Source organism: Thunnus maccoyii, chromosome 2, assembly GCF_910596095.1.
Source record: "Thunnus maccoyii chromosome 2, fThuMac1.1, whole genome shotgun sequence".
In the NCBI taxonomy this organism is placed as follows: domain Eukaryota; kingdom Metazoa; phylum Chordata; class Actinopteri; order Scombriformes; family Scombridae; genus Thunnus; species Thunnus maccoyii.
Genome location: NC_056534.1, coordinates 37,835,207 through 37,979,385, shown reverse-complemented (window position 1 = coordinate 37,979,385; position 144,179 = coordinate 37,835,207). Strand labels below are relative to the sequence as shown.

Sequence of the window (144,179 nt, the reverse complement as noted above, 5' to 3'; positions counted from 1 at the left end):
GAGCGCTGAAGAGGATGAAGAAGATCAGATCCTCAGGTTGGGAGTTGACACGGTACGCACACTCTGCAGACGCAAAGGGAGCCCAACCTCCGTTCACTGTAAAACAGACACACATTGTTTTGTAGTCAGTCAGTCAGTCAATAAAAGGTTCGATTCTGATAAAACCTGCACTGACGTCTCGTCTGTGTTGTGCTTTTGTTACATTCAGAGACCTACTGTTCTACAGTTAAAACCCATTTTTAGGCATTTTTTGACTAAGTATATTTAAATTTGACTACTTTTAGCCAAACTAAATAAATAATCAAATAAAGGATCAGGAGATCTTCATGTTGGGAAATAAAACAGTTAAAACATTTATGAGTCTGTAATTTCCTGGCAAGTTTCCTGGAAAGAACTGTATAATAGCAGTAACTACAGGGGAACTAAAGACACAGTCCTGTGACAATTTTAGTTTGAGTTTAATCATGTGTGTTGAGTTGTATTAGTTGTTGACTTACAGACGACTCTCTGAATAACTTCTCAATTCAAATAAAACTACTAATGAAGATTCATGTTGTACACATGTGGATTCTATTAAACCAGACTATACAGAATAATGCACAAGTTATCATCAATTTAACTACCAACACACCGCTAAGCCCCAAAAGCTAACGCACCTACGACTCCCAGCATATGTATATCCTCCTCCTGCCCATATATCTGCACTGCCATGCCGTAAGGGGAGCAGAGGACTGAAGGGACTGAGTGGGAGAGAGGCGGGGCGAGAGTGGACATCTGTACTGGGCAGGAGAGCTTCAGTGGGCTGCCCCACCACAGCATGGGCAGCACATAACTGCCATTCTGACAGAGAAAAAGAAAAGGAGGGCGTGATGAATAAAGGACACAGAATGACGACTAGTGGAAATATAGTGTAGGTGCTGCCGATACCTCCTGTGTAATGTAACATGCATCATATGGCACCATCATCTCAAGGTCACTCCATGATGTCCTCACTGAGTAACCGCAGTATGGAGGTAACTGAGACAGAGAGATGGGAGAGGCTCCTTCTGTAGAGAGAAGATGTTGAAAAGCTGAATGTAGAAGTGAAACAAAACAAAAAACAGGTTGTTGATCCATAAAAATGATTACTTGTTTAGGTCACTTATCAAGCTAAAATACCAAATATTCCCTGGTTTCAGTTTATCAAGCTGTGAGGATTTGCCAATTTTCTTTGTTTTAAATTAATGTATTTTAATTATCGTTGGTTTGGACTGTTAGTCACAAAAAACAAGAAATTTGAGGATGTTACTCATACAGCACAGATGATTGATGAAATCATTGAGGAAAAAAAGCAGATTAATGGAAAATGAAAAAAAAAGGTATAATAATGTTTGTTTTGTTATATAATGATCATTTTCTCCAGCATGAATTGGGCAAATAAGTTCATGTTAAACTTTTCCAAATAAACTTTAAGTTCACTCTCCACCCTACGTGAAATGAAGGCTTTAAGTTTCTGCGAGATGTGTGCACCTTGCAGAAATGCAAGGATTCCCTGTAAGAAACGGTCCTTCCTGTATAACCTGTTAGCCAATATTCAAACAGCACTAGTCCATCACACCACTGCCACCCTTACAAATAATATCATATATCTCACCTCTGTCCACTAACAGTTGTGTGAGTCCTTCTCCAGAGGCTGTGAAGGTCATGACATTATCGTCACACTGCACCAGAGGCCTCATAGCCAGCCACTCAGAAAAGTGTGGACTAGAGTCAGAAGATGGCCCCAAGACCTTCCCCTGGACTCCATGAAAACCTAAAAGGATATTAAACAGCAATAATAATACATAAATAATGCTCTGTATTATCAAGCTCTGCTGCATTATGATCCCTGAAGCAGTTTTTACCTGTGAAGTCCTCTTGATATTCATCCTCAGAGTGTGAAGGCCAGGACCTTTGTAGTGTGCTGACGTTACCAGAAGTCCAAGACAAGCTGCTGTCAGTTTCATCAAGTTTCGGTAAAGTGAAATCTGGAAGTGGCTCCTCAAGAAAGGCAGCAGATTCAGGCCGAAGCTGCAGACGACCTCGCTGGTTAGGTTTGTGTAGGTGGATAACCTGTTCACCAGAGTTCCCAGTCCCCTGCTGGACGTCGTTATCTAGTTTAATCCTCTCGTGATCTTGGTGAGTGTTAGAACCATCCGGCCACCGTCCTAAACTCACCGCATTGCAGAACTGAAACGTGTAAAAATAAATGGTTACTATAAATAAAAACAAAGTTATCAATCCTTTCTCTTTGCAAGACATCGCCAGATTGTTGACGCTTTTGCTCACGTGCGCACGGATGCGTCACCTGCAAATGAGAGCAATCAACTAAGTGTCATCAGGTATGGACCAATTAAAAAGCAAAGCGCACAGACGCAAAGACTTGATGAGAAATGTTAAAAACTCTCCTCCTGAGTAACTCTCTTACTCACATTACAGTGAGTAATTATTTTGTTTAATTCGCTGTCATCTACTTAAATGGCCACTCATAGATTAACGCCACTTCAAAGAGGGCTACAAGTCTTTTTTAAAAAACATACTTACCTTTTTATTTGAGTAACATCCCTACTTAGTTTCCTCAAATCCCATCAAACTTTATCTACTTAACTTTTTATCTAAACTTATGATGCGTTCACAGGGTTTTTGACGCAGATAATCTACCAATATCTGATATATTACCTATAATCATCACACAGACCTATATTAAAGTAATGTTTTAAAGACCATAATAGTTTTACCTTATCAAATTGCCGATTTCACAAGCTTCCAAGTAAAGTCTGTATTTTTTTAAATCTTTATTTTTGAGATGCATGATCTCTTATACAAGGGAGACTTGGCCAAAATGGCAGCATACAGTATGTGTCACAAAGTTTAATAAAAACACATTAATTTACAACAATCACATCCAACACAACAAAACAGGATCTGACAAATAAAAGAGAGAAAAACGTGACTGCATGATATGAAGGCAGCGTTTCCAGATGAAGTTTATCTTGTAAATTCTTCCAGGTGAATAATATGAAAATGCAGTTTTACCAAGTTCAGAGCAGAGTCCAGAGATACTGAAGATTATCCTTCTAGATGATCGAGTCTGTTAAAAACAGGAGGAAGCATTTCACAAAAGGTAACCAGGAATGATGGCTTCAACAATGAAGGCATCATTACCTTTATGAACCTTTCTCTGTATAGAGAAATACTGGATTTATACCAATATTACTAATATTGCTTGTTTAAGGTGGTATTGACTGTGTCAACATATCAGTATATATATGCATTCTATAGTTTTGTACTCTTGAGATTTCATGGACATAGCCAGCAAACACATAAACAACCTATTTTTAAATTGAAAATCAGCAGACAACACTAAATCTGTCGTTTTTTTCTTAATTTACAGACATTTTCCACTTATTATTGTCCAAGTTGGTAAGGAGAAGTGGGAACACTGGCTGAGTGGTTTTGTCCAACAAGGAGATGACTGCTTGATAAAGATTAGTCCTAGATGTAGTTTGGATGAAGAGGAACAGTAGCAGTTACTGACCGATGTTTTATAGATGAGGTGTAGGGATGAAATATGAGGGATTCATCTGCAGGAATGAGTCATGAGTTGTCGGAGAGACGGGAGGAGTGTCTGGCAAACGTGACTCTGGGGGAGTTTCTTGGTTATTGTGTTGCTGCAGATTTGCAGTAGGCTGCTTCGGGTGGGACTGCTGTAAGCCTGAGTGTCCAGAGGCAACAAGAGCCGCTGGAATTAATCTGAAAAGCTCAGACTTCTGTTGCTCTGCAGAACTTAAATCCTGCAGTGGCTGCGGTGGTAATCGATTGGATGTAACAGGAATGTGCAGAGGCAGTTCAAAAGGAGTTGGGTTGAGTTGGGAGCCTGAGAGTAGAGTCTATGAAGGGCAAAGAGATTTGTTGTGGGGAGATGTGTGCAGTCGAACAACCTCAGCACATTGTTGCTGCAAGTGGCCTTTGCTGTTTGTTGTGTGACACTTAAGGAGAGAAAATTGAACATCAGTCAGTTTAGAAAAGGTATGAAGCAGTGGATATGTGTCCCCAGGATGCAAGATGTCCCAACACAACCTGTTAGGATGATATAGGTGGATAAGGAATTTGTAAATAACAGGAAAGCTCTATTTCTTTCACCCAGAGCTGAATATATATTCTGCACAACTGATCCTAGAAGACAGCAAAAGCTTTTAGCAAAAAAACAATATTCAAAGTTAGAAATAAGATTATTGTTGGCATTTATTCCAGAAAGTCCACCTGATATCAAATTTAATCATCCTTCTTTGCAGTCAAAAATAATGCCATCATGTTTTTTAAGTGAATAGTTTTGTATTATTAGAATGAAGAAATAAGATTTTTTAGGAAAATATCAGTAATTCTCCTTTTTGTCTTTTGTAGCTGGACCAAACCAGCATCTAACGGGTCCAAAGTGACATTTGCAATGTGCTGCAGCTCAGCAGCTAATTGGCTAATTAGCCTGCTAACTGACGTTAGCGGTGCACTTTTCACCGGTGAGTGTTTATTTGGTGGCTGGTTCAACAAGCTAAGGTGCAGGACGAGACATGTGTCCATGTTTGTACGTTAGATGAGAAGGGGGCTAACAGGAGGACTAATGTGGGTTGTTGTTCAGGGTCTGTGGCTCTTGTGTTGCAGAGCAGGATGCTATCAGGCTCAGTGTGACGTCTGCTCTGCCGATGATCAAACAATCAAAGATTTGATTTGCTGTATTGAAATAAGGACTCCAGCAGATGCGACGTATTTAATCAAAATAATGTAAACATGGGATACAATCATGAAATCAAAGATATTAAAATATTGATTTCTCCCTTTTGGTTTATGATTTTTTTCCAAGGGAGAACACAAGACAAGTGATTTACCGAGCAGATATGTATGCTGCAGTAGACCAAAAAAAAAAAGGCAATTTAATTTCAGTTGGACTATAAATAAGGCCTTTTCAGCAGCAGCTGCTCCTCTGTAATGTGTGTCCAATGAACGCTCACTGCACAATGGATGTGATATTGTACTCTCTGTAGAGGCCCACATGTTGTGATGGGAATAGAAAACACCGCTGACTCAGAAGTGGTGTACGAGGGGGGAATCGGCACTGCTCACCCACTCACCATTCACTGTGAAGATATGACAAACCATCAGGGGTCAGATATAATGGTTTCAATCTTGACTTCTATTCAGACTCACTGCCAGGAGAAAATACTTCCTCTAGTCTATTCTCACACCCTCTGACAATAGTATCGCTCTCAAATGAATTTCACCTCAGCAGCACTATAATAAAAACAGAAACTTACACTAATGGCTCTATCAGCCATAACAGAAAGTTACGTAACACAGAACTCGACTCATGCATCTAACAACAACCACTGAGCAATTTATTCACACTGAAGGAGAAACAGGATTTGGTTTAATAGGACAAATCCAGGGATATTAGACCTGTTTATAGTGTCATCTTCATAGACTGCTAGTTTACTTCCCTACATGTGAGCCATATACCGGCCACAGTTGACCCGAGTGAGAAAGTGTCAGTGCAATCTTGATTTGTTTCCGTGGTTACGCTGCTCACACTGAGTGACTCTGTACTGTCAACACATGAGGGCGTGGTCAGTAACAGAGCAAAGGAAGTAATTATGGTATCTGTCCTCGTCCCACCTCCAGGAGGATAAAGCAGCCATTGTCGTACACAGATCAGGACTACCTCAGTCCATGTGGTCTTAACTGAGAGACCTCAGCCTGAGGGGAGATAACACAGAGGCAGACATGAGCTGAGGCCTGTTGGAAAAGAAAAGCCATAAATTCTTTTACTGGTTTTCAAAACAGTTCTTTTATCATAATGAGAAGACCCACAACTACTTGAGCTTTCTTTTGTCCAAGACAGGTGATAAAAGGCTTTAGTAGATGTGCACTGTCTGCCAAGTAATCCCCTAATAACATGGTGTTATTTGATTGTAGCCACTAATAATACCAATCTGACTATATCTGTTTAAAATATGACAGTTTGTGGTTAATATGACAGCTTCTAGTAGCCACCATTGATAATGTAAGTGAATTTTTCCTGTTCTCCACCCTTTTGTTTTCCCATTTAAGAGAGTTCTATATAGAGAGGAAAAAATAAATGTTTTATAATCAACCTATGAGTTTATAAATGTCAGGAAAAAGGTTCCTATTTGTATATTAAATGAATTGATTTTCCAGTGGAATCTCAGACCATTACAGGTGTCATTAAAGCACTTGGAAATAGCCAAAAGTCAAATGTCAGTATATATATTTTTTGGTATTTTGCCACCCCAAGTGCTGTCAGCAGACACATTTTATACAGCCAGAGGCTTAAAGGGATACAAAATATATTACAAAATATGATTATTGAGAACAGGGCTGCAACTAACAATTATTTTCATTATCAATTAATCTGCAGATTCTTTTCTCGATATATTGTTTTGTCTGTAATAAGTGAAAAATGCCCATTATAATCTCTTAGAGGTCATGATGACGTCTTCAAATGTCTTGTTTTGTTTGATAAACTGTCCAAAGATATTCAGTTTACTGTCACAGAAAAGCCTCAAATCCTCACATTTATGAAGCAAATTTTTGATATTTTTGCTTAAAAAATTACCAAAACAATTGCTCAATTAACTAAATAGTTGCTGATAATTTTCTGTCAATCAACTAATCAATTAATTGACTAACTGTTGCAGCTCTAATTGAGAGCACATGTAAGGGAACAAGGAATGGATCAGGCGACACTGTGAAAGTGGGGAAAGTCACTTCCTGACACAAATCTGCAGAACCTTTATATAATCCACAAGAATATTCTTACATAGGATGCTTCCACTTCTGTTTCAAAATACTTCAAAAATTTCAGTCTGTTGCACCAATCACAACTGCATCAACAATATTTCATTTCACTTTGTACTTGCTTGAAGACATGTCACCATCAGAGTATGATGGTGTTGGAAATGTGAAGATGCCCCTGGTGTCTGGAGCTGCACCGCTGTCTACATCACTTCTTAATGCTCCATCTATGGAGGAGTCATTTTAAGTGCATAATGAACCGGAAAATGTGTTAAAGTAGTCTGAAAGCACAAGAGGTACTCTTGCGCTGCAGGATATGTTTATGTACTGTATGTCCAAAATGATATTTCATATTCATATGAAGACCACTAAAGCTACAGACAGTTTATTGTGAAGATAAAACACTCAGGTGAGCTGTTAGATGAAAGAAATCAGATGAGTCTGAAGCAGTCTAGGAAGGTATTTAAGGAATAAAAAGAGAGCAGAACACCAACACATCTGGAGCAGCTTCAGGTGTTAAAAGTCTGTGTGACAATGAATGATTTTGGAGACGTTACTCCTTTTTACGCAGCGCTTTTTTTTTTTTTGAGTGAACCAGAAGCCGTTTGGTTCGTCTGGACATTTCATTGAGGGAAGAAAATTTGAAACTTTATGGGTGGGGCTTGGTGGGGGGAAAGAGAGCGAATAAGGGAAAACAGAGTGATGTGTGTCCTGCGAATTCAAAGCTGGGTGGGTCTACAGTGTTTCACATTCCCAAATAACTCCCGGGCCGTGCGTTAAAGCGCTTTGAGGTAATGTTTATACACGTTGTTTACATTTTTCAGCAGTTATGTCTTATAGATGATGCTCTATGACGCAATTACGCAAGATTTGGGAGGTTTTGAGGCGTGTTGGGTACAGAAAAGTAAATTTAAGCGTAGTTCAGGTTTGCTTTGAAGAATTGTACGGATATGACTTTGAGCGCAACAAAGACGCGCGAATGAAAACTGTATATAAAGTAAAGATTAAAAGTCATAATGGTTCATGTTTCGGTTTGTAACTTAAGAGGTGTTTTCATTATTATTTTCAGTGGTTGTATTCTCGCGCTTTTTTCAAAGTAGTTGCCTGTAGTACAGGGCCTGTGTGTGTAACGGAGCAGCACCCATTTGGGAACATCGTCCAAACAAACGCGCCTTTCTTGTCAACGGAAATAGTCTATAACCATGAAAAACGAGTCGTTAAGCAAACGGACACGTATTTCTGGGCGCTACAAATGGATGTCAATTCATCTGAGACGTCTTATTATAGAAATAACGGTTTTTAAAAAAGTTTAATTGAATGATCTGAGCAGCTTTCAGGAACCTGTGATGTGTTTGACAGCAGCTGTGCAGTTATTCAAAAAATTTTCTGCGAGACTTCTGGGGCGAGTTTGGACTTGCATACAACGGATCTCCTCTCCTCTATCATTCCTCTTTCTCTTTCTGTTTGAGACAGTGTTTGTTTGTGGTCTGTCATAGGCTACTTTTGGGGACAAATTTCAGACTTGGGACCAGTTAATTGGGGAGGGCTTGTCCAACTGGGGACAAAAACTGTGTCTCCAATTGGGAAAAAGCTGATTTTTTGGGTCAGTGGTTAAGGTTAGGGGTTAGGGTAAGTCTCCAGGAAATGTGTGTAAGTCTATGTAATGTCCCCAAAAGTGATCATTGTCTGATATGTGTGTGTGTGTGTGTGTGTGTGTGTGTGTGTGTGTGTGTGTGTGTGTGTGTGTGTGTGAGAGAGAGAGAGAGAGAGAGAGAGAGAGAGAGAGAGAGAGAGAGAGAGAGAGAGAGAGAGAGAATTGATGACTGTGTTACGTGAGTCCGTGTGTGGAAACTAATTTCTGTGCATCCTTCCGCCTCCTCCCTGTTATCAGTTTTTCATAAGGCCACGATGTTGGTGCTGGCTGGAATCGTTCTTCTGCACATCACCACCATCATCCTACTTCTGGTGGCCACCATTGATAGTGTAAGTGGTTCATTTTTATTCACATCTTGTCTTTTTGTTTTCTCATTTAACAGTGCACCTCTGCTCAGAGGAAGAACAGAAGATTTATAGCCTATGAGTTTATAAAAGCCAACCAAAGGCTCCTACAGGTTGTTTTTTTCAGAGCAAATACAAAAACCTTAAGCAATATTGAAAATTTCTCTGATGAAAACTTGGAAATACCAAGGAGTAAAATGTCAAAATCTGTGTTTGGGGAGTATTTCGGCACCCACAGTGGTGCAGATCTACGTTATTTCTACAGAGTCGTGTTAACCAACTCTTACAGAATAGGCTCTATTTTTAGAAACAGACATGTAAGAAGACACTGATCTGTCTATACTGGTGCATGTATACACTTGTGCAGGACGACAATAAGTGAGGAAAGACAAGCATAAACATTTGTTGACACAGTAAATCTGCAGACATCTGCCTTGATATCCTCGGTGTGTATTCATATCTTCCTCTGTGTCTTCAGGCCTGGTGGGTCACTGATACAATGACAACTGACTTATGGGGCAGGTGGGATCAGACGGGCTCAGGCTGGCACTACACTCACCTAAAAGACTTCCCAGACGGTAAAGCTTAAATGCATGTTTTTATGAATGAGATCGGTGGTCTGAGAACTGTTACTTTTCACACAATTAAGTTCACATGATGATGATGTTGATATGAAAAGACAGCCCAGATGTTAAGATGTAGAAACAGCAAGGATGCTGATCAGGAGATCTTAATGGTCATTAATATGGTACATGATCAGCAATCAGAGTTCATATGCTAATGAAATTGTTTGCACAATTCTACAATATGTTAATAAATGATCAGTAATAATTTTATGAATGTTAATATTATGAATAGATCAGCAGTAAGCAGTTATGATGCATAAAACATAACGGGGTTACTGTTATTGTCGACCTTTCACTGACAGTGTGTCTGTTTTGTAGAATTACTCCAGACGGCGCAGGCCACCTCGGTGCTGGCCTGTATTTTTGCCATCCTGGCCTTGTTTGTGTTTGTGGCTCAGCTGTTCACTCTACCCAAGGGCCAGAGGTTCACCTTCACTGGCGTTTTACAGCTAATCGCCTGTAAGTAACCTGGGGTCAAATGTCTGACCTGCAGCTATAAGAAATAATGATTTATTTGCTTGCTTCTTATACCTGAGATTTGTCCATTTCTCTGGATGGGATGTTGCTAATGCTTGGCTGGTTTGAGACCCATTTTTAGGCTTGTGTTTCTGTGTTACTGTAAATATTTTCATTTGATAGGGCTCAGCTCTTCTCAGCTTCCTATAGTCCAAAATATTAGAGCAAATAAATGCTGGGAAGGAGTAGCACTGAAAACCAATAAGTTGAGCTTTATTACTGGGACTGAATTGGCAGAACGTGGATCATGATCCCTAAACAATATTGTGAGCCTGTCGGTTCCTCCGTTTGGATCCTTCACATCACATTTGACACCAGATTTATTAAGGCTGAGCTCAGTCTCAGGTTCACTTTTTTCTGCATGATGCCATTAATAAAAAGGTCACGTCTCATCAACATTCTTCTGGTTTTAAGTTTATCCGATGGCACATGATTGAATATCACTGCCCCGTTTAACTTACAGTCAGATTCATTTTTAGGAGTATGAACCTTTGCTGGTGTCAAAAGCTGATAATTGAACATTTTCATACTTCAGGTTGTCAGTCTTTATTGTCGCAGTGATTTGGCATTTTCACAGCCTGTTGGTCCCGTAAATGTAATTTAGCTTTTGGTTGTATGTGCCAGTTGAAAAGGGCAGAAATAAATACATGTGGCTGAAAACAAAATAATATCTTTCAGGGAGAAAAGCAATTTTATACGATAGGAGCAGAGAGGTGATTGTTTAAAAATATGCAAATATTGTCTGGATTGTTTTTTTGTAAATGTGCTAACTATTAGTGAGCAACGTGGACAGAATATTGTTATAAACAATAAGTTACAATATTCACTGAAATGCTTAAAATCAGATGGTAAAGTTAAGTTATATTCATACTGCTGTATTCGCTCTTTATGAGTTGTGACAGATTTTGGTAAAACTGAACTCATTCATGTAGACATGACATCTCTGCGTCACAGCCATGCTAGTGGCTCTGTGAGGTTAGCATAGTGCTAAAGCTCAATGCTAACCTGTTGGTGCTAAGAAGATATAACGTTCAGGGCTGCAACTACTGATTATTTTCATTATCGATTAATCTGTTGATTATTTTCTCAATTAATCATTAATAAAATATCTGAAACCAGTGAAAAATGCCAATCACAATCTCAAAGTGACATCCTGAAATGTCTCATTTTGTCTGACCAACAGTCCAAAACCCCAAAATATTCAATTGACTGTAGTGGAAGACCCAGACATGCAGCAAATTCTTACATTTGAGAACCTGGAATCATCAAATATTTGATCATTTTGCTTAAAAATCCCAAATAGTTGCCAATGTTTACAGTGTTCACCATCCTAGTTTAATGTGAAGCATGCTAACATATGCTAGTTAACACTAAACACAAAGCACAGCTGAGGCTGATGGGAATGTCATTAGTGTTTGCAGATGAAAAGTCGGAGCATCATCAAAGTTATTAAAATTCATCCTGAGGGGAAGACAAATGTTTCTACTAAATTTCACGGCGATCCATCCAACAGTTGTTGAGATATTTCACTCAAAACCACAGATGTATACCTCATGATGGTGCTGGAGGAAAAGTCAGGGGGATTCATCTATTTTCTGGGGATCATGTATGTCTGTACAAAATTTCATGGCAATCCATCTAATAGTTGTTGAAATATTTAAGTCTGGACCAACGTGGCAGACTGACTGACTGTTAAGTTTAAAGTTTAGTAAATTAGCAGGTTTCTCATTTCATTGTGTTTTAATTTCTGCTACACAGTGACAGCTCATGAGTCTTATCTCTATCTGACAGTATTCTCCTCGTCTCTCCTACAGGCCTGTGTATAATGATAGCACCCTCAGTGTACACAGCGAAGTTCCAGGGCACTGAGAAAGTGGGAGGGTTCGGACACTCCTACGTCCTGGCCTGGATCTCTTTTGTCTTCAGCTTACTCTTAGCTATCACCTACCTCATCCTGCGGAAGAAGAGCGAGTAAGGGGATAAGAGGAAGACGGCCAAGGCTGGGATCATATTCCTTTGAGTTTGGGACAGTCAGGAATGGATTTTTTTTTTCAGAATTTGGGGGAAAAAAACCCATTAAAAGGTTGTTGATCTACATTTGCAGCTAGGATAATTAGGGAATAATATTCAATCGCTAACAAGAGCCATTTGATATTTTGAATATTACTTAATTGAACTCATGCTAATATTACACAAAAGGCTTAACTTTTATGGACATTTTTTTTCCATCATAGATTTGTATTTGATTAAACAGAGAGGAGGGTAATATTTCATTCAAGAGTAGACCAGTATGGGCTCCAAAATAATGGTTGAGATTAGGAGGGTGTGACCCCTAAAATTGCTCATTTCAAAGCAGTAGGAGCATCTTTCTACTGGGTCGTTACATATATATATATATATATATATATATGGAAACCTCGGTCATGTACTTTAAAGGAACAGCTTATATTCTGAGAAATACGGTTCACTTATTGTTTTTCTTCTGTAGAGTTAGATGAGAACATCGCTACCAATCTTCTCATCTAACTCTCAGCAAGAAAGTAAATTTCCCAAAAATATCCCTTTAAGAATCGAACAGAGTTGAATTTTGGAATAATAAAGCCATCAGTAAAAGTTTTTTGAGATGTAGTAGTTGAAAACGTTCTGAGAAATTAAAGTACTTACCATCCTGAAGTATCGAGTCGTGAGGCTTACAGCTACTACTGCGAGTTTCCAGAGTCAAGAAGTGAAAAATACTGTATCTGGGAAGGTACGGCATGTTGGCAACACTACAACACTACTTGATGAGAAAACACAAGCCTTTATTTACAGGACAAGTAGTTTTAATCGTGTATCATTATTTTACAACTGAAGTATAGTGTATCCTTTGTTTTTATCGTTGTATATTGTAACCATTATATTTTTGTAACATTTTTTATTGAGTGATTTTTTTTTTAATCCATGTTTGATTTTGTGTGTTTGTAGTTGGCTGCTATCATAAGAAAGTACATGTAATTTGTACAAGTGAACATGAACCAGGGATGGAGGAAGATTGTGTTTCATTTTATCATATTTCAGAACTATACATTAGAAGGTTTTGTTTGTAATTACATTGGAATTTAAGCCATATCATTTATTAATAAAAGAAATTATAACATAAGGCATTAATATGTTTCATCTATTTAACTGCTGTGAATAAATACTACAAGATACAACTCAAAACAGTCACTATTACAAGGCATAATAAATATGTATTAACTAGTCCAGTGTTGTAGTTTGACCAATGATCACATCAGGGTAATAAACAACATACGATCAACTTCAACTGGATTTTCACTGATTTCTAAACCCATGTGATTTGACTTCGTAAGGGGAAAGTTTTATATTGTGTGCAAGTTACAACACTGAGGTTTTGAAAACAACACTTCTTCAGGCCTTACAACAGACCCAGTCAGAAACAGGAATGTTCCATTATATAAAGTATCGTTCCCAGAGGAAGTGAGTAAAAACCGGACTGTACTAAATGCCTTGGCCAGACGGCGTGATGCGCTCCTGAACCACCAGGTGGAGAAGATGATTCTGCTCTGCAGTCAGAAAAGGCCTGATGGAAGAAAAAACAGACAAACACATGATCAATATGGAAAATTAGTATAAGCAGCAATAAAATGCAGCTCCGTCGCCATCACATGATGGAAATAAACATGTTTGAACGCTCACCATAGCTCAATCTGAAGAGACTTTAGGGACTCTGTGTCTTTCTCCTGACACGCCATCTGCAAAACACATTTACTGTTATACACTGCACAAATAAAAGGGCAACTGCAAATTCAGGAGAGCCTGACAAGGTCGTTTTACAACCTCAATAAACATGTACAAAGTCTGCCAGTTCAGAAGAAGTTGCATTACGGAATCTTTTTTATTAAGGGTGTGATGATGAGTATTGATTGCCACACGTTGGAGGACACAGGTTAAAGTCTGATACCACAAACACAACTGCAAATGCTGCAAATAGAAAAACGTCATTCCACTGACAAAGAAAGACAAACCCCTGCATATTTATCACTGCATTGTGAAGGCCATGAAGACCATCATTTTTCCTGTATGAGTCAGCGCAGATCAGGAAATCCTGTGAACTGTACAAGTAAGTGGATGATGAAACTCACCACGACTGACTGCAGGAGGAGGAAAACATTCTCAGGCAGGAAGGTCACTGAAGGAGAGAACAAGCACCGTGTGTACACAACTTCAAGTAACTGTCTTTCATAGGAATTAGGACACAATTTCAGAGTTTTGCAGTAAAAAGGTGTGTGTGTGTGTGTGTGTTTTGTTTTTAAATTGAATGTTGAAGTGTAGCTACCTTGGCTGTGAGGGTCAAACGACTCCCATGCGTATCTCTCCAGGGTCTGTGCATGTTCTGGTAGCAGCTTCTGAGGCGGAGGCTACAGAGGAAAACAATAAAGTTGGACCATTAAAGTAGAATGAGTTGGCCAACAATGATTTGTTTTTATAGTGCCAGTGATACACAGAGGTGAGTACAGACCGCTGTAGGAGTCCAAAAGTCTGCTTTGAAAATCACTCATATTTTCATGTAAACGTGGAAATAATCAGAAAGTTTGAGGAGTCAGAAACATTTAAAAAGAAGTCATACATGTAAAATGAAGAAATATTTAAGATTCTGCACTATTTCTAGGTCAGCAATCAAATTTAAGCAAATTTGTGGCGTTGACTAACTTCACAGATTTCCTTGAGTTGTATCTCTACCATTGAAGAATGACACTCAGGTGGATTTGATCTACTTACCAGAGTCTCATTCAAGTAACTCAACTTGCAGCCAGTGTTCACCTGTTATAAATATGACTGCGGCTCAAGTTTCCAGCAGATCATTGCTTACTAAGTAGCATTGTGATAGTGGAAAACGTGGCATCAGAACTAAAGTGAAAGTGTCAGAAGTCACATTGTTATTCTAAGCAAAGAGGGGCTTCTCAGTGTCAAATCATGGCTAGACTAAAAGTTCATAAAGGGGCAGTGCATTGAACTCTAAAATGCTTTGCAGAAACCTGACCAGTTGCAACAAAAACATGATCAGGCAGACCAAAAGTTGCCACACCATCAGAAGATACCATCAAGCTTAGCTCCCTGAGACATAGAAAAGCAACTTCATCACAAAATTTGCTAAATAAAGAAGGCAAGACTCCAATCAGCAGAGGTACTGTCCAAAGAAGGCTGTCTCGTAGTGGTCTCTGAGGACTAGTAGCAGTTTCTAAACCACTTCTCAGGAGAGGAAACAAGGCCAAACACTTGGGTGGGCTAAGAAATACAAACATTTCACAATGGATGACTGGAAAAAACATACTGATGAATCCAAGTTTGAGATTTATGGCAGTAACAGAAGGGTGTGTGTGAAGAGACAAACAGGAGAGAGAATGAAACCGCAGTGAATCAAACACACAGTGAAACATGTTGGTGGGAATATTCAAGTCTGCCTGCTCAGAGGTCAGACACCTGCACCACACTGACTCCACCCTGACCCAGGAGACGCACCACTGCATTCTTCAGAGACATGTTATACCCTCTGGTTTGAAGGATTCATACTGCAGCAGGATAATGACTCCAAACACACCTCAAAACTTTGCAAAAACTACTTGAGGGCCAAAGAAGACCAATGAGTCCTGACTGTCGTGGACTTTCATCCACAGTCACCTGACTTCAACCCTACTGAACATTTATGGGGGCACTTGAGGACTGAGAAAGCCAAGCATACTGTGACATCACAAGAAGCTCTTAGGAAACTTGTGAAATCATGCTGGAATAAAATGGGTCATCAGCTTTTACACAAACTTGTAGAGTCCATGTCAGCTGGACTGTATGCTGTCATTAAAGCAAAAGGGGACATAAAAAATACTAAGATAGGACGAAATTCATGTACATTTTCCAAAGATTCAGCTTTTCACTCAAATTGTTAAGCTGATATAATCATTTGATGAATGAAAGACAAACAAACAAATGCAAAAATAGAAGTATCATCACTGCTGGTCTCAGACTTTTGGACCCTGTTGTATAAAACCAATATTTTGATCTGATGTATATTCTCTTTGTGTTTCCTTCTTTTTCTGCTTCCAGACAGTTCAACCTGTTACTAGTGTACGGCTGTTTGACAATGAAAGATTGGCAGCTGTTCATGTATTAAAAACGTTCAGATTTTCTCTTCTGTACACAGTTTTCCATTACAACCACCTATAAATATAAATTATAAAACTAGTGAAATGAATCAACAGGACAGGTTTGATTCCTACTTTCCATAAAAGTCCTTTTTTGGGGGTCGTACTGGATTTTCCTCTTCAGTTATATATCATTATTGAGATACAGATGTTTTTCTTGCCATAAATATCACATCTCAGAATCACCATCAAAATCAAGTTCCCATAACTATTGTGATAGTATTGCATTAAGAGTTAACTCTTATATGGCTTGATGTATAAAATCATTGTGCCTACCTCGAGCAACATCAGCAGCAACACTCTGGAGATCTCACATTTTGCCACAATGTCCAGAAAAGCTCCTTAAAGATTTAAAGAGAAATCAAGACAGTTCCATATTTAATAGTTTCTACTCACTGTAATCAAATAAAATGCAATCATGATATTTAATATTTATCATTATCTTTACATTTGTTGGAATTTCCTGATTTTGCTAAAGTTCTTATAACTAAATTGTATTTTTGTAGACATTACATTCAGCCTCTATATAGAAAGTCATATAACCGGGGATCCATTCCGTATGTTTTCCCCCATATGAGAAGATTTTATCAGGTAGAGCCTGCAGATAACTGCCTATCGGAGCCTCACCAACAGGGGTGCTGGTGCCTGGTAGCTGCAGTCCTCTCTCCTGGCATACAAGCTGCATCTCTGTAAACACTGACAGAGCGCCATCGTAGTCACCTGCAAAACACAAGAGACACGCAAGTTCACACAACAGAGAATCAAGTCATATAGACTGTATATGCACACATACATATAAATATGTATATATATATATATATATATATACAACCTGTACAATATCTTCAGTAATAAATGGAAATGTAACAATTTTGTATCATCAGAATATTTTAATAGGATGTCCAAAGTAATTCAGCGATTCAACTTGCATGTAGTAATTTCAAGAAGAAATAGAATATATGATGTGGACGGTAATAACGGCACCCTTCCCTAATATTTGGTTGCACATCCCTTTGCAACGATGACTGCCTCCAAACGTTTCTTGTAGCCATCTATGAGCTTCTTGCACCTGTCAGCTGGTAGTTTCTCCCACTCTCCTTTGCCATTTGTTCAAGTTCCTGAATGTTTACAGGATTCCTTTCCCCAATGGCAGATTTCAGCTCTCTCCAAAGATTATCAATTGGACTGAGATCAGGACTCATTGCTGGCCAGTTTTTCAACCATTCTTGAGTGCTTTTGGATGTGTGTTTTTGGGTCTTTATCAGCTTCAGACTTCTTAATAACGTTGCGAACTGTTGTAAAACAGGGATACCAAGGTCTTTGGAGATGGCCTTGTACCCTTCAGAGGTCTCATGTTTGGTTATAAAGGCACTGGTGATGCTCTCAGACAGCTAATTCAAGTCATGCGGGCACTGACAAATTATCACAGGTGAGTAATTTCTAATTTATCACAGGTTGGTCAAATGTTACTATTTTTTTCAAACTGATATGAAGGGTGCCAATACCAGTGTCACAGCAATCTTTCAGTTTTTATAGTTTTTTCCTCCTATTTTTTTTTTAAAGATACTGTTTCATCATTTGTTGTTCTGTACCAAACATGAGTGTCTATAGACCAAAGCTGTTTCACTAGATTCATTCTTTTCAGAAGAAATTCTACATGATGTACTTAAATTTCATGGCTGCCAATAATGGTGACCAGAACCACAAATGTTAACCGCATTGTGGCTCTCATGGAAAAGTCATTACAGTTCATCCTCTGGGCACCTTGAATGTCTGTACCAAGTTTCATGACAATTGATCCAACAGTTGTTGAGATATATCAGTCTGGACCAAAGTGGTGGATCGACCAACCAACCAATCTCTAGAGCTATGACGCTAGCTAATAAAACATGCATCAGCTACATAATCAGATGTAAATGGACAGACTAAACTCACGTGTGAGAATTTTACATGTGGCCATTTCTCCCATTGACAACAGAGCTTCAATTGGAGTCTGTGTCTGCAACTCCGCAGCCCTCTGGTAATGAACAATAGCCTCTCCTGGTCTGTTCATCTCCTGTTGAAGCAAGAGGGGGGAGTTAAGATTAACATATTTAATGAAATACATCAACGTTAAGCAAAAATATTTAAAAAATAAATAAATAAAGATAATTCATCTTGTGGGACAGCTTGAATCTGTGGTCCAAAGTTTTACCTTGAGCGCGTTGCCAAGTTCTAGACACAAGCTGGCTGCCATCACAGGCTGGTTCATCTCAATGTACACCTGTAGACCATTTGAACAAAAGCATTATCCTGCCGTCTCTGTATGGATATGGTAACAACACAGAACGCTACTACAAAATCTATACTCAATAACTTCAATCTGTTCACATATTCAACAAAAAATCACAGATATTTATACCACACACACATGCTTTTAACACTAAAACATATCATCTAAAACAGAAAACTAGATATCACAGTGTACCTTGATGGCAAAGCTGTAGCAGTTGAGTGCAGCCTGAAGGTGCTCATCAAAGCCCGGAGCCTGCAGGGCCCTGTTCTCCTTCTCAGACGAGAGGAAGAGGCGGGCAGCATCGGTTAACGCCAGGGCCTCTCCAGGAGCGTTGAAGAGAGTCTGCTCACACCTGCAGTCAAGACGTTCAGAATATGTAATAACAACAGAGGCACTGATGAACACAACAGTAAACTTGTCATGCCCATGAATGATACAGGATCCCACTGTGCCAATTAGGAACATCTCTGTCACCCTGTGGTGGTTTATTGTTTGGGCAGGAATAACTACAGAGGAGCCATCATTCATTAAACTATACATTTACGAGATGATCTGACTGACTGGTTCATAAGTCTTACTAATTTTTCAATCTTGGAAACCATTGGTTATCTGTCTGACGACGATTTTGCCTCTGGGGGCAATGGCCAATATTTTGGCTAAATCGTCATCAGACAGATAGTTGATGGGTTCAGAGATTGCATTTTGGCCGATGCGTTCCACCTCTTCTGCTCTCAACATGGACAGTTTACCTGCAACCAACCAAAGCCCGCTCAAATGTGTCAATAGCACTCGGACTACAAACGGAAACCAGAACGCTTCTGGTACCAAAATCTTGTCCCGTTGCCTACAGATTGTGCATTTATATGCAGCATATGTTTATAGAGATTACTCATTTTTAAATTTTTTAAATGACAATGTAGCAATCTGTCTGAACCAATCAGTATTTTTTTGAGCTAAAAACTGTCAAGATTTCTAAAATTGTGCAACATGATATGATAAGACATGTGAGTGGTGAATGAACAAATTACTTGATTAATGTAAAGATAACGTAGCAAACTTTTGACTCTACTGTCGTCACTCTGAATATTCGAGAACTCAGTAATGTGACGTCAAGTTTTATCAGATTCTGATCAGTGGTGTATTTCATACATCTATTAGACAAGTTTAAGTTTAAGCCACAGAACTATCACTCCAATGCACAAACCAAATTACTTTTCTTTGTTAATCCCAGACAAAACTACCACATATTCCAGAGGCAGGCTATCCTAAATAGGGTACCTCATGTTTAAATGCATCTACATTCTTTTCATTTACTTCACTTAACATGAGGTTGTTGTGAAACTCATTTCAAGCCATTAACTTGCCTCTATTCTTCTGGGAATACTTAACACAAGATTTTGGAACCTGGCTGCAGAGATTTTTCCCATCCAGCCACATGAGGCTCACAGTAGTCTCAATGGTGATTAAAGGGGTTGAGGTCAGGGCTCTGTGCAGGCTAGTCAAGCTCTTCAACACCAAACTGGGAAAACCATTTCTTTATGAACCTCATTTTGTGCATGGAGGCAGACACAGGAAAGAGCCTTTCCCAAACTGTTGCCGCACACTACTGTATGAAATATCACTGTCTGTTTGTGTTTAGTACAAATTTCCCTCTTTGTGTTTCCCTGGATAGTTTATTTGAGAGGTTGTAACCCTGGAAGACTTGACTAATTTGGATGGGTGAAGCCTCATATACACTTAAGATAAATGTTTGAATATATTTTTGCACAAAATGAGGACTGTGGACTTTGTCCCCCATCATTTATATTGAAAGTGCATGAAGAATGGATCTTTTAATAGCCAGTATGAACAGGAGGAATGACTACAGCAAGGAATTTTTGGTGTTCATTTGGGCACCTGACTATTGTTTTGAGACAGACTTGAAAATTATGACCCTGTCCTTTTAATAGTGTATCTATACACTGAAATTCTTCAGATAAATCTGATACAAAGGGTGTGAGTGCGCATTAACTTAGAGTCCTCTTACCGAGCCATGGCCAGGTTACAGAAGGCAGCATATTGCAGGCAGTCTTGCTGCTTCAGCTCCTTGGCTAACTGACCTGAGAGGACAGAACAAGAACAAATGAGATATAAACTGACAAGAAACAGTTTAAAGGACGCATTCACAATTTTTCCAGTCTGTTTTAAAACAACAGTCTGGTGCCCAAATTAACATTGAAACAGGTTTCTCTTGCTCTAATCACTCCTCTTGTTCATACTGGCCATTAGAAGATCCCTTCATAATGAACTTACAAAGTGATGGGGGACAAAATCAACAAGCCTCCTTCTGTGCAAAAATGTACTTAAAAGTTTATCTGAAACTAATATGAAGCTCCAACCATCCAAATTAGTCATATCAAGTAGATGTCTTTTAACGTTACAGTCTTTTTAGTGCCAAAGTTCCTCTTTTTGTTTCTGTACTTCCACCGTGGCTCAACAGGGAAACACAAAGAGGGAATTTGATGCTAACAAGACTGTAAATGTGGCAGATATCCACTTGATATGACTAACTCAGACTGCTGAATTTAAATGCATTTCTGCACAAAATGACGGTGTGGACACACTGTGGATTTTGTCCCCCATCACTTACATTGAAAGCACATTTGGGGATCTTTTAATAGCCAGTATGAACAGGACGAATAATTACAGCAAAGAAAACCTCTTTCACTGCTCATGTGGACACCTGACTGTTGTTTTAAGACAGACTTGACACATTGTGGACCTATCCTTAACTAACGCAGAGCTGGAAGAAAGGCTGGTTGGTGTTATTTAGTGCATAATCTGAATACGGTCATTTTTACGTTACTTACCAAACTGTTCACTTGCCTCCGCTACATTGGGCTTCCGAAGAAAACGTCTGTGACAAGGAAAAACAAGCCTGTCAGTTTTCTAAAATTTCACAGTTAGCGTTAAGTAACTCGTTATCAAGCTATCGTAAATCCAACTAATTAAACGTCGAGTTAATCAGCTTTAAGAGAGGATTGATTAAGCATCGCTGCACGGTAAGCTTAGCTTGTTTTGCTAACTGAGCTGTAGCTTGTAAACGTTAGCTGCCAAATACAACAGCAACACCTTAGTTACTGTGTTTTATAAACCTGGATGGTACCAGTACAGTCTATCTAATTTTATTAGCTCTAAAGAATACAGTAAAAGCACATCCACACACACAAAACCGGGTTAACCGTGACACTGACAGGAAAGGTAACGTAAGTGGCAGTTATCGTTAGCTAGCTGTATCGCTTATCTGTAACATTATTGCAAAGTAAATTTACACTAAACCTTATAATCAGTCCTGTTTCTGTTAGAGATAATGTAACTGATAGCCTTACTTTTTCAGTTTATTTGATACAGCGCGGTATCTCGCCAGAAAATCTCCTTCTGCAGCCATGATCAATACAGGAAAAACAACTAAAATAAACCAGGAAGTCCGACTTGACAGGAGCGTTGGCATTGGCTCGTAGAATCCATACATCACAATTTCATTGGTTGACGTTTACTAAGGGTGGAACTTATCAGAGAAGGAAATGCCCAAATAAGGAGTGATGTTACTGCTACGCAGGGATGGCGAGCTTTTAAGAAACCAGACTGAGACAGGTGGCAGAGAAAGATTTATTTTTACAATTTCTGTAGTTAGTAAAAATCAACTATGTACATTTACTCACGTACTGCACCTAAGTACAGTTCTGAGGTTCTTTGCTTCTGCAACTTTATACTTCTACTTCACTATATATTCATTGGGAAATGCATTACTTTTTTTAAAATCTTATTGTATATATTAATCCACAACATTTATTTGATAGCTGTAGTTACTAGTTACTTGCATATTCAGATTTTAAAAACCTGTAATGAATATGTAAAATATGATGCATTGCTATATAATAAGTAAACCACAGCAAACAGCCACTCCATGGCAACCAGCTACAACATTAAAATGCTGCTTGCATGTCACTGCATCAGTAATAATAATCCAATCCTATAATATATAATGATGTAACAATGAGACTATAAATACTTACTGTACATTTAGCTTTTTTGCAGTTTTACTTAAGTAACATTTTAAGTGAATTACTTTTACATGTAACAGCATTTTTGCATCGTGGTTTTGCGACTTTTACTTGAGTAAAGAGTTTAAATACTTCTTCTACCACTACACAGTGACACAACAAAGCAAAATAAGCTGACATAAATATCACAATCTTTTGAACCAAGTTTGTTGATGATTCAGAAGTTCTCATAGACAGACTCAAATACACCTTCATCCTGTTTTTGTGTGGTTTTCGCCATCTATGGAGGGAGTAGAAGACAAGTCAGCAACTGTAGGTTTTTACACTGATAACAGAAGATGTGACAAAGTGCCAAAAGATCACACTAACCGTTTTTGGGGTTTCCTTTGTTTTGGGTGCAGCTTTTCCTTTGTCTGGCTCGCTGTTGGCAGCTGAGCGGTCCAGCACATCATAAATGGACCTGGGCCGAGGCTCAAGACTCTAGAGAACATTTTTCACATCAGTTTCCAAAAAATATAAAAATATATAAACACGTGGTTGTAAGTGGAGATGAGGGATAATACATATGCAGAAGAATGAAATGTATCTATCTGTACTGATAAACAGAAAGGTTCTTACAGCGTAGAAAGACGTAGATGAAGCTGTTGGTACATCAACATGGTCCTCTCCCTCCTCTCCCTCCTTCCTTTCTTCTTGGTTCTGCTTTCGTTTTCTGCCACTGTTGACACATTCAGTGATCTTTTCTTTCTAAAAATGATAATTTAATGCATCATTAGAAAAAAAAAACTATGAAATACACTGATGTTCTGGATAACAGTGTAGGCCAACCTTACAGTGTTCAAGACATTAAGAAAAAGACAATTGTTAAATCAAGCAGAATGACGATTATTTTCTGATTCCAGCTTCTAAAATGTGAATATTTTCTGCTTCTCTGAGTTCTGTAATATTTTAAATTGTCTTAATGGTTTTGGACTGTTTTTGGCCAGAAAAAACAAGACATTTGAAGATGTCACCTTTGGCTCTCGGAATGTGTGATTGTCATTTTTCACAAATGTTTTTGATTAATTGATTGATTGTGAACGTAATCTAAAATGAGACTGAAAATAGTTGCAGCTCTAATTGACAATTTGCAACATATCTGTTGCCAATTAGCTGAAAACACTGGTGATAGAGCATCAGCTGGCTACATTGGAAAATAACTTCAACAATAACTTAAAACATCCTGAACATATATTTAATGAAATGTTCTTTACTTAGTGTGGATTGTTTCTCTGAGGTTACACAGGACTTGAGCACTGAGAAGTGAGATTTGAACATTGAGGTGATGGGACTCCACTTCAACAGGAGCTTCAGAAACTAAGTGTTTTAAAATACTAAAACTTCATTGATCCCCACGAGGAAAATACTGAAACTGAGCTCATCTACAACACTGTCGGCCAGCATTACAAGCCTCATAACACCACAGTTAAAGTCTGTCACACAGCAACACTGTAACATTGCAACAAGATGTTTCATAACTCCTGGCAGGTTATGAACGAGACACATCTTACCCAATGTCCTCTGAAGACATACACCGAGCCAGCCACACTGAAAACCAGCAGCACAGCAGTGAAGATGGACAGTGTGATTGATTCTGTGTAATCATACATCGTGTTTGCCTTGTAGCCGCCATCTGGAAAACACACACCTTTCTATGTCAGTCTGTGCCAGGAATGCATCATAACTGGACATCAGAAGTTCTTCATCTGTGAAGCAAGTAGTTTACTGGCGACTCAGTAAAGATGTTTGAGATCAGTGGACATTTTTCATATATTGTGATTAACTGAATATATTGTCAACATCTGTATTAGTCCATTAAAGGATTTTGACAGTGGTTCTGAAGAGTCATAAAAACTGATATGAAAGAAAAACATGTAAAAAAAATGACGTTTCTTTTTTCTCAGAAGATTGGACTTTTTCTTGAGAAAAACTGGAAACGTTCACCTTTTGCAACCTCTAAATGTAATTTCAAAGAAATGATCAGAGACAGAACAATCACTCCCACAGCTCAGTACTAATGATGAAGACCCGTGGGACACAAACAAATGGTGCAACATCCCCCTAGCAACTAACTAGTAACTAGCTTGTTTGGAAAAAATGTGTAAATGAGCAACTTCCAACGATTTACGTGACTTTGTGCAAAGAGGAACTTGATTTTTGGTTGTATCTATAATTTTGAAGGCAGAGGACATACCCAGAAACTATGGTAATGATCTTCAGACATTTATCCACACAGGCTCAGTTTCTCATTGCACCACTACATCACTTTTACTTTGCTGTTTTTTCTGCCAATCACTACATACATTGTTAAAACCGTAGTTATGAGCAGCAGAGTCTGAAAAACAGTTTTTGTCAGTGTTTGAGTTGTAATTCAAATTTCTGACAACTTCCATTCGGCAAAAAGAACTGCAGTGTCAACACACTACTGGCAAAGTCACGATCACTGGGAGTTACATCTATATATAATAATACAATCAATTCAGCTAACTTTAAAGTTAACATATCATGCACATTTCCAGGTTTACATTTTTAGTCTGGAGCTCTACTAGAATATCTTTGCATGATATTTATCTTATACTGGCCCTTTATGTAGCTCCTCAGTTCAGCCTCTGTCTCTAAAAGGCCGTTTTAGCTCCTGTCTGCCCGCCTCCCGACGAGCCCACTGTGTTCTGATTGGTTAGTTCCTGGAAACTGCACTCAGAAGACTTTTGGCGGTTCAGGAGGCTACATAAACAAACAGTAGTGCTTCTTTTCCCCTTTCTTTCCTCAAAATATAAACTTCTCAAATACATCTGTACATATTTAAGCCCAAATCCAATCTGACCATGCGAGTGGACAACATGAACTCATGGACTGACTTTGGCAACAAAGGCCACAGAATGGACGGCAGGTTGTGGGCGTCAGAAGTAGAGGTAACTTTGAAAACTTGCAAATGAGTTGAAGGCAGCATCTTTACGTTCACCTCAGGTGAAGTTTGACCATGTTTAACACAGACATCTGACATTATAACAGTATATAAATGACATAAAATCACAAAGGCATGTTATGTCCCCTTTTAACAAACTATACATTGTTTCTATCTTGCTTCACTTCTTAACAACCTGCTACAAATATGAAATACAACCAAAGTAGCAAATTTAGGAAATTCAAATGGTGTGACTCCAAGGCTATCGGTGGGTGCAACTATTTATTTTAGAAAATGTGTGTGCACCCCCCCCCCCCCATTACTTCGGCATTACTTCGTCTACTATCCCACAATGCTTTGAGAGGGGATTCACTGGCATCCTGTAGAAAGTGAATAGGGATGAACATTACTTTGTGTTGCATAGCATTTGTTGGGTCTTCACCACCTCTGACAAGGTGGCAAGTGGACATTAATTTAAGGGATCACAAATAAAAATGGTTGGTTATCACTACCCTACGGTGTGCAGACACTACTTGTTTAAGTGTTCTAAGATTACAAACTCATCATAACATACGTGTATTTGCATATACATGAGATCACAGGAAGCTCACACCTTATAATCATCTTCAATTTGAAAAGCACATTCAATGACAAAACTGAAGAAACATGTTTCACAGATGTCACAAGTTCTTTATGATACTTTACTACCCTAAAGATCCTTTTCATTTACATCTTTCTTTCAACATTTTCTTCTTTTCTTACTCACCTCTCACTCGAAGAAACCAGTAAACTTTGGCTGGTCCATATTGGCAATAATATTCCCCTGAATTATCAGGTTTTTTAAGGCTTTTCAGCACAAATGTCTCATTAACCGTTGTTTGACTGTTAGCTGTCGCAGGGATGTCATGGTTATATATCTGCCCGTTGGACTGGTTGTAGCAAGTCAAGCTGTCTCTGCTTTGGTTTGCTGGTTTCGTCAACTGATAATTAATTGTGAGATTTTCGCCTGCGAGGGCCACAAAGACAATGTCTTTCAGGCATATATCTGTGAAGGGACATAACACAGAGGAGAATATGACATCAAAGAAATATGAATATCGAAACATATTTGGGTGCAAACACATCCAAGAGTTAAAACTGAAAGCGTTCATAGTCAGTTAAAATATAGCCCATCATACGCAAGTTGTTTCTTTCTTTTAATTTTGTTTGAAAGGACGGTTTTAAACATAAATGTTGCCGTTTGATGCACTGTACTGGAGTTACCTTATCTGCAGTCCCTTGTCACCATTAAAACATATTACAGCACAGTACTACACAAAAAACATAATACAAATGATAAAGAATAATACAGATAAAGACAGTATATAGCGTACAAAATAATATAGGATAGATATTACAAGGTTACACACAGTAGCATGATGTCAACTAGAATGACTAATGGATACTTGTCCAATTAAAATCAAGAATGTCGAATGGCTTACTTTGAACACACTTCCCAGAGTGCACAGAAGGGATGAAAAATACAAATATCCAAGTCAACATGAAAGAAAGAAACCCAGATCGTTGAGGTGTCATGTTTTTGTAGGTATTCAGAGTCGTCTACATCTAGTCCTCTTCAGTGTGCTTGTTCTGTGTGACCCTTCAGTGTTTCTCAGCTTTTCTTGGTACATACTAAACTGTAGTGTTTGGGTTCCTGTTTCTGGCAAAGCCACTTCCTCAAAATTCAGATTTTCTATATTTTTTGAAACTGAGTCACTGGGATCACTAAAAGAGTCAAAGCAAGAATAAAAAAAAGAGCTCTGTTTGACTCATGGCATTTAAGATTAAAGGCTGAAAACATTATTTACAAGAAGCTTAGATATTGTACAAAAACAGCTCCTAACTTGCTGTGAGTTGTGTTAAGAGGAGGTATTTTTGGTTGCATTACTGCATTACATCAGCTTCTGGTTGTGAAGTGAAGTGCAATGTTGGCTTTTCTCCACTACACAGTGAGACAGTGTTGGAGAACTAAGTGTGAGCAACAAGCACATGCCTCATCATGTGGTTGTTTAAAAGACTCAAGTATGTTGAAAGAGAGAGAGAGAGAGAGAGAGAGAGAGACAGAGAGAGAGAGAGAGAGAGAGAGAGAGAGAGAGAGAGAGAGAGAGAGAGAGAGAGAGAGAGAGAGAGAGAGAGAGAGAGAGAGAGAGAGAGAGAGAGAGGCAGGAGTTCAGCTGAAGGTGACAAATTGCCTGTTGTTAATGTGAACCAGCTGTCTCTGGTAGTGTGACTTCTTCACCGCAGTAATTCTCTGTGGAATCACTCTCAGAGAGGCATGCAGATGTTGAGGTGCGGTGGTTATTATCATTTAACCCCATTTGTCTGTCTGTTTTTCTTTCTCCCTCGACGCCTTTCTTCCTTCTGCCTCTCCACTTGACTTTTTCACCATTTTCTCTCTGGCTGTATTAGTGGCCAACTCTGACCTCACCTCAGCCACAGCATGAAAACAGACATGCAGAGAGAAAGAAGGAGAGCTGGAATAACATCTGGAAGACAGTCAATAAAGAATAATTCATTCCATTTTTATATCCCGTCTCCTCGTCTCTCCTCCAAACTGAGGAGAAAATTACACAAATCCTTTACTCATTATATAAACACTGATAGATGAACAGGTTGATCTTTAGCTTGAAATAATCTATGTAAACATCTTGGATCTAAATGAGGAGAGCATCACTGATTTTTTGACTTTTTTAACCAGATATAATAACATGTGGTATTATATGAGGTAAATGGGGCAGAGAGGAAAATGTTTTTTTGTTTGATTTTTTGAAGTTGATCAGATCTCTAATGTCTCCTGAAAGTAAGTATTTTTACTCAAATACTGTACTTCATCTTTGAGATACTTATACTTGAGCTTAATTTTATGCATAAACACTTTATTCTCCTGAGCTTCAGTTGAATTAGTTTAGTTTTAGTATTCTCATCATACTGTGTGTTATTTGGCCATTTAGCTGTTTAAAAAGTCGAGTTTTCTCTGTTAGTTTATATCTTCATCAGGATGATATTTCTGTATCAGCCTCCAGAGTTTTAGAGGGACAATAAAGTGAATCTTGAACCTCAAAAACATATGATGAGTTTATAAAACATGATGCATTTTATAAGTGAACCATCTGAATGTGCTGTAACATTAACACTTGTTGATGATGTTAATGCATCAATAATAACAATCCAGTAATATAATAATATAAATGACAGGAGCCACTAAAGATACTTCAGGTACATTTAATACTTCTTTACTTTTACTTAAGTAACATTTTGAATACATGATAAAGGAGTATTTTATAATGTCTGAAACGTATTCTTAAAGTATTAAAAGTAGTAATATTCAAAATGCAGATTAGCCAGTTTCAGAGTGTGTATGCTGCATATTGTTTTATTATTATTGGCTGTCTAACTACTTAACATACTGTGGGGTAATTTAATCTATAAAAAATATATATCTTATATACCGATCATATGTTTGCATGTGAATCTTGACTATTGTTGTCAAATAATTTACTGGAGTGAGAAGTAAAATGTTTCCTTCTGAAAGAAAGTGGAGTGAAAGTTTAAAGTAGCAGAAAAATACTTCAGTGAAGTACGACGTCTTGCTCTCCTGAACAAAGTATGATAGTAAATACTCTCAGTTTCTGGTTATTGCTCCTTCAAACTTTAAAAAAATCACTCTCCAGTATTTTCATGGAGACGACTCAGAGCTGCACTGCTTTTTGTGAGGGTGTAAAGGGCAGACGATGGGAAGCAAAGACAGATGAAAAGCTCCATAACTCAAGTTTCGAGGAGACCACAGTGCATTACTCTAGAAACCTGATCCTGCTAGCAGAGCGAGGTTACATGTACAGCTGCTGATATATACCTGTCTGTTCCATAAAGGGAGTTAAGAGGAGGAGAAGAGACGAAAACAGAGTCAATTATGAGACATATCTGAAAGAGGAGGACGTGCCACACATCTGGCAGCAGCTGGATGTCATAGTGCGAGTGGGAAGGAGAGACAGAAAGTAAAAGTTGGGAGAGTGTTGGGATGTGAAGATACGACAGCTCTCCACAGAAGAAGAGTTTTTTAAGCGTCCCTGCACTGGACCTGCACACTCTCGTCCTAATTATATTACAGCTGCGAGCCGAGGGTGGAGAGAGCATCAGAGAAAACGAGAGAGAGAGAGAGAGAAAGAGAGAGAGAGGGGAAGAAATCAGGAGAAAAGTGCGCGGCAGTGACAGAACGGAGAGAAGCAGCTGGTATTCAAACCACACAGAAGAAGGACTTCCTGCTGAGACTTGAAGCATCATCATCATCATTTCAAGTTGTGAGTATTGGCTCATTTGCTCAGCTTTTAGTTGAGACCAGTACAGTCAATTTGCAAAGATGAAAGTGACTATCCAGTTATTTTAGCAGAAATAAAAAAAAAAATCATCTAGTGAGGAGCAACTGGTCAAGGGTTTTGCCAGATGTGGAACAAGCTGCATCAGGTTATTGTACGGCTGATTTTCTCTGCGCCTTTGAACAGCTTCCCAATTCCCAAGAAAACGTCTTTAATACCCAAACAATGAGTCATCGGCTTATTATTGTCCAGTATGATTCACAGACTTTGTCATATGGATGCAATCCTGCTCTTTTTCTGGGTCGCCTGCCTTCACCTCGCTGGTGGGTTTTTTTTCTACTCAAACCTGAAGTCATAAGTTTGGAGTAAAATGGAGTAAAATGATCAGATTGGACTGTGATCATTCTCTTCACATAACTCAGACACACAGAGCCGACGTCACAAAAAGACGATTTTCTTCAGGTCTTTAGTTCAAATAATTGTATTTCAGATAAAAGTCCTTTATCAAATGTAGTAATAGTTTTAATCACAGTGTTGTTTTATTGATATATGGATGTGTGTGTGTTTGAAGGCAGCAGTGGAAGACGTATTCAGATCAGCAACACAAGTAGCAAGAAAGTTCATTTTACTGAAGCAAAAGTATAAAAGGACAAAAGTATTATTAGTATTATGCAGAATTAGACTCTGTAACTGTCAACATTATTATTGGATCTTTATTCAATAAGCAGGACTTGAATGTTGTATTTGGCAATATTATAGTTGGCTGAGCTGGAGTTTATTTTAAGTTTATTTTAGAACAGTGCATCATACTATTTAAACTCATTTGTCCCTAAAATCATCATTTGAAAACATCACAGAATTAATATTATCTATAAATGTAGAGAAGTAGAAGTATAAAGTCAAAGAAAACACAAATACTAATAACATTTGAAAGTAGAAGCACTTCAGAACTGTATTAAAAGCACAGAACTAGTAAATGTGGACTGGAGACAGATGTTTGTGCACATCTGCACGCTGCTGTATGAGGAGAAAACTGAAGTCTGTGTTTCATCACTTTTTCACTTCGTCCTTTCTGTTTTTAATTCATGTTTTATGAAGTTTTTCATTTTTGTGAAGTTTGTTTTTCATTTTTTCATTCTTTTTTTGTTTGTTTTGTTTTTTTTAAGGAGGAGTGTCTGCTCTGCTCGTCATGGCTCCTCCCGCTCTGTTGATGGTGCTGATGGTGGTTTCCATGGCAACTGGGGCCCGTTCAGTCAGCAGCGAGGAGGAGAACGAACTGGATTATGGGTACTGGAACTACAGAGAGGGAGGTAAATCATGAGCCTGTTTTTGATCTTTTCTGGTTTCCAGACACAGAGTGTCATAAATCACTGTGTGACAAAATGTTTGAAGCTGTGAATTATAAGAAATAATTCACAAGTGAAGTGAATGAAATGCAGCAGTTTATGATTCATGACGAATAAATTCTAGAGAGATGACGGCGATAAGGTAATTATAACACATGTGCTTCTCTGAGTCTCCAATATTCCTGATAGTTTGAGGCTGTTTTCTGTGTAAATCAAAGCCCGATGATGTCATGTTTTCATTTCAGCTGATAGAGTCAACGTGGCCTCGGTACGCAGTGTGACCAGAGTTTTAGACGCCTGGGGAAAACGCATTTTCAATGAGATCAAGACTCTGCTGCACTCACAGCCCAGCACACTGCTGCCTGACTACTCCAGGTAACTTTAACACCATCTCATCCTCTCACAGCTCCGAAAAACTCTTCATTCCACTCCAACACTTTCTGAAACACATTTTTAGTGACTATAATTATACATCTGATGATTTCTTTTCTGCAAATATTTCTACTGCAATCAGTTTTGTTGGTCTCCGAGTATCACAGAGGCTGTTCTTCATGATGAGACTAAAGGGGATCCTGATAGGAGAAATTCCTCCTGTTCATACTGGCTGTTCAATTATCTCCCTCAAATGTGCTTTCAATGGAAGTGATGGAGGACAAAATCCACAGTGTGTCCACAGTCATTCTGTACAAAAATGCATTTAAAAATTTATCTGAAGCTTCTATTCAGCTTCAGCAGTCTGAGTTAGTCATATCAAGTGGATATCTGACACATTTACAGTCTTTTTAGCATCAAATTCCCTCTTTGTGTTTCCTCGGACAGTGTTTCCCTGTTGAGCTGCAGGTGGAAGTATAGTAACAAAAAGAGGAACTTTGGCACTAAAAAGACTGTAACGTTGAAAGATATCTACTGGATTTGACTCGTTTGGACGCTGAAGCTTCATATTAGCTTCAGACTGTGGATTTTGTCCTCCATCACTTCCATTGTAAGGTCATTATGAAGGGATCTTCTAATGGTCAGTATGAACAGGAGGAATGATTACAGCAAGAAAAACAGGTTTCAATGTTCATTTGTGTTCCTGACTGTTTTAAGACAAACATGAAACCAACTGCCCGTCTGTTGTTAGTAAGTTATTTGACTTCATATGTTGATAAGAGAATGAATGAGAGTGTTGCAAATAAGAAACCAGAACAGTAATGACGGTCAATCATCTACTCAATATTCACTTCAAATCTTTAGCAGCTGTTTCCAGCTGTCAGCGTGTTTTCAAGCGACAGTGTTTTAGTGTCTCTCTGAAGTTGAAGCTCCTCTGTTCCTCCTGCAGGGTGCGCCCTCTGTCCGAGTCCGTCAACGACCTGTTCAGAGAAGTCTCCCTGCTGCACCGGCGCATCACCGAGCTCAGCCATCGCCTAGCAACCCTGGAACCTTTCCTCCGTCTCCACGGCTACCGAGAGGAGGGGGAGGAGGGGGCGAGAGGAGGCCGGGCTCTGAGCCTGAGAGGGGAGGTGCCAAGCCTGGCCCGGTTCAGACCGAGGCCCGGACTGAGGGGGAGCCCACCGAGGGGGAGCCGGGTGGTGAGGAAGCGACGGCTGAGAGTGTTGAAAGACGGGGGAGGGAAGGTGGTCCAGACTGAGACATAGAGTGGACAGGAGGAAGGTAAAGAGAGGGAAAGTTTCAGATTTTGCAAATATTATATAATGTGTGAAATATATCTTTGAAATGTGCAGATTTTCTTTTTTTTTTTTTAAACAACAATAACTTGTCCTGTGAGGTCAGGACTGATTTTGTAGTCAATGAGATAACTTCTTGAATAAACTCTTGTGATTGTCACTATTTTTGTTTCTTACTGTGAGAGTTTGAATCCTGACAAACAGGAACACAAACCTCCTTCCTCACTCATAAACAAAATACATGTGTTTGACTTATCACACTTTAAAATGAGAAATATTCTGTCAGTTTCATTCTTGACTCTGGAATCAGCAGCAACTTCCTTTTTGTTTCCAGAACTTTCAACCTGCTCTACACATACATGTATTTTTTCATTTTTCCTTTTCATTTACTGTCACACGAACATTTATGAAGACTCAAAGAGGTCAATATTAATAAAATACTGAACATAAATAACTAGCTGTTACTTCTGCGTGAGCACAGACACAGACTCGTAATGAACAGTGGCTTTAAAAAATAAATCTTCACTGAGGAGAAAATGTGGATGTGAAGTAAAAAAGACATTTTGACATCACTGGGATGAACTAAACATGACCTGTGATAAACTCTGTTCTTGTGAAAAGAAGCAGGATCTTACTTAAACATATGAGCACTTTGGTTCCTCATATTTAAAAATGATAAAAGCAGAAGAGAAAATGTGACATGAGAGGCCAAGAAAGGTCATTTTGCTTCTTAATATACTCATGCACATGTATTTTTCCAACATGTAAAACAGTCACATATATCTTATTCTTTTCTGGCAGTGTGCAACCGGTGGCTCTGTTTCTGGAAAGAGTGATTCCTCCTCCTCCTCCTCCTCATTTGATCCGTCAGACACGTCATGTCACAATGTTTAATTATTATAATATCTATAAATGTATGTGGGTCAAACAGACTTTTTGTTGCCTGAGAGCAAAGTCTATTCCTTAAATTCACATCTGTCATTATTGTCCTTTTTTTAAAACTTACTCTGCTTCCCAGAAACTCCAGTAATAAACCAAATGGAAAACATTAAATATGATTCCAGAGAAACAGTTCATACTGCAGCTACCTGTGCGTCATGTGCTTCACAGCTGAGGATGCTGTGTTTGTGCCACAGGGTGTCAGTGCTCGCCTGCTGCTGTAATCACATATCAGATAAGATATTAAACTGATTCATGGAGGCTTGATCTTTTGTTTTTGCTCAGCTGAAGTCAGGAACTGTCCTCGTGGGCCCAGCAGGGGGTGCCTATTATCTGCTAACATAATTATACTGTTTGTTTGCGTATGGTGATTGTGTGTGATTGTGTGTGTGTCAGGCGTGTCGTGGGCACTGGCATCCAACTTTATGCCTTCATTAAAACTTTGCCAAGTGTTTCTACAGCAACCAGTTTCTCTCTGCTCCTTTTCCTCTACAACTCCGCTTGTCATCCTCACCACATACTGCAGTGTGGCATCTTCCTCCTGGTTTTTTTTTTCTCTCTCTCCCTGCTCTCACTTTCTCTCATTTTAAAACCTGCATCTGCACACTTGCCGCTTGTCAATTCCTCTTTTGTTTCCCTGTGATTCCCCAGCATGCGTTTCATCCCTTTTTTTTTTCATACTGTAATCTGTACATCAACCACCTCCTCCTCTTTTCCTCTCCCTCCTTCTTTCTCTCTCTCTCCTCTCTACGCTGCTATGTGTGGGCGTTAAGCTCAGGCTGTACTTTCCATTTTGGTATTGTATTGTCGATGCATTGTTGCATCCAATCCGGTTAAGATGCTGTGGGAATACTGTATAAATCTCTCCCTCTGTCTCTCTTTCTACACCCCTCCCTCCTTCTCCTCATCTCTGGAAAAAGAGCCAGTTGCTAGGTAACAGTTAATTGTCAAGAAGTAGTAACATGTGTTGCAATGCATCCCGAGGTTGTTGGGTTGTTGTAGGGAGTGAACAAGTAAGCAGAATAGAGAGAATAGTGATGAGCAGCCAGTTGATTTTCTTTTTAAGAAGCTGAACTGATGAAAAGATTCGTCCTGTCAGTCGTCTCACCTCGTTCTGTGTCAGCATCCACCACTGCAGATGTACATATTCTCCCAGCAAATCTATACATGAGGCATCAGTGCATTTTCAAACCTGGTTTCTTTAAATAACTCCTGTTGCTGGACAAGGCTTTCAGAGTAAAGAGAGTCTGAGGAGTGAGAGAGAGAGAGAGCTTTGATCTCTGCTGCTCCATTCAGTTTGCATCACTTCCCTCCCCTCCGTATATCTCTCATTATTATTTTTCTCTCTCGCTCCAACCTTTTACTCTCATGCCTCTATTTTTTCCCCTCTTTGGTCTAAAAACAACACTTGTCCAACATGGTGAGTAACATCAATCTCAACACGAGAGTCTTGTTTATGAGAAGAGCAGAGGAGCAAACAAAAGATGCAATGAAAGAGCAGAAGATGACACTCCATTATCTCTCATCCACTCATCATCTCTGGGACATAATAATATGATCTGTTACATTTGAATGTCAAATATAGATATGACACACGTGAAAGACGCCCGGCCGACCTATTGACACAACAAATGAAAAAAAAAAGACAGCGAGTTTGAGATTTCATGTTTTTTATTAATACTCAACACTTTTATTCCAAAGAGACAGAAGAATAATATTTCTCAGCACTTATTTTCACATTGACTGTGTTTAATCTCATTTTTCAATATTACTAAATATTCAATCAAATTTTTGAAATACTCTCTTCACACAAGTAATTTCTCTCCATACAAAAAATGCGAAGGGTGAACTAGATTTTTGTCGTATGTACATTTTTCACAATCTGTACAGCTCGGGGATGGAGTGGTTCAATCGTCTCTTGCAAAACACACAAAAAACCCAGAAGATTAGCCAAAGAGGAGAAAAAGACGACCTTATAAAATGCAACAGATCATCTATTGTGCTTTCTGTGAACCCATTCATGATGGTGCTTTACAGTTTTTCCTTAACTGGTCTTTGACCAAATCAAAAAGGAAATAAAAACACATTGCTAAATATTAAATGTGCACACTTCTCTGTGTAATAATAAACCTTTGCACATGACTTGGCCTGAAGTCGTTACAAAATAATTTTGCAAGGGGAACCTACGAATTAAAGATTTATCCCAAATAGATCTATTCTCTGCCGTTTTGTACAGTTTTTATCAAAAGTCCATGAGTGTGAGGTAAAGTATTTACATACAGTTTTATAGTACAAGAAACATGTCTCACACACACACTCTGTCTCTCTTCCATATGAGCACACACAGAGGTAATCAAGCGTATGTATTCAGGCACATACAATAACAGAAAGAATGAAACGTACCGAGATATTCAAAGGAAAGAAAGTCGTTGAAATGAAAAAGGCTGAAAGTTTGAACCGAGACTTTTACACAAACTATCAAGAAAACTCATCTTTTATAACATTAACAGTTAAAAGTGTCGTGACATGTTTCATCAATTTAGCCGAATTTATTTGAGTAGAACTAAAAATTTCGACTGTTTGATTGGTGTCTTCTCTTGCACAACCGAGCACACACACACACACACACACACACACACACACACACACACACACACACACACACACACCTACAGTACTACATGGATCAGTACCAATGAAATTGATAAAATTCCAAATATCGTTCCAAAAAAAGGCCCGTTTCTTTTGGGCTAAAAGTTAAAGATTTAAAACAGAAATAAAGAAAAGAACTCAGAGTAAACATGCAACTCCTCACAAACACTAGAGACCCCCCCTAGTATCATACATACTGACTTGTCAACCAAGAGAAGGAAAGTCTTTAAAGTTTTGACTGGGATGTACGAGAAACTCAATATTTGATCCATTCAGTCAGATTGTGCTTAGATATTAAAATCTGGTTTATTAAGTGACAATAAATAAGTAGAGATGGAGGATTTCTGTCTTAAATAATAACTAAGACTATTCTAACGGCAGGTTGGGCTGTAAATTAAACTAAACACAACTGGATTGTTGTCTTTGTGATGCGTTCGAGCAGATGACCGATGTTTCTCATGTGGATTTTTGGCGCCACCTTTATTACGAGTCCATCAGTAACAAAGGCAACGATTTCTACAACATGTACCACCTGCTGTCAGGACGCCGTTCACTCACTGAGTCTAAATTCTTCTGTTCATCAGATTCTCAGTGTGTGAAACAGATTATGGTCCAGATTACAGCGCATATGAAATGATCTTTAATGTGCTATTTGATTGAAAGAAAGTTAGTTTGAGCAACGTGGTGAGAAATGATGAAGTTACAATGTTAACATGGTTCTCTGATCAGACTGTCAGTCAATCATTTAAAGGAAACGAGAAGATGGATAAACACTCTCATGTCTGTTCGCTAAATATGAAACTAGCAGCCGCTCAACTTCAAGACTAGAAGGAAACAACAAAATAAAGCTCATTAATTCATAACTTTTATCTCATTTGATCAACTTGTTGTGGTTTTGTGGGAGGTTATATCTGAAACTATTTCTTGGCTGCTCATTTCCTTGGATGACAAAAAAAGTCAACAACATAACTCCCCCAAAAAACTACAACATGTCATTTTTACACTTAACAATATATATATATATATATATATATATATATATATATATGTAAGTAAGTAAGTTAAGCGGCTGCTGGTGATGCAGACATGAGTGAGGTACTGATCTTCTTCTTTAAATGAATCACAGTTTATCATTTATTTCTATCAATGATAGCTGTATAGTGAGTACAAATCACCTTTTTGCACTATAAACCCCATTTCAAACACTTAAATAAAGAAATGACCTGCTGTACTTTAAAGGTGAGTGAAGTGAGTTATGGTGATTTAGGACTAGAACTGTTGAAACTATAAGTTCATGTATAGTTCATGTTCACCATCGAGTCCTCTTGTGTTTCCTCCCATCACTGGGCTTACAGCCGTAATCATGACATAATTAACGTGCCAGGCTGCTCATCACAGTGACAGAGGTCTCACTCCAAGACTCCATTATGTCCCCTTCCCGAACAGCAAAACTGTCACGGCCAATTGAGTCAAAGCCAGTGAAACACCGTGATGAACAAGCGGACATTAAATGTGATTTGCATGTATCTAATGGGAAGTAGGTTTCCGGGTCATCTCTTATGCAAAAATGACTTGAGAGGGTTTTAGGAGGTGAGGAGTGATACGGCTTGTAGAGCCTCTCACTAAATGATTTCAAGGAAATGAACGTGTAGTGGAGTTAATAGTACAAGAGGAACCATATACATTTTATTTCTAAGTCTTTTGGGCTCATATGCAGCAGCTCCGTCATACGAGACTTTTGGGTGAAACAGGAATGTTTATTCATCGTGGCACTGTGGCTTCCTGCTATTGGTTACTTTTATTGTTGGGGATGTGGGTATACATTTAAATTTACTGTATTTTTCTATGTAAAACAAAATCTGACAGATTTGAAATGCCTGCAAGTGTAATAATATCATGAAACACTAGCACTCTCATCCTGCTATGAACTGTTTTCAGGTGGATTTTACGTTGAAATCAATTAACTAATTGTTTGCAGGTGGATTCGTTTTACCAACAGAAGAGATCTCGTGTGTAGAAAATCAGTATTAATCCTTTAAGGCACATCCAGCTCAAAATGCAAGACCCATTTGGTGCTGCCAAGCGGAAAAAAACGAGAGGAAACGGCAAATCAGTATGATGATGTTGCTTCTGCAGCGGAAAAAAAAAAAGACCTTCTTTGCAAAGTTATAAGTACATACGATGTACTTAGCAAGTCATGCCTTTCACATACACTTCACAGCACTCGAACATAAGAAAAGTAAAAAAATCAAACATGGAGGAAGAATTCATAGCAAAGAAGAGTCCAAATTACAGGAACCCAAAAAAAGATCTGTAGTGACAAGCGGTCCACCAGTCTCCTGTAATATTGGTAAGCTTAGAAAGAATTAACATCATACAAATATGTAACATGAACTATTTAAATCAATAAAATTGAAAAACAATCCAAACCGATCATCATTAAACACTGGAATAATATTCAATAATATTATTAACATTATCAATACAATTATTGTTAGTTTACCCTGTTACTTCAACAGAAGTGTTGATTCTCATTCATGATTGTATTACCGTTGCTAAACAAAATGTTTGTTTTGGTGTTAAGGAACTGCAGGAGGGAGGGAAAGACAATGAGCACGTGAAGAGAGCAGAGACTGGAGATTTGATTTCACTTTCCCCCCTCCCTCCATCCCTCCCTCCATCCCTCCCTCCCTCCATCCCTCCCTTTCTATCTTTCTCTGAGCGTTGGAGCAGCACCAGAATCCTCTCTTCTCATTAAAAACTCGTCTCCCGCCGGACTTCACCACAGCTCAGACTGCAGTGGCCTCTGTGCATCGTCCAAAATTCTTTCGATTTAGTGGAGTGAGAACAAAACACACACGATTGTGTCTCCTCGTTCTCTTCACACGGAGAGGTCGTCAGCCTGTGCTGCTTCTGTTTTTTCCCTCTTTTTTCTTCACCCACTTCATCTCCTCTCTCTCTCTCTCTCTTTCTTCGCCCGTCTTCACCCTCAGACGTCCGACTCGATGCTGGAGAGCTTTTCGTAAACGTGTCCATTGCTGGCACCATTGAAGGGTCTCTGTCCTGGCCCCAAACCTAACGTGTCCCTGCTCACAGGCAGTAGCTTGTTGGCCCCGCCGTGGTGGTTCCCCATGGGCCCCCCCACCCCGCCCAGACACAGCTCTTTGGGGAACCTGGGGGCCACATTGGACATCACCCCAGCTGTGGCTGATGCGGGCAAATAAGAAGTTGCTCCCATGGAGCCTCGGAAGTCCCCTCCTCCTCCTCGGCTGTTGTTGAGTAGTTGCTGCTGCTGCTGCTGTTGCTGCGTCTGTGGCTTTTTGACGTAGTACGGTTTGGCACCGTGTAAAAGACACTGGTCGTCGCCGAAGGTTGGGATGAAGGGGTTCTGGTTCACCTTATCTGGGTAGAGAGATTTAGACAAGGAGTAAGTCCCGGCCCCTCTGCTACCACCACCACCACCACCACCACCACAGCCCCCACCTCCCATCATAGCTCTATCTCTGTCCCTCAGGTCTCTCTCCCCCACCGACCGCCGATGCAACCCACCTTCGCCTCCTCGGTACAAACTGAAGGAGGAGCCTCCTTTGGCCCTGTCCCCCCCTATTCCTCCAAACATGGGAGACGACTCCCTGTCACCTGCATACATCTCAAACATGTGAGCGTAAGGGCTGGGGCCCTCCATGAAGCGGTCTTTGTCTTTCAAGCTCACGCTTCGGGGCTGAGGAAACTGCCCCCCTACGCCCCCCCCGACCCCTCCCATGCGGCCTGCCCCCTCCCTCTGCAGGTCCACAAATGTGTCATATGAGTGTTGCCTCCGTAACACCCTCCCACCTGGCCCTAGCTTCCTGCGCTGTGCCTGAGTTTGTGTTTGGCCGGGTCCTACGCTACTCTTCACTCCAGCGAACACCATGTTATTATCCTCGCTGATGTTGTAAAGGTTGCTCGGCTGTATCTTACAGGAGTCGCAGCGTTTGCAGGTAGCGGAGCTGGGGCGACTACTGCTCCCCCCAACTCCGCTAGCTGAGCACGTGCCCCCTCCTCCTGCACCTCCGCCGTGGTGACACACACTGTGGCAGTTACGACACTCCCAGTCACCTCCTGCTATGCCTCCCCCTCCCATCCCAGACACTCCCTTCTCCCAGCAGGTGTGGGCCTGCTGCCCTGCCGACACTGAGCCCAGCCCACCTTTAGACTCCGCCTTCTTGCCTTTACCTTTGAGGAAGTCTTCCACAGGTACTAAGCTTTTACAGATACCACCACCGCTACCGCCGCCCACACCACTTCCTCCACTTCCACCCTCTTGCTCCCACTTGGCCTTGCCCTCCTTGGAGCGGAACTGGTCCGCATAGAAATCCCTCAGGTTCTCCTTATCTTTGCGGAATAAGTAAGGTGAAGAATTACCCCCTCCTCCTCCTCGTTTCCGCTCCAGGGGAGGTGAGACCGTGCGGTGTGCCAGGGGTCCGTGGGGGAAGTGGTGGTGGACGGTGTGGTGGTGGGGTCTCCTCCTGAAGCCGCTCAGCTCTATCTCGTCCTGCTCCCGTCTGCACTTGGCTGAGGCTGGCCTCTTTTTCAGGCTGTCCCTGTACTGCTTACGCCGCTTGTTGTTGCCCTCCAGGTTGCCGTAGGTGACGGTGTGCGTGGAGATATCTGACACGTCAGAGCGAATGTTCCCATCATCACCACCCGAGCCTGCCCCGCCCCCACCTCCACCACAGTACCTGTCGTGACCCCCGATGAGCCCCGTGCTGGATGCGCCTCCTTTGAAAGAAAACCTGCCGTACACATTGCTTCCCTTGAACCCACCCTGGTTGGGTTCGGCGGGGGTGTGGCCGGCAATCAGGTCAAATTTATTGGTATTCCTGTGAGTCATGGAGGGGCGGGGCTGGGTGGTGAAGATGGGTGCTACGCCTCCCCCTAAACTGTCGCAATCGAACATGCCCCCCTCCAACGAGCTAGCGCTGCCTAAGCTACGCGGCCTATTAGGCGGGGGGCCGGACATACCCAGAGCCGAGGCCGGGTGGTGGTGCCGGTAATGGTCCTGGTACAGGTTGCTGTCCTTCAGGGGCAAGTTGCCAAAAGTCCTCTCCACCTCGCTGATGTAGTCACTGAACATGTTGTCCTCTGGTATGTAGGGCGGCGCTGACTTGCAGTCTGCCGGGTGGCCCACCAGGCTGCGCCGGTGCTCCTGGATATCATAGATAGCCGACTCGCGACCGCTGTGGCTATATTCCAGGGCGGCGTGCGGAGAGCCGTTAATGCCCGGGACGGCGGTCATGTCCTTGGCGGTGCGGAGCAACCGGAGGATGTTGGAGTGGGTGTTGTTCATGTTCTTCTTCATGGTGGCTGAGGGTGAGTCTATGGTCGACTTGTTTTCCTCGATTTGAACCCCGTGGATGCAGCTGTAGATACCCTGGAGCGTGAAAATTGGAGAAGAAGAGGGAGGTAGAGAGAGAAAGAGAGGGTGAGACAGGCCATGGGAGGAAGAAAGAGGAAGAGCGGTAAGGTATGATGCCCCATTGAGAAGAAAAAAAAAAAAAAAAACAGTAAGAAAGTGTGTTAATTGTAGAGTCAAGAACCAGAGAGGATTTGATGTTAGAGAGACGAACAGCAGACACATAAACAGACAGAGAGACAGACAGAGAGACAGACAGAGAGACAGACACAGGCAGAGAGAGGTTAATGCATCGCCATGTTCTCTCTGACCAGCCTCTTGTTTACACACTATTAAACAGTAATAGGGGCTGAGTTCATAAATGGCTTCTCTCAGGGGAACGGTATGAACCCTGACTGCTGCTCAGTAAACCTCCTCAGACTGAGAGAAGTGAGCGAGAAGGGACGGAGCAGATCAAAGCCATGATTGATAAGGAAATGGGTGAAGTAATCACCAATCAATAGCTTTAATCAATGTCGTTTCCATTCAGCTGACACTGGTGCCACTGGCACTTCCTATTGTTGGACTTCCTATTGAGATCAGACACAACCAATAACAATCATCCATTTAAAAAATGTCATTGTCTTTATCAATATGAGCGTGTTTGTTTTGATTGGTTGGAGTGAAGTCAAACATGCGTGTTTAAACGGGGGCTGAGAGAATCAGCGGTTGAGGCGACAGCCAAATCTGAAAGGTCGAGGACACGCTACCCACCAGCCGTGGCGCCGGCCAGCGTTCCTCAAAGGCGGCAACTTGTCACAAACAGTTTCTGTCTCTTAGTCACTTTTCCCGTCGCCAACCCACATTCATGAATGTGAATTGTCAACCTTCTTCTCTCTTTATGCCTCCGTTCTCTCTTTGTGTCTGTTTTATCTGTGTTTTCGGGCGCTCGGTGAGCGGCAGCCACTCCAATGGGATTGTCTGTCTTTATCTCTCTACATCTATAGCTACTACGGCTTCAGTGAAAGGTAATAGAACAGAGGTTACTGTCTATTCTATTCTACTCTGCTTTTGTCCTGCTACTGTTTTTTTGATCATCACCCTTACTAACTGATCTCTTTCTCTCTCTCTGTATTTTATTGGCCCTTTGTAGTCTCATCACTTGTCCATCTTTACACTTTCTGTGCACCGTGTGTGAACTGCAGTTTTCTTGAAGGTTGTACTATGTTTAACATTTTTTCTTTCTCACTTTGCAACTTGAGCGTTGAACCAGACATGGAAAGCTATAAAAGCAGCGACACTCTTGATACGTGTTTGCTCTTAAATTAGATGTTGTGATTCAGCAAACAAGTGAATCAGTCTGGAGCACATTAGTAAATCTCACCATGTCACATTTGAAGAGCTTTTATTTGGAGTTACTTTTGTCTTTATTATGCAATCAAACAGAACAGGTTTGCAATTAAAAAATAGATTTGAGAGTAAAACTATCAACATTGCAATCAAAAAATGTTTTATTGAAACAATCAACAATCTAACAGTAAATTTGTGATTAAAATGCAAATCAAAAACTTGTTTTGTTTGTGAATCCAAAAGTTTTGCTTGATGTTGGGCTGAATTTCATGGGCAGGACCTACACCTGTCACAGCTTGGTAACATCCACAGGAAGTAAACAGAGTTTTGAAGCCAATGAAGAAGACAGAGCGGGAGCGGAGGAGACAGATAATCAATGTACAGGTACGTTTACACAGAACTTCTGTCTTAGTAACAGCAAGAACGTTATGTTTAAACTTGTGCATGTAGGTCGCTTTTGTTTAACGATCTGTGATGTAATGGGTTCAAAAAATGTATTATTTTGTCAGCCTGTAGCTGCTAGCTTAGCTTAATCAGCTAGTCACTTGCTTGTAACTCATTATATCACAGATCGTTAAACAAAAGCGACCTACATGCACAAGTTCAAACATAACGTTCTTGCTGTTACTAAGACAGAACCTGTGCAGTGAAAAGAAGGCGCCCTGAAGAAGGCGCACGCCGACACGCGTTGGTGTGTTTTTTAACGTGTCTGGACCTGGATTTTTTATGCCATATTTTTGTCATAATTCTTCTGCTCTTTTTGAATCCTTTTCCCTTTGAGGGACTCTCTCTCTCTCTCTCTCTGTCTCTGTCTCTCTCTCTGTTTATTGATTTTCTGTCTCTTTCCTGCTCCGTCTTCTTCGTGGACGTTTACTTACTGTGGATGTTGCCGAGCTGTCGTTTCGTTCAAGGCCAATAGAGGCGTGTCTTACAATAGAGGCGTGTCTTCCAATAGAGGCGTGTCTTACAATAGAGGCGTGTCTTCCATCTTTCAGTGTAGGTGCCGCCCATGAAATTCAGCTCAACAGTTTTGTTTCACAAACAAAAGTTTTTGTTTTTTAGTTTTTGCATTTTAATCACAGTAAAACATAGTTCTACTCTCAAATCTATTTCTGACTGCAAACCTTTTTGTTTGATTGCATAATAAAGAAGCAGAAGTAAGTGTATAGCTTTGAAGACAATGAGACTGCTGCTTCACGCTGCACAAAGGCACCAGGATAAAGAAATAACTTAATTGCTGGAGGCCAGATTGGTCTTTTAAGTTATTTCAGGTTAGTCTGAGTAGGCGTAAACCAAATGACATTACAATTAGAAGCCCTTCAGCCTGAACACCAAGCACATAAACACTGGTGTCCTTTTTCAGGCAAATAATAACTGAGACAATGTGCATGCAAACACCCCCCCCCCCCCCCCTAATGTGTGAAGAGGCTGTGAAAATGTCTCTAAATAGTTGCCTGAGTTATTTATTGGTTATGATGCTTTAGTAAATGATCCACATTCTAGATGTCGACTCTTGACTCCTATAAAGTCAGAAAGGTTAGTGACATCATGGTGAAACAGGTTTTTATCTATAATCCAACAGGAACATCAGCTTCATGCAGCGTAACCAGGTATCCAAACCTGAGACAGTCAGCAGGATTTTAACTTCTCTCCTCGGACTCTCTTTTTTCATTTTACACATAATTACTTCTGTTAATTTTCGTGTGTACAACTGAGAGCAAAATTAATGACTGCCCTCCAGGAAATACTGTCTGACAGTATTATCTCACTGCCTTTCTTCCCGCCTTCCAGTGAGGCCCATCAAACTAGTTTGGTTGGAGCATACTGACACCTTTACTTAGAGTAAATGTTCATCGTTACAGTACACATTATATTATTCATTCCTTATGAGGTTATTACAAGCTCAGAGTTACTGTCAGTTGCACCATAAACCTCACAGACTTCACTGCTTAGTTGTGTTACTGTTGTGTGATGAATTATTACATTTCACAACATAAATTCCAGTTAAATACATTTCATAACAAAATGTTTCTGGGTGAACCTAAATACTGAATAAATTAAAATTTATGAAAATAAATTCTATATAAAAATTTCAATGCAATTATTCCCATCAAATATTTCTTCATTTTTCATCAGAGTATGGGTATTCTCCGAAAGAAAATGTGCCTCACATCTGTATTTGAAGCCAATAAGTACTTTGAGAAGTTTGACCTGGAAGTGATGGTCAACTGTAGTTATATTATTATAATCTTGTCCTCCACTCACTAAGATTGGAGGACTGAGACATTTTTTGACATTGTTGTACTGTATACTGCAGGATGCTCTTGACTCTTGTTTTGTTGTTAAATGACTGCCTGAGCTAAAAAAGCCACAGGTAAGTCAGGTGAGTCATCGTATCCCCTGACTGACTCGATACACCTCAACCACAGCCAGTGGTTTTAAAACAGCCACTTCTGTGATCTTTCTGTCAGGAGGACAAAGGTCATATCTAAAATAAAACACAAGTCCACTCACTCTGCTAATGGAGAAGGTGACCCCGGGCTTTCCGGAGCACACGCCCATGAAACAGAAGCGCAGCTGCCAGTAGAACAAATGTTCACAGATGAAGGTGATGAATGACAGAACCATGGCAGCCCCGAGCATGTAGAAGACCCCTGCCATGTTGTCCACGTCCAGCTGACTGCTCATCACCTCGTTCTTCTCGTTGTGGCAGATGCCCGTCAGCCACAAGGCTTCAAACTCCTCCATCTCACCTGTAGGACGGAGAGACACATATATGCAGGTTACTGTATCGTTTGTATGTACATGAGACTGAGAGAGCCTGCGCACTCACATGGGTTTGCCTGTAGGTATCTGAACATGTAAGTGTGAGTCCACAAAGGGAGGACACATTTTTTGGATGGGGAGTTGATGCCAAAAACAGCTCAGGTCTTATGTACATGCAACAAATGTCATGTTGCATTATTTTGACTTAACGGCCTCCAGAGGATCATCCTCATTAAGGATTGCTTATGCAAGGCTAACCCTTCCTTGTTGTGGGAAAAAAACAACTGCCTGCTGGGACCTGACAGTCCTCAGGGAGGAAGTGTGCGTGGTCATGTGACAAGCGTTTCCGCCCTAAAATGTGTCCCCCTCAGTTCCACATCCCTGGGGGCACTGCTAAGGGGGGAGGACATGTCCAGAGAGATTTGTTTGATCTGCACCATTGGTCTGTTTTTTTGTTTGTGTCTGTGTGAGATCAAGGAGATCTATGTACAGTTTCCCAATGCTTGCATAACACTGTTGTCTGTATGGATGTTTGTGCAGATGAGTGAGGGTGAGTTTATCTTAGACAGCTGTTAACTAGTTCTTACTAAGATTTGCTCACAACCTCAGTGAGAAAAGAAAAGTGCTAGATTAGTTGTTTTCATGCAGATGAGCACTAAACAGAAAAACATTTGGGCAAAAACATACAGCAACATGTTTAGGGGAAAGAAGGGAAGTCGGAGGTGTCTATTTTTATTCATTGTTTCAGCATCTTGTGAAACTAGTGGTGCTCGTCCCTTAAACGCCTCACATGCAGAATATCTGGAGTACTGGATACTTCTGAGTTGAGCTGAGGTTGATCGGATGAACTGTAGTGCCTGAGACATCCTGCCCTATGTCTTGAAAGGGAATAGAGTTTAACTCTCTAAACTTCTTCAGTTCATTCTCATCACTACGGATGTGATCCCACCTCTGACCACGATGTGGGTTGCGATGGCAGAGTGGCGCTGTCCGTATTTCCCCTCGTTGAATCCGAGAACAAAAGAAGAAGCATAAGCAATGCTGTTTATGAAGTATTTTTATATATTTTTGAATGTGCCTGAGACATCCAGCACTAAGTCTTGAATGTACATGCTAAGCTTCGTTCACAGTACACAGTTTCATAGTAGAAGTCATGAACACTACTGATGTGATCCCGCCTCTGACCACAGTGTGGGTTGCGATGGCAGAGTGGCGCTGTCCGTATTGCTCCACGGGCAGAAGAAGAAGCAAATCAACATTGTTTATGAGGTATTTTTTTATATATTTCTCAAGAACCGTTCATCCAAACAACTTCACACATCAACACTGCACTTCCTTGATTCCCCAGCAAAACACCTGCCAGGTAAGAAGGAGATCGGATGAACAGTTCTCGAGATACGCAAACAACAGAGTTGTATAAACAACTATGTTTGGGTTTAGGGGGCCTTAGATGCAATATATGCATTGTGGCAACCTCACTGTGACAACAAGACATCAGGAAGTCATTGTGCCCAGCTGTTGTTTGCCAAGAAATAGTTAAAGGACTCAACTCCCTGTAAAAGCACAAACTGTTTGTGTATGGATTAAACAGTCTAATCATCTTTTTTCCACACCCTGAGCAGCAGTGATGTAGTGTGGCACTATAGTACCACGCTACATCACAGCTGGATGTGGTCAGGTGTGATCTGTTGTACTTGTGACGACACCCAGCTGTGATGTTGGGTTTCAATCTATAGAGGCCAGTGTGGCTGTTTTTCAATCTTCTAAATTCTAGTGTGGACTTACTTTTTAAACAAACATAACACAATGTGTTATGAGCTTTAGAAGTGCTGGTGGGTGCTGTTTCTAACTTTGGACAGAGCCAGGCTAGCTGTTTTCCCTTCGCTTCCAGTCTAAAAGCTAAGCTAGGCTAATCGCCTCCCAGCTACAGCTCCGTACTCAATGAACAGACAGGATTTCTTCATCTCTCTCTCTGAAAGAAATGATTAAATTCTTATCAGCCTGCAGATTTCAGTGAGAGGAGGCCAAGATGGAAGCTCTCCTGGATGTACACTGCTTGTTTTTGACTCAACAATATGAAACAACTTAAACTGGATAAAGGAATTTGATCAATATGCAGAATCTATCATGGTATTGAAATCAATATTACTATAATCCTTCTTATCCATTATGTTTTCCATCTCTCTCCCTCTGCCTCTTTCCTCCTGATCCTGTATCTGTTCCCATGTAGCGACACTCGGTTTCCTGTTAGTAGGCCGTCGCTCTAGATTCTAACAGGACGTGACACATGAGCAAACATCGATGAGTCTGATCTCTTAACCTGACCCAACGTATGTGTGTTGACAGCCAAACAGTCGACATGAAGTAATGAGAGCTAATGTCGGATGTGTTGGCCTCATGTACACAGTTGGCAGAACAATAAGACTTTACTTCCATTCGGTAAATTTAAGCAGACATGTTGCCTGATCTTTAGGGAGCACAGACTCAAGCAGGCACACAGTCACATGTCACAAACGTATCCCATGTGTACACACACACACACACACACACACACACACACACACACACACACACACACACACACACACACACACATGCACAGACTGGCACTTTAGCGTACATCACTCAAGAGGTTTCCAACAGTGTATGTCGAGGTCGAAGTCGATCTGGCTCTTGAGGATCTAATCCAAGGTGAATGTTCTCTCTGCACTCACCCCTTCATCCATCACAGATGCCGGAATGGAAAGTGATAGCACATCGCAGGCCATCAAGTGTGTGTGTGAACGTGCTATACAATATGCGACCTGGCAGATGGTGAGCAGTATGGAGAACATACTGTACCTCTCTCTAACTGTAGGTGTATTCTCCAAAGGCAAGAATTTATTTTATGTGTAACTTTCTCTGAGATACAAAAAGTGCTGCAAAAGTAGGCTGGTGATGAGTTAAAAGTCAAATTACTCTATTCCACTTTGCCCCTTTTTCCCACTGAACCCCACTCACTCTCTATAAGCAGAAAGACCTTTCCTGTCATACATGAAGAGGTACAGGATATACTGCAATAACATGGGTGTACTTGATGCTTAAAGGGGACCTATGATGCTCATTTCCAGCTCTATATTTTTAGAGTAGCTTTGCATGATTCACAGTTAAAAAAAACTCCTTATTTATCTTCTACTGGCCCTTTATGCAGCCCCTCAGTTCAGCCTCTGTCTCTAACAGGCAGTCTTAACTCCTGTCTCTTTAAGGCCCCGCCTCCCATTGAGCCCACTCTGTTCTGATTGGCCAGCTTTTTGGAAGCCTGCTGAGGGGCGGCCATATCAGAGTTGTGTTAAGTTACTGCTGATGAAAACCCAACATTTTCTGCTTTACTGCTTCAATTTATAAGATTTTAAATGACTAAATAATGGTAGACTTTTATTGTGAAGAATTTACAGGAAATGAAACATGTTCCTCACTGAATTAGTGGAGCTTCGTTAGTGGCGCTAAAAACTGGTCGACACAACAACATATGGAGATATTTGGAGCTCTTTATTCAGCGGATCAGTTAGAAATAATGCAGGGAGGAAGAGTACAAGCAGAGACAGCCACAGTGATGATGATGTTTGATGAAGAGCTGCAGACGACCAGCACACCTCCAACAGGTAAACTACTTATTTTACTTTGCCCTGCTGTGTGATGGAAAAACACTCACAGTTCAACTTGAGTCATGGCTCATTGCGACTGCGGAGCAGTGAACTCACAATCTGTGTCAGCAGACGACCATATAAAGACGTCCATCATGAGCCGATGTCGGCTCGGGCTGAAAGTAGAAAAAACTGTTGGAGACTGAGTGTTAAGATCAGTGTGAAGCCGGTGCTTTTTACTCATGGGGATCACTTCTACATACTATATATAGGTATAGTATATACTATACTATATTATATATAGCTATATAAAGGTATGTTTACCTCATTATTTGATACTTTGGACATGTTTAATATGAACATCTGACAGTGTAACATTGAAAATAAGGAAAAGGGGGTGGGGGCTTTCATAAGTCTCTATCTAGTCCATCCACGCTGATGGGAGATGTCCCTCCACTGTGTCCTGCATCAACCCCAAACACAACGTCTCCTCTGAGTCATTCGTGACCAGAACTCGTTCTAATGGAGGCACCAAGTGGATCCACACCAGGAGCAAGACCCTGGTGGATCAGTGCACTACTGAGTGACACCAGACACTCTGTTGTCTTCTTTCTGTCACTACCCAAAACACACAACAACAGCTGGGGGTCAAAACAAAGAGTATCTGTTGCATATATAGTATTTTTTTACGGATGGTGTCACCAGTCTCTCGACTCACCGTACACACACTTCAGATTCAACCTCCTCCTTGTATAAATATTCAGAATATTTATGATATTGCCACCATGTTGTTGAATTAATCAGCTGGTGTCACAATACCACAGAAATAGACACTAACAGGACAAATGTGCCCACTCCTGCACTCCCAGTATATCACTTCTCACAGCCAGTGAGACTGTGCTTACAGCGTTTATGTCTTTATCTTATTAGGTGACTTCATCGCTTTCAGCAGACACATCTGAGAACCAGTCTCCACACCTCTAAACCAGTTAGTAAGAAGTAATAACCAGTAATAAGAATAAAGACAAGATATAAGATTGTAAACATGAGCAGGTGGTTTACACCATCAAACCCTTTGATGAGCTGCCTTTGGTCGCGTGATATAGACTCAGAGTATATTTAAGGTTTCTCTGTTGGATTTATCAGTTGACCACCCCGGTCTGGCAGTTCATGGGCCCCGTTCCTGAAATCCATGTGACATTGAAGAAATATGTCAGTCACAACAGTCGAACAATATCCAGAGGCTTCAGCATTTCAAGACTAATCTCGTCCACGGCGCTCCCTCTACATATCTTCAGTTGAGGTCAATATTTCCATGTCTGAGTTACCAAATAAACAAACTCCTTCCACACTCAAACTGTCACTGCTACAGTAGCTGCTACCTTTCAACTCTATTTTCCCATCTTTTTGTGTCTAAGTGACCAATTTTTGAAACTGGTCCAGTATTGAGTGAGAGTGCTGCAGCTGACGGGGCCACGGCGCATCATCAACGTCCGTCCTCGTTTGTTTTTGCCACTGACAGGCTCAAATAGTTATTATAAGTAAAAGGTAAAGAAAAACGTTTGATTTCTTATTATGGTCTTTTCCATAATGTTGTCAGACACTCTGATCTACTTACTTGATTTTTCCAAAGCTTTTTTTCATGCCATATACAAACCTGTTGTGATAACATGAAAACTGAGCCAACAATCAGCTGAAGAAGACCTCCAGATATGGTTGAAAGCATTAAAAAAGTAAGTGGACATTGTGATGAAACTGCTGTTTCAAATGTCAATAACGAACTTTCAAGTTGTAAATGTTTAAATTGCTTTACTGAGTTGAATGTAAGCTTACAGTAGTACTGAAGTCCTACTATGTTATGAACAAATAAACAGAAATATAATAAAAATAGGTATCAGGTGACTGTTGGTGATTAGTACCAATAATCAGCACCGAGCCATAAATTATGAGCCACATTTCTCTGTATGGTCTTTTCCATAATAATAATAACAATGTGAGCCAGTCAGTGGCAGAAACAAGCAGTCTGATTGGACGTACATCGACAGGAAGCTGTTGTCCTGTTGGATTACATTGCAGCCCGTTCTGCGGCTGCTGGCTGAGGCGCTCTCGCTCAATACTGGATCAATTTCAAAAACTGTTGTCCCAATTAGTCACTTAGACACAAAAAGATGGGAAAATAGGGTCCAGGTTAAAAAACACCAAAGTTTCCCTTTGAGGACTAGACCGTACCAACCGGGCTCAGGAGGCATCATTCTGCAGCTCGACAGCATCATCGACTATCTGGATCTAGCAGCAGGTCACTAGAACCAGCGGCGACCACCGTCTGAGTCACAGCTGAATCCATTCTGACTCTACCAACCTCACTGCACTGATCAGTCTGGAACTTTTCTGTGTGATCATTTTGTTTCCTGAACACCAAATTCAAGACAAGAAATGATTTTTTTTATATTGAGCAAAGTAAAAGAAGGATACGATAGTAATGTTTTGTAAATATCTATTTGATATGATATTCACATATTATACCTCCTGCATGGCATAATGATGTTTGGGCATTTATAGGATATTCACTGAGAGTTTATTATAATACAAATAGTACATAATTAAAATCATTATTGCTACTCTTCGTTAAACTTCTCCATTTAAAGTGGCAATTAACAGTGAATGTAAAAGCTCTTAGCTGTAATTTCATGACTTGTTACTTTATGTCAACAAGCAACAGAGAAAAACTAAATGGCAACATTATCATTATTGCTTTAAATACCTTTTTCACTACGTATGAGGCGTTTAAATGCAAGTGAAAACATTCAAGTCTTTACCGTCTCCAAACAGCATGAGAATGGCCAGATCCACAGCTCGCTTCCAGCCCGAGTCTTTCTGGATGGCGATGCCGTAGCCGGTGGAGGCGAACACCTTGCCGCTCCCGATGGTGACCAGCTTACAGCCCTCGTCTCTTCCCGCCATGTAGTTCAGCACAGCGGCGTCGTAGATGAAGGCGTCCAGTTTGCTGCAAAGGAAACGTGTCAGAGGAAAATAAATGAAGGTCTGAACTGTCGACACTTTTATATTGTGGTTATGGAGCAACAGTGTAATGCTGCCTAACTGTCATTTACACCTCTATTAAAGTCTGTTCTCTTATTTCCTGGTAATTTCTTGAAACTTTCCAGGAAAGAATGTGATTTGGTGCTAATTACAGGTAAGATTACAGGTAAGATGTCTGAGCTGCTTATTTAAGTTTGTTTAGTTAGTTGTGACTTTAAATAGTTTTAAATAGTTGATTTTCAGAACTGTTCTATTTATTACTGGAATCTACATCCTCCATATATGTCACCTGATCAGTTGATGTCAACTGGTTTTGCTAGCATAGTTAGCATAGTTAGCATAGTTAGCATAGTTAGCATAGCATTAAAATATTTTTTCATTTTTGTGTAATTGTGAAAATTTTTAGAGCACAATTTAGAAAATACATGTTTCACTTAGAATTTGGACATAAATGTCAATCAATCAAATACAATTCTCTTCTTTTTTAAATGTTTTTTGCCTTCGTTTGGACAGCTGACTGTCAGACAACTAAAGTCCCTGTTCCTGGGTTTCCTGTCCTGTTTTATAGAGAAGGTTGGAGGTGCTGAGAATATTTTTGTCAAAAAGACAAGAATTTAACTGAAGGCTCAAGTATGACTATTGCTCCCCATCTTCTTAGTAAATTGGTCACAAGACAGGATTTGTCTCAGGATGTGGACACCCTGTATCCATTTCTAGATAAATTTGACATGACAGTCTCCAGCTTGGTGACAAACTACCATCAAACGGCGCCTCGGGGCTCTACGGGCCTCTGTGGTGGTTCAGCTCAAACCTTCACCAAATATGAGAGGTACATCACCGCTTTGCATTTTAAATTCTTCAGCAGTGGTTGATGAGAACAGTGGACGACAGGAGGAGACAGGAAAAGAGGAGAAGAAGATATTAGTTAGCTTTCAAGGGCAGAGAGAGTGAATATTAGCTAGCTTTCACAGCAACCACAGGCTACGCTGCTATTCTGGGCGCCAGCGGCAGGCAGATACACAACTCCACTGGCTGCCCACCCACTTGCCCAGAAAGCTCTCTTCCTCTGTCTCCCTCCCTTTATCCTTCATCATCTTTTCTGTGTATTGCATCAGTACAGGACCTCACAGCTCCATAACACCCTCATTTCTCGCAGCTGAGATCCTTTCATCTCCCTCCTTCCTTACATCCCCCCATCTGTCTCTCCCCTCACCCGGTCTTCAGACTGTACAGGGCTTCATCTACATTCTTCTGGTGGAAGCTGGTCATGTAGGCATGCATGTCCGGGTAGTTGTTGCGGATGTTGCGCTCTGTACTCCCATTGGGCACCGTGCCAAACCGGAATGGCGGCGAGAATTCGTTAGGCTTCTGGAACTGTTGTGGGGGGGTTTTTCCGGAAAAGAAACCACACAGAGAAAATGACAGAGGAGTGCTCGTTAGCATGGAAAAGGCACTGAGCCGCATCAAATGGCCTTTAATGCACTGTTGAGCAGGAGTGTAGGACTACGCTTTTGGAAGCTTAAAATTAACTAAATGCTTTGAGTTGTGCTCAACAGACACAATGAGACAAACATCAGATCACCATGTTCATCACAATCAATAGTTTGACATGATTAGTGGAAGGCTGCCACTTCTCAACTTCTCATCGTCTATAAAATGTCAGAAAAAAATGAGAAATGCTAAAGTTCAAGTTTAGCTCCAAAACAGTCCAAACATGTGAACTTTATTATCACATGAATCAAATTCAATGAAGACGTTAACAATTTTAACAATGAAAGAGCAGGAAGTAGGTCAGGTTTGGCAGTTTTGCATGAAAAATCACTTATACAATTAATCATCAGAATAATTGCCAAATAATATCAAGTTGTTCCACTAATCAGTGGATCATGTCATTTCTTTCAGTTCTCAGTCAGTTTAAGTTGATGTGTCGAGGACTTCCTCATACAAAAGCAAAGAATAAAGTCAATTTACAGAAAATGAATGAACAATTTGGGTATCTATGAATTATTTATACCATATATAATTAAACAAGCAGCTCCTCAGATGTGTGTGTTTGTGGTGGGACAAAACAAGCAGATGAAGACGTCACTTTGGACTCTCAGAACTTGTGATTTTTCACAATATTTTGACCATTTACAAACTAAGTATTTAATTGATTCATTGAAAAAACAAAAACTGAATCAAATCTAAAAGGAAAACAATCAGAAGCAACTCTGAATAAAACACACGTACAGATTTAGACATCTATTCAAAGAAACAGAGGAAGTCATCCACACTCATCTTCACACTGCCCCACGTTACATACTTTCACACACCTGCTCCTCCACCCCACAAACCCTCACATTGCCTCAAAAATCACACCTTTTTGTCTGACAGGCCCGACACCTGGTCGACATACTCCTCCTGGATCATGAAGGCAGCCAGGTTGGCAGTGTAGGAGGCCAGGAAGATGACAGCGAAGAAGGCCCACACTGACACCATGATCTTACTGGTGGTACCTTTGGGATTCTGCACCGGAACAGAGTTGTTGAAAACCAGACCCCAAAGCAGCCAGATGGCCTTACCGATGGTGAAGGAGGGACCGCCGGGCTCTGGGAGCAAAGGAGGGAGGAGGTAGAGAGAAAGATGACACACTGATCACAGCTACTACTTCATTTCATCTGCATTTACTCATGACCACTGTCATAGGAGGCACTTGATTGATGTCAGTGACAAAGACTAGATTTCTTCCCGTCCTTTAGTTTGTCAGTGATCGCAGGATGTGCTCTACGGTCCACATCCACTCTTCCAGCCGCCGCCGTGACAACCGACTGTTACAGACTAACTCTGTTCCACCTACTTCTATGGCAGTATGACAAGGTTGTAGGATGGAAGCACTACCTACTGTAGCTCTTTGGCATCAGAGACAGGGAGAAAGAAAGAGGAGGGGGAGGGGGGAAGATGAACACACAGCAGGCTACAATTATGCTACAGCTGGAGCAGCAGTATAGGACAACAGCCTTACATAACCTAGTGATTAAACCACACATCCTATACACATGGACTGGGGAACGTTTTTGACACTGTTGCTGTGACAGAAGAAGAAATTCAGAAAACACTACGGTAGGAAACACCGTTACTCTTCTCCCCTGTGGTCCTTGACGAAAAGGCTGCGAGCAGCAATATAACACTTCTCAAATTTTATCTTGAGTGGCTGCCATTGCAGCAGCTCGTGCAATCCTGAGAGTCAAATAGAACTGGGTGTATAAAAAATAGATTGAATCTAAACCATTGATTTTGATGGGCAAATTGATTTCAACGGCCTGCTGGAACCGTATGTGATTCAACGGGGTTGTGTTGTTCCGTACTGTCAGACACCGTTAAACCTGACACATATTTTCAATATATGGTAATAGATCTACTAAAGTGTATTCATCGGTTTTACAACCGTAGATTCAGTGCTGTAACACTGGTGTAATATTTGCGAATGGCACAATAAAAAAGACGTTGTAATGTAAGAACAGAGGAGCCTTTGTTCACACTGTGATGCTAAGAATACTTAAGATCACCTATCTGGTTCTTGTCAATGATCCTTTTCATTAGTGAAAGAGCTTAAGTGACTGTAGATGTAGATAAGCACTCCGAGACATGGAGTAGAAAGTCCCAGTGCTCCAGTGGCTCATTCAGAAGGGATTGTCAAAGTAATTTAGCACATTGAGGTCTCTGTTTGAATGGAGCATTCAAGGTAACAAAACCTGCCCAGTAAGTCTTCCCTTTAGCACAGATTGCATGAACATGTACCTCATTGTCACCTTTATGGAGCATTGACTAGGTCCGACTAGGCGAATGTATGTGTGTGTGTGTGTGTGTGTGTGTGTGTGTGTGTGTGTGTGTGTGTGTGTGTGTGTGTGTGTGTGTGTGTGTGCACTCCTCTCACCTCGCCCATCTGCCAGACAGCGATTGTAACCCACCGGGCTGAAGTACTCAAACACAAACACAGCCACGGCTGACACCATCAGCAACATAACAAACATCATCACCCAGACATCAGCACTGAAGGGCTCTGAAAGACAGGGGGGGGGGGGGGGACAGAGGGGAGTGGGGGGGGGGGGGGGCAGCAGGGTACAGGAGGAGAGGAAGCGGAAAGGGGAGGGAGCGAGGGGTTGTGGGGAGACAGAGAAAGGAAGTTCATTAAATCAAATGAAACAAAGTTATAAAATCAGCCCCTGGTATCAACATGATTATTTGTATATTGTGCACTCAGAGCAACAGATTTATGGATTTTATCTGAGTTTGTGTGAACGCTAACAAACACTTCTGGAGAGGAAGGCGGGAAGGTGTGAACGGACACATGTGCTCATTGAAATGGGCACATTTTCTGCCACTTGCACCGTACTCTACTTTGCAGTTTTCACATATAATCTATGACAAACACCATCTATTTGTATCTCTTTCTGTGACTGTACTGTGTTTTGTGCACGTTAGTATTCTCAGTTGTGAGTTGGACACCTGCCAGAAGCACCAGGTGCATTTCTTCTCACCAAGAAAGGCGGAGGGGGAGACAGTCCCGTTGCTACGCGAGACCATGACACTGATTCCCGTCTCGATGAACGGCACAGAGAAGTCAATAACCTCTGACCTCTCCTCGTTGATGGTGAGCGAACCCACCGCCATGTGGGCATTCTTCAACACCACCTGCGGGTCAAACAGAGACAGACGCAGAGAGACGGGAGGGAAACACGGAAGGTCAGTGGATTGTGTTGAAAAACAGATTAGTAAAAGGACGTGACGGGAAGAATAACTGGTCTCTGCAGCTCATACGCCAGCCACCGTCTCTGCCAAGTCTTGAACTGGTTATTTTGGAAGAAGAAGGGAAGCAGGAGGACGAGAGGATCATTACTACAGTGGGTCAGCGTATGGCTACCCACCAAACCAGCCTCCCTCTGAGTCTGCTCAGGTATATTTAGCCCTAAGTTTCTGAAGCCTCGGGCCATGAATAAAATTGGAGCACAAAAGACTGTGTTAATAAGGGATATGTATGCCAGAGTGAGCAGGAATCCTACGCACTGTTTTTTTCTCTGTTTGTCACAGTTTTTCATAGAGGCCTGCTCTCTCTCTCTTCTCTCTCTCTCATTCTGTTTTCCTTTGTCTGTTGTCCTGTTTTCTCCCCATTCAAATTAAATCATTAGCTGCTTGCTTACGCTTTTAAGGACACTGACTAATGAATCCATGTGTGCATGCTCTGCACATTTGCATAGACTTTCCTATGCTGATGTATATTTCAGGAATTTTCTGATCTGATTTACAGTAGGTGGAGGGTTAAGATAATTTTACATTACCCTGGACATCTTAACTCATCTATGTTCTTAAGATGATAATAAAGTCGCTTGTTCTATGCCGTAATCAATTATGCCGGACATCACATCAATTTGTAAAGGCTGCATTGTGCAGGACGTCTAATGTGTGCAGTAATGTGTGCAGGAGAGAAGTGGGTCTTTCCCTCAGGCTGCTTTCTCTCTCTCTCTCTTTCTTTCTCTCTCTCTCTCTACACGCATGTCTTTCTCCATCTCTGATTAGGAGCCTCGTTGTCCTCCTCCTGAGGTTGTGCGGAGCTGATCACAGCCTCCCCTCAGGCCAGGTTGTGGGGAACAAGTGCTGGATGGCATGACAGAGACGGCGGGAAACTAACAGAAAAGGAGCAACACTCAGACAATATAATCAGCCCTTATCATAAATTCCTTTGGGAACCATAAAAAAACCCTCTCCCTGTTTGTGGTTATGTTACTATTATTATTAGATTAACATATTTTCTTGCTTGTTTAATTGTTTTTTAAAATGTAAAGAGTAATCTAGTAGTGCACTGTCCTCCTTTTGAGAAGAAACTACAAACTGCTTCACAGGAAAAATGTTGGAAAATAACAGAAACTGATGAGCAAAGGAAAAGAGGGAATGAACTGAGGACAAATACACGTGTTGATAAAATGAACAGAAGACATAATCAATATATTTAAAAGAAATATAATTCAGACATGAATCCATATCTGTGGTGTTCTGAAGCTTTCTTCTCACAGGTAATGAGGTCTCATTGTCTTCAACTGGTCAACACTGACTGATTGGATTCATATTTTTAAACTTCCATATAATTTATTTTCATGACCCAGAGTTTATCTAGTTTATCCAGCATGGAGGCTGGTGCTCTAGTGAACAGTTTCTCCCTGAAGTTGCTGATTTTTAAATGACCTCACTCAAACAAACCAATAAGAAATAGACACTTGGAAACCAACTTCTCTCCTACAGTCCATCTGAAACAGCAACTTCTGCTCTAATAAACAACATATGTTAAATCTGATCTCTGCCACTTGCAGCAGCTATTTATTATTTGTTTTCACTGAGTCTTGAATCAAAACTGGTGTTGCGTGTCGTCAGGGAGGCTTTGCTGAATGCACTTTAGAAAACAGTGAAATGATTGTAGGGTTGCTATAAACACTGAGCACGACGTGCTAAATGGACAGCACTAAACAGACAGACCTGCAGTTGTGGTGAGTAAGGGTGTTTGTCGATCTGTATTCAACAGAAAGTCAAGAGAAACACGACAAATATGATTTTGTTTGATGTATAATGCTGTACTTAGTCTCTGCTGGTTCAATAATGGTTGTATGGAGCTCTGCAGCTGTGAAATTCATGATCAGCCAGCAGGTCTGTGTGGACCAAACTGTCATTGAGGGTATTTTTAAGCTGTTTACAGCCGATGTAAAGGTGTTGCTTCTCTCTGGTCTCTCTGGCTAGATTCATCACAACAACATTTCCTCTTCTATACATACAGAAAACTTCAAACATGTGTAGACAGAGACTGTCTCTCAGTCATGCGGACATGAAAACACAGAGTGATTGTGTGTAAAGGGAAGAGAAATGTCTTCACCTCTCCGACCATGCCGTTCCACGTCCCATTGACCTTCTTGCCGTGTTTGCCGTTGGTGACCAGGTAGAGGTCGTAAGTGAACTTGACCGCCTTGGCGATCTTCTTCAGGATGTCGATACAGAAACCTTTGCAGCAGCGCTTGATGTAAATCCCTGAATCACCTGTCTGGTTGCTGGTAGGTTGAATGGAGAGGGAGGGGAGAGAGGAAGTAAAGATGGATGAACATAGAAAAAGTTTCAACCGTTTGGCGTCAAAGTTTATTTGGGTTAAAGTTTATAAAGCTTGTAGTTCAACAGACAGAAGGCAGAGAGTCATTCCAACCAAAACTGAACCAGGTCATTACAGATTAGATTTATCTAAAAATATAGATAAGGGTCAATTCTGTACATCCGTGCATGCTTTATTACTCCGTATGTATGCAGAGCAGTGTGAAAAAGCAACGTGGCAAAAGAAGGAAAATGGCAAAAGGTAGATTTAGGAGACTTTTTGGAGCCATATTTTTAAGCACAGTGTTCCATTAACATCCATGTTTTACAAGCATGATTTATGGTTATATATGGTTTACATATTATCACCCACATTAAACAGTAACTGGGACTAAGAATAATGCACTGAGTCACAAATTTGACCAAATTTGTGTGTCATCAATCAGTGAGTTGTTTTTGGCTCACAACAGCTACAGGTGTGTAACAGCTGTGAGTAACGACACAACGGCAGCTTTGGCACAGTTCTCAGATGTTTCCAGAGTCAGACCAGGAACAAATGTGTTTGTTTGAGTGTGTTTTGTTTTTGTGTTGTGGGATTGTGAGTTCAGCTCATACAAGTGAACAACCTTCATAATTACTGAGCTACTATGTTCCATATAACATGGAATAATTAGAACACGGGGGTTTATCTGACTGGGACCGCACGGCCGCGTCCACATATTTATGCATTTGTGCATACAGAGACTTTAAGTCCTGAATCTACGCAGCTCTGTGCATCTGGCTCATAGTTTTATTTTGGGCTTGAAAGAAATCCTGCATATTCTCTGTGGCATATTGCTGCCTATCTCTGAAATGCTGTGTATGAAAATGTCTTTGAAGAGAGAGACAGACAGAGGGAGGGAGAAAAGGGGAATAGGAGAAAGAACAGGGTGAAAGATCAGTCAATAAAAAAACCACTGAGCCAGAAGATGTAGGACACCCTCAGGAGATTTCAGGTAGGCCAGTGATAGAAAAGGAGGCCAATGAGGAAAATTCATTATCACACACCAAGGATAGCAAGAGGGCAAGGGGGGGGGGGGCAGCGACAGAAACCAAGACAATGATCTAGTTAGCAGCAGGGAGGTGAGTAGAGGTAATCAGAGGACACCCAGAGATTGTGAGAGGATGAAGTAGATGCTGCTCCAAAAATCCAATGAAGAAAAAAAGAGCAAATAAGACAAAAACACGCAGGAAAATAATAATAATCCTCTCTGCACATACATGATTCATTACTGATCCTTTTCTATATTTGCTTTTTAGCATTTGCAGTTGAGTACAGATAGTGTTTAATGTCTTTTTATAACTACTGGTGACTTGATAGGTGTAACAAATGACTTTGTATATGCAGAAGGTAAAAGTTTGAAATAACTCATATTGCAGCTATACTGCACACACAAATGTCTTAATGTCTTACTGAGCGTCTATTTTCAGCTCTTTGCTCTATAATATTCATCTTGGATTCACAAAGTAAAAAACAAATCAGATTTTTTACTCATTTGAGAGAAAAATGAACGTCTTCAGGAGGAAAAACTTAAAATTCTCACTTGAGTTTGAGCTGTTTGCGGCAAGGCACGGTGTTCCTCATGCAGGTTCCACTGAGCGGGTCCACATCCTCCACGATGACAAATGGTGCCTCCTCCAGAGTCACGATGGACAGGTGGTCCTCCCGCTCCTCCGCTCCCGAATACAGCTCAAAGCGAGGCCACACATGGTACCTCATCGTCAAAGAGCCTCGCTCCCATTTGCCAACCTGCAGTGGGAGGAGGACTGTGTGATATACAGGCTACTGTTGCAGGTACTTTAAGTGGCAGGGAGACACTCCAAAAGAAAAAAAAAGACATAAATCACATATCAGAGGTTGGAAAAATAAAAAACTGAAAAAGAGAGGAGAGGAGAGAAGTACAGAGGATCTTTACCCTGTCCCATTGTCTGTCCTTGTCTAGGAGAATGATGACCAGTTTGGGGAACATCTGGTGGCCCTCTTCACTAAACGACAGGTTACGGCCTTCAAATGTCACATTCATGAGGTACCTGAGAATTAAAGTTCAAGTTTGAGTTAGAAATGTCAAAATCTGTCACTTATTTGGACTCACAGCCTTAGACTTTCAGCATTATTGAATATTATTGGGGACAGTGCAAACAAGCTGTCAGCAGTGATATATTATCACCTCATTACATTAAGTTGTTCTGGCTTTAACAAACAGTTGCCTTAGCAACAGCAACATTAGCATTATTCTGGAGTCGTGGTGAATATGAGTCCAACACTGACTCTGCTTTTAGCTCTGTTTTGGTCTCCACCACCTCCTGCAGGAAACATCTGGCTCTAAGCAGCTAAACTTTACACGATGTTCAACAGCTAGTTGCTAACTCTGTCTGTCTGTCTGTTTGGTGCTTGGCAGGTAGCGTACAGTGGATTTATCAAGCTTTTAGATTTTAGGGCCTTAAAACCAAAACAATGAGCTGAAAGAGGCTAAAAGGCTTTTCAGGGCTTTCATCACTACATGTGACACACAGAGTAACACCACTGACACTCATTAACAAACATTCTCAAATGTCCTGAACATTGAAATATCAAGCCAAAACATTTCATTTCATAAAGAATGCACAGCTGGTATTTATAATGACTCAGTGCTGTCAGATTTTCAATTCAAATACTTTGGCAGAGTAACAGCAGCAATGTTCTTCTGGGAAACCTGTTGGTACTTCTATCTGTCTGACACCCAGAGCTTTACATTATCCTCTAGATTACATCTGCTCAGATTATCATAGATTACACTCTTCTTATATGATGTATTTTATTGTTTGTGTGGATGTATATGTATATTTGTATGTATATATTGAAATATTGGTATATTATTATATGTTCTGTAACATGTCCTGTAGCCTCTATCTTGGCAACAAGACAATAAAGTCACATAAATGTTGTTCAGGAAGTATGATGATGAAAAGAGAAAAAGCAGAAGCAAATTATTCTAATTCATGATGAACTAAAAGCAAGGTTGCTGCTTCTAATGCAGCAGTCCTTAGCTTTAATTGATTTCATGTTCTAAAAGATGACCCAGTTTAAAGCCTGGTAAAACATACAGTATGTGCCACCTGATAGACTGAGAAAGATAAAGACCGAGCACAGGGAGGGGGTGGAAGAAAGTGAGAGCAGAGCAACAAGAAACCCGGAGTGAAAGGTGGAAGAGAGGGAAGGAGCAGAGAGGGCGAGTGTATTAACCGCCTGTGTGAATACATATCAGCATATATGTATGTCAACAAGTGTATAGCAGCGGCAGATAAGCTGGAATCATCTCTCTCTCTTCTCTCTCTCTCTCGCTGCCGCCTCCTTCCCTCACTCTTCCTCGTCCTGATCTGTGGGCTGCCATCACCATGGAGACGCTCTGCCTCTGAAACAATCCACTGGAGAAATAAATATCTTGTCTGAATGCAAGGAGTGAGGGGCCATGTGTGTGCACGCGTGTGTGTGTGTGTGTGTGTGTATGTGCGTAGATTTTTTAAAGGAGGTGCCGTGCACATTTACCCACCATCATCTCCAACCAAGTCAACGGTGTGAAAAAAAGACAATAAATCTATTCACAAGACAACAGATGAGCAATGGGCCTGAAACTTACCCAAGATTTTATCACAAGTACCTCCTACTAGAACATTCAGTACCTCTATCTGTAATGTCTTCAGCTATATTTATATACCACCTCACACACACACACACACACACACACACACACACAGACCTAAGTAGGCTACATGCTTTGAGCAAGTCAATAATATGACTCAAGCCTCCATGAAATGCCTATTGCTGCACACTGGCTGGCTAGCACGCTGAAAGTGCTGTAATGCGCGTGTAACATGGGATTAGCCTCCTAAGCATAATCTCAGTTTGAATAGGGAACCAAAAAGATCAAGGCGGTGTGGGTGGAGGCGCTCGAGGTCCAACTTGTTGCTGCCACGACGCCGTGACGACCCATGTGACCAGTAGCAGCCTGTGTGTGAGTGTGTGTTCATGTGTCATCATGACTGGCTGGCATGTGTAAGCATACGCGAAAAACCGCAACATAGGGACACGGGGAGGCTCTTAACACCGGCATAATGTAATGTAATGTGTTGCCATGGCACCCACAACCACAGCAATTTTCATGCAATCAGCTGCGTTGCCATGGGAACAGTAATCTCACTGGCGAGAGGCTGGTTGAAAGAGAAAAGAGAGAAAGGAGTATTTTTCAGTATAAACCTGAGTGTTTACCCACTTCCCCTCATGCTGTCTTTCACTTTCAGATCAATCTCTCCATCTCACCTCTGAGTAGCGCATCGAATCACACATCAATAGGATTCATCTGCCCGTACATTAACCTGCGCCTCACAAAGATGGAAGCACGCTGTGAATTTACAGCAGAGGAGGCTGCTCTGTTTATCATTTTGTAGCCCTGTACTATTGATGTAGCTTTTATGTGCTGTTTGATCCCTTCTCATGTCAGAATTCCCCTCTGACTCTGCTGGAAGAGGAAAAAAAAATAAAATAAAATAAAAAAAAAAAACCCAACCAGGATGAGCTACTAAAAGAACCTCATGCGGCTCGATCACAGCCATATGCAGCGCTTGTGTGCGCCTCGCTCACCAACTGTTCCCCAACTAATCACTGGCTGTGAGGGGAATTTATTTTTTAGTTACAGAGACACTGAATCATCAATGCCATGGACACAATCCCTCTTTTTTTCTCCCCCCTTTTTTCTCAAATCTCTTCAAACGTATTTCAGAGCCATTTGATATGACTTATCTGAATTCTTTCTTTTATCTCCAAGTGAAGCTGAACAGGGTCACAAATTCTCTGTCGCTGCAATGCAGGGATGTAAAAATATATGTGTGTGTGTGTGTGTGTGTGTGTGTGTGTATAAAGGAATCTGTGGTGCACACACACACACACACACACACACACACACACACACACACACACACACACACACACACACGTACATACTGTATCAGGTTTGGGTGGATGACTCATAATCTGGGATGACTGCAGAAGACCTGCTTCTGAAGAGTTACCAAATACTGATGAAATGTGCACTTCACATCACAAGTCCTGTAGGATAGAAGCAGTGACTGTGTGAGGAGACAGAATATGTTAAATTATGTTAATGCACGGTGCGTTATGGTGTAGGAGCTGTGCCACTGAGGACTGGGGGGGGGGGGCGATGTGTGAATACAATACATTAAAACCCTCAATATTTGAGTTAAAACAGGTACATATAGGAGCGTTTAGCAGACAACAGCTTAACATAGAAGACAAGAGCACACAGGATGCTAGCAAACACACTACAGAGAACATATACCATTAAAGTCTTTTCTATTCAATGCAGTTTTGTTCAGGTATAATCTATATTAAAATATTATAATATACACTTTTTTTTTTAGAATGAACAAAACCATTTCACTGGAGGGGCCACGTCACCATTGACATGCCGCTGGCGCCGACGCTGGCGCCGACGCTGGCGCCACTGGCCAAATTAAGTTGAATTATGTGTTTTGAATCTGAACCAGATTTTCTGCTTTTAATTTAAATAATTTTATGGTCTGATGTAGCGTATGTGCATCGCTGTGACTGAATGGTTATTTTCTAATAGGAAATTCACAGAGGAATAATTTACATGACAGATCTGGTTGTTAATAATTTATCTCCTTATAATAACTTCATAATAACTTACATGATCAGCATGTGTGTGTGTTGTCCCCAGCATGTGTGACAATTAAAGCTTCTGTGTTCTTTGAATATAAAACAGGGATCCCTCCTCTGTTGCTCTTCGAGGTTGTTCTCAGGAGTTTTTCCTGATCTGATAAAGCGTCTGAGGAACGGCAGCCCCCCTGAGGAACATCTGTGATTTCTTATATTACCATATATAAATAAAACGGACTTGATCTGAAAATATCTGACTGGCTGAGAGCGACAAACTACAAACTAACTACAACTATAAATTAAAAGCTTTTCGTCTATTTGATTTTGTGGCTTTTACTCCAAACGTCGGTATTGACACAGAATTTTGAAAAAACCCAATAACATTAGATCAAAATGTTCAATTTCAGTGATGTACAAATATAATTACTTGTTTATTTATTGACTCGTTTATTGCTGGTGGCACAGCTCTTACAGCATAAATACACATGCAGAGTGATGTGGACTTCACACAGTAAAGATGTAAGCCTCAGAGTCCCTTTGAGCTGCAGCCTTTAATAAGTGAGTCTGCAGGAGTGCCATGTGATCTGGACCCATGAGGACTCCTGTTGAGGAGGAGACATCAGACAGCTACCTGTGGAGTCTCTGTAGCAGAGAGAGCCCTCTCTCATTTCTAATGTGAACAAGGTCTTAACAGGCAAGGACACCGACCTTCCACAGTCTGCACACATCAAATACTCATATGTACATGTTTCAGAAAATACAATCAGATATTTTGTTTTATAGGTAAAGTCAGGAATATGTCCTTAATGCAAAAGTATATTAATAAAGAACATGGCTCATAGTGAGACAGAAAACCTTTCTAGTAATTTCTTAAAAGGGCTCCGTTTGCACTCTGATGATCTCATCTGATTGGTGGTAACTCACCACAGTTTGATGCCACAAGGAAACTCAAACCTTAAAAGCCTTGTATATAAAATATTAAATATAACGTGGGGTTGGACTAAAATAAAATATGTAAAATTTATTAATATGTAAGTATATAAAAAACAATGACTTGAAGCAGTTTAAACAAAAAATGATGTTTAATTAATACATAATTCCTGTGAGGAAGAAGCTTCATCTGACAGCACAACACGGCTGCAGGGGACATTAAAGGAGGAGTCCACCTAAAGCAGCTTTATTCACTATTAAAAACACTTATTGGATATTTACAGCACATTTCATTTTTTGGCTCCAATTACTAGTTCACGTATTTTTTTTCATGTATTCAAAGATGAAAAGCTTCTTTTTAAACTCACTGCTACTGATGTTATCAATCATACAGGCATCAATCCATTATAGTAAAAGCAGATATAATGACGTCTCTCTAATATTCACTACAGCTGTAGATCACTCCACCTGTAAATAACCACACAGGTGAATGTAATAAGACAGAAGTGGAAATTATGAAACACTTTGCTGATTTGATTTATCCAGTTTTGTTCAGAGACGTGTCATCATTGTTCAGATGCACTCCAGTACGTGTGCACATCAGTAAGTGAACGTATAACAGACAATCACCAACTAAAGTAGAAGGAAACAGCAGCACATGACGACGTTTATCACATGATACCCAACAAGTCCTCCAGATCACATGATCAAGTATGTCGGTCGAGCGTCTGACTCCACAACGACACACAGAAGCCTTTTCTAGTCAGCAATAATCAGCAGAACAACAACAACAACTGTTACAACATAATGATGTTTTATGACGTGACATTCATTGTGGTGAAGGTCTGGTCAGGTTTAGGGAGAGATGATGGTTTGGGTTGAAAGGATCATTTTGTTAAGGTCAGAGAAACTTAATGTGGGTTATGTTGTTAAAGTTAGGTGGCCTAAAAATAATCATAACCACGGAGTTAAGGTTAGCGGATGATCACAGTTCATAGTAACAAACTGTCCTGACTCTGAAACAGGAAACGTCACCTCCTCTGAATTACTGCGGAGCCTGTCCTCCCGAGAAAAACAACACTAGAGATCCTTCATTCAGTCGCCACAAGTGACCGACAGTTACATTTGAGTGATGGACGCCGTCTAGCGGCCGTAGTAATGATGACCCGGGTCAGATGACATCGATATAAGGTGACTTTCTTACTGGAAGGAGGTGGGATGGATAGTAGAGACCCCTGTTCACCTCCGTTTCCAACCACGAGTCAGGACGTTTTTTGAAAAACCGTAACAACGATATTCGTGGTGTTTACTGTCGCCATCACGACGAAGGTTGCCTAACTTTAATGATCTATTTGAATATCTTTTGACGGTGGTTTGTAACAGTTTTGGAAAGCAGCGTATTACAGTCCAGTGGGTTGTTCTGGTTGCAGGTACAAACAACCTGTGTGGCTGTTTAATTTGGAGGACATGTTGGAACCGGGTCACTGCTGCTAGATGACGCCCGTCACTAGAAGGTTAACTATTGGTTGTTTCTGAGCAACTGACGTAACGACCTGTTGTGTTGTTTTTCTCGGGAGGACAGTCTCACAATAACTGCTATAATACAGCAACCATCTTAATAATCGTATGACAGTGTAACCGTACGTAAGGGTGGATTTCACCTACAGGAAATAATACAGGTGATTAAATACCACTGCAGAGCACCAGTGAGGAGGAAAGCTTCTGTGGCTTTTGTTTTAACACAGACAAATCTGACCTATTGCAGCCTTTCTCTAAAATCCTTTCAGCTTTTGACGAGTTGCTGTGTTGCTTTAATTCAAATAAAAACATTTAGGAGATTCCAGCTTTCTTTTTAAATATAACAGAAGTAAAACTAAGCTTCTCATCAAAAACTGGATCCAAAACGTCATAATAAAAAATGTGTCAATAACATTGAAAAGTGTAACAATTCACACGAGCTGCTGAGCATCTCGGAGGCAGAAATACAGTATAACAGATGTGCACTAGTGTGCACTGATCCAATAAGTGAACATTGCTATAAAGGCCACATGAAATATTGATTTGTTATTTCTATGGCATTTACACAGGAGTTCATTTGAATCATTAAGAGAGGACAGAGTTAAGTGAGAAAAATTGAATTCATGCTCGATATTAGTAATCCTGTCCTTTAACTCACTAATCCTTCCCCCTTACAACATATGTATACAAGGAAAATTAGGATCAAGACTTTTTGATAGAGGAAGAAAATGAAGAAGGGTGGAGGAGAGTCATGGTGGCTTTCTGATTCAACATTTAGCTCTCAGTGAGAACGGACTGCTGAGAGACATCACACAGAGAATATTCAGGAACAAAAGGTATCAGACAGACATCTTGATGAAATGGACAGAAGTGAAACAGAAAAGTGTGAGTGACATGATGTGCAAGTGACCACGTGTTAATGTGATACTCTGACCCTCCTTCCATGTGAGGACGGATCTATGAAAAGAGACATTTGTGCTCTAGATGCCCAAAAGCTGAGAAACGACCTGCTCGCCTTCCAATAAACAGAGCGAGGATTTATTAGACAGACACTTTTATTGTGGCCTTTAAGGAATGCAATAATACTGCTCTCCCGCTGCGGGGAAAAAATACTTTCAAGGTGACACAGGATGAGAGTAACACTGTCGTCTTCCATGCATGAGAGGCAGCACGAGTGTTAGACTGGCCTGAGGAGAAGCTTGTCTTATGAGCTCAACTGGGAGGCTCGAAACAAACGCAGGAAACCAGTCAGTGCTAAAAAAATACCAATGATTAATGATGCCAATGAAAAATATCAAGATTAATGAGGTTGGAAAGAAGAAATAAGTTCTGCTACACAAATTTGTGGGTTTCTTTTGTTTTTGTTTTTGTGGTGGTGGGGGGGAGGGGGGGGGGGGGGTTGGGTCCCTTGAACAATGATTTACATAAAACTATTTGAGAAGTTTAAAAGAGAAATCTGTCTTTTGTGCTAATAATTCATAGAAATGCTGCTTTTTAAAAAACATCAGCAGCTAAAAAGGTTGGCGAGCACTGCTTTGATCTTTAAAAATACAATCTATTATATAAGCTCATCATATTTTTAATCTCAAACCTAACTAGTAACTATAGTTGCCAAATAAATACATATATTGGAGTAAAAAGAACAATATTTCCATCTGAAGTAAGTACAGAGTACAGTACTCTACAGTACTCAGTAGTAAATAATCCACCATCTCGTCAGATCACATAAAAGCAAACTCACTACAAAACATTAATCATCACTTACATCATATCTACCGTTTGTATATCAGCACGGGGATTTGAGAGGGAATCTGAACGCCACACACACACACACACACACACACACACACACACACACACACACACACACACACATATACAGTCAAACAAATAATAAAACAATCCCTCTCCCTGAACCACACACACACAAATAAGCCCCTTAGTGTCTTGTCCAAAACCACTTGGAGCACATTTTCTCATTATCCCGGCGTTCCTGTCCTCTCTGTCAGGCAGGAAACAATGGATGGCCTCTAGAGCTCTGTGTGTGTGTGTGTGTGTGTGTTCGCTTATTTGTGTTGTTATTTGTGTTGGCGCGTGTGAGCGCCTGCGGTGTATGCATGTTTGTGTGTGCCCCCATAAGGTCAAGCAGCCCCCAACCAAATCTGAGAGCGTGACTCAACGGGGCCTCCCATCTCCGTCCATCAGCGCTGACAGGATGGCATGCTAATCCAGCATGCATGCAGCCCTCTGTGGCCTGTAGCGATGCAGGACCACGCACAGACATATGGCCTTATTATTGCTTTTGTCTCTCGGGGTGAGTGGATGGAATAGGTGGATGTACAGTATGTGTGTGTGTGTGTGTGTGTATGTGTGTGTGTGTGTGTTAGGTTGCTGCTAGCCCCTGGAGTCACCACCGACATCCACCCATCCAAACTCCCTACCTTCCCTCAGTCGAATGGAGAAAAATGGAATGGTTGGTTGAAAAACACACACACACACACACACACACACACACACACACACACACACACACACACACACACACACACACACACACACACACACACACACACACACACACACACACACACAGAGAGCAATGGGAGAGTCCCAGGTGTGTGCCTGAAGGATGATTGAGAGCTAACCCTGTGTCTCAAAGTGCCCTCTGGGGACTGAAATATTCATGGCTGTGGGGTTATTGTTATCTCAGTCCCGTTGGTGGCGGAATCTTAGACGGCACGCATAAGCGCTCCCGATATTAAAAACAGGAACACGGGTAAAAGACAAGACCACAATTTACAGTAATACATCAACCTCAACCTGGAGATTAATGCAGTGATGGCAGGGGAGCTTGCATAATATTTTCCTAGTTCTTCACATCCCCCAAATTCAAACTGACAGAGAAAAAAACAAACAAAAACTGAAGAAATTGTTACATTTTAGTAAAAAAAGGGGGAATGAAAGGCAGGTAGGTGCATAGATTTGTAAGGCAAAATACATAATATATTCTTAACTTTTATTAGATCAAGCCCCAAAGAGCAGTAAAATGTCATGTGTGTTTGCATGTGTGCTAGCTCTAATCCCACTGTTGTTCTTTGGCTCTTTCTGCATTAATCCGGTTGTCCCCGAGCAATCAATTAGCTGTGGAATTTCCGATCAATGTGAACAGTAAAAGCATGCCCTATGAAGTTAAATGGGGATTAATTATTGAATACCAATGCTCCTGCTTTTCTGTAATGTGCCAAAAAAAGGAAAACAAGGAGGTTCAGAGGAAGAGGAAAAGAAGGATGTTTTCCTTTAAAGATGGCTGTGGGTTAAGATAAAGATAGGACAAGATGTTGTTCTAAGTCGGAGAGCTCATCTTATGTTTGGGGGTTTTTATTGGCTGCTTAAACAGATTCTGGTTTTCCTCAGGGAAGTCCACATTGTTAATGTTTGTGTACTGTATGAATGTCTGTGTGTGTGCAGTATTTGTGAATATTTGTAGATTATGTCGTACTGCGTGTGTGTGCTTGCACGTGTGCTGCATTTATTTGATATTTTAAACTGTGCTTCAGCAACTGAAAACCAAACTACATTTTTTTCTGTTAATTTACCAACCGCTTCCTTTGGCTCTGACCCATGTGAATTAAAAAAGATTTCATTTTCTTTTCTTCTCTTCTTGCATTGTGCATGACGCCCTGCTCCATTTGTACACCAATATAAATTTCAAAGCTTTGAAAACAAGGTGAACATGGCTCATTGATTTTTCATTTGCCCTCTTTTTTTCCAGCAGTAAAGATTATGTTTCCTGGACCCGAGCTTTAACTCAAAACAATATTCCATCAAAAACACAGATTGTTTATCTGAAGTTACAGCTCAGATGACGAAGGATCTGTGCTGATAATACCAAGTAAAGCAACCCTTTACAGCCTTTGTTACTGTTGCTACACCCGTCATGCTTTCCATTCTCTCATAGCACATATGCAGTTTACAATGATAATGACAGCAGGTTTTGAAATTCAGTTATTTTTGAAACAATGGGTCTTAAATTTCATATGAAAGTAAACAAAAGCAGACTTTTAATTTCTAGCTGGCAAGCAGGGATTTTGTTGGCTGAAACGGCGACTGTTACTAGCTGTAGCAAGCTAGTATAAGCTAACGCTAACACTTCATTTTTATCAGCTGTAGCAAGCTAGTATAAGCTAACGCTAACACTTCATTTTATCAGCTGTAGCACGCTAGTATAAGCTAACGCTAACACTTCATTTTATCAGCTGTAGCACGCTAGTATAAGCTAACGCTAACACTTCATTTTATCAGCTGTAGCAAGCTAGTATAAGCTAACGCTAACACTTCATTTTATCAGCTGTAGCACGCTAGTATAAGCTAACGCTAACACTTCATTTTATCAGCTGTAGCACGCTAGTATAAGCTAACGCTAACACTTCATTTTATCAGCTGTAGCAAGCTAGTATAAGCTAATGCTAACACTTCATTTTATCAGCTGTAGCAAGCTAGTATAAGCTAACGCTAACACTTCAACTCTGTAGTTGAAAACTCAGTTTCCAGCTGACTTTTTATTGTTTCCAGTGATACTATGAAGTATAATGAAATACCAAGTCAATCCCCCCCCCCATCAGACATCAGTAAAGGGGACTGTGCCTCAGTTTTAAAGCTTTAAGACAAACTACAGGTTTCATTTCACTGGTTTCTGTGCACCAACTGTAACTGGACTAACATGTACTGAACTAGGAACTAAATGTGTTTTATAGCGTCTGTCACAAATAAAACTGACGGAAACAAACCAGAACTGTCTTACTGACTGTCTCACACATAAATATAAAATCAAATTAGTCAACAGGCTGCGCTGCTGAGTGTATGAGAGGATGACAGTTGAGACTAGCTCAGCTGTGATGCTTTCACTAAACTCACTAGGATTAGTGTGTTGCCAACAGTGCAATCCCAGTTCTCCCCAGTAAACAAACTACACAACAGCAACACTGGTAATAAAATAACTCAGACACATGCATTTGGCTTTCCATTACATGATTTATCTGCAATAAGTTAAAATCAGCCCTAAAATGTATTGGTCAGGCTCTACATGTAACCCCTATTGCTTTTGGAAATAACGCTCAGTTACGACTGTAAGAAATCAGGTAGTTAGCCAAGCATGCTAACGAATGCGGCTTACGTTAGAGCAGATAAACACACCGTTGAATCCATTCTTTAGGCTGCGTTCAGACCGAAAACAGCACTGCATTAAAACAGAGCAAGGGGCTGCGTTGGTGGGGGCGCATTGTTTAAGTGCCGGCGATATAATGAAATACGATCCAGGAAGTCGAGTTGAAGCTACAGATCAATGCATTCAAAGACTTATCAGATGTTTTGTAGTAACAGACAAGTTGTCACTGTGACATCACAACGTTCACGTTACAAAGTAATCCACCAGGAATGTGTGCTTGCATGCATGTGATTGGCCAAAGTTAAGTGTGCTTCAACTCTTTTGCTGATGGTGGTCTTATCCTCTTTATCAGTCTAACTACAGACCCTTACAGACCGCTTCAGTCCTGCCCTGCAAGGTATCCTCTGTTCAGCTATGATTGGACAGTTGCTTTTCTGGAATGAGGTTTAGCAAACATTTGCTCAGTTACTACACATTTTAAGTGTCCATTACCAATATTTGTACATTTTTCCATTCCTGCCCCCGACCCCCCCCCCCCCCCCCCCCAGCATTGACTCACTTCAGTATTTCCTTGGAGTGGCCGGTGTTGGAGCTCTTTTTGTCAGGTGTCCCAAGGCAGCTAGACTTCAGCAGAGTGTGCGGCCCCCGGTCCAGCATCATGGTGGAGGTCGCCGTGGCAATGACAGCCACTGCATCACGCACCCTGGCCTCGATGTTGTAGTCCCATTCGTCATATGACACCGAGATAAGCCCTGGGAAAGAGAGAGGGAGACAGAGTGAGGTGAGGGATGTGTGGACAGAGGAAAGAAGTAGAAAGAAATATGGAGAAAGATTAAAAGCAGGGGAAGAGAAAGAGAGGGAGGATAAGTACAATGAAAAATAGCTAGAGGGGGAAAAGATATAAAAAATAGATATATATATCAAAAATTAAAGCATTTTAGAAGAGGCCAAACACTAATCATACCTACAATGTTTTCATTTGTTCCAAGCCTGAGTGGAGCTGCTTACTTTCTTAAAAATGCTCATACTGGTTTAATAAGACATGAAAACAATCTCTCATTATGTTCTGCTTGGCTCTCACATGTCAACACCCATAAACAACCAGGCTTTTCATTTCCACTGGCTGGTTCGGATTATGTGTTTACATTTGAAACCTGCAGCGTAAATCTATTGGAAAAAGACAAACCTGCGTTTTCAGACCGCCTCGCTGTTGTTACTACTTTCACACGTGTTAAAGTGTGATATGTTTTGTCACCTGCCCGAGCAAATAGTTCATAGTTCAAATAAACTGTTTGGTCAGTGGAAGGGTGCGAGCGAGAGCCACTTCAACAACAACAAAGGTGAGCTGTGTGTTTCCTGCCTGAACTGAGACCAAACAACATCCGAAGGTTCAGACTATTATTAGAAAAGTGAAGCTCGTCGGTCCACGTTGCTCTCGTGGTTTTTGTGAATATTAGATAATGAGTCACTGTAAAAATATCAATTTATTGCAACCAAATGAACTTCAAAACAAGTTCAAACTCAGTTACCTGAAGTTAACAGGAACATGGTGTGATTACACTACAAGAACACACTTCAATTCAATGTTATATTGACCTCTGACCTCTGGACTCTGTTTAACCATGCGATGATATCTATACTGTATATAAGTAGTTAAATATGATATTGATATTAATGAATGATACAATACACGGATATGCTGATATTGCACAATAAAGGCTAATTATAAAGGCTATTATATTCTCCAGAGCCTCCAACAATATTATACTTCAAAATATAAAGTGTAAACTTTTAACTTCTATTAACACATAATTCTGAGACAAAGATATAATGATTGTATGATTACTGAGGAATATCATCTACGTTTATCTAGATTAACATCAGGGGTCCTGTGGTGGATCTTGGATTTTAAAAGGAAGATGCTTGATGTACCAAGCAGTAAAAGTTATTTACAGTAAATAAACCAAAATAACTAATTACAAATTTGCCTGAAAGGGTTACACTCTATATAACATAGAACCCCCATCTGTCCTTAAAAACTTGTTTCACATAACTCCCTTTATGGAAAGTGGTCCTAATACTGAAAAATGCTAATGATACCAGTGGATTCAGACAGAGAGTGAGGAGGGGGGGGTGAGGGGGGGGGGGGTCTCTTGCTCTCATTTGTTTACACTATTATTAATATCAAAGCCTCACAATTAATTTGGCAACGGTGATTTAATATTTAAAAACTTGAACAAGCTTTCTATGCTACATTTAATTGAGTGCATCTATTCAATTAGCGATGGTGCTAATGCTACTCTGAGCACATGAGATCTCTGTTTGATGCTAATAACTCCTCCTACTGATCCGTGTTTCTGTGTACCTGTAGGGAAAACCGAGGGAACGTTGTCTGCGTCTCCGGCCACCAGCGAGGGAACGATCCAGGTGAAGCCGTAACCTGTGAGGCCGACAGAATGAGCCACCTCGAAGATAGTGGAGGCCTCTTCCTTGGTGCAGTAGAGCAGGATGACGGGACTCTGCAGTTTCTTCAGCTGGTTCTGGATCTTGGAATCTCCATCGTCTGCTGACATGTCCAGCAGGAGGACTTCTTCTAGCTCCCAGCCCGCGAAGCTGTTATCGATGGTGCTGCGGATCTGGACAGGAAAGAGAGAGAGACGTGTTTTTTTTTTAAAAAGGTGTAGGCTGCACACATACAGTTGTTGAGGAGAGATACTGGAACAAAACTGACTGAGATGTCTCCTCCTCCAGCTCCCAGATCACAAAACTCTTCTGTCTTTACATATCTCCTGAGAGTAGGAAGCACTGGTCGATTTTCTTTTTTTTTTTTTAAGATTAGATAATATCTTTTCCCAAATCTAAGGACTATATCCTCACTCTCATGGAGATAGTGTCAACTTTATTTCTTTAATCTGCACCTGTAATCCCCCGAGCAGCACAGCGTTCACAGATAGTTTCCTACTGCAGCAGGAAGTGATTTTATGATTGCCTATAAATTTACACTTGTAGATCATAACTCCTGTATGGCATTTAGATTAAAGACATCTTTTTATTTGTGTTGTATTTCACAGGAGTCAGAGAGTCAGAGAGTAGTAGTAGATGTTACTGGAGGGGATCGATTCAAACTAAGTTATATAAAGTGGAAAACAGGCAGAGCAAACCGTTCTGTGTGAGTAGTAAATCACATTACAACACTCATTTTCTTCTGTATTGAAAGAAGAAAAAGAAACCTTGGATCTTTTATGTGAGCTTGATGTTTTTACCAGTAAGAGAGGACAATGAGATTCATGATGCACAAATATGAACTGGATTAAGCTTTGTCTCAACGTCATCCACCTGTGCTGCTCTGAATCAGTTTGTTGATATATTTTCAAATATTGCCCCATATAGAGTAGAGACAGTGGATATACATTCAGCATAAAGCTCATTAGACTACTGTGAAATGCTCCTTAGAGGAGTACGTGCAATAAGTCGCCTCATTTTTAACCTTAATGTGTGTTTTTTTTCTTCTTTTAAACCAGATTGTGACTCTAACTTTGTTCAAAGTCAAGGCAGTGTCACTGCTGTAACTTTTTATTCTTTTCAAATGTGTGTCTGATGTTCAAAGTTATTCAGGATCTCGTACCACCCCCCCCCCCCCCCCCCCCCTGAAAGAGTCTGCGCTCAGGCCCGGAGATAAGGAGGCTGAGGCTTCAGTGAGTGGCTGCATTCAAAAAGAAATGTTCGGCCAATCTGCCTTTTTCCATTAAAGCAATCAGAAAATGGAACTGGCTCCCCACTTATATCAGTCTCTGCCAACCTTATCACATTTAAACGCTTGGAATTATGTTTTAAAACCAGACAATCAGGTCCTCAGCAATGGCTGCCTTTGTTAGGATCATTTTGTTATTTATGCATAAAACTGCAAAAGATACACAAATAAACAAAACTAAAAAAAGATAAAACACACACATCTTATCACTGTCTTAGAAAAACATGTGAAAATGACAGTAAGTGTAAAACCTCCTGTGACTGGTCCACAAATGACTGAATGAATAATAACTAATGTGAATCTCTTATTTGAGTCTATGGTTGAAACAATGAACAATCATTATCTGTATTAGTAATAAATATCCTGCTGTTTTTATGAGAGGAATACATTTACCTTAGCAGATAATATTCCTTATTTACCTTGGTGATAATAATAAATATAATAAATATAATGACAGATGCACCTCCTGTATCGTATGTGTGTTTATTTACCTTGTTGACAAAGTCCTGGTAACCAGGGTAGTACGTGGTGACAATGGAGAAGATGTACCAGTCATACTCCTCCATGATGTTCAGCATGACGGACGCCTGCTGCTCGATGGACGGACCAAACTGGAAAAACATGGAGTGGTCGTCCTGGAAACCAGAGACACGGAGCCAATCAGCAAACAAGGTCATGAGTCATACAGCAGGAGAGAGAACGGGAAGGTATGGAGCGCGTCCAGCTACCATGAGCCTCAGGAAGAAATGTACTCATGTTTGTGTTCAGAACAATATGAACAGTTTGACATATTTTTTTATGTATGTTTTGTATTTATGATGTTTTCAGAGACTTTGCCCTCCTTGCAATGTCAAAAAAGGAGTGTTCACTGGTTATGAATATTCAAACACAGACAAGGTGACTCATTTATTATCAAGGAGCCCTAACAGAGCTAGCTGAGCATTGTTAGCATGCTACAGAGCCACCTGCTTCAATGACATTTACTATATAATGTAGGTTACCGACTGTGCGGACAGACAACTCTGTCAAAATGTTTTTCTTCATGGAGAGACGAGGAGACGTAGGAAGAGCTTAATGTCTGGTGCCATGGATGGGTCAAGGGCAGGTCAGTCAGCCATGTAAAACCACCAAACAACTCATCAGGACATACAAGTCGAGATGGATTATTCCCGAATGTGAGTGACTGGAGGCGACACGGCAGAGAGGATCTAATGAGAACAGCATCGTGTCATAGGTCTTCTGTGTGAATGACTGAGACGACTGGAGGTGTTGGGTGATGCTGTTTCACTTTCCTGTTGTGTACTTTGTTTTGGAAGACATTTGTTTACCTTAAAAGAAACACTCGTGTCTGTGTGTTAAGGACAGAGCTGGAGTCAGGATGTGTTTAAACTGGGGGAGAAGTTAGACTGGTTCTGTGTGAAATGAACAAGAACCTCTAAAGCTCACTTATATTTATAATGTATGATGTTTGTATAAGCTTTTCATAAATAGAAATGTAAAAACGACAATTTCAGAGTTCAGGGGGAGACGTGTCGGAGCTATTTCTTGATGAACATTTTATCCATCCGCCCAGCGCTTTTGGGCAAAATATCCGGCTATAGTGTGGGTTGCCAGATACAGTTTTTGGCTTCAGTCTCTGTTCGAAACCTGGCAACTTTGCTGTGATAACATTTCAGGATGCTGCACAGTCACTGCGTTCAGCATATAACTCTCTGTTAAACCATAAATGTTTTACATTTGGAGAGAGCAGGGCTAGCTGTCTGAGCTGTCTGAGCTGTCTTTTGTTGAGCAGCTACCAGCTTCCTGCGGTCCTGGGTCTTTGTGCTAAGCTAGGCTAACCATGCCCTGATTCCAGCTCTGTATATCAAACTTGTATTGATCTTCTCATTTAACTCTTGGAAAGAAGCAAATAAACATATTTCTTTAAGTGTCCTCCACACATCACAGCGTGATTAGAGCAAACTGCAGTAATCAGTTATCTCTCACTGTCTTAAAACAACAGTCAGGTGCCCATTTGAACACTGAAAGAGGTTTTCCTCACTGTAATCATTAACTGTTGAAAGATCCACTTCAAAGTAAGTGATGGGGGCCAAAATCCACTGTGTGTCTACACAGTCATTTTGTGCAAAAATGCATTTAAGTTATTCATATCAAGCAGATATCTGCAACATTTACAGTCTTTATAGCATCAAATTCCCTCTTTGTGTTTCCCTGTTGAGCTGCAGTGGATGTATAGTAACAAAAAGAGGGACTTTGGCACTAAAAAGACTGTAACGTTGAAAGATATCTACTTGATTTGACTCATTTGGACGCTGAAGCTTCATATTAGCTTCAGATAAACTTTGAAATACATGTTTGCACAGAAGGAGGACTGTGGATTTTGTCATTATGAAGGATCTTCTAATGGTCAGTAAGGAATCATTACAGCAAAAGAACAAAAAAGCCCTATTTCATTGTTCATTTGTTCATTATTGTTTTAAGATAGACTTGAAAAATTGTGAACCTATAACCTGTGAACCTACATGTGCACTATACATGCTCTGCTACGCTCTATATGTTTGCAATGTGTGCCTGCGTACACATATGTGAACTACGTGTGTCCATCCACGCGTGCAATCGCTCATACTTGTTAGTCATGCAGGAGACTGAGCAATCCTCGGCTTAGGTGCGCTACCTTCACTTAACATCAAAGCCCATCTCCCCCCTTCCTCCACTTTTTTACCCACAGGGACAGAAATGATCTGTTACCTACTTTTCACTGTAATGAGGTAATAACAGTGCAGTGTCAAGTGATGGTGGAGGGATTGGCAGTGGTGGAAATGAGGGGGGACGGAGAGTGTGTGTGTGTGTGTGTGTGTGTGTGTGTGTGTGTGCCTGACATTTTATCTTCACTGACAGTAAATACACTCCACTCTGTTCAGGGAGGTAATGAAGGTATTCTCACGCATGAGCGACACTTAATGCACCATTCACCTCTAACCTCGCACTCCCATCAAAATCCATCATTGTTTGAGCGTTTCAGCTTCAACATGCTTGAGTTTGAAATGAATTATAAGGATGAGTGCTAAATATAATTTACCCTGACATTATTATTCCATCTGTGAATCCAGTTCTTTCCTTTAACCCTGCCTATCATCCATGCTTCCATCTGTTCACCACACCGACACATCTTCATGTCTTTAAAGGATGATTTTTCCAATGATCAACAAATCCCAAAACCAACAACTCACAGATTCTGGTAGAAAGTATTGCCTGTGAAGCCAAATATCTTCATCGTTGTCCAAAATCTATTAGAAACACACCAAACAGCCAAACTGTTGCACTGGATGGTGTTTTCTTTCATTACAGTGAGCATGGGAACGGCCTTAAATACTAGCAAACAACACAACACAAGCACTGTTTACTCCTGTTTGACTAACATTTGCTAAACACGACAGGTGTTTTAAGAATTTAAAAGGTATGATTAAAAACTGTATCATACCTTTGTGACCCATTTTTCAAGCTTTGCGTGTTCAGTGGGAACAGATGGACTGAAGGAAGGTGCCACAGACAGAGGAGGGAAGTTGGAAATGATTGACAGGTGGATGAACACGTTAGTTTTCATGCAGTGAATCTTACTTATCTGTAGTGGTATCTCAGCATGCTAGCTTTGGTTTTATTTTGGAGATATTTCAGTCATTTGGTTTGTGATGCTCTCCACATTCATGTTGTCTGGATCATCTTCTTCTACTAGTGTGTTTCCAATGAAGACTGTTAAGAGTTCAGGTCTGTAGATGACACAGACTTTGGTGACAAAAGGTGCAGTTAGAGCCCTCGGATTAACTCATAATCTGCCCATTGATGTTAAACAGGCGACATTTGTAATGTCTTTCAAATCTCTCCTTGAAATCTTCTTTTATAAGAAACCTTTTAGCTTTTAATCTTTAAGCTTTACTTTTTCATCCTTGCTTTTCATTTCTTCATCTGCTGTGTTCTAAGATTTCATTGTTTGTATTTATGATCTCATTGTTTCTTTTTTATCTGTATTTGCCGTGATGGTTTTATGATTATCCGGAGCCACACGGGCGTTGTTTTTGGAAAGACACATGACTGTTGATTTTTTTATAATGTTGTGAGCACCACTGATGTATATCTGGAAATATTCTGCATGTTGGTGAGTGTTTAGATGTGGTTAGATGTGGTTAGATGTGGTTAGATGTGGTTGGATGTGGTTAGATGTGGTTGGATGTGGTTGGATGTGGTTGGATGTGGTTGGATGTGGTTGGATGTGGTTGGATGTGGTTAGATGTGGTTAGATGTGGTTGGATGTGGTTGGATGTGGTTGGATGTGGTTGGATGTGGTTAGATGTGGTTGGATGTGGTTAGATGTGGTTAGATGTGGTTGGATGTGGTTGGATGTGGTTAGATGTGGTTGGATGTGGTTGGATGTGGTTGGATGTGGTTAGATGTGGTTAGATGTGGTTAGATGTGGTTGGATGTGGTTGGATGTGGTTAGATGTGGTTGGATGTGGTTAGATGTGGTTAGATGTGGTTGGATGTGGTTGGATGTGGTTAGGTGTGGTTGGATGTGGTTAGATGTGGTTGGATGTGGTTGGATGTGGTTGGATGTGGTTGGATGTGGTTGGATGTGGTTGGATGTGGTTAGATGTGGTTAGATGTGGTTGGATGTGGTTGGATGTGGTTGGATGTGGTTGGATGTGGTTAGATGTGGTTGGATGTGGTTGGATGTGTTTAGATGTGGTTAGATGTGGTTGGATGTGGTTGGATGTGGTTGGATGTGGTTGGATGTGGTTAGATGTGGTTGGATGTGGTTGGATGTGGTTGGATGTGATTAGATGTGGTTGGATGTGGTTGGATGTGGTTGGATGTGGTTAGATGGGTGAAGTGACCCTTTAGTCACACATTCTCTCTCTCTGACATGTTACGTGCAGATACCACCTCTTTTCTCCATTACCGGGTTATTCGTCTGTTCTGGATCTTGCTTTTTCATTTCCTCTCACTTACTAACTCACACGGTATCCATTACTCTTTTCAGCCTCCTAAACTCCCTCTACGTCTCGCCATCGCTCTCTCCTGATTCTTTCTCTCTGAAAGTGGGCTGTGAGCAGTGTAATCACTTGTGAGACCAAACCTGCTATTCAGACGGATCGTGAGGGCACTACTTACTGCATTTTCTCCCTCTTAGATTACAGCTAATCATCATCTCATTCTGCTTTCTCTTTCATATCCTCGTCACTCCTATTTAATTTCTGTCCTTTATTCACATGGCATTAGTGTCAGGATTTTCTCTCCCTCTCTCTTTCTCTTGACCCTCCCAACCTCACCCTCTTTTTTACACTACTCTGTTTTTACATAATGTCCTGCAGCTCCATTAGTTCATATCACAGCAGTGTGAAGAGTCCCGCGGGGTGCAGTCTGTGTGTCATTACCGGAGCTGCCCGACTCCCTGGCCGCTTGCTTTCCTGGCTGTCATCTCACATCACACACACTGCTCGACCACGAGCCCCAGAAAGTGGTTTGTCACCTAATTTTCAAGCTTCTGCTTTTCTGTCTCTTTTTCTGTCTGTGGGGTCGGTTACATCTTGTAATCAGACAGTGTTGAAAATACCTGTAGAGACTGCCGGGTGGACAGGTATGGACATGTGTCTCTGGTTGTTAATAAAACACAAAGAGAGCCAGGCTTTATGTAGAAATTCAAGCTTTCTATTCTCACACAACACATGTGAAGTTTAAAGTTTTGAGTTAAACTGGTCCTTGATTCACACAGAGGCAGAGAAAAAGCAACTATCTATTGAACATTGAATCAGTTCCAGCTAACTGACTTATTAAGATGTTAATGGGTAAAAATGCTGAACGCTTCTATTACTCTCATACATGTTTATCAGCCTTTCTGTACAGCTAGAATCACACTGTATGGATCAACTGATCTGCAACTACATGGGTGGTCACACTGGAGGAGAGTATTTAAACAAGCTCACTATAGGTTAACACACATTATTTGGGAAATCAGACTGCCAAGAAAGCTGCCCAAAACTCAGACATGCCAGATATCCACCCGAGCTGGATCACTGACTGCTCAGACAATCCATCAGACAACAGCAAAAGACAACTGATGTGGAGGAAATTAGTCTAAAATTCTAAAACAACAATTCAGGCTTGTGATTGGTTGTCTGTCTGGTTGTACGCACACTGGTGGTCACATGTACATACATGATGTCGTGCTATTCAGCTGATGTAGAAAACATAAGAATAAAAACAACATTGTTCTTGTTTTATAATGTAGAGCTATTTAGTTCTAGTTGTGCAAGAACGATGAGAGAAAATGTGGTTATTTTGTTCAAACATTCTTACTGCTGAGTTTACAGGAGCGTCGACCCAAAGCTATTAAACAGGACATCAGACAATCACTGTTCCCAGGAAAACAGTCAATTAATGTCTCATTACTACCTACAGAAATGTCTGTTAACAGTGTGGAAAAGTAAAGGGATTGTACTTCTAGTCTTCCGACCACTCAAAGCACTTTTCCACTATGAATCACAGTCACCCATTCCCGGTGAACTGGTACAGGGTGTGTATGATTGCATGATTGATTGATGCAAGGTCCCAACCTGCCCATCAGAGGAAATCTAATCATTCACACACACGGCACAACCATCAGGAGCATCTTGCCCAAAGACACATCAACATGTGGACTGGAGGAGCCGGGAATCGAACCGTCGACCTTCCGTTTAGAGGACGACCTGCTCGACCTCCTGAGGCACAAGTGAAGGAGGTCTGTTAAGATGTGGCTCTCAGACACGATCAATACCTCGATGTTTGAACAAATCACATTTGTGGGGAGAGACCATACGACTGTTACACAGTCCAACACTAAAACCTGATCAAATATCAGTAAAGTGATTGATTCTGACTGTCATGTATGATTGATGATCTCTGTGTCACAACACACTGCTTCCTCTGGAAGTCTATTCATTTACTATTTCACTTCATCTTATCTCAGTCTGACATAAACACATAAAAAGCAACCAGGAATCAGAAAGAAACACTTCCTGTTGTTTCTCCAGAACGTTGTGTTTATATTTGTTATCTGTCAAACTCATTTTATCACTATAGCATGTAAATCACCTACAGGACGTCTTTCTTTTGTTTCTTTTGGCTTCGTTGTGCACAAACCCTCGGATGTAAAATCATGACCAAAAGGTTGGAAGGAAGGAGAGTCTCATATTCTACTGAACCAACCTCATGTATCGCTGCCAGTTCAGTTTTTCTTTCTTTACATCACTGATCACACGTCTCTGACATCTTCAGGCTGTTTCACTCTCATCCTGCCTCACATCACACTTTGCTTTGGTGTTTCAGCTTCAGCTCAGGAATCTCTAAATAGTGCAGGTGTAGTGGCGCTGAATCTGCAACAGTTGTTAGTTGTGTGAATTAATCTCCCAAAAAAAAAAAAAAAAAAAAAAAAAAAAAGGCTGTTAGACGAGTGAATCACTCGGGAGGCATTATTCAACCTTTGTGCAGATATGGCACCAGAGAGCTGTCTCACTAACACAAACCTCTGTGTTTCATTGCTGCTCCCTGAGGTACTGTAGTGCTGCCTAACATGTGTGTATAATCTCCAGTTAAGACGGTGACTCCGCACTCCCAGTGAACTCACTGGAGACTCACAGTGGATGACAGGAAAACGCGCACATACACATCTGTGTAAATAAAACACAAAGTTCTTTTTTTTTCTTCTTAATTTTGCAGATTGATCCCCTCGATGCTGGCGTCTCTCCCTCTCAGTGTCACGTATCGCTCTGAAACTGCCAGCGAGGCGTCAGTGATGTAAAGCCTTTAAGACAGTGAGCGTTGGGTGTGTTTGATTCCGCCTCAGATTGTCATGGACACTTCTTTTGGATGCGTAGCCGGCGCTGAGCCTGCCACTGCGGCTGCAGCTGCTGCGTCAGTGTGCAGTAAACTGAACGAGTGCTGAGGGGAGCGAACCTCGAGCAGGAGGGCTGAAAAGGATTTGGCAACTCATCTCCATGTCATGCCAATGAAAGCCTGTCTCCAATTAGATTTGCAGAGGAAGAGCGACATATCGGCCCACTGCTCAACAAGCCCTGGTGGGAGAGGATTGGAGGGTGGAGAGACACAGTGTGTGAGAGAGAGAGAGAGAGAGAGAGAGAGAGAGAGAGAGAGAGAGAGAGAGACAAAGAAGAAAGAGAGAGGGAGAGCTGTTAAGGCTGAGAGAGATAGAGAGGAGTCTTGCTTGAGAAAACAGGCAAACCCTTAGAACTCACAGAGACAGGGCTCACAACACACACACACACACACACACACACACACACACACACACACACACAACACACACACACATCGTTCCCTCCAACACTCAGCTTTTTCCACTTCATCACACTCGTCTTTCTCCACCTTTCATCTTCCTCTCTCTGTCTATCTCTCCTCCTCACAGTCTGAGCGCCGCCGCCGCCGTCGCCGCCGCCACCGCTGTCAATCCTCCTCAGTACGAGCCCGACGTGCTTCATCATCATATTTCTAATCAAACACACACAGTGCCGTTAATTAATCTCATATTCGGCTGTTTAATTATCAATGACCCTGTTTCAACGTCTCTTTCCTGGCTCCGTTCAGCGCTCGTCATTTTAAACATCCCATAATGTTCTGATTGAATTACTATTTTTGTCGAGGAAATGATTTCCAGAAGAGCTGAAATCTGATTCACTCCCACAGCAGCCGTCGGAGCGATGATGATGATGATGATGATGATGATGATGATGATGATGATGATGCTTTGTAAACAGGACTGTGTTTTGGATGTGTTGAATTTCCTGTCAGTCGTTCAGGTTGGTAACATTCAGTCCATGTTTGGCCTCCTGCAGCAGGATTGTAGTTGATGTTCTTTCATTAGTGCAGCTTGAATAATCTTCATGTATTAGGGTCAAGATACAAAAGCAGCATTTAGATGTGAGAGAGACATTTTGTAAATAGCAGTGTGTGTTTTTTCAATAATTCATTCCTTTTAGTTTCACCTCAGTCAGTTTTTGTCTCAGCTGTAAATCACCTGAAAATGAAAAATGTGCCTGAAATGACCTTAACAAAAGTGTCTTTGAATCTGTACTTTCAACCTGTTCAGGAAGTCCTTCACACACGGAAAGCACTCCACAAAAAATATGATGTGAGAAAATAACAAGCTGGTCGCAGTGAAGCCCACCAGCCGGAGCTTTCACCTCCCTCTGGGGCTCAATTAACAATTCAAACCGAGAGATTCTTAGAAAAACTACACGTTTAAAAAAAAGTGAACACTTGTTTATGAAAAGTGCATTTATCTACAGGAAAATATTCACACAGATTTTTATCATTTCAAATTTACAAATATGATGAAACAGCTAGAACCAGCAAACACATTCATACACAAACACACACACACAGATTCAAATATTACCGTAAACCTCCGGAGGGGAAAACGTCAGATTTGAAACAAGCTTCTGCCACTTTACAAAACTAAAATAGCTCCAGCAGAGTCAGTCTGACTCTAACAGGACTCCAAACAAATTCTCATTAAGAATCTTTTATTCTGTATCTTTTACATTCCTCCATGTTTAATAAAACAGGACACTGATGAGACTTTAGAAAGAGAATGACATGGAGAAATAATGATTGTTGAATTACTTTTATTTATCTTTTTTACTTGTTGTTTGTTTTTTGTTTCCATCTTTGGCTGCAACTAACGACTATTTTCATTATCAATGAATCTGCTGATTAATCGTTCGGTTTATGAAATGTCAGAAAACAGTGAAAAATGTCCAACCGACACTTTAAAACACAATAAAATACAGTTTTACTGTCAAATACTGTGACCATAAAACATGACATAAATAATGAATCAATTACAAAACAGTAGCTGATTATTTTTCTGTCTATCGACTAATCAATTAATGGACTAATTATTACAGCCCCATTTCTACATCAATGTTATACTCTTATGGTCTCACTAACGACCCGGCTCGTCTCCTCAGCCAGGTGATGGAGCGTCGCTCCCGCCGGTGAATAATGTTCACAAATCAAATCAAGCAAATGATGTTGTAGCTATTTATAGGAGGCTGAGCTCTATAAATCAATTTGCTACCTTGCAGAGAGCCGGAATCACTTAAAACATCTTATTTCAGCCCAACAAAGCCGGCATCAGCGTACATATCTGTAATATGACTTTATATAAGATTCTTCTTCTTCTCTGTCGGCAGGAACGCCTGCAGGATGTTGGTGTTTGCCGGTTGGTTCGTTTGGCACGTTGGTGCTCAGCTGAGTTGCCCTGACGTTTGGTATTTATGTTCATATGGCCCCCTTGATGATACTTAATGATTTTGGTGACCCCCCCCCGATCTTTCGTCTCGCACCGATGTCAGGTCACATTGTTTTTCTGTCTGACAGACTAACGGCTGGACGTCCAGTAGATGAACTGTGGATGTTCGTTGTCATCACAGAGCTTCTTTCCTCTCAGACACAATAAAATATTCAAATGTAAAGTTCATTTCATTGAATCTACCGAGAGGATTAACTCTTTCCTCCAGGTGCAGCCTGACGGAAACATGTCACCTTTGGATATTTGGATATTTGTGAAATCTCAGACTAGATTATCAGTGTGATTCTAATGACCTCATGACCTTTCCTCTAACCTGGATCACAAACATTAGATCATTGAGTGCAGCTACTTGTGAGGCTTTAAGAGTTACTAAATATTCATAATGTTGAGCTTCAGTTTAAAAGCAGCCATGAGGTGAGATTGTTTTGTCAATTTCAGAGCGTTGTTCATCACAGCCAACACTCTTCTTCTGTGGTGTGTAGTAAATAATGCAGCCTCTGCCAGGTCTTCTAATGTAAATCATCACTTTTTTCATCCAGAACCGACCCAGCAGCGTTCACATGCTGTCTAGATGAGTCAACTTTATGCTGCTTTATCAAGATGTTATGACACTCACTAACAATGACATCATCTGAAAATCTCTTACCAAGTGGGGAGAAATAGGCTAAATCACTGGCTGAGGAAATGAGCAAGGCAGAGTGCCACATGGCTCACACTCGGCTAAATGAAGCGTGTTAGCTGACTGCTGACAGACTCGGGGGAGGCAGCTGCATTCACTCGTCACTCACAGAACAAAAGTCCCAGTCTTACACTCTCTTTGAAGGCTTTGCATTAAACTTCATACTTCTACTTGAATCCAAATTTACAATGAATGTATTAACTGCTGCATTATTTACTCCCAGTATGAAGCCTTCTGTACTGTACCTTTGTGTTTTCAGATGGAGAAGCTGAGCAGCTCAGACAGCTGACTGTCTGATCACAAAGATTTTCAATTTACTATCACAGAAGACTCAAAAACAAGCAAATACTCGCTTTGACAAGTTTGAATCAGTACATTTTTGGTTAAAAAATGACTTCAATCATGAATAACTTATCCAAACTGTTGCAGACTAATTCTCCTGTTGATTGATGAGTCGATTGACTAATTGTTTAAGCTCTGCATACGTGATGTATTGCACAATGAGCAGTGAATTACTGTAGGATCTCTTCTCTTACTGTAAGCCAGATGTGATAAAGCCTTCGTTAAAGCACCAGAAGGTTTTTATTATCTTCTCCAAAAGACTCGACCACGTCTCCAATTCTGCACCACTAGCTACTGAAACGTAATCATCAACCCAACGTCTAATTAGAGCAAATTAATCTCTTTGTCTCACAAACACATTCACTCTCATACAAACAGACGCACAGCTACACCCACATGCAAGCAAGCAGTGCCCAGCCGACCCACACACACACACACACACACACACACACACACACACACACACACACACACACACACACACACACACACACACACACACATAAAAAGGCTCCTCGGAAAGCACAACAAACTAGTGTTTGCCTCGAGCTTTCTCCACCACTCCTTCTCTATCACCACTGTGTGCACCGCGAGGAAGATACAATTAATTGTCTGATTCAATCTCCCGCTGTTAAATCTGACGCTCCGGCAGCACTCGCATCACGTCAGTCAAGCCCAAAGCTTCGTCCTAACACGCAGTGGCAGAGATGGAGACAGGGAACAACAGATGAAATAAAGTCCGCAGAGCAGCTGGCGAGAAAGACGAGTGTGAAACGGTTCAAAGTAATGAAAAGAACAGAGGAGAGAATATAAACAGAGACTTTGATATAAAGCTATTAGCTAAACTTGTCAGAAACAGCACAGGCCCAGTAAGACAATGAGAGGAGGAAGAGGAGGAGGAGGAGGAGGAGGAGGAGGAGCATCACCTTTGGCCCTGCGAGTTAATGGAAAGCTCCGTCACTAGGAGTTGATTAAGCTCGTTAACACAGCAGAGAACGCAGGTAATTAATCACTGACACATGGGAGCGCTGCATGCTGATTGGGCCAGATTCCACCAATCCAAACAAGCTACAGACACCAATTAGACCTGACCCCGACGGCCACATAACCCGGCCTACACAGAGAGAGAGAGAGAGAGAGAGAGAGAGAGAGAGAGAGAGAGAGAGAGAGAGAGAGAGAGGGAGAGAGAGAGAGAGAGAGAGAATTTTTGAATTTTTAAAACACCTTTATTTATCTAGTCGTCAGATCAACAAGCGTTAAAAAACAACAACAGATTCAGCCCAGCATGTGTCCAAAGCAGAGCTCCTCCTCATCAATGGAGCACAGAACATTTTTATAACACCACACAGAAACAAAACAGTCCAGATCATTCATCAACCTGTAATAGTTGTGATCAATTTTTAGTCTGCTGGTTATCATTCTGATCAGTACGGTGATAACATCAAAAGCAAAAGAACCTTTATCTTGTTCTTTCTGCTGATATAAATGGCCATCTTAGCTTGGCCCAACAGAAAGTTGAACAACTGGCACTTGTCGCGAGTCCTCCTCGAATATTTATAACCCAGAATGAAAACCTGTTTGGAGAAAAATTCCCCAAACTCACCAAAGAGCCTCTCCAAGAACAGAAACAGAGGAGTTAACCTCACACATTCCAAAAAACAGTGAAAAACAGTTTCTCTCTGAGGACAGAAAGGACAACACTCAGAAACACTTGGATTTAAAACAGAAATAAAAGCATTTACAGGCAGGACGCCATGTAAAACCCTCCACTGTAAGTCTCCCACCTTTCTGGTTAACGGGGTTTTATAAAGTGCTCTCCATTGAGGCCTCACCTCAGCACTCAGACCCAGGTGAGACCTCCATGGTGTGTCAGTACGCCCCCCCAACTTGGCTTTGTTCACCATCTTTACCAACAGCTGGTACATCATTTTTCCAGTTAAAACATTCAAGTTTGCACCTTCAGGTACAGCACAGTTCAACAAAACACCAGAACAGTCTTTAAAATCAGGAGTCAGTGTGATTGCTGGAAAAGGATCAGAGTCGGTGGGTAAAACAGAGCCCTGGCAGTATGAGACCAGGAGGTTCTGTTCAGTCTGTGAGAGCTGGTCTCTCCACACTCTGAGCTGGTTGGCTAGTAGTCTCTCTGAAAATACTCCTAGCTGAGAAGCCAGAGCAGAAACCATCTCTAGCTTAGGTCCACACAGTCTCACCAGCTGACCCAGTGTGACGACTCCGGAGGAGACAAACCTCTCCATCATTGAGGTTCCCAGTCCACAGAGTGTTTTAAAACGTAGTCCATAGACGACAGGTTCCTTTAAAATCCAGTACAATGAGCTTTCACTCAGCGGCCTGTGCTTCTTAAACATGCCCCACACCTTGAACAGCCCCTGATAAAAATCAGAAAGCCCACTCAGTCTGCGGTTCTGTAGATCCATTAAAAACAAATTCTCAGTCAGTCCTTGACCTCCACCTTGGCCCAGGATCGCCCGAGCCACAGGCCTCCACACCAGATCAGCAGGGCCGGTCAGCAGTCTCTGAATGTGCTGGAGGCGGAAAACAGCACCCCTACTGGCCAGGTGAATCAGTCCTTGTCCTCCGTCGTCTTTAGCTAAGAACAATACACTCTGTGGGATCCAGTGGAGATGATCCCAGAAAAAGTCCACGATCACCCTCTGGATGTTTGACAGAAGGTTAGCTGGAGGATCAACAGAGTACAAACGGTGCCACAACATAGAAGCAATCAAATTATTAATAACCAGAACACGACCTCTAAAAGACAACTTTGGTAAAATCCACTTCCATTTTTTCAGTTTGCCTTCAGCTTTCTCTAAAACATTTTCCCAGTTCTTAGAGACAGTGGTGGGATCTCCGAGGTATACCCCGAGGTATTTGATGCCTCCTTTTTTCCAGGTGAGCCTCCCAGGTAAGCTGAGCTGCTTTAAACCATCACCTACCATCAGAGCTTCACTTTTTTCCCAATTAACTTTTGAAGAAGAGATCAGACCAAAGTTTTCCACACTGTCAGCTAAAGAGTCAATGTCACTCTGTTTTTGGACCAGCACTATGACATCATCAGCATAGGCAGAAAGCTTAACAACAGAGTTGGAACCAGGGAGATTAAAACCAGAGAGTCGTGTTCTTAGTTTGTGTAAAAAAGGCTCTAAGGCCAATGAGTACAACATGCCTGAGAGGGGGCAACCTTGTCTAACCCCCCTCCCCACCTTAAAAGGAGCACTTAAACCACCATTTATTTTAAGTACACTTTCAATGTCTCCATACAAAGCCTGGATCTGGGCTATCAGACCTGGATTGAAACCAAAAGCTCTGAGTGTTTGCCACAGGTACATATGTTCAACCCGGTCAAAAGCCTTTTGTTGATCTATGGATATCAGCCCAAGATCTAACCCCAAAGAACTGGAGAGGTCCACAACATCTCTAATTAAAGCTATGTTGTCTGTTACCAACCTGCCAGGTACACAGTAGGTCTGATCCACATGAATGACCTGCTCCATCACCTTCCTCATCCTGTTGGCCAGAACCTTGGACAGAAGCTTATAGTCGGTGCAGAGGAGAGAAACAGGACGCCAGTTTTTAATATCCTGTAACTCTCCTTTTTTAGGGAGGAGAGTCAGGACTGCTCTTCTGCAACTTTGAGGCAACCGGCCCTTCTTCACACTGTCATTGAGGACCATCAGGAGGTCCCCACCAAGCACCGACCAGAAAGTCTTATAGAAGTCGGCAGGCAGACCATCAATGCCCGGGGATGTTCCACCCCGCAAACCCTGCAGTGCAGCATACAGTTCTTCAGAAGATATCTCATTCCCCAGCTCTGCGTTGGCGTCCTCCGAGACCTTTGGCAGATCTGCATAGAAGAAATGAGACACCTCTGGATTCTCGGTGTACTCCGACCTGAACAAGTCACCATAAAAACTCGCTGCAAACCTGCGAATGTCAGCCGACTCCTGCAGCAGCTGCCCAGTATGTGAGCGTAGTGACATCATCTGCCTCCTCTGCCCATTTTTCCGCTCCAACCCAAAGAAAAAGTGAGAGGGAGCGTCCATCAAAGCCACATTTTGAAACCTACTGCGCACCACAGCGCCCCTTGCAGAGGTACCCAGCAAGTCAGCCAAGACAGACCTTTTAGTCTTGAGGTTCTCAATGTGTCCTCTTTCTCCTGTGGAATCTGCAAAAGCCTGCAACTCCACCACTTCTCTCTCCAGAGCTCTTATAGACCTGGCCATGTTTTTGGAGACATTGAAAGTGTACTGTAGACATAGTTTCTGGATCTGACTTTTCCCAATATCCCACCATTGTTGCAAGGAGCTGTAGAGGGATTTTGTTTCACTAAAATTTTTCCAAAAGAAATTAAAAACATCTTTAAAATTTCCATCTGATAAAAGCGATGTGTTAAAATGCCAATAAGCACTGCCAGATTGTATTTGTTTGATAAAAACAGAACAGTGAACCAAAGAGTGGTCGGAAAAACCAACTGGACTTATAAAAGAACTTCTAAAAACATTTAAGTGATGTTTAAAGCAATAAAACCTATCGAGCCTGGCCATGGACAAAAGGTTGTCCTTAGTGTGGACCCAGGTGTACTGACGGTGGCTTTTATGAAAAACTCTCCACACGTCACTCAGCTCATGAGCTTCACTTAACTTTAAAATGCAATTTTTAGAAGCCACGTGTGGCTCTGGATGGTTCCTGTCCATTCTTGGGTTTTCCGTACAGTTAAAATCCCCTCCAAGGAACAGAAACTCATCAGAATTACATTTTTTAATTACATCACTTAAAATGTCATAAAAGTCAAGTCTTTCAGACCCTACAGTTGGTGCGTAAAGGTTGATAAATACCATTTTAACTTTTCCAAAATCAGCTCTTACTTTTAAAATTCTTCCTGCCACAACTTCCTCAACATCAATGTTAATGGGATTAAAATTTTGGTTAAATAAAATTCCAACCCCACCACTCATGCTGCTCTTATGACTGAGAAAAACCTCCCCCGCCCACTCTCTCTTCCATTCAGCAGCAATTTCTTCAGTACTGTGAGTTTCTTGAACAAAAGTAACATTCAAATGTTTCATACCAATCAGACTAAACAGAGAGGCTCTCTTGGTGATATCCCTCGCTCCATTCAGATTTAAAGTGCCAATATTTAAAGTGCACATGTGCAAAATGGGCCAAACGTGGGATAAAAGCACACAAAATAGAAAACTTACAAACATATTATTCATCAGTGCGTATTTGAGTTTTCACCCTCAGAACTATTTTTTTCAGTCTGTAGATCTCTTGATCAGAGAAAACAGGCTGCCCAAACTCTTCTGTGTTTTTCATGTAACCTTTTACTGAGTCCAGAAAAAGTTGCAAGTCTGGAAAATAGTTGTCCACCTTGACTTGTCTCAGCCCCTTTGTGTCCTGTAAGAACTTTTGTACTCTAATGAAAGAATATCCACTCTCTAAGTTCTCAGAGGTCTCATTTTCACAGTCAGAGTGGAACCTTTCCTCTGGTTGAGAGGATGGACACTCTGTCACTGACTTTGACACCTTTTTTATTCTGCCTTCAACTTGTTTGGTTTCTGTATTCTTCCGTTTCACTGATGATTTCACCACATCCTCATCCATGCACTCTTCCTCCTCCTCCTCTAGCACAGACTCTGCCACCCTGGCAGCAGTCTGTCCCATCCTGCTCATTTCCTTCCTGACAGTTTCCTCCTCCTGATTCCTGCTATCATTTCCCTGTTTGACACCTGTCTCAGCTTCCAAATCTGTTTGTGAATCAGGTGACCCCCCGTCAGCTTTCTCCTTTATGTTTGTATCACCTTGTATGTTTTCATCTTGAGACGCTGCCCCGCTCGACGCAGCACGGACCGGCGACCCAGGCGGCTCCGCAGCAGGAGCCGGACCCGGCTGCACCGGCGGCCCCGGCGGCTCCGCGCCAGGTGCCGGACCGGCCGCCCCTCCCCTCTCTGGGCATGAGCGAACGAGGTGCCCCTCCATACCACAACCAAAGCACTTCATATTATCAGTTGTTACGTGTAAAGTGTAATCAAAGTCATCTACCTTGAACTTGAAAGTCAGGTGTAAGTCTTCCTCATTTCTGTTGAGAATCATGAAAACTTGTCTGCGGAAAGACATGACATGTTTTAACTGAGGGGATTTACAGCCCAATGGAATCAGTTTTATGGGCGATACGAGTTGCCCGTGCCTGGACAACTCTTTCGCCAGCACTTCATTTCTAATGAAAGGTGGAACATTTGAAATGATGACTTTTTTAGCGGGGTTCACCAACGAAAACACCGGAGTGAAGGTGTCCTGAATAACCACGCCGCTCTCAACCACACGGTTTACTTTGTCCACGCTGTCCAGAAAAACAACCACAGAGTTGTTCATCCGGGAGGCAGATTTAATGCTACCATACCCAACAACCTCCCCAACAGCCAGACTACACTCCTCCACACTGCATCTAACCGCCGGAGCCAACTTAATGGCGTGCCGGCGAGTTAGCTTCTCCAAGCCGGAGCCTCCACCTGCTGTCATGCTGACCAGCAAAGCTGGCAGCTGACGCCACCTACACCACCCAAACCTCACCCAGACACAGTGAAAGACTCACAAAACAACACGATTCACAGTGACTTTACATACACAAGAAAATACACATAAAAAGATAGAAAAACTCAGTCACTCACAACGCAAACTCACCACCGCACTCACCACGCTCACTCCCAGCATGCACTCAGAGAGAGAGAGAGAGAGAGAGAGCCATATAGATATTTAGATTGAATATTGATGAAAACCCTTTTTGCTCTTAGATAAATCCTTTAAGTAAACACAGCTGGATGTTTCTGGTAGTTTTACACTTGGCTCAATTACATTTTTCTGTTTTTCACCCACATTGACTTTCTGTGAGGACGGAGGCTGAGATCTCCAGTCTCTAACACCGAAAACATCGAATCCTACATTTCCCATCATGCTCCTTCAAACTCCACTCCTCAGTCTGTAACACAGGTTTTCTGTTGTGAATCTACAGAGAACAACATGTTCTGAGCTGTTTTCACTTGTCTTGATTAGTAGATTGACCTTTATGTGTAAAATCCATGAAATGCCCCTTTAATTTATATCTGGACTCTTCCTGGAACGTCTAACAGGGATTATTACTGGAAGTGAGTCATCGGTAATATTACTAGTTACACCTCTGTCTGCAGTGACAAACGTATTCTCTGCTGGACTCACACGTCTCAATGACCAGGCTCCAGTCAGATATGTGAACTACTAGTGTGAACAGATAACAGTTACTCACACGTGGAATCATAATCCATATACACAGAAACCTGCGCTGTAACTACAGGTACACTGCAGTAATTACTGACTAACAGAAGCTCTTAAATAATGGCCAGCATGAATAAATTACGGCAAGTTGTTAAAAAAAGGCGTGTTTCATATAACAAGCTCACCAGGAAAGAGAGGAATAACCTCCTTTAAGACAATGAAAGTGTTGAGTTTCATCGACAATTACTTAACAGCCAGTGAATAAAATGAAAAAAGGGGGGAAGCACTTAAATAATTAGTCAATGAAAACAATATTTCTGTTAGAGAAGAGAAAGTCAGAGCAGCAGGGTGGAGTGGAGAGAGGTGACTATGTAATGTACATCATCCTAAATGTATCACAACAACAGCTAAACATGGAGGAAGTGTTGAGTTTGTCAAACCAGAAAACAGGAAGAATTCTCTCTGCAGTTGACATAAATAAAGAAACTACTGTTTGAGAATTAGCAATATTTGCAATAAGAAATTTCTGTTGTGACCAGAAATTGTTGAAAATTTGAAACAAATGCATCGACTGCAGTAAAGTGCAGTGCATTACTACTTGTTTGTCAGCTGATCTACAGAGGGTAAGAGCTTTATGAGAGCCTTTAACCGTGTCAAAACGCATGTTTGGCCTCTTCCCTCCCTCCTCCGTCTATCTTCCCTACATCTATACACACACTGCCTTTTCAATTCTGCTTTCCTCTCTAACAAGCACACAGGGTGAGAGGTGCAGGCTGGAGTCAAGCACAGCGTGCAATGAGAGACATGTGGTTCAAAACCTTGTCATGACGCGCTTTTCTTCAGCACGTCTTGACTCCCGCTTCCCTTCCCCTTTTTTCTGTGTCTCCTCACTCCCTCCACTTCCCTTAAAGCATGACTCTCATCCCTCCTCTACATCCATCAGCACCTGGGGAACCAGGGTGATTTTCTCCACCTTCTCATTTGTGCTCTCACCCCAATGACTCCACTCTCTTCTGTCTCTGTCTGCGTTTTCTCTCAATCTGTTGCACTTTTTCTCCCCCCCCCCCCCTTTTTTTTTTCTGAAACTCTGTATCTCTGCATGCGTGTATCTCTGTGTCTCCTCTTCTATCGTGCACACAGTTTAATCAGATAGGCTGGATAAGTGTGGCAGCGTGGTTACACAGATACCAGAGGCACCAGAGAGAGCAGAAATCAATCACTTCTCCTCTTTCCTTTCATCAGCTATCTCTCTCCCTCTCTGTCTTTGTAGCTCTCCCTTCCTCCCTTCAATCTTCCCGCTCTTCTGTTCGCAGCATCCTCCTCGTCATCATTATCTTTTGAATGTCATTCAACATTTCCTTCCTATTTCAATAAGTTGCTTTTGATTAAAAATCAAGGCCTCTCACCCTCCAAAAAAGATGTCCCCCCCCCCCCTTTTTTTTTTTCTTGGAGAGAGCAGATGCCGTCCCATCTTTCCTCCATTTCCTCCGATTGTGATGCACGTCTCCTTCAACAGTGCAAGACTTTTCTGACTGACAGCAGCTGGCCTGTCAAAGACGGGGAAGTCAGGAAGAAGAGGACTGGGAAGCGAAAAGTGAAGGAGAGACACACACGGAGAGAAGGGAGGAGTGAGGGATAGAGAAAGACATTTCTAATTCAAAGAGACATGCAGTGTTTCCGTGGCAACTCGGTTTCCATAGAAACGGTCTTGCTAAAGATGCCATTAGTGTGAAAAAATACCTACTTACACTCTACTGCACTGTATGCACACAAATATAGGAACATATCTCATTCTTACGCATTAAGTCTGCGATTGCTCTTACACATGTGAGACACATGAGCACATTCCTGCACACACTTATATTCACTGACACACCTGAGGTCAATTATAATAGCTCAATTACAGGCCGCTTACTTTGGTAGCTCAATTATAGGTTTGGCCCTTTGGGAAAAGAAGTGACAAATTGTCTCACTAATATTATTAGCTGTACTTGTAGCTTTAGTGCTGAGTTTTGTTGTGACTTCAGTCTTCAAATTACTTCCTTCAGATTAGGCTGCAGGGGACAAACTCTCCATATATTTTCTTATTGACCGTGACAGTCTGCAGGCTGGGACCACCCACTCATCTACACACACACACACGTACTGTACATACTATATATAACTAACACAAGCTAACCCAGGCTGACAGAAGGGGACTGTATAAAGTCTGACTTGCTGTATGTATTAGGGTTGGGGGTGGAGGGGGGTGGGGGGGATCTTGACTATAATGAACTGCGTGTGCAAGTCATGTGTGGATGTTCCTGTACCATCTCCGCTGTTGTGCAGAAGATGGCTGATGATTCAACATAATGAGGTCTCATCACAACAACAGAGACAGAGTAATGTCAGTGGCTCATCAGAACAAAACGTTCCCGAACACCACGCCTCCCCAGCCTCCACTACGGCACAATAACATATTATGTACAACATATCACAAACACCTCGCTGACAGCGCATCTCATGTCCATATGAAGCTGGAAGCACAGCACATACAGTCATTAACACACAATTACACACTAGTACTGCTGGCTTTGTTTCTCATGGCAACAAATACAGGTGACATTTTATTTTTACCAAAACAAATTTCTCACTAAACTATGATCAACTGAATATAAACCAAACTACAGTACTGGATTTATTTCAGTATTATTATTCTTAATACAGCTGATGTTGGTGGATTCAGTCACTCCTGTTGTTTCATCTTTTTCTTACTTCTACTTCCTTCTATTTTCATCATGGAAAGTCACGTTGAATTGGCTGCTGGCACTTCCTGTTTGCACTGTAAGTGAGTTAGTTTCACATGTAATCCACATGGATTTACAGTTGCAGTGGTGAAACATTTGTCACACAGACAAGAACAAAACTTCTTACATTACGTTGGAAATAAAGAACTTTCCAAACCCCAAAAGACATGATGATGATACAACAACTTACACAAATGTTTTGACGTCACAGACACGACTGTCCCTGTGAAAAGTTGCACTGATGCCAACAGACTGATGACTGAGAATAAGAGAAGGGTGTAAAAGTAGTGAAAAGCATTTCCGTGCGCTCCCTGCACACTGGTGCATATGGTGATTGCCTATGTTGCCTAAACCACAAACTGCTATTGCGTGAGCATACAGTTATGTATTATTTACATTAACTTAAACATGAATCAAACCTAAAGTTGTTATACATGAGCCTGATACAGATGTGTCTAACATTGTATTACAGCTGGTCACGGAGCAGGAATCCATCCTGATGAACAGCGACAGAAACGATATCAACAGTTATAAAAGTTGAGAGAAATAACTCCTAATTTGTCAGATTTCTACCGAGGACGTGATGAATGTTTACTGTGCCTTTGCTACTGCAGGTCGACTACCTCGCTCGCTACTACCAAACACAAAACAACTAACAGGAGCACAGTGTCAGGCTGAATAATGAGAGTGAATCACACTGACAATTGGCTTTTTAAATGTAAATGCTTTCACCATCCTGTGAAAAGATGTAAATCAGCTGACATCAGAGAAGTGAAGCCTACAAGTGTCTGTAGCAGGTGACACAGCTTCATTATCAGCAGGCAACACATTTAGGTCTGTAATCTCCCTGTGATGCTTATCACCAGCTGAGCTATTTCAATATGCAGCAGAGATGAACTGCCTCCTTTTGAATCTGCCAACCTATTGCACTGATCTACTTCCTGTTTGCTTGATGTAAAGAAGCTGTGACTTTGCTGAGCGACTGTTTGACTCTGTACTGTGTGTAACAAGAGAGGAAACAGATTTCTCCTCTCATGCATAATAGCTAATAACACAATGCAAGATACGTTTCAGGTATTGTGTCCACTCAGTCACTGATAGAGGATGAATCACATTTATATTATTCTCTGTTTGCGCTTGCATTTTCTCTCAGTGCGTCAAAAATCCCAAAAAATGTCGAACGCCATTTCATTTTTCTTAACTTACACACATGCGATGGCTTTGAAGGGTGAGAATGTAAAGCTTTGAGCCGGTACTTGTCGGGGAGCGTTGGCTTACTTTGATGCAGAACAGAAGCGAAAAAAAAAGGAAAGCGAAGGAGATTAGAGAGAAGAGCCGAGAGAGAGAGAGAGAGATGTGGTATAAAGATAGAGAAAAAGAGCATGAAACAGAAAGAAAATTAAAGACAGAGAGAGACAGGCACCCCCGTCTGAAGCTGAACATTTGTGGCTCTCCCCACCAGTGTGTGTTGAATAAACAGGACTGTGTGTGATAACACTCTGCAGGGGCTAACAGCTGCAGTGTCACATCACCTCTTGCCTTCACCCTGCTATAATCAGCCTCAGCCAGTACGCACTCGATACAACATGCCAACCTGACTCTTCACAGCTCTCTCAAAAGGCACTTTGTGATAAGGTGTCTATTAAGAAGAAAATAAAAAAAACAGATTTCCTCTTCATCTGGTCCTCAGTGTTAGCGTACCTCTGCGGTTGCTGACACTTACTGTATTTCATGCTTTCTGAGCGCTTGCATTTGAAATCCCTTGTACTAAATATAGAAAGTAGCCCCCAGCGTTTGAGAACCACTGATATTTAGTACGTGAGGTATTATGTGGTGGAGTCATTTTATAACTCCATCATTGTCATTGTTTAGCTGTCTCAGCGACAGTTTGGAGACTCAGTTCTCCACAGAGTGACAGCTTGATGGCTCAGCGGCCAGCGACTATGTAATAATGTTGTCCAGAGGAATGATGGACGTTACCTGAAGCACACTGCACTATACTATATGTTTTCCACCTGAGAGGAATTAAGGAAAGCGAGGCATTAAGTGTACGCTCACGGCTGACAGATGCTGTTGCAGGCCACAGCAGGAGGCCTGGGCGCTGCGTAGTGTGAGTAGTGAGAATCAGGCCGAGGCTTATTAGTGGAGAGAGGAGGGAGTGAGTGAACGAGTGCCAGTGAAGGTGCCACTCACTGGGTGTCACTATCACCATTGATAAAGACCAGTGAGCCGGATGTGTCAGTCTCTGCTACTGGAGAGACTCGCCAGCTGTCACAAACAAATATTACTTCCCGCTCTCCATCGCTGACAGACACAGATCACGCCTACAGGGCCTACAGAACATGCAGCAGCACACTACTGGCACAAAAATTCAGACAAAAGTTATGTTGCACTGAAAATTTTCAAATTTAAATGTAAAATAAAATGGGAATCAGTACGTGTTTCCATCCACTATCTGCAAATATATTCAAGATTCTATATTTATCTGCAGCTCAGGTGGAGGACTGGGCTGGTCCGTTAATCTAACTCTTCCTGTCCACATGTCCAAGTGTCCTTAAACATGACACTGAATCCCAAAATGTCCTGAAAAATGAGTGCTTTGGACAAAGGTGCCTGCAAAATGAATGTAATGTATTCAAGCACCAGTAACTGGCATTTTAATAGCTACTTTCCCAACTAAGAGCATATTTTTAAAGGGGACGTGCACTTTTCCATGTCGATATTTATATTCTGGGGATCAACTGGAATATCTTTGCATGATTTACAGTTTGAAAAACTCCTTATTTATCTTCTACTGGTCCTTTATGCAGCCCCTCAGTTCAGCCTCTGTCTGAAACAGGCTGTTTTAGTACCTGTCTCTTTAAGCCCCGCCTCCTGATGATCCCACTCTGTTCTGATTGGTCAGCTTCAGGAAGCTGCGTCTGGGGCTACTTCGGTTCTGGAGGCTACGTAAACAAACAGTAGTAGTCGGTTCCAGTAGTTTCTGATCAACTCATGGAACAACCTCAGCAACAAAGTCTACAGAACGGACGGCCGTTTGTGGGCAACAATCTGACGTCATCACGAGGAAACGGAGAGCAGGTTGAAGCCCTGCGTTTTGACTTGCAGGGAGCATTTTACATACAGTACCAGTCAAAAGTTTGGACACACCTTCCTATTCACTTGAATGAGAAAGTGTGTCCAAACCTGATACGTCCCCTTTCAGAATAACTTTCTCTTCTGATTCACATCTACCTCGTAGAGCTTTTTAGTAGCTACTATGGGAATAGAGAGAGAGGAGACATGCAACAAGGACCCCCGTCTGGATTTAAACCACAAGTGTTGCAATTACATTTACTGTATATATATATATATATATATATATATATATATTTCTCTTTTTTAATATGCCACTTTTTCCACCTCAGGCCAGGACAAACATTTTCAATAATAAACTGCAGTACAAAAATGCCAATATGCAATATGTTTGAGGTAATTTAAAAACTGTGTCGCCATTGAATAGTTTGTCCCCCAGAGACTACTGACTACTGTAAAATGTCCTGTTGAGACACTCTGTGGTCACAGTTTGAGGCCTCTCATCATCAATGTGTATTTTATCCATTAATTATGAAAAATGACTATCACCAAATGTATTTTTAAAAGTCCAGTATCGGTTGGGTTCTGTATTTTTATGTGCCAGTTGAAGACGTGGGTAAAAACAGGTGGATGTATCTGTGGACTCATGTGTGGATATAAGTGCTGATACTTATATACTTATGTACTTCACTTGTGCACCAACATTTTTCTTCCCCCAGCTCCCTCCATCGCTGCTCTCTCTCTCTCTCTCTCTCTCTCTCTCTCTCTTTCTCCTTATCTCAGTCCCAACAAATGGAGGCTCACTGATGAATGTAAATGACTGCCCCCCCCCTCCGCTCCATGCAATTAGAACAAACTCAACCTTTCTGCCTGTTTGGGATTAAATACCCACAAGTCAGCCAGCTCTCTTCCTCAGCCTGATGCAAAACCATGAAAACCACATTATGTGACAACTTTTTTCTGCACCGGCTCTTATCTTTATATCTTTTATCTCTGGCTGACTGTTTTTTTCTCTCTGTATTCCCTAAACATAAAAAAAACACACTACAAGATGAAGATCAGATTCATGAGCGATGGCACCAGAGCTCCCTCTAATATCTACACTTTCATAAAAAATGAATTGAACGTTGTGAGAGTTTGTTTAAAGTTTGAACCTCTAATGACACTGAATACTGGAAGTTGAAGGCAGGTCATCTGGAACTTTTTGAGGCACCAGTATAGCCTTGAGGACGGGGCGTTGGGAGCTGTGACAGATGAAATGAGTGTTATATGGGGAAAATGATAGTAGCAAGTTCTTGATACAGATGTGTACGGCCATTAGTGTAAAACTACTTAGTAAAGACTTTTCTTGACTGTACTTGTGTTTTAAAATTGTGCACCTCGGCTTCACCAAGTAAATCCTGTGATTTAATGCCATAACTGAGACATCTGTCAGCATTAATATGTTCAATCCCACTGGCAACCACTTGATGTTCTGATTTTAAACCAACACAGACAGCAGCTGTGATCTAAGAGCGAACGCAACCGTCCATGACTCAATCTCATCAGTGTTTTCAAAGGTCATGGGAACAAATTATTTGTCAGTCGGCGTTCACGAGTCCTCTGAACTAATCAAGAAAATATGTTGTTTGTCATTTCCATCCAAACAGACATTTGACATTTGACTATTTAAACATTTGATGAGACACTTTGGTTAAAGGTTCGGTGAGATTTGAGTTCATGTCTCTGATTGGCATCGTCTGTCATACGATCACAGCTGTGTGACAATGAACTGACTGATAAAACTTTGCTGCATCTGCTGATGCGTTCATGCCGACACTGTTTGTCGCTGTAGCCCCGCCTCCTCCTTCTGTGCGTTTTGGTTTTGTTGACTTAAGATTAATATTTATGTTCGTGTTTTGTAGGGAGTTTAGTTTTCCCTGCAGAATCCTCTTTGCTGCATGGATTCTTAAAAAGCTTCTTTCTGCGAAAACTGAAGAACATTTGATATAAATGGTCACAAAAGTTTATCCAAATATGATGCATATTTAGTTAAAGTTAAAGTAATGCACGTTTGCATCTACTATATATAATAATATCAGGAGGTGGACTCATCAAGATAAATAGTTGGTGGTGTTTATACTCCAGTCCAGCGCCATCAAACCTCGAAGGATGGAAAACTATGTGGAAAACTTGATGGAAAGATGACATTTATGTTTGTTTCATGTATAAATGTATAAATGTAAGGAGTCTCCTCATTGGTCCACACATATCTGATGTTTTTGTCTCGTCAGTGGAAGCTTGAGTGACCTTTAACCCACACGCTTCATGTGCGTCATGATTCATTCGTTAAGTCTGTTTCCACATTTTCTTTTTATCGATAACAGAGACTTCTACGCCTCAGCAAAGTCTACTGTATTTCAATTTTTTTGCAAATTTCTGGCTTTCCACTCAGAGTTTTTTAGCAGGTAACACATTAGAGTGATTAAGGTGAGGAAACGATCACGGTTACAGTTAAAAAGAAACCCTCCTGCCTACAAGATAGTTTCAGCCTTAGAACAACAAAACACTACGTTGCCTTTGCTTGTGACGGTCATAATTCACCTGGCCACTAGAGGTCCTTCTCAGGTTGATGTAAACAAACAACAAATGCTTTCATGTAAGAACAATCTCAGAGATTAATATGTCTCAACGTAATTTGTCACAAACTGATCAACTAGTGAGGAAATAAACGAGCTGGCTATTGTTATTTAATGGCAAAAAAGGTTGATGTTGTTCCATTTGGATCATTTGCCATCTTTAGCTTACTTGATAAGATTAGCTTGGTAATTAGGACTCATATGCTGGAATGCTAACAGGCCAGAAAGTTCCTGCTGGCAGGGAGAAGGCAAGCGAAGCTCCCAAAGCTTTCTGACAACCTGTTGTAACTGAGTGCAATACAGAGAAGTCTCCTGTGATCCCCAAAATTACTCATCCCGTCCACGCAGAGCACAGCCGCTGATAAAACGAACTCATTATATGGAGAGAAAGGAGGAAGAGAAAGAGAGAGAGCGAGAGGGGAGGAGGTAAGGATTTGCAGCCCATTTGAGGGGCACAATTAAAATTTAGAAATGTATCAGGAAAAAAAAATGAGGGTGCAGAGAAAGCTCATTGTGTGAGCGTAGACTGGATTCATGGGACACCGAGGGTGGGACCGCATTCATAAACAGTTTACGGTGTCGTTTGGGAGAACAATGCGGTAAAGAAATGAAATGAGGATACAGAGGACAAAGATGGGAAAGGGATGAGGAAAGGACGTGATGGGGCCGGATAAGGATTAGCCTCACACCGTATTTGACCTCAAACTTGTGTGTGTGTGTGTGTGTGTGTAACAGAGAGAGAGAGTGCAGGACGGTATAACGAGCAAATTTGTCTCATCCTGGGAGCACTCTGAGAACAATCTGCTCTCCGAAAAAACAGCACCGGCATGAAATATTTAGCTCCAACAAAACCTGCAACTTAAACCTGCTGTACAGAGCTCTGCTGCTAGTATTTGATGTGAGAAACAAGAGTTGTTCAGGCCGTACAGGTCACTCGCTGTTCATGACTATTGGGCTGAGTTTTGGATACATGATGAGAAGAAGTGAGGTGTGCAACTCCAACCCAGTCTAATTAACTCTATGTTTATTTACTACCAATTTGTTTTCCCAGATACATTAAACATAATTGCTGCCTGGATAATGTTCACTATGTTCCTGATAGTCGGATATTCACCTGAGATGAAGGTTTGCATCCTGCATGTGTTTAGACAACTAAAGCACTTCAGTTCGAGGATTTGGCTCACAGTTTTATAGGTTTTTCTTATTGTCAACAAATCTAATGTGCAGAGCCAAAGCAACAATGAACTGATCCTACTTACAAGTATTGTGTGTATCCAAAGTGTTATATATCATATTCCTCTGTTGTTGTCCAAAAACCATTAAAGGTTGGGCGACATGTTCCTTCGCTGCAAAGATTACAGTCACATTCGTTTCTTTAGAAACGGTTCCAAAAACTAATAACAGTCCACAATTATGTTTTCAGTCTCCGGAGAGCAGTTCCTTGTATGGCAGGCTACTCAGTGAACTTCAGTATAAAGTCTGATTGTGCTATATACGTGTAGCACAACAAGCTAGTGAAGCTTTATTCATGGAACCACATTCCTGCATATGCACGGTGGCATCTGCCAGACACGGAACAACTCTCTGGAGACTGAAAATGTGATCACTGTTATTAGTCATGTCACCCTGTGCAGCTTTGTGGCTCATGAATGTGTTTTTAATAGTTTTTGGACAACAACAGAGGTCTGCGGCACAGAGGAATACCATACATCAGGCTGGAGATACACACACATTCACACACACACAATACTTCCAATCATTTGTTGACAATAACAAAAATGTAGAAGATCACCAACCACATGCTTTAAGGTTAACATATCCTGTCTAATGCTTCAAATCACTGCTGGATGTTTTAAATATCTTTCTTTAATCTTAACCAAGAACTGTTAAGAACAGAATACACGATAGATAAAAATATTAATGCTTTTGTAGGAAAACAAATGAAATATGATGTCAGATATGTTCAGTATCAACATTTCAGAGCTGGGCAGATACTGTATGTCCATAAAAAACACGACATTCCTCTCGAAGCGTATTTGCTGTTACATATTAGCAGCATCAGAATGTGAGTGAGCGGGTGGTCATTGAGCCTCTGCAGCAGCTTTTTAAACAAAGTCACAACACCTCCCAAAAAAAGCTTCCCCCGGACGTCGGCACAGTTTCCACATATTCTCTTTTTTCCATTTAGCAACAGAGGAGCAGCTCTGGGCTTTGTTGTTTGATGACATTACAGATTAGTGTGAGCTCTCTTGATTTTAGCTTTAAGAGATAGATGTTCATGTCCGCTGTCAAAGACCACAGGAATGACGCACAATAGGTGAATTTTTCTCCCAATCACTGGCTCGATCTATTGGACCTTTCAAGGGCTAAAATGTACCGCCAAGAAAATAGGAACATCAATCAAATGCAGACTGCTCCAGTATCTCACAGAGACAGAGTGAGAGAGACAGAAAGTGTGTTTGAAGCTATAATCGGATGTGATTAGTTTTACAGGGAGAGAACGGCTGAAATCATCATTACTGCTCTGTTTTTTTTAGTCGTTTTCAAATCTGGACAGGCGGTCGTTTTTATTCGCTGTACGCCGACCAAGTGATCCTAACAAGTCCAATAAAAATAAAATACAAAATGAGTCTTGCCATAAATAAAATCTGAGAGACTGATAACAAATACTGTGTTATTTCATTGTGAGAAGGACAATCAGTTCAAGCTGACAGAAGGTCCAAAGTCTCGAGTCTGTATTGAGACTTTTATTTGCTCTCGCAGACGAGTTATATTGTCGCAGTTCAGATGTATCAGAATCAATTGTGGAAGTTACGTTTGACACATGGAGCAGTTTTGTTATTGTGACAACACACAAATGGAGCCGACGGTCCCGTCTGTGCAATTTCTCAGACTGATCACGGAGATCTCCTTCACAAATTGGCTTTTCACTTTACAGATGTCCTGTGTTGATGATTACGTTCCACACATTTTCCTGAAAACAAATCCTGTCTGAACAGGACTGAAGAAAGACGCCGACAGAGCCAAGAAAACTAAAAAATAATGTTTGATAATAGCTGCATGAGGCAGTTTATTATTGTAGTTTGTTCCTTAATTCTCCTGTCTGTTGGAATAGGTCCTGATTGCAAACAGGGGCATTACAGCAGCAGTCCATTATCCCCTCATGTACAACCACCAAGCATAATGGGATACATGGTGCATGCAGGATGAAATGAGGGGACTCATAAAACCACAAACTGGGAACGAGAACAATAGGATGAGAAAATCGAGTGCACCCTTGGCTTCAACAATCATGTCAGCTGCAACAGATTAGTGAGGACCTTGGTATCTCTGAGCAGCCACCAGTTGGTCGTCTGGCTCATGTCAGATACTGTAGGATAATTCACAAGTTCTCACACACGTCTCTGCAAAGGCTTTCTATTTTAAGATAGAGAAGGTGTATAATTGTAGTAATCAATCAACGGGTGGTGAGAGAGTGCTATATTTGTATTGCAGAATGGGGTTTTTTCTAGAGGGATTCAATAGTTTGTATATTTTCTCTTTCTTTCAATTGGAGAAATCAAACCACAAGAGAGACCACAGCGCTGCGGTCCATTCATCCATGACTTCTACTATTGACCACCTGACAGACAGAGATTCGTATTAAACAAGCAAGAAGTGTAAGCCCCCCCCTGCATGATTAAAAAACAACAACAACAACAACAAAACTGGGAGAAAAAAATCAACTTTGAGGACAACGAACCATTTATGAGAAATAGTATCAGGATGAACAACTGCTGTAATCTCTCCAAACACAGGCAAAGAGGCATCATTATCATCGAACAGCAGCACCAGCATGCTTTACGTGTCCACACACATACTCACACGTGCACAAAGGCACGTACACACACACAGCTTAAGTCCCAACAACAGATCTGGAAGACCTCATTAGTCTCCAGAGCCAGAGTTGAGTGTGGGCCGTTGCCAACTCGCTGTCGTCCTATTATGCCAACACCAACACATGGCACCCAGTGAATTAATGGCTAAATGGGAGCATGCAAATTGTTTGGTGCATAATGGACCTACCTGCATCTGTCACTGGCTCATTGATTCATTCTAATACTGGAAATAAAAAAAAAAAGCCAGGAGTGCTGCGAGGTATCAGGCCTGTTTATTTCTACTGAGAATGTCAACCGTGTGCAATAACGCGCTTTAAAGATCAAATACCGTTAAAAAAAAAAAGGACACGTGTGTTCAATGTTTTAAATGGAAATCTAATTGCTCGGTGAGCAGATATGGAGAAATCAAGTGGCTTGCCCTACATAGACGCCTGAAGTGAAGGATTTCAGGAGGATTTAGAGCAAAATAGATTAGTCATAATTGTGGACTGATAAGGAACGGACTTGGCAACCTGGAGGGAATTGAGTTATTGACGCTGGAAAATCACTCACTGGCTCTTTCGTATTCACACAAGCATGTGCACACACACACTGTATAGAGTCATACATCTCCTCGTCATGACTCTATAAGCTCCATGTTTCACCTCACTCACACACCTCTATGCTTCTCCATTTTGTGATTTCTGCAGCACTCGTTTCAGTCTAGAATACGATATGACTCTCCTCTACTGTCCAAACATAGAAACAAGAACAATAATACAAAGTGTTGACTGACTGACTGCACTGTTCTCAGATACAACAACACTCCATACAGTTCATCCATCAATGTCTCCTTTACATAGATGGTTCAGGTCCGTCACCAGCTGTGACTTTGTCCTCGATTACAGACGTTCCAGTAGCAGACTGGAACAGTACTACATACTGCGTACTTTCATAGTAGTATGCAGAATGAAACTGTTAAATGGATTTAATTAGCAGCATGCTAGGCCAAGCTTAGCTTCCCAGGTTTGGAAAGCAGAAGTAAACAGTAGTCCGGTTAATGACCTCCGGCTGGTCTCAGTCAGCCAGCAGCTCCTCACAGCTCTGAATGTTGGAGCGTTATCTGGATAAACTGACCACATAAAACTTAATAAAGTGACATATTAATAGTGAAAGAGTGAAAATTACAACTTTTAGTCTGGCTCAAAATCTCCACTGTGATTCTATCCACCATTTAAAAAACAACCATTCCAGCGCTTTGCATTGTGGGGCAGAGCAGGCGAGGTAGACTATGCTACATCTTGGCTGCTAGCATAGCAACAGTCTTTTAGATAGAACATATAGAATCCATTTCTCTCCTGCAGTATACTTGAGTGTTTAATACTGTTAATTAAAAATAACTCGATGTGTTTACATACTGGTGAACTAGAGGCTCCAGTTTCTAATACTGTGAAAAGGAAAACTTCACAAACGTGTTATGTTACACATTGATATCCCACACACGACAATAAGCTTTCATCTTCTCCTTTATTTGACATCTTTTTCTTTCCTTCTCTTTGTAAATCAGACATTGTTTTGTAGTTGTATGTAAATGTAGTCACTCATTCAGTCAGTCAACTCTTTTGGTCCAGACTGGAATATCTCAACAACTATGAAAGCTTGTACAAACATTCATGGTCTCCAGAGGATGAAGCCATCTCACCGGTCGTCTCCTGACTTTTCACTTATCCTGAGAAATAGATATAGAAATATATAGAAATATATATGAACTGCTGCAAGATTTAGTAAATATTATCCTGTTTGCTAGACATGAACATGGTAAACATCAGGATGTTAGCGCTGTCATTGTGAGCACGTTAGCATGCTGATGTCAGCATTTAGCTCAAAGCACCACGGAGCCTAAATATAGCCTGACAGAGCCGTTTTATTGCTATCACTTCCTTCTCTTTGTGGATTGTATATTAATTCTTTAGCGTGTGGATGTCAGCGTGTAGGATTTTGTTGTTGTTTTTTTTTCCTTGTTTGTTTGTGATGTGACTGAAAAGCTATAAATAAATAAAAGATTCAGATAAACACAGAAACAACCGAAGCAGCACCAACAATGCAGTTCACCTCTCCGTTCTTCCCTCCGTCTCACCACCCTATTTTTGATCCTCTCTCTCCATTTTTCCACCTCTCTGTTTTTACGCTTTAATCTATTCATTCATCTGTTGACCCCCCCCTCAAACCCCCCCCCAAACCCCCCCCATGACTACAGCATTATCCCTTTTCTCTTCTAGCTCAGCTTTTGTCAGAAATAATCATTCCTTTTCTCTCTCCCACTGTAACTGTTTTTATACAGTATGTAGAGAGAAATATATAAGCAAGTGGTTGCTATGCCAACCGTATCCACCGCATTCATCCCTCGTTCTGTGTGTGTGTGTGTGTGTGTGTGTGTGTGTGTGTGTGTGACTGACAGTGAACATGCGTAACAGAGGAAGAATAAAGGTTTAAGAGAACGAGCCGAGTCAACAGTAATCACTGAAAATGGGGGAAAATACCGAGATTTCCTCAAAAACTGTGTTAAGCATCAAATGATGTGTAATGCAGGTGCACCCACCCGACACACACACACACACATCCTGTCTCTCTGTGTGTGTGTGTGTGTGTGCTCTGTTCCTTCAGCAGTGCTTTTACATGTCTGTTACACTCTTCTCGCTTCCCCCCTCTCGTCACTCTCAGTTTGTGCCCCCCTGTCTCTTTGTCAGCTGTAAAATAGGGTAATTATATGTTGAGCTGAATCCTCTTCCTCCTTCACACCCACACAAGTTGTGTTATTTCATAACCTTCACCCTCTCACTCTCTCTCTCTCTCTCTCTTAGAAATCCTCTCGCTTCCCATCATCTCTGCCTTTCTCACGTTTTCAGTCCACTATTGGGTTTTTATAGGCACCGGTCTGTCATAGTGTGTCACTGACGAGTGGAAGAAAAGCCCCCGAAGGCTTTCAGGGTGTTTCTGAACCTGACGTACTGTGGGGGACATTAACGTGATTCTCTTTGAACCGGAGCTTTTATTTGATTCTCTCTTGATCCACGTTGAGAGAAAGCCCTGATTTAAATGTTCTGTGAAGCAACAAGTAAAGGCTTCAGATCTGATTTCCATGTTATAACCGTCTGTCTTCTGGCTCCACAGTTGCTTATTATCCCACCAAAATCACTGCAAATCATCAAATATAACCAGTTTTTCTAATTAGGTTATTTAATGAGATGATAATAATGTTGGCAAATATGTTTGTTAAGATACGTGACTTCACATTATATATGAATTACATTGTTGTGAAAACTAAAACTACAACAAGAAATCACTTTGTCTGATTAGTATTCAGACTGACGGCTGCTCTGCAGGTGGAAGGTTTGGTGTGACAGTAAAGCTTCTGTGTTCACTAGTGTAACTTCATACAATTCCTACAAACAACATGTTTGTCATTTATAAATCAATCAATCATCCAAAAAAAAAAAAAAAACATAAATTTCACCTGCTTTTAACATGATAAAGATGCAGAGTTGCACATATTTTACACTTCGCAGCTTCTTCAACATCGAGATTTTCTACTTTTTTACGCTGAGTGTAATGAGTTATGATATTATGAGCCAAAGACACATTTTTATTGCCTTCTGATAGATAATAACAAATAATAAATCTGAATTACTGTGTAAAATACTTTTTTATATCATTTTATTTGATGATGTTTTATTTTGGAGATTAAGAAGCTGGAGTGTGTTTTATATGTTTCCATCAGGGCTGCAACAAACAATGATGTTTATTATTTATCAATCTGATGACTATTTTCCTACAATTATTAATTGTTTTGTCTAGAAATTTCAGAAAAATGGTCACATTTCCTCAGACTGCTACAAAGATATTAATTCAGGTTATAAGACCAGAAAAATCAGCAACGAGTCAAACTGAAAGCAGCAAATATTTAGTATTTAAAACATGAATCAATTTACTGATTACCAAAATATATTAATATTCTATTAATATTCCATTACTGGTTAAGTTCTCTTTGTTAAAAATCTCTTTACTACAATACAGTAATGATAGTAGTAATAATAATAGTGACAATTCATCTAAACCAAATATAACTTCATCAGTACCTTTTATTTTGTGGAGGAAACAGGCAGCATCCTGAAGTGCTGCGTGTTTCCCATCACTGAACACTGCTAAGCCTATTAACACAACATTATTTAAGGGTGCGTTTCAAAGCTTTTGTTCCATTTCTGGATCATAGATTTTCCTCGTGCAGCCTGGTTTGTGCCAGATCTCTTATATCCCGATCCCACAGAGATGGTTTTTGACTTGTTATGTATTCTTTTGTTTCGTGCTGTGAGTCCTTTTTCCAGTTGAGTCGATTCGCTGTCAGGAGTTTCAATATGAGGTCAGGCTCACTGAGGAGGTCAATTAACGGCGAAATATATCATCAAAGAGGGCCGGCTGGAACGAGGAGCGGCCCTGCGTGGTAAGAAGTCTTAAAAAGTATGAAAGGAGAGATGGATTTGGCTCAAAGAAATAGGATTATCTTAGAAATATTGGTTTTCCGTCATTGACGGAATTCAAAGCTCTTGATTCAAACAGTTACAAACATGATTTGTCATGTTTTGTCTTTAAAGATGGCTGCTGCAGTGTTTTCAGTCTACAGGTTGTAGTATTTAAATATCAAATTAATTAAATAATCCACTTCTCAGACGGCCATGATTATTATCAATAAGTAATTCATAATTCAATGCTAAAAAAAGCAGCTCAAGAGTTTTCCTACCTTGGCAGCCATGACCATAGAGGAGCCCCCCCGGATGCCCAGGATGGGGATGTGAGTCTGAGCGGAGATGAAGTCCAGGATCTGAGCGATGGCCTCCTGGTCCGTGTCGTCACCGAACACTACGCCTTGCAACGAGTTCCTCGTCATCTGTCCGCAGATCCGATTGATGATACTCTTGGGGTCGGTCTCGTTCATGGTGACCACCTCGACTTTGGGGGGGTAAGGGATATGCAGGAAGTCCTCTTTCTCAAGTCCAGCCCCGAGGGCGACTTCACTAGAGTTGCCCACCAAAATGACAGCAATACTGAGTGAGTTGATCAGTTTGGGGTTGATCGGGGGAAGAACCGGTGAGCCAGGAGAGTATTGAGGAGGGATGATAACACCCCTCTGGCTGCTGCCTCCCCTCTGGCCGCCTTGACCCCCCGGGGCACCTCCGGGCCCTGAACCTAGACCTCCACCCCTGCGAGACTCGCAGACGGGCAAAAGGAGTACGGAGAGGAGGAGCAGAGAGAAGGACAAGGAGAGGAAGGGCAGGGTCAGCCGAGGCTGAGGGTAAAGATGATGGGATGACTGGTCTGCAGGTGGAGCGGGAGGACGACGGGGGGAGGAGGAGGAGGAGGGGGAGACGAAGCGCTTGTCCTGAAGACAGGAGGGAGAAAGGTGGAGGCTGACAAGCATTGTGGAGGAGTGTAAATGCCGTCCCTGGAGGGAGAGAGAGAGAGACGGAGAGACAAACCAAAACACATTAAAGTGATACAATCATACAACAAATCATCTGCATCCATATTATCTGCTGATATTAGTTTGTCAAAGATGGATCTTTATCTACAAGAATAACTGCAGAACAGAAATATCAAAAATCACAAATCAGCGACATAATCTTTATCATTTTGTCAAAATATTGATATTAGTATTTGCCTCAAAAACCCAGTATACAGATGAAAGATGAGTTATGAGTTGTATTTTAATACAGCAGTCAAGAGTCACGCAGCTCTTTGTGGTGTTGTTTGGTCGTAGTCGGGGGGGTTCGGGGAGTTACAGCCACTCATAAATGGAGCAAATCATCCATTTTTATTCTGTATTAAGTATCATTTTGTATATTTGGGGGAAACTTAACTTAACATATGGAAAACAAATAACATATTAACTGAGAGGTCACCTTTAAAGGTGAATGAAATAGTTGTAGTGTCTTAAATCAACGTATAATGGTGAACAATCTCCTGCTCAATCAGTAAAGTGAGCTCATTACATATATGAGTATTTATTCATTCTTTCATTCCCTCTTTTTATACTTTAACTTTTCATCTGATGGATCTACACGTCGGGTGAAGAATCAGTTGCATGAATAATACTAATAAAATATTAAATATCTGTTATTGGTCAGATGATTCAGGCCCTTCAGCAGACCAAACTAAGTGACCCAAATAGCTGAGTATCACACTGCACACTGAGAGAGGCCTGCGAGCTCTCATAGAGCATCAAGTGACAACGCCACATCCATTATACTGTGCTGTGACTTCCTTGGAGGAACCCTGTGGCACACATCAAAGACAGAGCGGGAGAGAGATAGTGAGTTGTGTGTGTGTGTGTGTGTGTGTGTTTTGAAGGAGTCAGGACAGCACTGGGTGCATTTTGACAGATTGACAGCCTTACAGCTTCATGGACTAGCTGCCAGGCTAAGTGACCATTAGACACTGACTGAGTCTCTCTCTCTCTCTCTCTCTCTCTCCCTCCCACACTTCTTTCGTTACTTTTCTCCCCTTTAACCTGCTCTCCTTTCAGTTGCTCCCTCCGACCCGCTCACATCCCTTCGCTGTTCTTTAAAGTCAGCTGCAGACCTATTATTTACTGTTATTGCTATTATTTACTGCTCCTGTATTAGCAGCCGTACGCAGCGGAGTACAGAGGAGAAATGATGGAGGGAACAGAGGAGAGAGAGAAAGTGAAGGAGAGGCGGAGTGAAAGATGTAAGCAGAGGGAGGTGACAGGCAGGGAGAAACACAATTAGTCATAGCCTGATGTGAAAATTGTGGTTTCTTAGTGTGTGCGTATGTGTGTGAGCGCACACACATGCCAGCGTATCAGGAGTAGAAATTTGAGCATATTTTCTGCGTAGATAAAGACGAGGAATCTTAATGAGTATATGTTCATGCTCATATTCTAAATTAAGCACGGAGGAGCACTTTAGGAGAGGGATAAATGAAGGGCAGAGTAAAAAAAAGCTCCTTTCTCTTCTTCGCTCACACACAACACCTTCGGTAATCTTTTATTTATCAAGCACTCCGCGTGTTGTGAAGCTGATCCAGTCAGCGGCACCAGGAAACAAAAGTCCAAAGAACAGAGGAGAAGGAGAGAAGTTGTGAGGAGAGCTGAAATCTGACAGAAGTAAAAAAAAAAAAAACAGCAACAGAGAGCAAAGCAGTAATCTGTGAAATAGGGCGAACACAAGAGAAAAGGCCTGTGGAAAATCACAAGCAGAGGAAATGTGATCTCCACATTAAAAACAGTTTGTCTAAAAGCTCTAATTAGCAGGGGTTTGTCAGCCTTAATTGCAGGTGCACATGCTAATTGTAAACTAGCTGAATTCTCCATGAGGACGCCACAGTGGAGCCGAGAGAGAGAGAGAGAGAGAGAGAGAGAGAGAGAGGAGGAGGAGGAAGCAAGTGGGAGGAAGGCAGCAGAGAGAAGAGAAGAGGAGAGAGAAGAGTGGGGAAGGGAGGGAATAAATAGAGACATACACAAAAGAGATGGAGGTGGAGGAAAGAACAGCAATAAGAAACCCAGAAGAGGGAGGGAGGGAGGGAGGGAGGTGTGGAGGAAAGAAAAAGATGAAAAGAGGACATGATTAGAAATAAGATGATAAAAGAAGAGCCAAGGGTGGAGAGGAGGTTAAGAAAATCTAAGAAAAAGGAAAAAAAAGGGAAAACTGTAAAAAGGAAGAGAGAAAATATGTTGTGGGGGGAAAAAAAGGATGGAAATTGTGTAAAAGGGCAGATAAATCTAGTGAGAGGGGCAAACCCGGAGGGAAACTATGAGGAAAAAAATCTCAAAAGACAACGCAAGAAGTGTGACAGTAAACGAGGGAGCAGAGAGAGACCCATTCAGATATGTGTTTCTGTATAACAGCAGTGCTCCGTTTCCATAGTAACAATTCAAATATGCCTCCACATAACACCCTGATGGACAGGGAGATACACACAACTCGCACCCTGCATGCGGTGCGTGTCCTCTCCTAATAACACACAATTTACTTTTATCTACGCTCGTAACATGAAATAAATAGTACGGCGCCTTCACACACACACACACACACACACACACACACACACACACAGGAGATAAGTTAATGCACTCCTGCAGATAGAGATGATCCAGTGCTCCGCCTTTTAGTGTACCTCACATTAAACATGAGTCTCTATAGGGCTACAGGCAAATAAGCAGAAATAAGACGCCGGAGGGAGCATCCATCCTGACGCTGAATGACATAATCAGACCTATACAACGTCTCCTCTGTCATTAACGGCTCCCGATTAATAACATTTCAATAGAGGGAGTCAAGAGTGGATCGTTTACTCGCAGCATAATAGAACAAAAGTAAAACACTGCCACAATAAATCCAAGTTGACATATGAATTTATGCCTCTTGTGTGTCCATTACAGCACTTACACAGCAATTACAACAACATATGCAGTGCCAGAGAAAACACGGATAAGTGGCGACGAGTGGCTACACAGAACACCCACATGTGTGCACAGCTTGCATCCAGTAATTTACAGTAGACGTGAGCAATCTTCTAAGCAGCGCTCCGATGAAGACACACATGCGTGAGCACACAACTGGCCGTGCAAACACAGTAGGTCAAGCACTGTTTGGGTTCATGCTTTCAGACATCTGAGCCCTCCTGACACGTAGAGCTCTATATGGCTTCTGTTTTTTTTCTCAATATGTGAAGACGCGTTGGCCTTTACATGCCCACGCATGCACCAACGCACGTGCACAAATCAGGTTTGTAGCTCTGGGTTGAGCTGGATCATGCCAATAAGAGTGAGCCATCAGTCATATTTCACTTAACATTTACAAAGTGCATTGATCAAGAAGTCTGTCAAATGGCACAAATCGCCAGCAGAATAACCGGAGCTGCTTGAGCCACACACTCACACTCATGGACTTCCAAACTGCCAATAAAAATTCCACTTGATCAATCAAGCCATGAACTGTGAGCCTTGATCAACCAAGTCCCCTGTCAGTTCCCACAGTAATATGTGCACTTCAATGGTTACATGCTGTGGATTACATACTGCAGCAGCCTGAGAGACATTCAATCTGAATCTGCCACACGTAGGCCATCATTATCAGGCTCTACTACATCCCTCCAGACTTGATGTGGTGGGCTGTGCTCTATAGCATTTGAAAGGCATTGTGGATAACATAAGCTGACAGGCATATCTATTAAGAAGCCCCATTTACATTTAGTGGGTGGTCAGTTACAGGTAAGAGTGGTACTTTTGTCATCTCCGCTGAGCACACGCTGCTCCAGACATGATTTATAAATCATAACAAATCACACTAAACACATTTTAAACACTACTGTTGCTTTAAATAGCAGCACAAGTCAACCATTTAAAGAAAAACCTTTGAGAGGTGAGTGTTTCTGTTTCATTTAAAGATGTAGATAAAAATCCCCCGAGGAGACGTAACAACAGGTTTCTATTTGTTACAACTCCAATATATCATCAATAATTCAGAAGAGGACTGTATCATATTAACTACAGACTGGTGGACATATGCTGGTTTTCCTGCACATCCATCTAAAGTGTCTCAAATGCTTTGTAGGCACAAGACTACATCTATTCCTGCTCTTTATTTATCGCTCTGATGTTAGCAAGTGAAGGGTAAAATGGTGTTGGGCGTCTCTATTCAGCATCCATCCAGCTGCAGGAAGCTTTTCAACAACATACTTCACTAAACTCACCTAAACAGCACAACAGAAAAAAGCAGGAAGAAGCAGGTACTCAAATTGATGTTGCAGATGAATAATGCACACAATAAAATGTAGTTGAAGATAAAGAGAGCTTTGTGGTTTTCCTCACTGGCCTCAGACTGAATCCCACAGGAGCTTCCTGTTTGTGAGTGGACAGATGACCATCCCTCTGAGAAAAACGAAGTTTTAAATCACCTGGTGTAGTCTTGGGTGAATGACATTCACTCTGAGCTGTCAGTCAGAGCCGTGTGGCGCTGCTGTGTTCAGTCAGGTAATCAGACGTCATGCAGCTATAATGACTCCTGTGCAGGGCTAGTGGAAGCAAACACGTTCTATTTACATCCTCTGTAATTATTCAATTCACTCGCACAAAGTCAACTGTCAGTGTGAGCTGAATGTTTGCTGTAAAATAGTCTCACTTTCTACTTTAAATGAATAAAACACACTATGCTGCTGTTGCCCACCATGGCATCAGTTTACTAGCCTTTACATGAAAGGTGTTGCTCTATATTGTTCTATATTAATTCCACAAAAAGACTAAAACCAACAATACATTAGTACGTCTCTTGATACTCTCTGACTTCTCCAGCCTGTCTGTAGCCCGTCTGTTCCTACTGAGGATGTAAATCTTTAAAAAAACATGTCATAAACTATTTTTATTTCTAGTGAATATGTACATGAGCAGGTCATGGTGATGGAGGATCATGTCACCCAGGGCAACGCTGTGGCTCATTTATGTGTTTTTAGTGTTTATATATAATATATATATATTAGTATAGTATTTGAACAATAACAGAGGTCTACAGCACAGAGGAATAAAGATACACAAGCAATACTTGTAGGATACATATATTGTTGACAGTAAGAAAAATAGAATATCTCCAGCGTTATTTTAAATCATGATGATTTCAAAGGACATGGTTGACGATTTTCTGTATTTTTCTTATTGTCTGTATACATGTATGTATACATGTGCAGAGCCAAACCAACAATGACCTGATCCTACTATCAAGTATTGTGTGTGTATCCAAAGCCTGATAAATCTTATTCCTCTGTGCTGTAAACCTCCACTGCTGTCCAAAAACTATTAAAAACATGTCAGTGAGCCACAGCGCTGCACTGGGTGACATGAAGACTTTTGTTAGTTTGTTTAGACTAATACCAGCGATCACATTTACAATCTCTGGAGAGTAGTTCTGTGTAAGGCAGATGCCCATGAGCACGCACGGGAATGTGACTCCATTTATAGTGCTTTGCTAGCTTGTCGCTAGCATATCACTACCTAATGACTTTGTACTGTTTGAGAAATGTAGAATGCAGAACCACACCTTACATGGAACTACTCTCCAGAGACTGAAAGTGATCACTGTTAATAGTCTTTTGAGCAAATTAATGTGCCCAAAACTCTTTGTTGCAAAGCAACATCCAACCAAATGCAACAGCGTGACTCATTGACATGTTTTTAATATTTTTTTTGACAACAACGGAGGTCTACAGCACAGAGGAATAAGGTATATCAGGCTTTGGATACACACACAGCACTTGTAAGTAAGATTGATTCATTGTTGGTTTGGCTCTGCACATGAGATTTGTTGACAATAAGAAAAATATAGAAAACCTCCAGGCATATCCTCTAAATTTTTGAAACATGATGGGATGAGAGAGGCAGAGAGAGAAAGAGAGAGAGAGAGATGAGGTCAGTGTTGTAGAATTACTAGGAAAGCAGAGCAAAACAAAACATATAGTCAGGGGAATAGAACATATAACATATAAGGGGTAGTAAAGAGTGCTAGCATGTAGTATTATGAGTAATCTTCTAATACAGATTTCTCCTCTGTTTAATAATCTGTCGCCTCTCACTGTCTTGTAGAAAGAAAAAAATCACTAGTTTATTGAAGAGAGTCTGCGGTGTTTCATTAAGTGCACTTAGTCTGGTCAAGAATCCTCTCTTTGCTAATTGCACTTATAATGAGACGCACTACACATCTCTACTGTCGTACTGAGGCTGCCTCGGCCCTCTAAATAACATTATATGGTCTCTTCATCAGAGGCATATAAACTGACCGAGACACACACACACATAACCACACCAGTGCAATACATACACACACACACACACACACATATATATATATATATATATATATATACACACACAACCAAATATACACACTCAGAGGCAGAGAGATGAAGAAAATGCAGGGTTGAGGCAGGATCTATCTATCCCCCGGGGTCTTCATTACCTCATTGAAGCCATTTATTCCACTGAGGTTATATCTCCTGCTCTGGACTTAATTTAGCAGCAAAGTGACGTGTCCCTCACTGCTGCGATACGCGGGCCTTCAGAGCCTCAGAGGGGTCTGGACCACCACTGTTTCAGAGCTACGCAGTCCATGCAGACCTCTGCCATGTCTCTGCAGTATGTACATTATGTTGGATACTATTGGTTTCCAGCCTGTTTTATTATTTTTTATAACTGGCTCTGATACGTGTTATTTTATCTGAGGCAGCACAGTCTATGAAGAGGCCTCTCTACAGCCCAAAATGTCTTTTCTCAGGTTTCTTTCATGTGAAAAGCTGAAATGTGATAACGGAGTTTTCTGTCCACATTCTGAGCCATTTGGGTGTCGACTGTATTGCTGTACTGCATTCAACAGCTGCAGCTCTCTGGAGGTTTTTATAGCATTCCTATGGTGCCTACGACTCAAGGGACTATTTATGACGGACCAACTATCCGGCCTCTCTCTCTCCTATAATTCCTTTAATTACCTAAAGCCTCACACCAGTCTAAGACCTCTGGAGTTGCCTGCGAGCTGTCCTTACACCTCCTCCAGCACCTGTAGCTATACTGCCTACAAGCAAGCCCACTGTGTCTGATTCAATTGATTTCACTTTTATGCAAATAATAGTTCCAGGCTGTTATCCACTGATAACACATATTAAAGAAAGAACACTTTGGATATGTCTTGGAGCAAGTCTAACAGATCCTGTGACATTGCAGTAAATACAAATCCCTCTGCCTGCTGGTCATCAGCTGAGCATCACCACGGCTACTCTGATGTCAGGCCAACTGCATGCATCTTATAATGTTCTTTTAATGTGTTTATTTTCACCCTGCAGAGTATTCATGACTCAAGAGTGTGAATGCAAATAAAGAATGTTGTGATTTCGGACCAGGCTCGTCACATCATGTCGTAACAGCATCACATATCCTGTTGATTCCAGCATCGAGGCAAAGAAATGCACAATATGTGTGGAAATTACAGAAAAATATGTCAACGTGTAATAAACATGTTGAATATACATTTTCCTACCAGTAGACATATTTAGTCCATATTACAGTATGAATTCCAGTAAGGCTCAGCCTTTGATGTGCTTTAATGTGTGTGCAGCATTGTCTTATTAAAAAATATCCTCAGAATTGTCAACTCAGCTTAAAAAAAGGGAAAATAACCTCGATTTCACTGTGAATCTGTGCTGCTTTTAACTCCTCTGGATGAGCCAAGCAAACATATGAGGCACCGTTATAATTGGCACAGCTTATTAAAATGAACTAAAAGGTATGAGACAAGTAATGTGACTGGCTGAGTATTAAATATTAATCATTTCCACACCTTCCTATTTATATTCCACTTTACTATCCCATTTCATGCACAGCGTGATGTCTGACTATTTGAACAGAAATAGTAAGTGTGCTTGATTATTCCTTTAATCACAGTTAAAATAGGGTGTAAAAGAACAAAGTGAACAGCTGTTTGTATCTGATCAAACTCAACTTTACAATCTACTGAATCACCTGCTGCATATGAATCACCTGCACTGCAGTCATGTTTCTGTCATTTTTCTGATTTTCCATCATGTACAAACAGAGAATCGAACCAAAACAGACACTGAATTTACACATTTAAGTGTGAAACAGATTTTTGGTTTGTGAAACTGATCAGCATTTATCTCATTTTATTTTCAGTTTATTAATTATTAGATTCATTTAAAGATGCCGTTGCAGTAACATTCATTCACATTCATGCCCATAACTCAGTAGAATAAATTCAACGATCGATGCCTCTTCATCAGATTATCAGCTCATTCATTTTAATCACAACCTCAGTAGATGTGATGAGATGAGCACTGAATCAGGGGTTTCATTTAAATGTGAGTGGATTTACTGATTCTCTATCATCTCCCTCATCTATAAGAGCTTCATATTAAAAAAAGATTCCTTGATAATAACCTGAGACGTACTGTACAACTGATTACATCCTGTGTCATAAAACTGCAACTGAACTAACAACATGAACCATGAACATTTCTTTCAAGACGTAATCCCTCACAAATAAACTTCAGCACACTCTCCTCCATTTAGGCCGAAATGTGGTCCTCACCTTCCAATTTACCCCCCCCGAGAGCTGAGCTCTACCTTCCTGCCTTGCCTCTTTCTCACTGATCACCTGTTTCTGCTGCTTCATTAGAAAACAGCTGCAGCTCTTTCCCCCTACTGAGCTTGTGTTGTTGCCTCATGTTTTGAGTCCTCACCTCTGCAGCTGTGTACTCTCCGAACCTGCTCCCCGTCTCAAGTCACGGCTAATTAATTGACAAGTTGAGGGTCAAACGGGGACGGATTCATTGAAACTTTGAATAAATTACCAAACGTTGCCGTTGGAGATGTCAGACAGACGCTGCCTTCTGACAGCACTGCTGGAAAGTTGTGAAATATCACCAAGACGACGCAGAAAGCCAGAGAGAAAAATCTGACTTTAACATAATAGTTTTCTAAAGGGGTCACTTAGAGAAGATGGAGATAAAAATAGTCATTTTAAAAATCAATAATAAACAAGTATAAGTGTCTGTTGATGAGCAGCATCACACAGATCTATTTCTTCTTCTGATTCTTTTCCTTTCTTTCATCATCTTCCTCTCCCTCTTAGAAAACATAATTAACAGCTTATCGTTCCCTCTCAGCAAAACCATCTGATTGACAGGATTTCTTGTGAGTCCTGACGTTTGTGCCTTTTTGAGGACAGCATCATCAAATATTATCCAGCCATCAAACTCCTCTCATCTCCTCCATCACCTCGACCCTTTTCTCAGCCTGCAGATCTTTTGTTCTATCAGTCTTTTCCATTCATCTGAAATATATCTATATATTTTTTAAACCCAGTGACTCTCTTCCCCGTCTGTCAATGGAAGAGCTTCAAAAGGTCTCCCTTTGGCACGACATGAAAAGTGACAATTTTCTGATGAAATTTCTGCATGTAGCAGCCCAGATATTCTGATCATGTTATTAGTGAACACACACAGGGTGAAAGACTGATCTGTAGCTCCATTTGTGCATCTGATACCTCAATGAAAAAAGAAAAAAAAAGGACTTCCATAGCAAACGCCACGGATCGCAATGTGCTCAAGTTAAGCCGAGCCTGCGCAAACATATCAATGCGAAGTGGTTGAGCGCCCGCTGACTTCAGTAACATAACGGCACACCGAGAAGCTGCGCAACGTGGGTAGAGGCGGCATCACAGCATCGGGCCCCCCTTTTTCTCTATTCTTAGCTCTGCCTCCTTCTCTCACAGTCACACATGGCTGGATGCAGAAGAGGAGAGGTAGAAGAGGCATCTCTGTCTCTAACATCAAATCACTTTCAACTTCATTAAACATTACTGTCTGTCTGGACTGTTTCTTTTTCTTATCGACCATTTAAATGTGAGGATGAGTTCAAAACATTCAATCTGTGACCGTCTGCGCTGAATGAATGGAGAAATCTACAAAGTACCGATGTTCAAGATCTGTGTAGCTTTTTGAGAAAGTGATAACTGTTAGATACTGTAAGAGTCCTCCCACCTGAAGTTAATACGCTTCAGCTTTTGTTAAAACTGCGTTAGAGAAGTGTTGATTTGGAGGCTGTTGAATTGTGTTTCTATGGATAAAATATTAGAAACACCTCCCTAAAATCTGAACATTATAACCTTCACAAAGTCTGTTGTTTTAAGGTGGAATGATGCTTCTATAAAAAAATAAATGTAAACATTGATCCAACTCCTCTGGAGATGTGAAGCAGTGAAATAAAAAGCTTCGACATACACAAGTATAAAAGAAACAACCACTGAAAGACGTTTCAGCCTTTAGACTGCATTTATTTTTGTTAGCTGATTTTTTTATTCTACTGGATGATAAAAGGTATTTCTGAGGCGTTCTGTAACTACTTCTCTCTCTCTGGCTCTCGTTAACAACAAACAGCAGGCTGCTCAGCACCTGTAATCCTTCAACGACTCAATCAACATTTGTAAAGCTGGTCACATGAGGCTCGTATCCAAAACTGACTCAGCCGGCTGTCTGCGAGCCCCAGCGTCAACATCTCGACGCCCCTTATATTCACGGCACTTCACTGCTCCCCGCTCTGTTCACGGTCCACTGATCAAAACAGAGGCCAGCGCTCAGATCCACTAATCCCCTCAACCCAACCCACTCTCCGAAAACATGCAGCCAGCATCACGACGCTGCTGCAACCGCACGCCCCTCCTAGGCCTTGTTGCTTACGCACTCAGAGCTACATCTGTCTACAAAGCTGCTTCCTTCATCCACTGTCAGAGAAGAAGCTCCCTCTGGATTCACCCGCCTGCGCCTGTCTGTCTCTTTTTTTTCTGTCTGCCACGCCTTAACCCCTCGCTCGCTCGCTGTCATGTTCTCTCCTTCTTCTTTCAGATGGAAAATCTGCCCTCGAAACACAGTTCACATGCAGCCATTTCAAGCCCGCAGTGTCAGCTGAGACCCGATTGTTGAGACGGACGGGGGTGGGGGGTGAAATTTTGAGTGAAATATTGTGCGGAGGAATTCGGGAACTGTAGAGCGCCGTGTCTGTGCAGCATATGCGAGTAAGCGAGCGGGAAAAACAGCAGGTCTGTTCGGTGTTGAAGCTGTTGTGTTGTGAAGGAGGAACGTACCAGCTGTCACACACCTCCTCTAAAGTCACGCTTCAAAAAAAAGACGCCCATCATAATTAGACAGTTACATCAGATCCTGTGAGTCGCTGAATGTGGAAAAGCTTATTTAAGATTTGTGGGTATAAACTGGTCTCACAAAAAGCTTAAAAAAATAAAAAAATCCAGCCAAGAATCTAATCCGCGTCGCCACCGAGAGACTAATCGGTTGGCGGCAGCCGGACACTGTGACAGAACATTTCCTGTTTCAAAACTGTTGGAACACGCGAGGAGAAGTGAGTGTAAAGGTTCAAACACACTTTTCATGGGTCTAAAAGTTCAGTCTGTGCTCCTGAAAGTCTTCTCAATGTCATGTGTGAACTCTCCTTTAGAGATGATGTTGCTTTATCTCTCCTCTCGTCCTCTTAGACAAGTCTTCCATTATCTTTACACGCCCCTCCAACGTTTAAATGTGCCTTTTTATCAGTCAAACTCCTGAGCTGCTGCTGCTGAAAGGAGCACAAGCTCAGCAATAAAATAGGCTCCAGCTTCCCCCTCTCTCTAGCTTTACACGGTTACTATTGTCTAGACCTGTTTTCCCTTGTGAAGCAGCACAACTCGTCGGTTTGATGGGCTTATTGAAGCTAGTGCCTCGTTATCCCTTATCTCAACACTGGGCTCGCTCACAATGCAGCCAGAACAAGCGTGTGACCAAAAAAAAAAGACAATTTGTCCTTTCTTCTTTTGCACTATGAATGTTTTTTTCCTCATCCTCTGGTCCTTCTCTTCCCTTCGCTCTCCTGCTCGCAATGGAAAAAAATGGAGAGCAGCCAAACATGGGTCGAGTTTCTACACTTACAAATAAATTCAAATATACTAATAAAGTTTTACTATGAAAGTCAATTAAACACATGTCCTACACAGGTCTTCTGTTCTGAGACACATCTAGAGTATAATGTTATGAAGTGATAAAACTGCTTCTCTTCATGTTTTCCATGAGGCAGATCCTTGCAGCTATTATCTCAAGCAGCACCAGATGTGTCATCACAAATTACACAATAACGTATTATCTAATATCCAACATGAAACATCTGTAGATTGTCTTCAGCTCATTATTTCCACCTCCTCTGATGGTTGACAAGATGTGATATTATCATGAGTGAGGAGAGTTTCGGTGATTAAAGTGGGGTCGAGTTAGAGGACAACACAAGAAACAAACACTCACGACTGTTTCATATTAACAGTTGTTGTGGCGATGAGTCAACACAGGAAATGATATGATATTACCAGGACTAGAGGCCAAACGATTAGTCAGAAAATTATTAGGACGGCGAAAGGTTCAAGTCAATTATCAAGCACAAATGTCACCTCTCTCTCTCTCTCTCTCTCTCTCTCTCTCTCTCTCTCTCCAGCTGCTCAGTTGTATGAATTTGCTGCATTTCTCATCATTTTAAACTAAATATTTTGGGGTTTTGGACAGTTGTTGAACAGATCTCATCTTGGGTCTGGCTCTGGGAAAGCCTGACAGGCATTTCCTGTTTTCTGATGTTTTATAAACCATTTCTGATACGAGAATTTGAGGCAAAACTTCAGCTGACACTCAGCACAGTGAACATTTCCAGAAACTGCTCACAGACACACAAATACAATCCAGTTACTCAAACCGCTGGCCTACCTTGAACATTGCCAGCCCGGATCTCCTCTCTACTCTTCAGAACTGGCATGATGGAGTGATCTGGGATTCAACTCCTCCTCTCATAGCCTCGGATGAAGGGTTGGCAGACAGATGAAGTCACGCACAGAAGACTGACGGGGGTCTTTCAGGGTGAGGGTGGAGATGGGTGAAGCTGGGGCGTTATCAGTGTGAGGATGCAGCAGCAGGGTTGATGACGACTGTTTTTAAAGTGTAATAATATGTACAAAATGTGCAGTAATTAGTATTAAATCATTCATTTAATAGCTTAGAAATGATGGTTTTACATTTAAAGGGGCAAAAACAACCAAAAAGATCTTGAAAAAGTTGGCCACCAACTCAAAATGTCAGCGCTGCGTGTAAACAAAACTAAAACATGATGGATGGAAGGTGATGAAGGGATGTTCTTTCATTCGCCTCTTCCCATCCGATTCTCTTTCCCCTTTCCTCCAACGCTGTTGATACAGCTCGCCTAGGTCTCCTCCCAGAAGTGTGTGAACACGGTTGCCGTGGAGATGAGGAGATGAGCAGCAGTGTGTATGTACTCCTCTTCTTCCCTCCCTTCCTTCCTTCCTTCTTCTTTGGCTTTCTTTCCCTTCTTGCCTTCGCTCGCCTAGCCAGTCATGATCATCGGTTGGCTGGCCCGCTCTGCGCTCCTCTCTTCATCAGTCTGAAGGGGAGAAGAAGAGAAGGACGGAGTCAGATGGCAGAGTATGGCTGGAGATGGATGTGTTGTTGGTAAAGGCTGAATGCCACTGTGTACACAAGTCAATTGCCTCTGAGGTCAAGGCTTAACTCAGTCAAGCTGCTGTGTCTACATCCAGGACCCCTAGTTTTTAAACTAGGGGTCCTGACCCACAGCGGGTCCTGACATTATATCCTGATATGTATATTAAGGTTGTCCTGTGAGAATATATGAATTAGCATACTGTTTATAGCAACGTATCCCTTCTTTTCTATCTCTGCTTATATCGGGGTATTGTGGGCAATTCAATGAGCTGCTTTATGGTTTATTGGCTTAACTGGCTTTTTATGAGATTGCTGCACCAATTTAATCAAGTACCGTGATTTGTCAGGTACTTAATTTGCTATATTTGCCTTTTTTTGTTAATCTTCAAACAGTTTCTCAAATGAGTTTTCCAGACAATTTACTGTATCCCCATATATATATATATATATATATATATATATCAATATTACAATAAAACATCAAATAGATGGATTTTATCTCTGAATGTTTATTTCTCTTGCGCTGCTATTGGCTTATATTGTGTGTTGTATATGTTGTTGATGTTGAGGTGCTTTATATGTGTGCATTTTAATATAACATTACATAACAAGCTAATGTAGATATTAAAGTGGTAAATTAGGGTCAATTTCAACTTTTGGTCCCAAGATAAAAAAAAAGTTAAATATGAAGTTTAACCTGATGTGAAAAAAAGGAAACCGGAGTAAAAACCAGCGTTTGAGTTCATTCACTTTAGATTTGGTGTTTACTAAAATATCAAATGACGTCATAACTTCACAGAGGAACAATTCTTTATTTGTTTTATGTATTTAAACATTTCTGGACTTATTGGTGTAGTGTAGTAGTTGAAGATAACTTTGGTTAATCAATTAGTCGATCATCAGAAAATTAATTGCCCCTAATTTAATAACTGATAAGTTATTGAAGTATTTTTATGCAAAAATGCTGAAAATGTATCTTGTTCCATCTCCTCAGACGTGAATGTTTTCTACGTTATGAACTGAATGTCTTTGGGTTTTTGGATATTTTTCTTCATTTTCTGGCGTTTTACAAACCAAAACATGAAACAATTTATCAAGACATAATTTACACTTTAACAGATAATAAAAACAGTTTTGAGTTGAATTCTGTGACCTCTTTAGTGATGAAGGAAAGTGTCTTCAGTTGAACATGTATATGCTCGGAGGGACGTCTCGCGTGTGTTTATCTGGGTATTTTGAGGAAGTCGGGAATGTAGGTATACACTATTTAGCCTTAGGAAAATTGTCAGAGGATATCTGCATGTGTAGAATTTTAATCCTGTCTGGCAGTGTAATGAATTATTCATTCAGCAAATTTTATTTACAAAAATCCATCTTTCTCTCTGACTCCTTCAAAGTCTAATTATCTTTGACTCTCATAGTAGTATTAAAATGACACTGATAGCCTGACTCATGCAGGATAATTCAGCGTATCCTTAAATAAACCTCTGCATAAAGAAACTGAAAATGGTTTATTTGTTTGGTTACTTTTAAAACGATGTTATTTGGAGTAAGTTACTCCACAAGACATTTTTATGCATTTTTTTTAATGCAAATGTAGTGAACTCTCTAGTGTCATCAATTCTGGCCTTTATGTGCTTCGATACTTTGCTCCAAATCATATTTTGACACAAAATGAACCGTTTTTTGTTTGTTTGTTTTGTTTTGTCTTGAATGTTTACAGCATTTAAAGATCTTAACAACCTTCAAGGAGTTTTTAATGATTCCTCTTTGGAACATAAATCCTTCATTAAACTGAAACCTAAGAGGTGGTCAGGACCCTTTTAAACAACTTTGTGCTCACAGTGTGGCAACACTACACCAGCCATGTGAAAGACGTGTTAAATCATTCAGGCTGTTTGGACATAAAGGCGCTCAGTTAAAATCAACCTGAAACTTTCAGGCTAAAGGCCCACACTCTCACCCTGTTAATGGAGAATATTTAGACCCTGGTTGTTTTAACTTTGCCTATGAGCAATGTCTAGACATCTGCTGCTATTTAAAATATGAAGTGACATGCAGAATGTCTTATGACACTTACATAAAAAGTGTTGTTAAAGTCAGAATGATGCCTGCTTCTAGCTAACAGGAAGTCAATCTTAAACCAACCGTACCACATACTGACTCAGGTTAGCTCATCTGCAATCATTTACTTTTTATCTCTAAACAATTAAAGAGTCAATTCAGTTTGTTCTTGTTCTTTGTAATAGTGCATTCTAATCATCTTTAGGATAATTATGCATTTGTTAAGTTGCTGTTTGTTTATTAGCTTGTTCATTCAGAATAATACTGTCTAGTGAAGCATTGGGCATCTGGTTGTGGAAAAGCTAACACAGCAGCCATCACCCATGATAGGTAATATATGATGCACTCTGAAACATACAGCCTAGTATGTCATCTATAGTATACAGTGTACTCATTAAGGTCATGCTGAAGAGTCTTATACAGTAATGCTGGTGTATGAGTCACATTAGATCTGTGATCCATTCCCAGAGATCTGTTCATTTCCAGAGATCTGTTGGCAGATCCATCGAACAGGAAACAAGAAGAAATGTAATGGAGGAAGAGGAGGGTATCAACACAGCACTGGTTAACAAACCTCAACCAACTCAAATGCACAATAAGGAGACTAAAATGAATGCATGTGAATGCATGCACCTGCACACTGCACCAGACTAATTGAGTGAGTCAACTTATGTAAGCTTATGGAGAGAGACGTTACTCTGGATCGGTTTCAGCCATGAATTAGAAATAGTCCTTGAGTGAGAAATCTCTCTTGCTTATATTCCCATTGAGATATGTGATAATGCATTAAATTCACAGAGATAGAACAGTACATATAAAGAAAAATGGATAAAGATAAAAAGCTTGGCCTGATAAACAACCAATTAGTCACAGCAGGGTGAAAAAAGGTTTAACAGTACAAGCAAATGTGGTGGAAGATATGAAAATACCCTTCACAGAGAACCTGCTGATCAAAGTTCATGCAGAATGCATTTCCATCAGTAGCATGCACACACACACAAACACATGCACACTCTTGCTGTGCTCTCACACACACACACACACACACACACACACACACACACACACACACACACCACACACACACACACATTCAGTGCACACACTTACTGTACATGCATGTGCATACATACACTCAGTTGCGAAGAAGTGAGTGCTATATTAATTCACTACTCACCTAATTAACTCTTTTCTGTAACACATAATTTATAGACGGTAGTGGAGATGTTTTACAGAGGAGCAGAGTTGAGACACAAAAGCAAAGACAGAGCAAAACGAGTGGTCCTTCATATTCCTTCATGATGACATCCCACTCTCAGAACAATAAAGAAAAGAGGTGTTTACTAAGCTCCTTTATCAGTCCAGAAGACAAAGGAGGCTAAAGTGGCTGGTGTGGGCCTACGCTACTGGCTGTAATATTTCACTTAGATGTCCGTGGATATATAAAGGCTAAAAACTTAGTGAGAACAGACTAACAGTGGCAATGCTCCCAAAAAAAGGTGTGGCATTGAGAAGAAGAGACGAGGCATCAAACACAACATAAAGAGAGGAAGGAAAATGTGACAGAAGAAAAGAGGAGGGTAGTGATGTGATGGGGATATTAGGTCCTATCTATTTTGATCTGTCTATCAGTCTGTCTCTATCTACAACCTGCACACACTATCTACAACACCTCCATTCCACAGCAAGGCTTTACCCGCTTAATCCACTGTTCAACATCCAACTAATGCCAACCGGTCTCTCCTGCCTGATTGAGGATGAGAATGAAGACAAGTGGAGGTGGTGGGTTGGGGTGGGGGGGGTGGGGAGGTGGGGGCTTCAGGAATGAAATATGGCCACTTCTGGATGAAAACCATCGAATTGAGAGAAGGGAAAATTGAAAAATGCAGAAGCACAAAAATTCAGTTCTGATGATGATAAGGAGTGTATTCTGGTTTTGTGTGTGTGTGTGTGGGGGGGTGGGGGTGGGGGGGGGGGCTGTTGTTTGAGAGACAGTCAAAGAACTAATGGCTGCTGATGGACTGGCACGATGAAATAAGCACAAATCAAGCATGAGATGGGAAACACTCTTAATGACTTGAGATGGCCATTAGCTGCTAACTTTGAATGCAGCACAATAAATAACATGAAGAGAATATTATTTACTTTAGACTAAACAGCCCCAACTTTGCCAAATTATAATTAAAAATAAAATGACGCCAAAGTGCCTGGAAATGTTCTCTCATTTTCCCTCTTCCCATGTTACTTTACAACAGGTTGCCAAAGAAATCCATGTCTTCTTTGAAATGAAAAAAGGGGACATGACATGTGGACAGATAAAAAAGATTTCTCAATGACAACAATTAAAGATGGGCGCGCTTTGCAACGATGAGAAGAACAGATGAGGAGTAGGAGGGTGTGAAGACGGTGTGAGACCAGACCAATATCCACTCACTGAACACTGTTCTTCTAGGCATAGTTTAGTGTGCGAGTGCATGTGTGTGTTAATGTGTGTTTTATGTATACGTAAAGCACACACAAATACACACAGACAGACAGATAGACAGACACTAAACGATAGTTAACCTACCTAGAGTAACATTTAAGAATCCCGCAAGAGTGTGATGCAAAGAAAATGGGTGTGGAGGGACCAAAAGAGAAGGAAAAGGGAAAAAGAGTCATTCATGAGGAGTTTTTTTAGTTGTCTTTGAAGAAAAATCATCCAAGTTCATAAAACATCAGACTTTAGAGACAGAAAGAGGCGTAGGGTGGGGGGATGATGAACTGATGGCAGCAGTTAAGAGATGAAATGGCAAGGAGGGTCTGACAGGTATGATATGGTTTGGTAAGAGAGTGGCGAGGAGGAAAGAAAGGACGAAAATTAAAACAAAACTCCCTCCTTTCTCCTTTCTCTCACTCATAAATAAAGGAAATTATACACCAGGTAGATGGAGAAATAGATGAGAAGGCAAATGATGGAGAGAGAGACTATATGAAAAGATGAAGCACCTCCCAGCACCGCGATGAGGAATAAGAAAAATATAAAACGAAAGAAAAAATTGAATACTCCAAAGCCTTCCGTTTTTGCTCTGTTTAGTGAGGCGAGGGGGGGGGCTCTCAGTTTTATCCCCCTCTCTCTCTCTCTCTCTCTGCAACTGGTCAGTCTTCTTTTATCTTCTTTCCTCCTCAAAGCAAGATGCTACCTTCCCTTCAGATGAGCTGTAACCCTTCAGCCAACACAGCTGTTAGACATGGCACTCAGGCTGGCTGCACGGTGGGGTGCTGCTACCCAGAGATACAGTGTGTGTGGAGCCGAAACACACCCCTGGCTGGCATAAAGCGCAGAGCACAACTCAAACTGCGCTCACTCGCTTTCCTCCCCCTCCTCGAGAGAGAGAGAGAGAGAGAGAGAGAGAGAGAGAGCAAGAGACGGACAGCTAGATGTGGAGGTGGGTCCCTCTATAGGATTCTGAATTAGAAGGATGCTACAGTAAAGAGGAGCTGCTGCAACAATTGTCAGGAAAAGTGTTTCCATAAAGAAAGCAAGAGCTCCCTCTGTTGTTGCATGATAGACCTTTAAATGGGGAGCGATGAAGTTCATGTGGAGATTGTCATCTATGTAAACAATACTAGTTGTTGCATGTTTTCTATGATACTGTGAAAATTTCTCTAATAATAAATTTACTGTATATCAGTCTAATAGAGGTGATGATCACCTACTTTTAAAACTGCATTTAGTTAGAGAATGCTTTAAGTTACAAAATATTTTCTATTTAAAACATGTATAAACTGGGATCAATAGATTCTACAATGTATGTGAAACTGAATACACTTTCACAATCATCTCATTATGTAAGAGCTTCCATCTACACCAACATCATCTACACCAACTATAGGAAAAACATAATTACTACAAAATAATTAGCTTTTACTCTGATTGAAATATAAAAAGACTACAGATGTAGTGCAGCAGTTTGTACTTCACTGCATTTTAACTCCATATCATTTATATGACAGTTATGGTTACCAGTTACTTTACATATTAAGATTTTACTTACATAATGCGATCAACCTCTAAACTGTGAGGTTCTATTTTGTATGTGCTCTGCCCTCAAACGGACTTTGCTATTTGTTTTTCTAATTGCGACTCTGCCTCAGCACCGTGAGACAGATCTCTGCTCTCACCGCCCAATCAGGAGGAAGCAACCATGCACTGTAATATAGGTGCACCAGTGCACCTGCTGTTCAGCTTTCTTTTTCACTCAGCAACCTTAGACAATGGAGCTGAATCTTCAGTCACTCTCAGTTGTTGAAGAGTATGTCATCAACCACTGGCAAGCTTTCCATGATGCTCCCCCACTAGGAGTAGATGAGTTTGCCCACCTGGTGCAGATGAGATCTCTCTCTCTGCCAAGAGAGGGGGACCTCTGTGCTTCATTCACTCCTCCTGCATGTCTATCAGAAAGGATAGGGGTGAGGCGGTGCTTCAGTCCAACCCGTTGTTTCAACTCCACATCATCACATCCACTTTCGGGCCCAGGATTGTTTACCTGAGAACTTTTTATCCACCTCCATTCCAGGATTAGGGGGAAAGGCGCCTTCACTCACATGGGGCGGCTGTGGCTGAGGAGGTAGAACCTGCTGTCCACTAACCACAGGGTTGGTGGTTCCATGTGTGTGAAAGGGTGAGTGATAAATTTGACAAATTATAAAGTGCTTTAGACAAAAGTGTTCAAGTAGCCATTTACCTGCTATTTCACTTGTGTGCTATGCTGTTACATTAAACATACATAAAGCCTCAGCAAGTCTTCATCAACACTTCATCTGCCTAGAAAGCCCAGGGCCTCCTTTGATGGCTCAGTAGCTGGCTCATTGGCTGTGTGATGCGACTCAGTGGGTCTCAAGGCGCATGTCAACGGAAGACATTTGTCTAGCCATGTCTTGGTCTTCCACCTCCACTTCTGATGCTTGGTGCAAAGTCTGTGGGGGCACCATCATCTGTGTCTGATTGATGCTCAGTGGTCATTTTCAGCTTTGAGTAAGGAGTGTGTGATGAGGTTGTGGGACCACCAGGTCGTGGGAAGTTGACCTCTTTCACCAGTCAACAGTGGGGTCTGCATTGCTAGCGTACAGATTCAGGCCCATGTGGGAGGCTTTTACTTGAAGGGAGGAGCACATACGAGACATCATTTACTGAGATGTAACTCCACTTCTATGAGTACATGCATAAAAATGATCAATCACCTTTGGTTTTTAACTGAGTGCCTGGAATGCAGAGCAGTGATTGGTCAGCAGATCTGAGGGATCTGGAGGTGGAATAGGGGATGAGCAGTTCAGAGATGTAACCTGGTGCCAGTCCATGCTGTGCTTTAAAAACAAATAAAAGAATCTTAAAATCAATTCTGTACTTCACTGGTAACCAGTGAAGAGAGGCCAGTACAGAGGAGATATGTTCTTTCTTCTTGGTACAAGTGAGGAGTCTCGCTGCTTCATTTTGAACCAGCTGCAGGCGAGATAGGGCTGACTAACTGATTCCTACATAGAGAGAACTGTAGTGGAGGCGAGAGGAAATAAAAGCTTGAACTATAGTCTCCACATCTTTAATGGACGGGAATGATTTTAACTCTGCAAGTGATCTAAGATGGAAGAAGCCAGTACTGACAACTGAGTTGATTTGTTTATCAAATTTTAAGCCAGAATCAAAGATAACACCAAGACTTCTTGTGTGGGACTTTACATTCAATGACAGAAGCCCGAGGGCATTGATTGTGGTTGTGGAGTTGTCTGCAGGGCCGAAGATGAAGACCTCAGTTTCATTCTGGTTTAGCTGAAGGAAGCTTTTTGCCATCCAGGATTTTACAACCTTAATGCAATTTAGAAGGCAGTTAAAACTGCATGGATCACAAAGTTTCAGCAGGAGGTACAGCTGGGTGTTATCAGCATAACAATGGTAGGAGATACATTATCTCAAAACAGACCCCAAAGGAAGTTTATATAGGAAAACTACAATAGGGCCTAATATGGAGCCTTGTGGTACTCCACAGGAGATGGGTGCAGAGGAAAAGGACACATTATCAATTCTAACAGTCTCGGAGGTACAAGGCAACCGCTGAAGGGCTGTCAATGAATGCCAACAACATGTTTAAGGCGGTCCAAGAGGATGGAGTGATCAGCTGTGTCGAAGGCAGCCGAGAGATCTAAAAGAATTAAAATAGTATAATTTCCTGAATGTAAAGACGAGATCAAATCATTTGTTACTCTCAGGAGAGCGGACTCTGTGATATTGAGCGTCATAAAACCCGACTGAAATTTTCCAGCGTGCTGAATTTGTCCAAGAAGGAGATGAGTTGAGAGAAAACTACTTTTTCAAGAATTTTGAATAAAAACGAGAGCTATGAGATTGGTCGGTAATTTTTATGAATAGACGGATCTAAGTTAGGTTTTTTAATTCAAGGGTGAATGACAGCATGTTTAAAGCAAGCTGGCACATAGCCATTGACAAGGGAGCTATTAATTATTAATAAAATACTAGGCCCAACAGTGTCCAGCACTTTCTTAAGTGGGCATGATGGAATAATGTCTAAGGGACATGTACCAGGGCTCATATGTGAGATAATATGTGTCAAAGAGGAGAAAGAAATCGGTTCAAAGTTGATGAGAACTGAGAAACTTAACTCTGATGGATCATAGAATTTATGACTGCAGAGTTGAGTATTGTATTTATTCCATTAAATAAAACTTTGGCTCTAAGGGCATGTTTGAAGATGATATCAGAAAAATATTTGGTTCTCTCTGCTTTGACACACTGTTGATATTTAGCCAGAGAGTATCTCAGACGCTGATATGACACTTGGAGTTTATCTGTTTTCCATTTATGCTTCGCTCTCCTGCATTCCTGCCTACCCAAACCAGTTATGGAGTTAAACCAGGGCTGACCTTTGATTTTTGCTTTTCCAACTCTGTAAGGTGCAATGGAGTCAAGAATATTGGTGTTCTTCTGGTCACAGTATTCAAGATTGGTACCAGACCTGGAATAGTGTCCTGGAAGACTGGCTTTAGGAGTCTGGGAGGGGAGTGAGGTGGAAAACAACATGGGCCAATGATCAGATAGACTGACCTCGTTTATCTGGACACGGGGACCGGAACGCCAAAAGTTCAAATAAAAAGTCACTTGTCCAGGTAAAAATGAAAACAATTTACTTTTTTCTTTTTGTTTGCAAATGCAGATTGTAGAATTCAGAAGAACAAACAGCTGATAGCATCCAAACAGTTCCAACATAGAAATGATTCAATGAATTCATTTTACTAAAGCCATTACTTCCCTGTTAATTATCTTTTCATTTGATCCCTAATTGTAAAGTCTTTTTCAATATAAATATATAAATAAATAATAATTATTAATAATTAATTAATATTATTAACAATATTTATTAAATATTTAAAATAAATAAATATGAACAATATTTATTTACATCACATAAATACTAACTGACTTATAGATTAATCAATCAGTCAGATGAATGATGAATCAGCACTTTGAACTATTAATCTTAGTGCTGTGTTTACAACAGCTTTAGAAGACATCATGTTAATATCATTGTTGTGTTGTGTGTTGATCTGTAAGTCTTTTTATAGCAGCTTTGTGTTTTGTTTGTTGGGTATATCCTTTAGTTTACATTTGGATAACAGATTGTGCCTTTAAAATACTTACAGACCAGTAATTCATCTAGACACTGGTGTAAGTTCCTTACCAGTTGAATTTGTTTGTGTCTCTCCATCACCTGACACTTGGGCTGCTTCACATCTGTTTCTCTTTCCTCTTTACACTCCTTGTTTTTCTTCCAACAAAATTCTTCCTCATTTCTTTCTCGTCTCTCCTGATTCTTTCACTCACCCTGAAAATGTAAAAAGTCCTTTTAAAAAGTCTGACAGAGCATGAAGCAGAGTTTTAACTTGTATGGTGTAGAAGACAAAGAACACACGGTGGAAATGCATCAGCAGTCAACTCATCCAAACTATCGAGCTACATTAACATTACTGTAATGTAAAGCAGCAGCACCAGAAACTGGATGGTTAAAACAACACAATGTCATAATGTTAATGTTAATGTCATTTATCATCCTCCAAACTCTGATTTATTCATCTGTCCATTCCATAGACTGTAAAACATAATGGACGTAGCCACCATGACATCCCCCATTGCTTTGTGGGCTCCCACTTTGAAGCCTATGGCAAGCCATTTTAACATTTAATTGAACCACACTATATGTAATTACATTTTAGATATCCAAAATAGTATTTCTCCTAGTCAAAATCGTATTCTCACTAGTCAGAATGGTAATTAAAGATATCCACATTAACATTCTTAGTGGTAGAAATTGTATTTCAAGATTTTTACAACTTTGATTGTACTAGTCAAAAATAAATTTAAGATCTCTAAAAATCCCTAAAAAGTATAAGTGGCTGTTTTAACATTTAATAGCTAGACTGTATGTGCATTACAGGTATCTGTAATTCAATTCTTCCTAGTCAAAATGAACATTTCAGATATCCATAACATCATTCTTCCATCATTCTTCATGTGTATTGGGCTTTCAATTTCAGATATGCACAATTACATTTTTGATATCCAGAATGAATATTTTGGATATCTGCAATAGAATTCTTACAAGGAAAAACTCTCATTTCAGATGTCTACAATCCAATTGTTACTGGTCATAATTTTAATTTCATATATCCGAAATGTAACCCCATTCCAGATATCCATAATGTAATTTCGAATATCCAAAAATAGATTTTGACTAGTAAAACTGTATTTTTTGATATGTAAAACTGCAATTTGACAAGGAAAAATACAATTGTGGACATGAATGTGTATGAATATTGTGGATATCCATAATTGTAATTCTACCTATCTAGAATGCAGTTTTCAGTGCAGTAGAAGAATCTTGATTAATATTTGATCAGAACTGCCCAGTTTGATGTGAGTTCATCACTCAGCTGGTCCCACTGCCCAAAAAAATCATCTGAGTTTAGAATATGCATAGTATGATATCTAGTGACCACACTGGCGGGCTTTTTCTTTCTTCACCTACAGCAAATGCCGACTTCAGTTATAACTAGTAACAACTGGATCTAGTCTAGCTATTGAATGTTAAAACGGTTTACCACAGAAGCCTCGAATTTGGCATTTTGACCGCTGCCATCTTCGATTTTTGGAGTCAGAAGTGACCATGTCTGGACGAGACGGTGAAGCTAACCCTAGCTGCTAGCTTGTTTAGTACGGTGCATTAACAGACTATGGTGAACTGTGATAATACCAATGCTAATGCTAATTTTCGTTAGCATTAGCATTGGAAAAACAGGCTTAAAACCATTAAAACAAAATATACTTACCGGAAAACTGAACATCCGATACCTTAGAGGGTCTTTTAGTACAACTAAACGCTGAGCAAGACTTTTTAAGACGACAATTATTACAATTAACTTTCACGAACTGAAAACACACTAAAATGGCGACGGCTACGCTGATGCTGTGAATCTGTGGTTAAGCCATGTTTACGATACCTAATCAACGTTGTCACTGTGGCAGCAACTTGTCAATTACAAGGTAGCCACGCCCTAAAGCATATGCTGCTTTATCGTCTATTTTACTTTAAATGGGACCATAATTTACAAAATGAACATCATGATGTATTGAAGAAGAAACTAGCAATTGAGACATAAACTCCTTAGGTAAGTGTTTATTTACTGAGGTACTAAATCAAGTGAGAAATAGGGTCATTTTCTCATAGAAAATGACCCTATTTCTCACTCAGACTTCTTTTTGGAGCCAGTGGAGTCGCCCCCTGCTGGTCATTAGAGAGAATGCACGTTTAAGTCACTTCCGCATTGGCTTCACTTTTGTGAAAGCTAATTGGTCATTCCACTGCAACATCAGCACCAGCAGAGCATGGATGTACTATTGGAGCTCTTACATATATTATACATGCATGCAGCAGAGCTACGCCTCCGCCATTTTGGACTGAAAGTGACTACCGTATTATCAAAGACCATAATGATGCCAGTATAACATCTACAAAGTGTAAAAAATTATTTCTATTTTATTGTCATATAATTAATTCCTCTACTGAAATGGCTTGTGTTGAACAATGAAAAAACATTCTAAATATGCATACTCATAACTATTTAGCCAGTGAAACTTAAGTATTTATATATCTACTTATTAAATTCAAAAGAATCAAAGCAAAAATTTGTAAAACATTCATTCAGAATGTCATTTACTAAACAACAAAAACTTTCAAATTATTATTATTGTTACTATCATTATTATTATTTAATTTATTTGCACAGTACAAACAAAACAGCATAAAACAACACAACACAAGAGAAGAAACAAATTGTGCAGGTGAGATTTAGAAAACCCCTAGAGGCTTATGGGAGTAATCTCACCTCATTACACATTATAAACAGATACAAAAGTCATGTGATCTACAAAAATAAACAAACAAGCAACCACAGAATCAAAAGCAAACATAAAGTAGGCGGCACAAACCAAGCAAAGAAACAAAACAGGTAAAATAATGTGATGAGGGTGTGTGTGTTTTGGTGTAATGTATAAGTGTGTGTGTGTGTGTGTGCGCAAGTGAGTGTGCGTGCGCACATGCTCTCATGTGCGCATGATTACTGAAGCAAACTTGTGATTAGTCAACTCCTTACGACATAGAGGGAGAGAAAGGCCAATCATAATCAGATATGATCAGTTTGAATGGTTAAGTTTGGCTCATCAGACAGGTCCTAAGCTTATATTTGAAATTCTTGAGAGAAGTAAACGGAAATGCAATTTGAATATAACTGTTCCACAGCTGAGCCCCCCTATATCTAATAGAGAATTGACAGGGCCCAGTACGGAATATTGGGAGGTGTAAACATTTGGCATGTCTTGTATTATAGTTGTGTACATCTCCAGCAGGCTGGAAAAATGCTTTACAAGGGAAAGGAAGCGAAGCAGGCTGATGCAGTTTGGTATTTGTTTATGTTAAAAATTGTTAGGATCTTGAGCTGATTGACGAGAGGGGCTGAGTGATCAGCCCTACTGATCATGGGGTTATGGGTTCAGATTTACAAATTCTGAGTGTTCCAAATAGATATGACAGGATGTAACATAACATACCTACCCGCTTGCTCCAGTCTGCCTGCTGCCTGCTGGCTTCAGTACGGAGGGTTTGTTTGTTTTAAACACCCGGGTAGAAGGAGCCGTTGGTGGTTTGTTGGTCTGTGAGACAGTAACAGCTGTCTCCATGTCTCGCACAAGGATACAGTGTTCAAACAGAAAACAAAACGAGCATTCCTAGAATCTACAACAGATATGGCAAGCCTAGCGGTTCAAATATACATGATTTTTAACACATAAATTATGGTAGAGAGCCAGTCTGAGCTAACACATGTAAAGTGATGAAAGTTTGCATAAACACTATTTCTGAATTTGAGAGGTGGCTAAACAGCATTTATGTGTATTTAGCTCAGATTGTTGTCATTTGCTCCCACATGAACAATGGAGGTTGGGAGTGGAGGCATTAGACCCTGGAGCTTTGGCAGGATCACAGGGGCTGTGGATCCAGGGAAGCAGTGTGTGGCTGTGTTGAAGAAACGTACACTTCTGATTATGGATTGCCGGCTATCAATGTAGTAGGGGAGAAGAGTGGACAAAGGAATAGAGACTGAGTGCTGTCAGGACAAAACGGCGCATATTCAGTGACCACAGAATGCAACGATCTCACTAGCTGTGGATGGGTGGTCTGGAAAGGGAAGTGTTGTGGTGAGAAGATGGGGTCTTTCTTAGGAGAATGGTTCTCTGCTGGCCCCAGGCAGGGGAGACCTCCAAACTGTCTGATCATGGCCTCCTTCAACATTCTGCGACGGTAGTAGGGAGACCTATCTCGTTTTTTGTTTGGCTGTCCCATGATGGACTGACCAGCTGCCTGATCAATGCCAGTGACAGGTGGAGAGGAGACAGGCAGGCTTAGAAATCTGACTTTGTGAGGTAGGCACCAGGTGTGCTAGGACTGAAATGACAGGGAGAAATAGGCTAATGACTTGCCAACATAGAAAAAGGCAAAAGACTAGCCTACAGAACCTGGTTGTGTGGGAAACAGGCAGAGACTTTCCTAGCTAAAACACAGGCAGATACCAAGCCAGCTGAGGTTCTCCTGTGGACAATCTCGGACAAAACAGCAGTTCAGAGTATTCAGCTTTCTTGGTGTCTTGGACAATGCACCACACAGGGATTATATGGTCCTGCTGGGGGACTTTAATGTTCACCTGGGCATTGACAGAGGAACCTGGTTGGGATTGAGTGATAGGAATCATTGACAAAATAAATGTTTGTTGAACCTTCCAGTTCAGTTCAGTTCCTCTGGTCTTCGGCAGTCAGGTCAGTGAGGTCAGTGCTCCACTACCTCTGTCAGAGTCTGCCAATCTATCTGCCCCTGTTCCTCTGTCAGTCTGTCCCAGAGTCAGTCTGTACTACCCCCTTTGTCAGGGCCTGTTGCCATTTCCCAGCCAAACCTGTTTCAGAACCAATGCCTGTACCTGGCTTTTAGTCTGAGCCAGTTTCTGCCACAACTTGTGTCTGCTTCAGTTTTTAGTCAAATTGTTTGGTGGGGCTCACACACAGACACACTGAAGTCTGTTCACTCTACTGTAGGTCTTGGGGAGTACCAGCTAACTTAGTGGGCATGTGAAAAAAGATTGTGTGAAAGATCATTGTCCATTGTTTTTTTATGTAAGTTGATGGCTTTGCTTCTGCATTCTACTTTTCAAATTGCTGCTGCAGCTCAACGTGTGACCATGGCAACTACAGAAACCACTGCAATGGAAATGATACAGGAGCTGCTCTGTATTTCACTAATATGCATATCTGATTTTCCTGAATTATAAACATATTTACCAGCAGAGAGCAGAAAGATTAACAAACATTTATTTTGTCAATGATTCCTATCACTCAATCCCAACCAGGTTCCTCTGTCAATGCCCAGGTGAACATTAAAGTCCCCCAGCAGGACCATATAATCCCTGTGTGGTGCATTGTCCAAGACACCAAGAAAGCTGAATACTCTGAACTGCTGTTTAATGGGACATTATAAAATCAGAGCCTTCCTCTTAGCAACATCCAGTGACCCTCTCTCCCCATCTAAGGTGGTGACCTCCAACACTCATCACTCATCTGGGGTCTCAAAAGTATCCCCAAATCTGCCAATGCCTTTCACCCTTGAGTTTTGGATGCTTTCCCCATGACATGGTCAGTGCATCTGACACAGGCCCTGCCGTGGCTGGTAGAGCCCAACCTTGAAGCCTCCCACGGGCTTAGTTCCTTAGAAAGACATAGTGCTGAGTCCGAGATTGTCCACAGGAGAACCTCAGCTGGCTTGGTATCTGCCTGTGTTTTAGCTAGGAAACTCTCTGCCTGTTTCCCACACAACCAGGTTCTGTAGGCTAGTCTTTTGCCTTTTTCCATGTTGGCAAGTCATTAGCCTATTTCTCCCTGTCATTTCAGTCCTAGCACACCTGGTGCCTACCTCACAAAGTCAGATTTCTAAGCCTGTCAAGCTTTCAGTGGATCAGCAGGAGGGCCCACATGAGTTCTAGCAGGCATCATTAGTGAGCTCTTGCCTAGTCTTCTTCCAGGGCTTACATAAATGCAGCACTCCTGGATCCACTTTTGTCTCTCCACTATTCAGTTAAGCAGTCTTTCTGCTGTCAACCACTCCATAGCCTTTCTGTAGGTTGCACCTGCAGTCATCCAGTTGGCCACCCTTACAGACAACCAGATACCAACCCTAGCAGTCATCTAGTTGGCCTATCTCCCCTGCTCTATTGCAGTCAGCTGGGTCTTCTGTATCTCAACTCTTCAGTTACTGGAAGTGAACTTCTCTGTTACCTTCCAATTCAGTTCCCCTGGTCTTCGGCAGTCAGGTCAGTGAGGTCAGTGCTCCACTACCTCTGTCAGAGTCTGCCAATCTATCGCAGTCAGGTCAGTGAGGTCAGTGCTCCACTACCTCTGTCAGAGTCTGCCAATCTATCTGCCCCTGTTCCTCTGTCAGTCTGTCCCTGAGTCAGTCTGTACTACCCCCTTTGTCAGGGCCTGTTGCCATTTCCCAGCCAAACCTGTTTCAGAACCAATGCCTGTACCTGGCTTTTAGTCTGAGCCAGTTTCTGCCACAACTTGTGTCTGCTTCAGTTTTTAGTCAAATTGTTTGGTGGGGCTCACACACAGACACACTGAAGTCTGTTCACTCTACTGTAGGTCTTGGGGAGTACCAGCTAACTTAGTGGGCATGTGAAAAAAGATTGTGTGAAAGATCATTGTCCATTGTTTTTTTATGTAAGTTGATGGCTTTGCTTCTGCATTCTACTTTTCAAATTGCTGCTGCAGCTCAACGTGTGACCATGGCAACTACAGAAACCACTGCAATGGAAATGATACAGGAGCTGCTCTGTATTTCACTAATATGCATATCTGATTTTCCTGAATTATAAACATATTTACCAGCAGAGAGCAGAAAGATTAACAAACATTTATTTTGTCAATGATTCCTATCACTCAATCCCAACCAGGTTCCTCTGTCAATGCCCAGGTGAACATTAAAGTCCCCCAGCAGGACCATATAATCCCTGTGTGGTGCATTGTCCAAGACACCAAGAAAGCTGAATACTCTGAACTGCTGTTTAATGGGACATTATAAAATCAGAGCCTTCCTCTTAGCAACATCCAGTGACCCTCTCTCCCCATCTAAGGTGGTGACCTCCAACACTCATCACTCATCTGGGGTCTCAAAAGTATCCCCAAATCTGCCAATGCCTTTCACCCTTGAGTTTTGGATGCTTTCCCCATGACATGGTCAGTGCATCTGACACAGGCCCTGCCGTGGCTGGTAGAGCCCAACCTTGAAGCCTCCCACGGGCTTAGTTCCTTAGAAAGACATAGTGCTGAGTCCGAGATTGTCCACAGGAGAACCTCAGCTGGCTTGGTATCTGCCTGTGTTTTAGCTAGGAAACTCTCTGCCTGTTTCCCACACAACCAGGTTCTGTAGGCTAGTCTTTTGCCTTTTTCCATGTTGGCAAGTCATTAGCCTATTTCTCCCTGTCATTTCAGTCCTAGCACACCTGGTGCCTACCTCACAAAGTCAGATTTCTAAGCCTGTCAAGCTTTCAGTGGATCAGCAGGAGGGCCCACATGAGTTCTAGCAGGCATCATTAGTGAGCTCTTGCCTAGTCTTCTTCCAGGGCTTACATAAATGCAGCACTCCTGGATCCACTTTTGTCTCTC

The 144,179-nt window shown here is 41.1% G+C and overlaps 6 protein-coding genes across 19 annotated transcripts in view; 2 read left to right on the top strand and 4 right to left on the bottom strand.

Moving 5' to 3' along the window:
• The window catches only part of LOC121909971, an 11,720-nt gene extending 9,371 nt beyond the window's left edge, over positions 1 to 2,349 (bottom strand). For both annotated transcript variants that reach the window (XM_042430867.1, XM_042430877.1), the window contains exons 1-5: positions 1,884 to 2,349; positions 1,634 to 1,792; positions 928 to 1,046; positions 657 to 840; positions 1 to 96 (exon numbers count right to left, since the gene is read on the bottom strand). The exon at positions 1 to 96 is cut by the window's left edge and continues 17 nt beyond it. In XM_042430867.1, the coding sequence (XP_042286801.1) occupies positions 1 to 96; positions 657 to 840; positions 928 to 1,046; positions 1,634 to 1,792; positions 1,884 to 2,280 (955 nt within the window). In that variant the 5' untranslated portion in view covers positions 2,281 to 2,349. The remainder of the gene's footprint in view (positions 97 to 656; positions 841 to 927; positions 1,047 to 1,633; positions 1,793 to 1,883) is intronic.
• emp1 (epithelial membrane protein 1) lies at positions 2,342 to 12,879 on the top strand. Of its 2 annotated transcripts, none has more exons than XM_042430971.1 (5): positions 2,342 to 2,360; positions 8,717 to 8,808; positions 9,302 to 9,401; positions 9,768 to 9,908; positions 11,780 to 12,879. In XM_042430971.1, exons 2-5 carry the CDS (start codon positions 8,734 to 8,736, stop codon positions 11,938 to 11,940), a joined length of 477 nt encoding a protein of 158 aa, XP_042286905.1. In that variant the 5' UTR covers positions 2,342 to 2,360; positions 8,717 to 8,733; the 3' UTR covers positions 11,941 to 12,879. The 2 variants fall into 2 exon arrangements, with proteins under 2 accessions (XP_042286905.1, XP_042286895.1); XM_042430961.1 differs by lacking the exon at positions 2,342 to 2,360 and adding an exon at positions 7,529 to 7,616.
• f8a (coagulation factor VIII associated) lies at positions 12,746 to 21,917 on the bottom strand. Its single transcript, XM_042430887.1, has 12 exons — positions 21,806 to 21,917; positions 21,287 to 21,333; positions 20,464 to 20,536; positions 18,630 to 18,789; positions 18,357 to 18,425; positions 18,098 to 18,218; positions 16,790 to 16,882; positions 16,439 to 16,503; positions 14,302 to 14,383; positions 14,108 to 14,154; positions 13,662 to 13,717; positions 12,746 to 13,545 (listed from the first exon to the last, which is right to left on the bottom strand). Exons 1-12 carry the CDS (start codon positions 21,862 to 21,864, stop codon positions 13,464 to 13,466), a joined length of 954 nt encoding a protein of 317 aa, XP_042286821.1. The 5' UTR covers positions 21,865 to 21,917; the 3' UTR covers positions 12,746 to 13,463.
• On the top strand, positions 21,343 to 33,688 carry si:ch211-243a20.3 (uncharacterized protein LOC100151507 homolog). 5 transcript variants are annotated; one of them, XM_042430935.1, is made up of 5 exons: positions 21,343 to 21,478; positions 29,334 to 29,761; positions 30,943 to 31,086; positions 31,368 to 31,497; positions 32,444 to 32,952. In XM_042430935.1, exons 3-5 carry the CDS (start codon positions 30,966 to 30,968, stop codon positions 32,757 to 32,759), a joined length of 567 nt encoding a protein of 188 aa, XP_042286869.1. In that variant the 5' UTR covers positions 21,343 to 21,478; positions 29,334 to 29,761; positions 30,943 to 30,965; the 3' UTR covers positions 32,760 to 32,952. The 5 variants fall into 5 exon arrangements, with proteins under 5 accessions (XP_042286869.1, XP_042286861.1, XP_042286853.1 ...); XM_042430927.1 differs by lacking the exons at positions 21,343 to 21,478; positions 29,334 to 29,761 and adding exons at positions 28,014 to 28,263; positions 33,591 to 33,688 and having other exon boundaries at positions 32,444 to 32,775; XM_042430941.1 differs by lacking the exon at positions 21,343 to 21,478 and adding an exon at positions 28,018 to 28,263.
• On the bottom strand, positions 22,083 to 27,230 carry si:ch211-243a20.4. 2 transcript variants are annotated; one of them, XM_042430908.1, is made up of 6 exons: positions 26,906 to 27,230; positions 26,191 to 26,469; positions 24,031 to 24,152; positions 23,099 to 23,227; positions 22,850 to 22,960; positions 22,083 to 22,760 (listed from the first exon to the last, which is right to left on the bottom strand). In XM_042430908.1, exons 1-6 carry the CDS (start codon positions 26,997 to 26,999, stop codon positions 22,698 to 22,700), a joined length of 798 nt encoding a protein of 265 aa, XP_042286842.1. In that variant the 5' UTR covers positions 27,000 to 27,230; the 3' UTR covers positions 22,083 to 22,697. The 2 variants fall into 2 exon arrangements, with proteins under 2 accessions (XP_042286842.1, XP_042286834.1); XM_042430900.1 differs by lacking the exon at positions 26,906 to 27,230 and having other exon boundaries at positions 26,191 to 26,889.
• A 5,397-nt stretch (positions 33,689 to 39,085) lies between the features above and the next one.
• On the bottom strand, positions 39,086 to 138,614 carry grin2bb (glutamate receptor, ionotropic, N-methyl D-aspartate 2B, genome duplicate b). Of its 7 annotated transcripts, none has more exons than XM_042399406.1 (18): positions 138,248 to 138,614; positions 136,603 to 136,746; positions 135,788 to 135,914; positions 126,062 to 126,749; positions 112,494 to 113,195; positions 77,204 to 77,347; positions 75,327 to 75,597; positions 73,521 to 73,713; positions 61,592 to 61,706; positions 61,220 to 61,425; positions 59,431 to 59,602; positions 57,053 to 57,206; positions 56,449 to 56,574; positions 54,894 to 55,123; positions 53,746 to 53,906; positions 52,310 to 52,497; positions 45,619 to 45,857; positions 39,086 to 41,793 (listed from the first exon to the last, which is right to left on the bottom strand). In XM_042399406.1, the coding sequence occupies exons 4-18, from the start codon at positions 126,068 to 126,070 to the stop codon at positions 39,370 to 39,372; spliced, it is 5,334 nt and encodes a 1,777-aa protein (XP_042255340.1). In that variant the 5' UTR covers positions 126,071 to 126,749; positions 135,788 to 135,914; positions 136,603 to 136,746; positions 138,248 to 138,614; the 3' UTR covers positions 39,086 to 39,369. The 7 variants fall into 7 exon arrangements, with proteins under 7 accessions (XP_042255340.1, XP_042255368.1, XP_042255375.1 ...); XM_042399434.1 differs by lacking the exon at positions 135,788 to 135,914 and having other exon boundaries at positions 39,086 to 39,782; positions 40,785 to 41,793; positions 138,248 to 138,612; XM_042399441.1 differs by lacking the exon at positions 135,788 to 135,914 and having other exon boundaries at positions 39,086 to 39,782; positions 41,385 to 41,793; positions 138,248 to 138,610.
• Between the last annotated feature and the right edge of the window lie 5,565 nt (positions 138,615 to 144,179).

Excerpts from the sequence above, each read along its gene's own strand:
- emp1 (XM_042430971.1), top strand. The coding sequence starts at position 8,734 with ATGTTGGTGCTGGCTGGAATCGTTCTTCTGCACATCACCACCATCATC. Across the intron at positions 8,809-9,301 it reads TGGTGGCCACCATTGATAGT|GCCTGGTGGGTCACTGATAC; the intron begins GTAAGTGGTTCA and ends CTGTGTCTTCAG. Across the intron at positions 9,909-11,779 it reads CGTTTTACAGCTAATCGCCT|GCCTGTGTATAATGATAGCA; the intron begins GTAAGTAACCTG and ends TCTCTCCTACAG.
- f8a (XM_042430887.1), bottom strand. The coding sequence starts at position 21,864 with ATGGCTGCAGAAGGAGATTTTCTGGCGAGATACCGCGCTGTATCAAAT. Across the intron at positions 21,334-21,805 it reads GTATCAAATAAACTGAAAAA|ACGTTTTCTTCGGAAGCCCA; the intron begins GTAAGGCTATCA and ends TCCTTGTCACAG. Across the intron at positions 14,155-14,301 it reads GTTTGACCCTCACAGCCAAG|TGACCTTCCTGCCTGAGAAT; the intron begins GTAGCTACACTT and ends TCTCTCCTTCAG.
- si:ch211-243a20.4 (XM_042430900.1), bottom strand. The coding sequence starts at position 26,575 with ATGAACGCTTTCAGTTTTAACTCTTGGATGTGTTTGCACCCAAATATG. Across the intron at positions 23,228-24,030 it reads ATGTCTTCAGAGGACATTGG|AAAGAAAAGATCACTGAATG; the intron begins GTAAGATGTGTC and ends TATCATTTTTAG. Across the intron at positions 22,961-23,098 it reads CATCTACGTCTTTCTACGCT|AGTCTTGAGCCTCGGCCCAG; the intron begins GTAAGAACCTTT and ends AATGTTCTCTAG.
- si:ch211-243a20.3 (XM_042430927.1), top strand. Across the intron at positions 31,087-31,367 it reads CTGGAACTACAGAGAGGGAG|CTGATAGAGTCAACGTGGCC; the intron begins GTAAATCATGAG and ends TTTTCATTTCAG. Across the intron at positions 31,498-32,443 it reads CTGCTGCCTGACTACTCCAG|GGTGCGCCCTCTGTCCGAGT; the intron begins GTAACTTTAACA and ends TTCCTCCTGCAG.
- grin2bb (XM_042399406.1), bottom strand. Across the intron at positions 57,207-59,430 it reads GGAACGGCATGGTCGGAGAG|GTGGTGTTGAAGAATGCCCA; the intron begins GTGAAGACATTT and ends TTTGACCCGCAG. Across the intron at positions 52,498-53,745 it reads CTGTACAGTCTGAAGACCGG|CAAACTGGACGCCTTCATCT; the intron begins GTGAGGGGAGAG and ends TTTCCTTTGCAG.